Raw genomic sequence first — 144179 nt, forward strand, 5'->3', positions numbered from 1 at the left:
TGGTGAGGTGGGGATTACATTCAGAGATCAGAGTCCAGGTTTAAAAGACGACTATCTGGAGCAAAATAACTAAAGATAGAAACAATGGAGAATATAAAATGCAGACTGCCAACTGGAAAACTGTTTTCTTACAAATGAAACGATGAATATACTATCATCTAATTCAAAAGTAGGTGTTAGGAAGTAGTTTCCCAAAAGTATTTAGTCTGGAGTATAGTTTTATACGTAAGTGGAAGATGGATCATAGAAAATGCAGACAACAAGAGAAAAGACGCTACTGAAAGGTGGTGAGACACCAGCGGCACTCCGCAGTCTGGTTGGAGTAACGACTTAAGCCTCAGCACCTGAAGAACGCGGCCAGGGTCGGTAGTCAAAACATTGTGGATAAAAACGGAATCAACAGCTCGACTGAACACTTCATAACACACCGTTAAACAAACAAAAACGTTTCGTCGCCTGGCGTTAGTGGCCCGGGCGATTCTGGAAGCCTTATCTCTTGTCTGTTAGGGACGTGAGGTGATTTCAGGAAAGCAGAAAACAGGGGGACTCATAACAACGCCCTGTGAAGCCGTGGAGGTATCCTGCCAGCCGCCGTGTACATAAGCGGCGGAGAGCGCTCAGTGGGCAGGTGTCTGTTTCCCCGTGAGGATGGCGGTGCTGTGGTGGCTTCTGCAGCTGTTGGCAGCCCTGGTGGCCGGGCTGTGGTGGGCGTGGCTGCGGCGGCCGCGGTGCGACGCGCCGGGGGATCCCCCAGTCCCTCTGTTGGGGAACCTCATGCAGCTGGGGAACCCCAGGACCAGCTTCCGCACACTCTGTCGCATGCATGCCGTTCACGGGTCCACTTTCTGGTAAGCACATATGGGAACACAGTACCGAATCGAGAGTATAAATACTTTTACTCACGATTACTATCATAAGAAAAATATCACAAAAGTATCGAACAAACACTAAGGAGACCTAGAAATATCGATACTTACCTCTGACAAAAATGTTAGACTAGATGCTCTCTATTGGCTTCACGTTTTAAACTGAATAATGAGGCATTAAATCAAGCAATTTTTTGTTTTCATTTCAGGTTGCAGTTCTTAAAAAAACTGGAACTTGTGAAATTAAATTTCATAACAGATGATTAAAAAATTTGTTAATAGCCCCCTAAAGTTTCTAGCCTTTTTCTAAGTACTTCAAAAATAACATTTTGTCCAGTTGTTTCGCAGATAATGTGTTAAATGACTTTGAGAATGTCGTACCTACAAGTAAAACCTTGGAGGGCACTGATATCGCTGGAATTGTCATGTACTTAATTGTGGCTTATAGAACTGAGGAAAGAAAAACTTGGTGTCTTAAAAGATTAGCCCACATTATACATACTGTATATGTTTCCAAATAAAGGATCAATCCAGATTTTGGTCAGAAAGAGCAGATTCAAAATCAGCTAACATCCTATGATGACACTATTGAGAAAGCAGTAGTGACTTTCAATAAAAATATACTTGCACCACTGGCTCACCTACAAGCAAGGCACAGTGGCATATGCATGAGGTCATCATGCCCCGCATCCCCCCCCCCCAATTCCCTCCTCCCCCCACCTTCTTGGGAATAGACCAGTCAGAGAATTTATATGCCAAGATAGAAATATTTAGAGTTCCCAATCGTAGTCCAGTATTTTACCACGATTAAAAATGAAACAGGTAATCAGTATGTACTCCACAGTTGCCATCTTGTTCTCTGTACCCCACTTACAAGGAACAATTTTGGTCTCAAACGGTCGGAACAGCACGAAACCATGCTTAGAATAACACTCGATCATAAAAACAACTGTGTCTGTGTCTTTTCGATGCAAAACCTTGCATTCTACGGTAAGTGCCATTTTAATAGAGAGAACAAAGTAACAACATACCAGTATCACAACGCCAGTGTATAATTACATTTTCAGTCAACAGTGCCAAAAACCCCTCTGCTTTAAGTATTTATAACATTGCCAAACATAAGCATCCCACACACCTGATAGTGCTCATATTAGTTCTCATAGTGCAGATGGGGGCTTCATTGAAGTGGTTAAAAGAAAGTGGAACAAAACAATGTGCACACCTCCCTAAAGACAGGTTTTTACAGGGTGTTTCAAAAATGACCGGTATATTTGAAACGGCAATAAAAACTAAACGAGCAGCGATAGAAATACACCGTTTGTTGCAATATGCTTGGGACAACAGTACATTTTCAGGCAGACAAACTTTAGAAATTACAGTAGTTACAATTTTCAACAACAGATGGCGCTGCGGTCTGGGAAACTCTATAGTACGATATTTTCCACATATCCACCATGCGTAGCAATAATATGGCGTAGTCTCTGAATGAAAATACCCGAAACCTTTGACAACGTGTCTGGCGGAATGGCTTCACATGCAGATGAGATATACTGCTTCAGCTGTTCAATTGTTTCTGGATTCTGGCGGTACACCTGGTCTTTCAAGTGTCCCCACAGAAAGAAGTCACAGGGGTTCATGTGTGGCGAATAGGGAGGCCAATCCACGCCGCCTCCTGTATGTTTCGGATAGCCCAAAGCAATCACACGATCACCGAAATATTCATTCAGGAAATTAAAGACGTCGGCCGTGCGATGTGGCCGGGCACCATCTTGCATAAACCACGAGGTGTTCGCAGTGTCGTCTAAGGCAGTTTGTACCGCCACAAATTCACGAAGAATGTCCAGATAGCGTGATGCAGTAATCGTTTCGGATCTGAAAAATGGGCCAATGATTCCTTTGGAAGAAATGGCGGCCCAGACCAGTACTTTTTGAGGATGCAGGGACGATGGGACTGCAACATGGGGCTTTTCGGTTCCCCATATGCGCCAGTTCTGTTTATTGACGAAGCCGTCCAGGTAAAAATAAGCTTCGTCAGTAAACCAAATGCAGCCCACATGCATATCGCCGTCATCAATCCTGTGCACTATATCGTTAGCGAATGTCTCTCGTGCAGCAATGGTAGCAGCGCTGAGGGGTTGCCGCGTTTGAATTTTGTATGGATAGAGGTGTAAACTCTGGCGCATGAGACGATACGTGGACGTTGGCGTCATTTGGACCTCAGCTGCAACACGGCGAACGGAAACCCGATGCCGCTGTTGGATCACCTGCTGCACTAGCTGCGCGTTGCCCTCTGTCGTTGCCGTACGCGGTCGCCCTACCTATCCAGCACGTTCATCCGTCACTTTCCCAGTCCATTGAAATTTTTCAAACAGATCCTTTATTGTATCGCTTTTCGGTCCTTTGGTTACATTAAACCTCCGTTGAAAACTTCATCTTGTTGCAACAACACTGTGTTCTAGGTGGTGGAATTCCAACACCAGAAAAATCCTCTGTTCTAAGGAATAAACCATGTTGTCTACAGCACACTTGCACGTTGTGAACAGCACACGCTTACAGCAGAAAGACGACGTACAGAACGGCGCACCCACAGACTGCGTTGTCTTCTATATCTTTCACATCACTTGCAGCGCCATCTGTTGTTGAAAATTGTAACTACTGTAATTTCGAAAGTTTGTCTGCCTGAAAATGTACTGTTCTCCCAAGCATATTGCAACAAACGGTGTCTTTCTATCGCTGCTCGTTTAGTTTTTATTGCCATTTCAAATATACCGGTCATTTTTGAAACACCCTGTGTATTCAAAATCACTTTCGCATTCAAGCAGTCCAATATCAGAAACCACAGTAATTATATTTTCATACAATAATATGAGTGTTGTTAATGTCATAACCTGACTTACTCCAAACATATTGCAACATTGGCGAATATTTTGGTGCAGAAAATTGATTGTAAATCACAGGGTGAAGTTTGATGATAACGATCATGTATTTTCACTTGGGGTGTGGCACATTGTACTCATACAAAATCAGCACTCCTTCTGATACAGAGATTATATTTCCCTCCACAAAAAGAAATCCATAGTAGCCTGTAAACTTCTATAAAAACCATTATTCATCACGCAGCAGTTTGAAAATCGCGAGCGCCAAAGCATTCACAGACTCCTTAGGGAAAAACGTATCACCTGTGAGATTTCTGCCACATGTGAAAGTTTTTCTATCTCCTCAAAACACTTTTATATGTACTTAGCGTTACACTCTTTACATATTTCCCTATCTGTGGCACATATCGTCTGTAGAATGGTTCTGCATTAGTCTCTGCTCTGCTACTAAGGGTCGTTCCAGAAATGTTGCGACAGACTTCGAGGTGCTGTAGAGCATATATCTTGAGTAACAAATCGAGGGTAGGAACCCGGAAACGTTATCCAATGACGCTGTGGAGCGTCAAAGCAATAGGCGCTGGCACCTGCAAATAGGCCACACCTTCGCCAGCAAACGTGATTGTGTACACTGACAGACCAAAGATGGAACGTCTCGCAATGTTCACGACTGACTGCACGATCGACAGTGCAGCTTAGACAGACGTTGCCTCCTATGAAAGTGATGCTCTATTGTCTCGATGGACCCTTCTAAAATCTCAGGGGAAAAATAAACTGCAGATGGAAACCCATGTCCAAAATCGTCATCCACCGAGGCAACAGAGCATGGCATTCACAGGAGACGAGACATGTTTACACTGCACTAGCTCCATCTTCTCCACTGCGGATCGTGGCAATCAGTCACGATCACTGAATAACAAACGACACTGCAAGATGTTCCACCTACAGTCCGTCAGCGTACAGTCACGTTTGCTGCCGAAGGGGTGACCTAGAGCAGGCACCAGTGCCTATAACGTTGACGCTCCACGGAGTCGTTGGATGACGTTTCTGGACACAGCTTCCTATCCTCCATTCGTTGTTCACGACACTCTATACAACCTCTCGAAGTTTGTCTTAACATTTCTGGGACACCCTGTAGACTTACTGCGTTACGTTGCCTGCAACACAACAAGGTGTCATTCAGTCTCTCTGTGGGGAATTGTCATATACGAGGTGGTTCTGAATCTTTGCATCATTTGATCACGTCATGGGGAATAAATTCTGCTAGGGGCAACATTTCTTAACGCTTTCCAGGAATTTAAAAGGTGCTTAATAATTGAAACAGTTACTTGAGAGAAAGTGAATTTATTAGCCAAGATCCCTAGTAAACAGCCTTTATCGTCGATTACGGCTTCGGTAAGCATGGTTACCATCATCAGATCTCGATAAAAGGTTATTACATGTCTCCCATACCAGCTGTACAAGTACTCTTCCTGAAATATTGACAGGTATGTGAAGGACAAGATGAAAGATGCATCGGCAAGTCGAGGCTAAAACTACAGTACACAGTGTAATTCACCGAATGCTCGTGTGCCATAGCGCAGCCTACTATGTATTTCATTGCAGCCAGGGCACTCCTAGACTGACAGGTGGTGACCAGTTCTGGCCAGTAGATTGGCAATAGGCCCCAACAGCTGTAGCTAGTGTATTCATGTGCTCCTTACTAAAATTGTTTATGTATTTCAATTACAGCATGTTTTCCAGTTATGTGTCGATAAAAGAATCCATATGCACCTTTTGTAAAATTATTGCAAAATAGTTATTGAAACAGAAGCTAAAAATTATTCGTATTATGTTCACTTGCAGTAGTGCGCCTATGTAGAACTTGCTTTAAAATCTGTCAATTTCCATAACCTGGTGCACGATAAATTTTGTAATTTACAAAACTCTGTGGACATAATTGTAAAATTACTAAAATTTTTAAAAAAATCTGGACATAAATTTACAGGGTTTGCTTCCACTGTGTCATTTGGACAGCAGTCCAATGCTGATGAGAACCTACGTAATTACTGAGTATGATTTTTAAGTCTGACATGTAGAGAAGCAAAATCTTTCACAGTAGCACTTGTAAGTGGAATCGTGAAATAAATAATTTCTACTGTAAACGACTGACTACATGACTGTGAACACCGACCATGAGAAGTTAACCCTAAGAACGAGCGTCCCTAAGTGCAGAAAGATTTTTAGAAGGGAATCACAAACTTTTATTTTGATCGGCTCAGATTCTTTCACGTAGAGCAATGATTGGTTTGTAGGCAACAAACATAGCATATGGGTGCAGCCGAATACCTACACCTTGGCGCCTCCCAGGGGCGTAACCAATACAGATGGACACCTAACGTCGCTGGGATGTGACAGCCAAAATTTTGTCTCTAACATAAGTTGTTTCCAATGGCGTGACCAATCAGTTCTAGATGTTCCATGCAAAGACTTTGAAAAAGGATGATAAATCCACAACCACAGTGCCCTCTTAAGGAAACTACACTAGACGAACTAACCGTGGGGAGCCCCCTCCAGTGCTGGTGATGTGTGTCTGGTGTGCAGTATCTACGTGGGCCCCATCCTGTACGTGGTCGTCGCAGAACCCCGCGATGCCAAGCTGCTGCTCGGCTCCACTAAGATAGTCGACCGCACCCGCGACTCCCCCTACCTGCACAACATGGTCAGCGTCTTCATTGGCGACGGACTCTTGAGCAAGAGAGGCGACCAGTGGCGGGCTCACCGCAAGATCATTTCGCCCACTTTCCACCTGCAGGTCAGCACCTCTACACCTACAGTCTCTTCAAAATTACTTTAGCATTGGAAACTATGAAGCAAGTGGTGGAGAAAGGCTCAAAGGAAAGAATAGTACGCATTCAGAAAATCCCGCAGGACTGGCTCAACAGTCGCAGCAACCATCTGGGGTTCCCAAGTTGTTAAGCATCCCACTTGCTTTGTCCTCCAGTTTCTGGCTGCTTGCTGTCATCCAGTTGGATCATCCATTGTATGAGGGGCGTTCAGTAAATAATGCAGTACATTTTTTTTTCTGATAGCAGGTTGGTTTTATTCAGAATTCCAATACATCATATTACACTACTGGCCATTAAAATTGCTACACCACGAAGATGACGTGCTACAGACGTGAAATTTAACCGACAGGAAGAAGATGCTGTGATACGCAAATGATTAGCTTTTCAGAGCATTCACACAAGGTTGGCGCCGGTGGCGGCACCTACAACGTGCTGACATTGTCCAACCGATTTCTCATACACAAACAGCAGTTGACTGGCGTTTCCTGGTGAAACGTTGTTGTAATGCCTCGTGTAACGAGGAGAAACGCGTACCATCACGTTTCCGACTTTGATAAAGGTCGGATTGTAGCCTATCACGACAGCGGTTTATCGTATCGCGACATTGCTGCTCGCGTTGGTCGAAAACCAATGACTGTTAGCAGAATATGGAATCGGTGGGTTCAGGAGGGTAATACGGAACGCCGTGCTGGATCCCAACGGCCTCGTATCACTGGCAGTCGAGATGACAGGCATCATATCCGCAAGGCTGTAACGGATCGTGCAGCCACGTCTCGATCCCTGAGTCAACAGATGTGAACGTTTGCAAGACAACAACCACCTGCACGAACAGTTCGACGACGTTTGCAGCAGCATGGACTATCAGCTCGGACACCAGGGCTGTGGTTAACCTTGACGCTGCATCAAAGACAGGAGCGCCTGCGATGGTGTACTCAACGATGAACCTGGATGCACGAATGGCAAAACGTCATTTTTTCGGATGGATCCAAGTTCTGTTTACAGTATCATCATGGTCGCATCCGTGCTTGGCGACATCACGGTGAACGCACATTGGAAGCGTGTATTCGTCATCGCCATACTGGCGAATCACCCGGCGTGATGGTATGGCGTGCCATTGGCTACAAATCTCGGTCACCTCTTGTTCGCATAGACAGCACTTTGAACACTGGACGTTACATTTCAGATGTGTTACGACCCGTGGCTCTACCCTTCATTCGATCCCTGCGAAACCCAACATTTCAACAGGATAATGCACGACCGCATGTGGCAGGTCCTGTACGGGTCTTTCTGGATACAGAAAGTGTTCGACTGCTGTCCTGGTCAGCACATTCTCTAGATATCTCACCAACTGAAAACGTCTGGTCAATGTTGGTCGCGCAACTGGCTCGTCACAACATGCCAGTCACTACTCTTGAACTGTGGTATCGTGTTGAAGCTGCATGGGCAGCTGTACCTGTACACGCCATCCAAGCTCTGTTTGACTCAATGCCCAGGCGTATCAAGGCCGTTATTTCGGCCAGAGGTGGTTGTTCTGGGTACTGATATCTCAGGATCTATGCACCCAGATTACGTGAAAATGAATCACATGTAAGTTCTAGTATAAAATATTTGTCCAATGAATACCCGTTTATCATCTGCATATCTTCCTGGTGTAGCAATTTTAATGGCCAGTAGTGTATTCCCCACTCTTTTGGTTCCAATATGCTGTTTTCAAACATAGTCTCGGTTCAAAGCGATAGCCTTACGCCACTTTAGTGGGATGCACCGTACGCCCGAATTGTACCACTGTAGTGACCGACGCCGAAACCAACGTCTTACTGCTTCACTAACCTCCCCACCATCCACGTACTGCTTCCTGAGCACTGGGCCAAACAGACGGAAATCGGTGGAGCTTCAGGCTGTATGGTGAATGAGGAAAAAGAGTCTGAAGAAGTTTGTGAGCTTTTCTCGGGTGTGCACACATGTGTGAAACCTCGCCTTGTCATGGAAAAGTTCGTTTGCATTTTTGTGGTGACAAACACGCTGAAGTTTTTTTTTTTTTTTCGATCTCCTGAGTGTAGCACAATGCATTTCAGAGTTTATGGTTGCACCATGAGGGAGAACCCTTTCAGAGTCCCTGAAGACTGTCGCCATGGCTTTACCAGCTGTGGGTGCGGCTTTAGACTTTTTCTTCAGAGGAGAGGTAGTGTGGCGCCACTCCACAGATTGCCGTTTTGTTTCCGGCTCGAAGTGATAAACCCATTTTTCGTCGTCTCTGACGATGCTCGACAAAAGCTGTCACCATTAGCCCCACAACGCCCAAGTAGTTCCGCTCAGGTGGTCCTTCGTTTCTATTAATGGTGTTCTGTTAGGCACTGAGGAACCCAGTGACCTCACACCTTTGAGTATCCCATCTGGTGGACGAGTGTGTCAGCATTACCTACAGAGACATCCTGCTGAGCTGCGAGGTATTTGATTCTAGGCCGCCGGTCACCTCACATGAGAGTGTCCGCACGTTCGACCATTGCAGGAATCACAAATGCGTGCGGCTGGCCGGCACGCGTGAGGTCGGATAGGTCTGCGGGACCAGGCGCCTCGCCCAACGACCCACCGTGCTTTTGTTCACTGCCAGATCTCTGTAGACATTCTGCAAGCGTTCATGTCTATCTGCGACGCTGTAGTCTTCCGCCAAAAGAAACACTCTACTTGGAACGCACCTGCGTCGAGGACGCCATTTTGAAGACCACATAGAGCGCCGCCACCTATGGGAAACCCATGAAAGTATAGGAGCTGAGGCGGGACTATCCACGATGTCCCACAACAAATTCCGTACTTATTCAACTGAAATTGGCTGAGAATTGCTTCAAAATGTTCAAATGTGTGTGGAATCTTATGGGACTTAACTGGTAAGGTCATCAGTCCCTAAGCTTACACACTACTTAACCTAAATTATCCTAAGGACAAACACACACACCTATGCCCGAGATAGGACTCGAACCTCCGCCGGGACCAACCGCACAGTCCATGACTGCAGCGCCCTAGACCGCTCGGTTTGAGAATTGTTTGCTGAACGCCTCTCGTACATTGTAGTTTTCATTGTTTCTATTTCGTACTGTTGCAGGGTTAACATTATTCCTGTTATTATTATTCTCTGTTGTGTGAATGTGACCACTCTCTGCTGACCAGGGTATTACTGCACGATGTCAGCTTACAGAAACGACCTCCGGGCTACTCACCCACACTGTCAACAACACATCTTGTTAATACTTCCAACCAACATCTTGTTGACAAGACGCCTACCGTGGCAAAATGAAGCGACATGATTACTTCGCCATCCAAACATCAGAGTCACTGGGAAATTTAAAGAGGTACAGCCTCTTCATCTCAAAGCAGCAATTGCAACTGATGTTCAAAATGGTTCAAAAAAATGGCTCTGAGTACTATGGGACTTAACATCTGAGGTCATCAGTCCCCTAGAACTTAGAACTACTTAAATCTAGCTAACCTAAGGATATCACACACATCCATGCCCGAGGCAGGATTCTAACCTGCGACCGTAGCGGTCGCGCGGTTCCAGACGGAAGCGCCTAGAACCGCTCGGACACACCGGCCGGCCAAAATGGTTCAAATGGCTTTGAGCACTATGGGACTTAACATCTGAGGTCATCAGTCCCCTAGAACTTAGAACTACATAAATCTAACTAACCTAAGGATATCACACACATCCATGCCCGAGGCAGGATTCGAAACTGCGGCCGTAGCAATCGAGCGGTTCCTGACTGAAGCACCTAGAACCGCTCGGCCACAACGGCCGGCGCAACTGATGTCCTCAGTTATTTGGCAGATGTATTCCAGTCTCTGTCTTCCTCTAGAGATTTTTAGTCTCTGCTGCCTCTGGTACCATGAAAGTTATTCCCTGAGGTCTTAACACATGTCTTATCATTCTGTCCCTTCTTCTTGTCAATGTTTTCCACATATTCCTTTCCTCTCCTATTCTGGGTTGATTCTTCTCATTCCTTGCCATATCACTCCACCTAATATTCAACATTCTTCTGTGGTATCACATTTCAGATTCTTCCATTCTGTTCCTGTTTTCCCACAGTCCATGTTCCACTACCATATAATACTGCGCTCCAAACGTAAATTCTCAGAAATGTATTCCTCATATTAATGCCTGTGTTTGATACTGGCGGATTTCTCTTGGCCACGAATTGCCTTCTTGCCAGTGCTAGTCTGCATTTGATGTTCTCCTTGCTACATTCATCATGTATTATTTTCCTGCCTAAGGACCAGAATTTGTTAACTTCGTCTACCCCATGGTTCTCAATTCTGATGTTAAGTTCTACTTATTGTTACCTTCATTTTTCTTCGGTTTACTCTCGGTCCTTATGCTGTACTAATTAGAATGTTCATTCCATTCAGCAGATCATATAATTCTTCTTCCCTTAAACTCAAGATAGCAGTGTCATCAGCGAATCTTATCACTGACATCCTTTCACTTTGAATTTTAATCCACATCTTGAACCTATGTTATAATACCGTCATTGCTTCTTCCACATATAGACTGAACAGTAGGGATGAAAGGTTAAATTCCTGTCTTACAGTTTTTTTAATCCAAGCACTTCTTTCGTGGTATTCCAGTCTTGCTGTTCCCTCTTCGTTCTTGTATATATTGTATACTAGCCGCCTTTCCCTTTAGTTTACTCATATTTTTCTCAGAATTTTGTACATCTTGCACCATTTGACATTGATAAACGCTTTTTCCAGGTCGACAGATCCTAGAAACGTGTCTTGATTTTTCTTCAGTCTTGCTTCCATTGTCAACTGCAACGTCAGAACTGCCACTCTGGCGCCTTTACCTTTCCTAAACCCAAAATGATGATCATCTAACAAATCTAGAATTTTATTTTAGTTTCCGCTCTTCTGTATATTATTTTTGTCAGCAGCATGCCCTATCGACTCCTGTTTCTTCGTCCATCACGTCATCAGAGATTTTCTTCCCCTCACAGAAGCCTCTTTCCACCACTCCGCTCTTCCCTTTGCATTTAACAGCGGAATCCCAATGCACTCTTACAGTTGCTAGCCTTGCTTTTAATTTTAATGAAGGTTGTTCTGACTTTTCTGTTTGCTAAGTCAGTTCTTCGAACAATCATTTCCTTTTCGATTTCCTCACATTTTTCACTTTCTGTTTATTTCGTTCCTAAGTGACTTGTATTGATGTATTCCTGAATTTCCTTAAACATTTTCTTACTTCCTTCCTTTGTCGATCAACTGAAGTAGTTTTTCTGTTACCCATGCTTTCTTCGCAGTTACTTTCCGTGTACTGAAGTTCTTTCTTTCCATGTTCTGTGGTTGCCTCTTTTAGAAAAGTTCATTCCTCTTCAATGAATTGCCTACTGAGCTATTCATTATAGCAGTATATTTTAAATCAGAGAACATCAGGCATATTTTTCTATTTCCTAATATTTCCGTGTCCTACTTCTACATCTACATCTACATCAATACTCCGCAAACAACCTGGCGGTGTGTGGTGGAGGGTACCTTGAGTACGTCTATCGGTTCTCCCTTCTATTCCAGTCTCGTATTGTTCGTGGAAAGAAGGATTGTCGGTATACCTCTGTGTGGGCTCTAATCTCTCTGATTTTATCCTCATGGTCTTTTCGCGAGATGTACGTAGGAGGGAGCAATATACTGCTTGACTCCTCGGTGAAGGTATCTTCTCGAAACTTCAACAAGTTCCCGTAACGAGCTACTGAGCTTCTCTCCTGCAGAGTCTTCCACTGGAGTTTATCTATCATCTCCGTAACGCTTTCGCGATTACTAAATGATCCTGTAACGAAGCGCGCTGCTCTCCGTTGGATCTTCTCTATCTCTTCTATCAACCCTATCTGGTACGGATCCCACACTGCTGAGCAGTATTCAAGCAGTGGGCGAACAAGCGAACTGTAACCTACTTCCTTTGTTTTCGGATTGCATTTCCTTAGGATTCTTCCAATGAATCGCAGTCTGGCATCTGCTTTACCGACGATCAACTTCATATGATCATTCCATTTTAAATCACTCCTAATGCGAACTCACAGATAATTTATGGAATTAACTGCTTCCAGTTGCTGACCTGCTATTTAGTAGCTAAATGATAAGGGATCTATCTTTCTATGTATTCGCAGCACATTACACTTGTCTACATTGAGATTCAATTGCCATTTCCTGCACCATGCGGCAATTCGCTGCAGATCCTCCTGCATTTCAGTACAATTTTCCAATGTTACAATCTCTCGATATACCACAGCATCATCCGCAAAAAGCCTCAGTGAACTTCCGATGTCATCCACAAGATCATTTATGTATGTTGTGAATAACAACGGTCCTATGACACTCCCCTGCGGCGCACCTGAAATCACTCTTACATGATATGGTGCGTTCTGTTATCTAGGAACCCTTCAATCCAATCACACAATTGGTCTGATAGTCCATATGCTCTTACTTTATTCATTCTTCGTGCATTGACTGTTGCTGACTATTCTCTTAAACTTCAGCCTCCTCTTCGTTGTTCTAGTGGTCTACAGTTCGAATACTGATTTGATACAACTCTCCATGCTACTCTATCCTGCGCAAGCTTCTTCATCTCCGAATAACCACTGCAGCCTACGCCCTTCTGAATCTGCTTACTGTATACATCTCTTGGTCTCCCACTACGATTTTTACCCTCCACGCTGCCCTCCAGTACTAAACTGGTGATCCCTTGATGCCTCAGAACATGCCCTAACAACCGATCCCTCCTTCCAGTGAGGCTGTGCCGTAAATTTCTTTCCCCACAATACTGTTCAGTACCTCCTCGATATTTACCTATCTTCGATATTCCTCTGTAGCACCGCATTTTTAAGCTTCTAGTCTCTTCTTGTTTAAACTGTCTATCGTCCACGTATCACTTCTGTACATGTCTACAGTCCATGCAAATACTTTCGAGGAGACGCCCTAACACCTAAATCTACACACATCAAAAAAACTTTTGCATCATCCCGGTTCCCAGAACTCTTGAAGATAGACGTTGACTGTGGATATTGTATCACAGACACAGTCCCTTTCACTGTTCAGAGATGTCACTAAAGCCGCCCAAAGATATAACAACCATGCATGAGCATCGCCTATTAGACAGATGGAGTCCGACAGCCGATCAGTTCCAGTCATTCCACCAGGAAGGAGGTACACGGCTCGTGCTGTCTGTTGTTCAACCATGCCTAGACGGTCAATACCGCGGTTCGATCTCGTCCGCATTGTTACTTTGTGTCAGGAAGGGAAGTGTCCAGCCGTCTCGGAGTGAACCAAAGCGAAGTTGTTCGGACATGCAGAAAAACAGGAACTGTCGATGACATGCCTCGCTAAGGCCGCCCAAGGGCTACTACTGCAGTGGATGACCGCTACCTACGGATTATGGCTCGGAGTAACCCTGACAGCAACGCCACCATGTTGAATGATGCTTTTCGTGCAGCCAGAGGACGTCGTGTTACAACTGAAACTGTGCGCAATAGGCTGCATGGTGCGCAACTTCATCCCGGCGTATATGGCAAGGTCCATTCACGACACCATGCAGTGCGGTATAGATGGGCCCAACAACACTCCGAATGATCCGCTCATGATTGGCATCACGTCCTCTCCGCCGATGAGTGTCGCATATACCATCAACCAGACAATCGCTAGAAACGTGTTTAGAGGAAGCCCGGTCAGGCTGAACACCTTACTCATACTCTAAAGCGAGTGCAGAAAGGTCCCCTGATTATGGGGGTGGCATTTTGTGGGGCCGATGTGCGCCGCTGGTGTTCATGGAAGGCGCCGTAACGGCTGTGCGATACGTGAATGTCATCCTCTGAACGATAGTGCAACCATATCGACAGGATATTGGCGAGGCATTCGTCTTCATGGACGACAATTCGCCCCCCATTGGGCACATCTTGTGAATGACTTCCTTCAGGACAACGACATCGCTCGACTAGAGTGGCCAGCATGTTCTCGAGACATGAACCCTATCTAACATCACTGGGATAGACTGAAAGGGCTGTTTATGGACGACGTGACCCACCAACCACTCTGAGGGATCTATGCCTAATCGCCGTTGAGGAGTGGGATAATCTGGACCAACAGTGCCTTGATGAACTTGCGGATAGTGTGCCGCGACGAATACAGGCATGCATCAATGCAAGAGGACTTGCTACTGGGTATTAGAGGTACCAGTGTGTACAGCAATCTGGACCACCACCTCTGAAGGTCTCGCTGTATGGTGGTACAAAATGAAATGTGCGGTTTTCATGAGCAATGAAAAGGGCGGAAATGATGTTTATGTTGATCTCTATTCCAATTTTCTGTACAGGTTCCGGAACTCTCGGAACCGCGGTGATGCAGAACTCTTTGCAATGTGTGTATATATTCGATGTTAACAATTGTCTGTTCTTCAGAAACGCTTTTATTGCCATTGCTAGTCTACACTTTATATTCTCTCTACTTCGGCCAGCATTAGTTACTTTGATGCCCACATAACAAAACTGTTCTACAACTTTAAGTGTTTCATTTCCTAATCTAATGCCCTCTGCAGCACCTGATTTTATTCTGCTACATTCCATTATCCCTGTTTTGCTTTTGAAATGTTCATCTTTTATATGCCTTTCTATATACTTTCCATTCCGCTCAACTGCTCTTCCAAGCCTACTCTTCATCATTACTAAATTGGGATCTAAGTCTGTATCTGCTCCTGGGTACGCGTTACAATCCAATATCTGATTTCGGAGTCTCTGCCTGACCATGATGTAATGTAACTGAAATCTTCTCGTATCTTCCGGGCTTTTCCAAGTATACCTACTCCTCCTGCGATTCTTGAACTACTAGCTGAAGTTTAATGCAGAACTCAAGTAGTCTTTCTCCTCTCCCATTCCTACTACTCAGCCCATATTCTCCCGTAACCGCTTGTCCTACTCCTTCTTCTACAATCGCATTTCAGTCCTAAATGACTATTAGGTTTTCATCTCACTGTGCATACTGAAACATCCGTTCAGTATCCTCACATACTTTCTCTTGGGATTGCGACGTACGCGTGTACACCTGAACTACTGTTGTCGGTGTTGGTTTGCTGCCGATTTTGCTTAAAGGGATGCCTGTAAGATAGATGTGAGTGAACACCACACGTAATTTTAATTATTGTACAATTAATATCTCTTGCCCAATGAGGAGTTACTTCATATTATTACCACATAATATACAGGGTGGTCCATTGATCGTGACTGGGCCAAATATCTCACGAAATAAGCATCAAACGAAAAAACTACAAAGAACGAAACTCGTCTAGATTGAAGGGGGAAACCAGATGGGATGGATGGCGCTGTAATACTCACAAACATATGGTTCACAATTTTAGACGAACAGTTGGTAACAGGTTGGTTTTTTAAATTAAAATACAGAACGTAGGTACGTTTGAACATTTTATTTCGGTTGTTCCAATGTGATACATGTACCTTTGTGAACTTATCATTTCTGAGAACGTATGCTGCTACAGCGTGATTACCTGTAAATACAACATTAATGCAATAAATGCTCAAAATGATGTCCGTCAACTTCAATGCATTTGGCAATACGAGTGACGACATTCCTCTCAACAGCGAGTAGTTCGCCTTCCGTAATGTTCGCACATGCATTGACAATGCGCTGACGCATGTTGTCAGGCGTTGTCGGTGGGTCACGATAGCAAATATCCTTCAACTTGCCCCGCAGAAAGAAATCCGGGGACGCCAGATTCGGTGAACGTATGGGCCATGGTATGGTGCTTCGACGACCAATCCACCTGTCATGAAATATGCTATTCAGTACCACTTCAACCAAACGCGAGCTATGTGCCGGACATCCATGATGTTGGAAGTAAATCGCCATTCTGTCATGCAGTGAAACATCTTGTAGTAACATCGGTAGAACGTTACGTAGGAAATCATTGCACTATTTAGATTGCAATCGATAAAATGGGGGCCAATTATCCTACCTCCCATAATGTCGCACATTAACCCGTCAATATCACTGATGTTCCACTTGTCGCAGCCATCGTGGATTTTCCGTTGCCCAATAGTGTATATTATGCCGGTTTACGTTACCACTGTTGGTGAATGACGCTTCGTCGCTAAATAGAAAGAGTGCAAAAAATCTATCATCGTCCCCTAATTTCTCTTGTGCCCAGTGGCATAACTGTACACGACGTTCAATTCCTGGTGCATAGAAATATGGTACGGATGCAATCGATGTTGATGTAGCATTCTCAACACCGATATTTTAGAGATTTCCGATTATCGCGCAATTTTTCTGATACTGATGTGCGGCTTAGCCGCGACAGCAGCTAAAACACCTATTTGGGCATCATAATTTTCTGCAGGTCGTGGTTGACGCTTCACATGTGGCTGAACACTTCCTGTTTCCTTAAATAACGTAACTATCCGCCTAACGGTCCGGACACTTGGATGATGTCGTCCAGGATACCGAGCAGCATACATAGCACACGCCCGTTGGGCATTGTGATCACAATAGCCATACATCAACACGATATCGATATTTTCCGCAATTGGTAAACGGACCATTTTAACACGGGTAATGTATCAAGAAGCAAATGCCGTCCGCACTGGCGGAATGTTACGTGATACCACGTACTTATACGTTTGTGACTATTACAGCACCGTCTATCACAAAGCGAAAAAAGTGGTGCAACTAAAACATACCGCGCCACGGCTATTGCCCCGTGCTAATCCATACATCAAATGGGCATCTGCCAACTCCGCATTTGTAAACATTGCACTGACTGAAAAACCACGTTCGTGATGAACACTAAGCTTTTGATGCTACGTACTGATGTGCTTGATGCACCATAGCGCCATCTGTGGTGTCACCGCCAGACACCACACTTGCTAGGTGGAAGCCTTTAAATCGGCCGCGGTCCGTTAGTATACGTCGGACCCGCGTGTCGCCACTATCAGTGATTGCAGACCGAGCGCCGCCATACGGCAGGTCTAGTCTAGAGAGACTCCCTAGCACTCGCCCCAGTTCTGCAGCCGACTTTGCGAGCGATGGTTAACTGTTTACAGATGCTCTCATTTGCCGAGACGACAGTTTAGCATAGCCTTCAGCTACGTCATTCGCTACGACCTAGAAAGGCGCCATATTTTGTTACTTTTATGTCTTCTGAACAGATAGGATTGTGAAACTTCCTGGCAGATTAAAACTGTGTGCCGGACCGAGACTCGAACTCGGGACCTTTGCCTTTCGCGGGCAAGTGCTCTACCAACTGAGCTACCCAAGCACGACTCAGGCCTCGTCCTGACAGCTCTACTTCTGCCAGTACCTAGTCTTCTACCTTCCAAACTTCTTTACAGAAGCTCTCCTGCGAACCTTGCAGAACTAGTACTCCTGAAAGAAAGGATATTGCGGAGACATGGCTTAGCCACAGCCTGGGGGATGTTTCTAGAATGAAATTTTCACTCTGCAGCGGAGTGTGCGCTGATATGAAACTTCCTGGCAGTTTAAAAGTGTGTGCCGGACCGAGACTCGAAGTCGGGACCTTTGCCTTTCGCGGGCAAGTGCTCTACCAACTGAGCTAACCAAGCACGACTCACGCCTCGTCCTGACAGCTTTACTTCTGCCAGTACCTCGTCTCCTACCTTCCAAACTTTACAGAAGCTCTCCTGCGAACCTTGCAGAACTAGTACTCCTGAAAGAAAGGATATTGCGGAGACATGGCTTAGCCACAGCCTGGGGGATGTTTCTAGAATTCTAGATAAGATTTTGAATGATGTACCGTCAAGTGCGACGTTCCTCATTAATGGATTAAAGTTAAGTATCAAACTATATGTGTCCGATTTCTGAACTCTGATTCCTTGTCATGTTCCAGACCTCACGTCAGTATAGTTCTTCCCTCCTCACGCCAGCCTGCGTGAGCTAAAACGCGTGCATTTCGGCCTCCTCTGGTAACACGGTGTTGGCTCTTCAGCCAACCCCAACACCATCTGGTTTCCCTCTTCAAGCTAGACGAGTTTCGTTCTTTGTAGTTTTTTCGTTTGATGCTTATTTCGTGAGATATTTGGCCTGGTCACTATCAATGGACCACCCTGTATAAGTGAATAAAAAGATATGAAATCGTCGGCTTCTGTACTCCCGATGCTGACAATAATTCTTATGGCAAGAGTAGCAAAAGCGAAACGATGTAACGTATTATACGGTTTTATCATTATGCACCTGCTGCAGATTCTGGAGCAGTTCTTGGAGGCTTTTAACACCGGCGGTGAGGTTCTGACGAAACGCCTGGCCGCGACGTGTGGTCAGGAGGTGGACCTGTTCCCCGTGGTGTCGCTGACCACGCTGGAGATGATCGTGGAGACCGCCATGGGCAGCGCGAGTGCTGACGACGGGGCAGCCGGGGGCCCGACCAACCGGGACTTCGTGGCGGCCTTGTCTGAAGCCGTCCGCCTTATGCAGGTACGTTTATTTGTCTAGTCGTTAGCTTTACAGTGTGATCCGCCACCTTGGTAACTATGGTGGGTCGTTAGTTAGTGAAAACCAGTAACAACCCGCAGAAACAGAGTTTACATCTACTTCTACATCTATACAGGGTGTTACAGAAAGGTACTGCCAAACTTTCAGGAAAAATTCCCTAACACACAAATAAAGAAAAGATGTTATGTGGACATGTGTCCGGAAACGCTTAATTTCCATGTTAGAGCTCATTTTAGTTTCGTCAGTATGTACTGTACTTCCTCGATTCACCGCCAGTTGGCCCAATTGAAGGAAGGTAATGTTGACTTCGGTGCTTGTGTTGACATACGACTCATTGCTCTACAGTACTTGCATCAAGCACATCAGTACGTAGCATCAAAAGCTTAGTGTTCATCACGAACGTGGTTTTTCAGTCAGTGCAATGTTTACAAATGCGGAGTTGGCAGATGCCCATTTGATGTATGGATTAGCACGGGGCAATAGCCGTGGCGCGGTATGTTTGTATCGAGACGGATTTCCAGAACGAAGGTGTCCCGACAGGAAGACGTTCGAAGCAATTGATCGGCGTCTTAGGGAGCACGGAACATTCCAGCCTATGACTCGCGACTGGGGAAGACCTAGAACGACGAGGACACCTGCAATGGACGAGGCAATTCTTCGTGCAGTTGACGATAACCCTAATGTCAGCGTCAGAGAAGTTGCTGCTGTACAAGGTAACGTTGAGCACGTCACTGTATGGAGAGTGCTACGGGAGAACCAGTTGTTTCCGTACCATGTACAGCGTGTGCAGGCACTATCAGCAGCTGATTGGCCTCCACGGTTACAATGCTGCGAATGGTTTATCCAACAATGTGTCAATCCTCATTTCAGTGCAAATGTTCTCTTTACAGATTAGGCTTCATTCCAACGTCATCAAATTGTAAATTTTCACAATCAACATGTGTGGGCTGACGAGGATCCGCACGCAATTGTGCAATCACGTCATCAACACAGATTTTCTGTGAATGTTTGGGCAGGTATTGTTGGTGATGTCTTGATTGGGCCCAATGTTCTACCACCCACGCTCAATGGAGCACGTTATCATGATACTCTATCTGTGCTGCTAGAACATGTGCCTTTATAAGTACAACATGTGGTTCATGCACGATAGAGCTCCTGCACTTTTCAGTCGAAGTGCTCGTACGCTTCTCAACAACAGATTCTACTGCAATACAGCGAGCGCCAATACTGCCAGCTAAATAAAAGATTCTAACTACTGAAGTCACTAACTACTGATAGGCACAGTTAGCAAATGAAAGATTTTGATAGAGAATAAACAATGTATTTACCTTAATTATGTTCAAAAATCTCTCTCTACACATCCACCTCTGCTGGCGGCTCACCTCCAACTGTGCAACGCTACGCGCTGTTCACATCCAGCTGCCCACCACTACAATAGCGAATATTCCAACAATGCCACCCAGCCACAGACTGCACACGGCACAGCCAGTCATTTTCATACAGAGCGCTACGTGGCGTTACCAATATAAAAACCTAAACAGCCTACTTACAACCTCTTGCCATCTATCTCAAGAAATTCTTCCAGCTCTTGTCATCTTCTTAATTGCATGAAGTCTGTTTTGTCTCGATTCACTTTGAGCCCTGCCTTCTGTGTATAATTGTCGATTTTCTGGTACATACCTTTCAACTGATGCATTGATTCACTTAGTACTACTATGTCATCTGCATATGCAAGACAATTGAAGTTACCGTCCATCTCTACTCCGCCTGGGGTCAGTTGCCTTGCAGCAGCCACTGCCAGTCCCAAGCCCAGATAAAGGAGGAGGGTTGGTCATTGGGATAACAACTCAGTCCTGTAAAAACTCTTTGTTACGAAACACAAACTTGCCTCGGATATGGATGGCTACATCTACATACAGGGTGACAATTATTGAACTATATGGGAAAAAAAGGAAATTAGTTACAAACCACGGCGTGCACACACTTTATTCAACATGTAAACATCACTACAGATATTCGGATTTAGGCTGGGACATGCTAGATATGCCTGCCATCATTGGCGATGATGTGGCGCAGACGAATAGCGAAATTCTGCATGGTCCACTGAAATGTCGGAACATCGATGCTGTCCATGACCTCCTGAATGGTTGATAATTTTTTCTTAATGTAGGGCCACAGTCATAATATATTTCTTTAAACAATGTTTCACATATCTGTGTTATTTGCACTTATGCCTAAGTAATATTCCAACACATATAACAGGATTTACATGCCTGATAATACGTACATCATAAATATCGCTTCAAACCTCACTAGTTAATTAATGAGTGAGTGAATAAGTAATTGCACTGTATTGTATTAATTCTGAATTGAAGCAAAATTACACATCTTAGAGTTGGCCATGTGTTAATTTCACGTACAAAGCTATATATGTACCTAGTAAAATGTACTTTAAACAACGTCAATGACTACCTGGATTTCTATATTTATGGCTGCAGCGAATATTATCGAGAGGTTTGTTACTGTTTATGTTTACGAGTAGGCAATTTCATTGTAAACTAAGATAAACAGGTACTGCAGAGATATAACAACTACCAAGGAAACTAAATTGCTCCTAACCTTTCCTATCCTACCGGACACTGAGTCCAAAGACTAAAAAAGGTCACTTGCTTGTAAAAGGAATTTCTTTGACCAAGACAAAATGACACTTAGTCAGCTGTCATTCAGTCAAGATGGTGTACACAGTAATGAAAGAAAGCAGTGGGCTCTGCCAGAAACATCGACTCTTAGGTAATGTGTCTGATAGTGTATTTTAATAAGACAGTATGCCATCCCAGGCATTACACTTGTAAGTAAGCATTACAAATATGGATTGTTATTCGATTATTTCACTTGTTATGTATTTCACTGTTATTGTCTAACTTACTTTGAGAAAACACTTGATAATGGCACTTTGATGCCGAAATTATAATTGTGTAAGTGTAAATGTAACACTGTAAATAAACAACAGTCTAATGGTGTTACTGACTTTAAAGAAATTCCTGTGTTTTTAGATCAGCAGTGGCTTTAGGTTATTGCTTACACTTTGTCTTTAATATACGGTAGCCCCACAAATAGGACTCGCATGTGTTCAGATCAGGAGAATGTGTTGACCAGTCGAGGCCCATGGCTATGGACTCTGTGTACCCCAGACCCAGAATGCGGTCCCAAAAATGCTCCTGCAGGACATCAAAAACACTCGTGCTTTGATGGGGTGGACCTCCGTCTTGCATGAACCACATCAGGGTCACTTTGGGTAAGTGGCACGAAAGCACCTTCCAGAACTTTGACCTAGTCACTGGTCGTCACCGTGCCATCAAGGAATGTCGCACCAGTTATTCTGTGACTGGACACTGCACACCGTACAGTACCCGTTGAGGTTCAAGAGGTTTCTCGATCGAGAAATGCGGATTCTCACTCCCCCAAATGCGCCGATTTTGCTTATCGACGAACACATCCAAATGAATGTGGGCTTCGTCACTAAACGAAACCATCGTGCCCCGCGGCAAGTCGCGCAGTTTAAACGTCCTAATGCAAATCTTTCACAAGTTATGACGATTTTATTTCACATACACTCCTGGAAATTGAAATAAGAACACCGTGAATTCATTGTCCCATGAAGGGGAAACTTTATTGACACATTCCTGGGGTCAGATACATCACATGATCACACTGACAGAACCACAGGCACATAGACACAGGCAACAGAGCATGCACAATGTCGGCACTAGTACAGTGTATATCCACCTTTCGCAGCAATGCAGGCTGCTATTCTCCCATGGAGACGATCGTAGAGATGCTGGATGTAGTCCTGTGGAACGGCTTGCCATGCCATTTCCACCTGGCGCCTCAGTTGGACCAGCGTTCGTGCTGGACGTGCAGACCGCTGTGAGACGACGCTTCATCCAGTCCTAAACATGCTCAATGGGGGACAGACCCGGAGATCTTGCTGGCCAGGGTAGTTGACGTACACCTTCTAGAGCACGTTGGGTGGCACGGGATACATGCGGACGTGCATTGTCCTGTTGGAACAGCAAGTTCCCTTGCCGGTCTAGGAATGGTAGAACGATGGGTTCGATGACGGTTTGGATGTACCGTGCACTATTCAGTGTCCCCTCGACGATCACCAGTGGTGTACGGCCAGTGTAGGAGATCGCTCCCCACACCATGATGCCGGGTGTTGGCCCTGTGTGCCACGGTCGTATGCAGTCCTGATTGTGGCGCTCACCTGCACGGCTCCAAACACGCATACGACCATCATTGGCACCAAGGCAGAAGCGACTCTCATCGCTGAAGACGACACGTCTCCATTCGTCCCTCCATTCACGCCTGTCGCGACACCACTGGAGACGGGCTGCACGATGTTGGGACGTGAGCGGAAGACGGCCTAACGGTGTGCGGGACCGTAGCCCAGCTTCATGGAGACGGTTGCGAATGGTCCTCGCCGATACCCCAGGAGCAACAGTGTCCCTAATTTGCTGGGAAGTGGCGGTGCGGTCCCCTACGGCACTGCGTAGGATCCTACGGTCTTGGCGTGCATCCGTGCGTCGCTGCGGTCCGGTCCCAGGTCGACGGGCACGTGCACCTTCCGCCGACCACTGGCGACAACATCGATGTACTATGGAGACCTCACGCCCCACGTGTTGAGCAATTCGGCGGTACGTCCACCCGGCCTCCCGCATGCCCACTATACGCCCTCGCTCAAAGTCCGTCAACTGCACATACGGTTCACGTCCACGCTGTCGCGGCATGCTACCAGTGTTAAAGACTGCGATGGAGCTCCGTATGCCACGGCAAACTGGCTGACACTGACGGCGGCGGTGCACAAATGCTGCGCAGCTAGCGCCATTCGACGGCCAACACCGCGGTTCCTGGTGTGTCCGCTGTGCCATGCGTGTGATCATTGCTTGTACAGCCCTCTCCCTGTGACCGGAGCAAGTATGGTGGGTCTGACACACCGGTGTCAATGTGTTCTTTTTTCCATTTCCAGGAGTGTAGTTCAATAATTGTCCCCGCGTCGCGAAGGACACCCTGTACCACTAGTAGTCGTTTCCTGTCCTGTTCCACCCACAAATCGAGCAAGGGAAGAACGGCTGTCTATATGCCTCGGCATGAGCCTCTATCTTACCTTCGCGGTCCTTACCCGCAATCTATATTGGCGGCAGTAGAATTGTTTGGCAGACAGCTTCAAATGCCGGTTCTCTAAATTTTCTCAGTAGTGTTTCTTCAAAAGAACGTTGCCTTCCTTCCATGGATTCCCGTTTGAGTTTCCGGATCATCTCCGTAACACGTACGTGTTACAGGTAACAAATCTAGCAGCCCACTTCTGAATTGCTTGGATGTTTTCCTTCAGTCCGACCTGGCACGGATCCAAAACACTCGAGCAGTACTCAAGAACAGCTCACACCAGCGTCCTATGTGCGGTCACCTTTACAGGTGAACCAGTCTTTCCGAGAATTCTCCCAATAAACCAAAGTCGACCATTCACCTTCCCTACCACAGTTCTCACATGCTAGTTCCATTTCATATCGCTCTGCAACGTTACGCCCGTATACTTGATTGTGTCATATAGGACACTAACAATACTGTATCAGAACATAACAGGCTTGATATTCCTACCCATGCGCGTTTACTTACATTATTCCACACTCAGAGCTAGCTGCCGTTCATCACACTAGAAATTTTGTCTAACGAGGGGACCCTCGATACTTTAAATCACGGATTTTTATGCGCTTCAAATATGTTGTAGAGACCTGTCTATCCGGTGTTTTAGCGACGGGCCTTGGTTTTTGAGAAAATCGATTTTGAAGTTCAGTACATGCTTTGTATATTCGTTACATAACAAATAACTGCAGCAAGTCAGCGTAGCGCCGCGGTAAAAGTTCAGGCCCATTGCGCTGGAGGTACTGTGTTCGAACCCTGCTGGTGTACTTTTTTTTTTCAAAATCGACCGAATTTTTCAGTTTTATTTCAAAGAATATCAACAAACAGTGTAAGATGTGCCAAATTATAAAGATGTATTGAGTTATTAATTTTTTCAAATACTCGTTCCGTTTGTGGTTCTCAGTTGGAGTTCCAAATTTTCGTACAACGGTGGCTTCTTGTATTACCTGAAATCGATCTCTGCCCATTATCGTCCCCTCTCCCGTGAATACCGTTAGCCGTAACGGGAGCCCCAGCTCCTAGGCCAATGAAGATGCCAGTTGCATACCTTTACGTTCGCATCTAATTACAGCGTCAGTTGCTCGCAAAGCGTCTCTAGTGCCGTGTGTTATAAAAATTCTGTGAAATGGAAGAACCGAATGTAGTGCAGCCAGAAGAAGATGCACAAGTAGAGGAGTCGAACGAAGAATCAAAAGACGAAATCACAAATGCCATTAAATACGCCGAAAATCTATACACCGCCTAGTGCGATCTCTGCCAATTCCGCTGCAATTGGAGATGAGATATGTACCGCAATCTCTTGGTCGAAAGATATATCATTATTGATGGTGAATTGATAGATTTCAACGAAGAAGATGAATTGAGAGAATATGATGCGAACTCCAATGGAATGACTATTTGAAAAAAATAATAACTGAATACATCTTTATAACTTCGCACACCTTACACTGTTTGTTGATATTCTTTGAAACAGAATTGAAAAATTCGATCGATTAAAAAAAAAAAAAGTACACGTGCGGGATTCGAACACACTACCTCCATCCCAGCAGTCCAGATCCTTTGCCACTGTGCTACGCCGACTTACTCGAAATGTATGTAATGTTACGAATATAGACACCACGTAATGAACTTCAAAATCGATTTTCTCAAAAACCAAGGCCCGTCGCTAAAAAACCGGATAGCCAGGTACTCAGGGTGAATGCATCTACAACATATTTGAAGCGCATCAAAATTCGTGATTTACAGTGTGGAGGGTCCCCTTGTAAGTAAAGCGGAAATTTGTGATAAGTCGTATGGTGTATGTGTGCGTTCGGGATTACGAGCGCTAAACGTTGATGTCATTAGCGCCCTGACACACATCAAAAGAAACGAATGTAAACAAATTTACTAAAATGAAAGCATACACGCAAAGAAAACTGGGGAAGATGAGAAATGCTGTATAAGAAAATGAAACGTAAGGAAAACGAGAAAGGAGCGTCTAGGATGCCACAGGAAATTGTCACTGGCTGGCCACTTACGTAAAATATGGGGAAGCAAGTCACCCACTGAACAAATTAAGACCCTCTCCCTAAAATCTTGGTAAAAACATTGGACAAGTCACAGAACTTTGAAACTTTAACCACATTCGTTTGAGTATTTCCTAAAAGAGATGGCAGATCCGCCGACGAGTCAGCCGCTGCCCGCTGGTCAGAAAATAAAACGAAATCCAATAAAACGTGGCGCACAGTCACCTGGACGCCACAAGTAGCACACACTGGGGGGTCCTCTCGGCGGAGCAGGAGACCAAACTGCTGAGGTCATCGGTCCCTAGGCTGATACACTACTTAATCTAACTTAAACTAACTTACGCTATGGAAAACACACACACACCGAAGCCCAAAAGAGGACTCGAACCTCTGACTGGGGGAGTCGCGCGAACCGTGGCAAGGCGCCCCAAACCGCGTGGCTATAACTGACATGTGATTACATTTTCACGCAATTTGGTTGCACAGATCCTGAGAAATCAGTACCCAGTACGACCACCTCTAGCCGTAATAACGACCTTGATACGCCTGGCTATTGAGTCGAACAGAGCTTGGATGGCGTGTACAGGTACAGTTGTCCATGCAGCTTCAAGACGATACCACAGTTCTGGCGTATTGTGACGAGCCAGTTGCTCGGCCACAATTGACCAGACGTTTTCAATTAGTGAAAGGTCTGGAGAATGTGCTGGCCATGGCAGCAGTCGAACATTTTCTGTATCCAGAAAGGCCCGTACAGGACCTGCAACATGCAGTAGTGCATTATCCTGCTGAAATGTAGGGTTTCGCAGGGATCGAATGGAAGGTAAAGCCACGGGTCGTAACATATCTGAAATGTAACGTCCACTGTTCAAAGTGCAGTCAATGCGAACAACAGGTGACCGAGACGTGTAACCAATGGCCCCCCATACCATCACGCCGGGTCATAACGCCAGTATGGCGATAACGAACACACGCTTCCAACGTGCGTTCACCGCGATGTCGCCAAACACGGATGCGAACATCATGATGTTGTAAACAGAACGTGGATTCATCCGAAAAAAAAAATGACGCTTTGCCATTCGTGCACCCAGGTTCGTCATCGAGTACACCATCGCAGGCGCTCCTGTCTGTGATGCAGCGTCAAGGGTAACCACAGCCATGGTATCCCAGCTGATAGTCCCTGCTGGTGTAAACATCGTCGAACTGTTCGTGCAGATGGTTGTTATCTTGCAAACGTCCCCGTCCGTTGACTCAGGGTTCGAGACGTGGCTGCACGATCCGTTACAGTCATGCGGATAAGATGTCTGTCATATCGACTGCTAGTGATACGAGGCCATTGGGATCCAGCACGGCGTTCCGTATTACCCTTCTGAATCCACCGATTCCATATTCTGCTAAAAGTCATTGGATCTCGACCAACGCGAGCAGCATTGTCGCGATATGATAAACCGCAATCGTGATAGGCTACAATTCGACCTTTATCAAAGTCGGAAACGTGAAGGTACGAATTTCTCGTCCTTACACGAGGCATCACAACTACGTTTCACCAGGCAACGCCTGTCAACTGCTGTTTGTGTATGAGAAATCGGCTGGAAACTTTCCTCATGTCAGCACGTTGTAGGTGTCGCCACCGGCGCCAACCTTGTGTGAATGCTCTGAAAAGCTAATCATTTGCATATTTGAGCATCTTTTTCCTGTCGGTTAAATTTCGTGTCTGTGGCACGCCATCTTCGTGGTGTAGCAATTTTAATGGCCAGTAGTGTATATTACATCACTTCAGCCACCCCTGGGTTAGCTGCACCCAGCTTTTTGGAGTAGACGTTACCCACTGACAATACTTTTCTGAAATGGAGATTGTTGCCTTGTGAGCGCGCTTGGCGTGGCAATACTATAGCGAATGGACAACTAAAGTATTGAGTGGACATTATGTGATGGCGCTCACTAATATGATTTGGGGCCAATTACCCATGGCGCGTTCTGACTGTTAAGGTTTCTGTGTGACGTGATTATTGTCCTATTGAGGCATGCGGGATCTTACAACAACTGAGAGCAGTTAAACTGGTTTTGGAATAAGTTATCGCTTTGGTAATAAGTCGTATTCTGTGTGATCTGCTATTAATCTCCTTACTCTGGAGGCAAAAAAAAAAAAAAAAAAAAAAAAAAAAAAATTCGCAGGAAATCTTTATTTTCATATTTTCCAGCAAACGAACACACAAGCATGACACAGACGCAAATGAATTTTTTTTGATGATTTACTAGGTCATTAATGGCGGTCCTCAATTGCAGACCTCAGGTCCCACTTATCGTGAAAATGTATTAGTATATACTATGTACTTTCTTTCCTTTTCCTTAAAAAAATCATTTTATTCTGAGGTATATATTATATTTCAAACAGTTAAATTTATATGCTAATATGCACAGGAAATACGATTTTTAATGTCAATTTTTTTAAAATATATAATTTACAGTACAGGTTTATGTTGATGCTCTAAAACAACTTCATAGATGCAAGAAAATAATAATCATACAATAATTTTTGGCAAGTAATGATTTGCTACTCTAAGTAAATAAATTTTTACAGTATGTTTTATAATAAGCTCTAGAACTAACATTTTTCTCAATTAATAACTTCATTTCACATTTGACGCCAATATGTTTCATCTTGGAATTGCACCACATTTCCTGCATTTTGAGGCTTTCATTGCTTCAACAAATTTTTTTAGTGGGCACACGCTTTGAACCTAACTTCTGAAACTGATTGCAACTCAGCTCTTCAAGGGATTTTTATTCATATTTTGTACATCATCCACGTCTTCACTGTTGGAGGAATTCACTGTATAAGAACTTTCTCTTCTATTTGTTACTGGCATGACATCTTAACGTTCTTATTGTTTACCAGTCAGTTTCATCAAGCTGAGCAGGACAGTCTTCATCAAAAACGAGAATTCGTCATCTTCCCACCCAGATAATTACGTACTGAGGTCATTAAGAAGAGTTTCTAATTACTCATAGGTTAATATTTCATGCATTGCTGTAGAGTGTAGAAATAAGGGTTATTTCAGTATTCCATTATTGAAGACCAAATTGAAATTAGCAAATATGCTTATAACCTGAGGTCACGATCGACGACCTTCAGAAAACGGATTATTTCATAATAAAAGAACAAAACGTATATAAATCTGAACTAATTCTCGACGTCTAGAATAGTTAACGGTCGTCACGTAAAAATATTTAAGCATAATAATTGTGTATATACTTTCCAGTTTGTACAAGTAGCCATTTCCAGCGTACAGCCAGCTGTAAACTAATACACTAATCGTTCCTTGCGAAATGCTCCGGCGATATTTTGAAAATAAGAACAAGAAAGTCTACACTCGCAGACCATTGGACTATAAGCGAAGAAAAAGAAAATATTGAAAGAAGAGGTTGACTGTTACCAATCAAGCCTTTCATTGTCGACTTCCGAAAAGTTATCAGCGAAAGAAAATATGTAATTACATTATTGAGACAAAGAGGAGAGAGGTAGCATCGTCCAATTTAGCATACGAGCCGGTCGTTTTATATATATTGTACTAAATAAAATGTAATCTCGGTGTAGTCTCCACAACCCAGAGGCCCTTCTCTGGGGGAAAATGAAATAGGACTGAAGCTCACATGGAACGAGTTCATGATTGACAGATTGCAGTTGCAGGAGACACTGTTGCCAACGTGGCACCACCTTCAATTGACAAGGATCTTCATGTACCTACATGACAGGTAACACAATGTAAGAACTACGGTTACCTGGCTACCACTGGAGCCACTGAAAAGTCAGTTACAAACTTTGTACACCCATATTCTATGAATAATTACAAGAACTCGTCCAACACAATTCTCATAGACGTCGACGTTAAAACTTGCGGGACACCAATCCAACGGTTAGTGCGAATATACGGGAAAACATACATCAACAAAAATGGTCAAAAGCTTATACACTTCTCCGTTTTTAACTCCTTGACGATAACCAATACGTACATTCGAAAGAAAGATACTGATATATATCCAGGGAGGGCAAGAGGAACTGGATCCCTTACTGATTATGAAATTGTTAACAGCAGAATAACACCACAACTGATTGGCACACATGTGTCAGTGCATATAGTATTCCCTCAGATAACTTTATGATATGTTATAAGTTTCAAATCTCGGCCAGATAGAGAAAAACTGAGACAGGAAAATAGTCTTATACATTTAGAAAAATATGAGACACACATCCGGCAAAGGGGGAGGGAGTGTTATATATCTCTATCCGCTGAAACTAGCTGATAAATTAACTACTGTAAGTGCAACGGATACGACTGAAGAAGAACAGCATATCGTTAAAAATACTTCTTTGAAAACAGTGACGAGGTTCTTGACTAAAAAACAAATAAATAAGTAAGCAATGCACAGAAGAAAGAGACAGCTAAATTTTAGGGCGAACGGATAGACCAAGCAGAGAAAGAAAAACAACAAGCATATAATACTTACCTGCGATCACATGCTCAAGAACACCTAATATGTTGCAGGAAAAGAAAGAAAACAGCAGAAATCGTGGGAGCTATTCAATAACGAAAATGAAAATGACATGAATGGTCGATAGTCAACAGCGTACATTTTACTGAGACACATGAAGTCAAAAGAGAAAGATACAGCCAATATAAATGTAAAAACTTCATAACGCCACACAAATGACCCAAAAATCTATTGAGGAATTAGCGTCAACGCATGGTATAAAATCTGCAGCATTATCTCAAATAATAGATTCCATCCTGTCCCTGAGACAGTTTTATTAGAATAACAAAAAGGTTTTAGAAAAGGAAGATCTTGCAGTGATGGTACTTTTAGTACAAGAGATCTGGTAAAGAAAAGGAAAGAATTAACTAAGAGACGCAAAAAGCATTTCTAGATTATGTAAAAGCTTTTGATAAAGTGTGGCAGATTACGGAAAAAAGAGGCTTCCCAAAGCGTCTAATTAAATCTGTAGAAGCTATTTGCAAAGAGACGAAAACAACAATCGAAGATGAACATAGTTTGTCCACACAGGGCACAAAAACACAGGGAGTCAGACAAGGAAGTGACCTGCCTCCTACTTTATTCGTCTGCACACATGACCTAGTCAGGGCTTGGCAACAAAATATCCCCTGCGGCATAAATACCAAAATACAGAAGTGATTTAATAATTACAGGCAGATGATCAAATAATAATTCAAGAAAATGAGGATAATCTTCAAGGAGCCGTTTATTATGTTAATTTGTTTGCTCCTAAGTAAATATAACATGAAAATGTCCCACTACTAAAACAAAGGTTATGTTTTTCGAGTGAAATTTCGACAATGAAAGAGATAACAGGATCCTAAAATTTCATTCGGTCAATGGAACAATTAGAAGTGCGCAAAAAAGTTTTACAAATTCATGGAAGTGCAGACTGTGCTCTGTGGATCTGAAACCTGGGTTAACACTCAAAAACTACAAGATGCCAGTGCACTTGGTAATGAGGGAGTTACCTGAGATGAAGGTTTAGGTCAACGGGAAGTGTCCAATAGATTTTGATGAGTGAGTTTTCAGGTATCAGAATATGTCACATAAAGAGCAGTATCTTTTGATGTCTTGACTTAGAAGCTTAAATTTTTTTACACCGCCGTCGGACCAAGGACCTTAATATGCGACAAATTTGAACTCGATACGCCAACCTATTCCAGAGGAAAAGGATATTAGCAGACTAGAGAGACAGACGATTAAAAAATGAACAAAAATATTTTTTCTGGTTATTTAAATACAAATTAACAATTGTCCTTTACTTGTACCGTGAACCCTTGTTTCCTGCACAGATTTCATGATTTTACGTCAACAGGAAGTATCCAGAAGTTTCGATGAAGGAGTTTTCGTCTATCAAAATATGTTACCTAAATGGCAGTATCTTTTGACTGCATTCACTTAGAAGCTTAAAATTCTTAAATCGCCAAGGGACCATGAACCTTAGTATGTTACATAAATCTGAACTTAATACACCAAAATGATACAGAGGGGAAGGGTCTTAACAGAAGGGCAGGCACACAGCCAGACGGATAAAATGACAAAAAAATATTTACATGTTATATAGCTGGCGAAGAGTTCTCGGGCTTCCAGCCGGGTGGCGGTGTCTTCAAACTGCGACGTTTCGACGAGTGACATACTCATCATCTTCTGGCGAAGACTTCGCCAGAAGATGACGAGTATGTCACTCGTCGAAACGTCGCAGTTTGAAGACACCGCCACCCGGCTGGAAGCCCGAGAACTCTTCGCCAGCTGTATACGCCGGGAAAGCATACATTCACATTTACATGTTATATAGTTACAAATTAACAGTTACCGGATTTTTTCTTTACTTGTACAAGGAAATCTTCCTTCTTGCCAAATTTCATGATTCTTGTTCAACGGGAAGCATCCTACAGGTTTTGATGAGAGTTTTTGAATATCAAAATAAGTAGCATAAATGGCTATATCTTTCCACTGCATTGACTTAGAAGCTTAGAATTTATACAATCCCCATGGACCTAGATCTTAATAAGTGACATGAATTGGAACGTGATACGTTCCAGAGATGAAGGGGTCTTAACAGTCGGACAGACAGACAGACAGATAGTCAGACAGATAATCAGACAGTCACACGAACAACAAAGCGATTCTATAACGGTGTCCTTTTTACACGCTGAGGCACGGTGTCGCAAAAATATCTGAGCATAAACACACGGTGCGAACAAGTAGATGGAATGCATGAAAACAGACTTTCGAAACGAACTATTGACTAGAAACCGAGAGACAGAGAGGAAGACCAAGGAAGAGGTGGCTGAATCTTGTTGACTGGAAGAGGTGAAGGGAGAAGAATAAGAATAAAAAGTGTATGAAGTATGGATGGAAGAATACATAATTAATTTGTAGGTGATTTGGGTGTATACAGAATGTGAAATGCCTTTCACAAACCTATCACCTCTGAAAACAACAATAACTGTAAGCTGGCTGGGCACTGAGTGAAACTGAGCTTTGATCACAAGATACGGATACATGATTCCATACCGCTCCAACTCTACACTACAGTTCATCAGTCGCAGTGCCTGGTGAGTGTTGGTGAGCCAGTCTCTCGCGTTACAAAATCGGATATTTTCAATGGGTGAGAGATCTAGAGAAATGGCCACACCCTATGTATCTGGGAGAATCAGGACAGCAAGAGCTGCATATGGTCTGGTATTACACTGTTGGAAAATAAGGTCACAGAGATATCGAAGATACGGTACATCAGTAATACACTGGCTACTTTCCAAACTGGTGGCTATGTGAACCATTGTTGGTCCTGTTGTATTCCCAGTGACAGACCACGTTATCCCAGGTGCTGGGTCTGTACGATATTGATTAATGCCAGCTGGAAACGTTTGTCCTCCTCACAGTCTGCACGTGCAGATAAGACAGATATATCCATTGTGATGCTTTATGCAGGAACAGGACTCATCCTAAATGATAACACTGTGCCACTCCTGTATTCATTATTGTTGAAGGGAGCACTGGTGAAGGTATGACCTTCTCCACTGTCACGTTTAAGGAAGCAGCAACTCTACTGGCTGTACTGACAGTATGTGATGCCCCAGAGAAGACAGATATTTGTCTAACTGTGAACAAACTTATTTCCTAACTTAAGATAAAAGATATGTCAGTAGGATCCAAGCGGACAATATGTCTGTCCTGTTGGTCTCTATTCATGTGGATACATTGACATTCTGCATGCTGTTCAGTGTGGCCCTCCTGAATCCTTCTATTCTACATTGTCCGGTCATGTTAAAGGGACCACTGGTTATGTTTCACGTCGAAGTACAATAACCTCTCACAGCCGGCTGGTGACAGCACTAGCCATGGAGGGTATATAAAGTGTGTTGGGTGACATGCAAAACAGTGCAGTCGTTGTCATAATGGAGAAAAGGAGTGCTTCGTCTGAAATCCAAAAGGCATGATCATTGACTTTTGGACCAAGGATGGAGCATTTTCGAAACAGCTCAGTTTGTGAACTGTTCACGTGCCATTGTGGTTAAGGTATACTGTGCATGACAAAATGGCGCTATACAAAACTGGCGCTGAGGCAATTGCAGTGCACCACAGGCCACAGATGACAGTGGTGAATGACGGCTGCAGAGATGTATACAGGTAAGAACACATGCAACAGTTGAGTGACTGACAGCCCAGATGAACCAATGGATTATCAACTGCGTCCCCTCAATGACATCCGGCGAACATTGCTGCATATGGGGCTCCTCGGCAGTCACCTGCTTCATGCACCCATGCTAAATGCTGTTCAACAGCGATGACACTACCACAAATGTACATTCCTTTTGTGGCGACAGGCAGCTTTTTCTTATGAATCCCATTGTATGCGCCATGAGACAGCTTGCCATGGACGTGTAAAGAGTGAAATGTCTCAAAGCAAACATCCTGCAACAATCGTCATAGCATTGTAGTCTGAGGACTGTTTGTGTGGCATTCCCAGGTGATCCCGTCATTCAGGAAGACACAGCAGATCAATACAAGTATGCATCTGTCCTTGGCGGCCATGTCCACCCTCACATACAGTTTCTCTTTCCTCTGCACGATGGCATCTGCTAGCAGGATAAGGCAACATACCACACGGCTTGAAGTGTATGTACATGGTTCGTAAAGTGCAAGGATAAGTTTACTGTACTCCCCAGGCCATCGTACCTCCTGGATGTGAACCCAATCAAGACTCTGTGAAACCGCCTCTATCTATCTGTTCATGCTGTGGATCCTCAACTGAGAGACCTAGCACAGATGGCCAAGTCACTAGAGTCAGCATGGCTCCACTCACTGACAGCACCTTCTGCAACCTCATTGGCTCTAAAACTGCATGTCTCGCAGTGGCCCGTTGTGCAAAAAGTGGTTATGCTTGTGTTTGACTGGTGGTCTGCTGAAGGCCAAAGTTAAAGGCAGGCAGGTGCATGCAGTGTTTCTCAATTTCCAAAAAGCATTTGACTCAGTGGTAGGAAGTACGCAGCAAGTTGTCTCGAATGTAGAGTCATCGACAGACGTAGAAGAAAAGTCAGGTGTGCTTCATGGAAGTGTGTTGCGGCCCTTGCTATTCATGTTGTATTTTAATTAGCATGTAAGTGAAATAAATATTATCCCCGGGCTTTTCAAAGATGATGCAGTTATCGACAATGAAGTACAGTCTGAAAGAAGTTGCACAAATGATCAGTTAGATCTTGAAAAGATTTGAAAGTGGCGTAAATACTGGTAACCTTAAATAGTCAGAAACGTAAAGTTGTGCACTTCACAAAAATAAAAAAATAAGTTTCTCATGAGTAGAATGTCATTGTATCACAACTGGAAATGATCAACTCAAGAACATATCTGGGTGTAACACTTTGTAAGGATATGAAATGGATGAATCACATAGACTTATTTGTAGATAAAGCAGGTGGCAGAAATCATTTTGTTAGTAGAATACTAGGGAAACTGCGAACAGTGTGCAAAGGAGATACGTGATACCTGTTCTCTTGGACATGTCCAGTAGAGCAGACAGCACATATCAATATGTATATGAGTAAGGATGACTCTCCATACTTTCAGTGCAGATGCATCATATATTACGAACCCCTGGAGAACTTATGAATGCTATGATCAGTGGGGCTAATGGATGTGGAGCTACTTGTGCATGACAGGTTCAGAATATGGGATACACAGTAAGTGTGTCTGGATGGCTGAAGTGGTTACACCAACCATTCTAGAGAAATGTAGCATCCAGTTTTGAGTCCAAATTTAAAACTTCACCACTGATTTATTGCAATGCCTGTAAGTGGATGTCGTCCTGTTTCCTGTAATATTGTATTCTGAGAATGTCTTCTAACAAAGTTTTAAGAACAGGCTTTGAATGATGACTCTAGGAAGATACCACAACCCCCTACATAGCGCTCCTGTAGGGATCAGTTACAGTATAATCAATGGCATTTCAACAACAGACATTCTTTCCCACTCTCTGTAGGTGAAAGGAATAGGAAAAATCGTTAAAAACACAATTAGATTTTCTTTCTGTCATTCACTTCACAGTCATTCGCAGAATACAGATATAGATGCAAATGTAGAGACATTCAAATGAAATTTTTGAATGAGGTATCCACTGTGTTATCTTTTCTTGTATAGAGAATGAAGAGGGCATTACTACTATCTACTTTCTGCACTTGCACTGAAATGCTAAACATTTGCATGTTTAAGCATGTAGTACACTTAATGCCAGTTTTGATCTTGGTTGCCATTTCAATTGCTAGTAGTGATTAATGTAGTGGAGTCTAAGTACATGAGTGAGTGAATGAGTGAGGAAGTGGGAGCAGCAATGATGACATTATGATGGAATTTGTCAGGAACTGACAGTGCGGCCCTGGTTGCGGGTGAAATGGCTGACACGACTAACGCGCACAGGCAGGGAGACACGGCGTGTGGTGGCAACACTGCGGCAGTATGGCGACCGTGTGGTGGCTCTCAAGAGGCGTCAACTGCGCAATGGCGTCGCAGCCGACCAGAGCCAGCCGACCCCTGACAAGAAGCGCCGGCTAGCTTTCCTGGACATGGTCCTCTCCTCGGGTGGCGGACTTCTTACCAACGAGGATGTCTACGATGAGGTGAGCTGTCTTGCAACATGTTCTCAGCCTCAGTGGGCCTGTGTTCGGTGGAGCCTTTATCTGATTCCTATTCTTATTGGGTAATAATTATCAGTACTATTAGAAGTAAACTCAGAGGCCAAAAATCAGGAAAGGTGTAAGCCAGGGTTTCTCATCCTCACCACTGATGTTTCAATTTCTATATGAGCATTTAACACACAAGGACGAAGATATTCACCAAACACAGTTTTTTACAATCAACATAATATTTATTTCATGTATACCTATGAATGAAAATAATATATTTCAATGCAAACACCTACTTTTGTACCAAAGGATAGTTCATATATGTAGATCCAATCTACAATGAAAGTATTCCTTTAGAAAGTACATGTAAATATGGACATGTTCTCATTTGCACAAACCATTTGGACATGTTCCGCTTTGAATGTTTAACTTACATCTTATTGTATAATGCTTCTCGTCTTACAGCATATTACGTGTTTGGTACAATTTAGTATTTAATATTATCGAAAAATTGGCAACTGGAACATTGATATTCAGTGTTTTACAAACTTTTGATTTCACTGTTGTTCCACATTTGTTCGAAACATTTCATATCACCACAACAGAATACAGCGGTGTAATGATGACATTACCTATTACTGGAATGATTCTTTGAGGTAACTATTCCACTTGAAAATATAAACCAGAAGCGTCTTCTAAAAAAACACAAGCAGTTTCTTCAGTCTTTGTGTGTGAACAACATGGATATATCGTGAATAAAGGATCTATATCAACTTAATCCTCTCCCGATTTTACCAGTAATCTCCGAAAATAGTTTACAGTAAATTATCAACACCTTTCTTCTTGTCATCTGAGACTGGATGGCTGAACAGTACTTCAGATTGTGTTTAGAAAAGCGTTTCGTGATAGTCGTCGACATTTCTAGAGAGACTTCCGCTCTTGATTATCTTGCTGGGACCTCCAGAATGCAGTTGCCTCCATCTTAATTGGAGTGTTCTTGTACATAAAACTTCTCTTCATTTCACTTATATGGCTGGTCGACGACGTTATATTCGTCTTTTGTTACAATTGTTGGCCTTTCTCGTAGAATTTGATTGTTGTTTCAGAACATGAAGTCCATGAATGGCTGAAAATGGTCTCCGAGGAGCCGAACATAACCATTTCCAGTCAATGATTGGTTCAGTTGGACCAGTGGACACAGTCGATTCCATGTAAACACAGCCCACATCCTTACGCAGCCACCACCAGCTTGCACAGTGCCTTGTTGACAACTTGGGTCCATGGCTCCGTGGGTACTGTGCCACACTCGAACCCAACCATCAGCTCTTACTGACGGAAATCGGCACTCATATGACCAGGCTACAGTTTCCCAATTGTCTAGGGTGCAACCGATATGATCACAAGCCCAGGAAAGACGGTGCATGTGATGTCGTGGTCATAGCAACAGCACTCGCCTCGGTCGTTTCGTGCCATATCCCATTAATGCCAAATTCCGTGGCATTGACCTAACGGATACGTTCCTCGTAAGTCCCACACTGATTTACGTGGTTACTTCAAGCAGCATTGCTTATCTCTACGCAAACGCCACTGCTCTCGATCGGTAAGTGAAAGCCATTGACCACTGCGTTCTCCATGGTGAGAGGTAATAAATGAAATCTGGTATTCTCGGAACACTCTCGACAGTCTTGATCTCGGAATATTGAATTCCCTCACGATTTCCGAAATGAAGTGCCCCTTGTGTATAGCTACAAATACCATTTTGCCTCCAAAGTCAGTAAATTCCCACCGGGCAGCCATAATCAGGTCAGAAACCTTTTCACATGAATCAACCGAATCAAATAACATTTCTGTCGATGCATTGTCCTTTCATACTTTGTGTACTTGTGCATATCGTTTGTCACCTCACTGTATGTGCGGTTAAGCCATATTTCTTCAATCTCGCAGCATCTTCTACCTTGGAACATGGAGCCCGTGATTCTTGCAAATGCATTGAGTTGCTCTAATGCCATAACAACTTTATCCGTTTTGAAAATGGAAATTTGTCTCAGTTGCCAATAGTTTCTATTTTAAAATGTATTTAAATCGTAGATGGTTGTTGATTATCGTTCTGATTAATATGACTTCACTTACTAATTATTGGTGTGTAACAGTGTAATAATGTGACAGGTAGGCTATTAAATACAGTTCTGGCAAAATTTTTCCGATTCTGTCGAATACTTGTTCCTAGGTACATGACCATGTTACACCTTAAATGTAAATGTCGTGTGACTAGGGTCTCCTGTCAGGCAGACCATTTGCCGGGTGCACGTCTTTCGATTTGACGCCACTTCGGCGACTTGCGCGTCGATGGGGATGAAATGATGATGATTAGGACAACACAACACCCAGTCCCTGAGAGGAGAAAATCTCCGACCAAGGCCAGGAATTTAACCCGGGCCCTTAGGATTGACATTCTGTCGCAGTGATCACTCACCTACCGGGGACGGACATGTTATACCTTGAAACACGTTTCCACATTTGGGAAAACCTTAATTTTTGGGAGTAATTTTTGTGATTTCAGAGAAAGGCTGCAGCACATAAAAAGTGAATGCCGTCTTTTCAAAATGGAATAAGAAAATGTATTAAACGTCTATGTCCTGCTAGATGGGAAAGTCTGAAAAGCGTACTCTCCCCTTCGTGATGAAGAAACTAGGTGAAACATTAAATATTGCCAGACAAACAATAATTTTTCTGAGACAAAATTGTCTATAAGAAGTAAACAACATGACACTATCATAGATAGAAAAGCAATTGAGGCAAGCCAAAATTATAAATATCTTTGAGTCATAGTCTGAGACCAGACTTCTAGTAAACAAGAAATAAGGCAGAGGACAACTCAAGTCAAACCAGCCATCAATAAGCTTTGGTCGGATCAAATTAAGAAAAACACAAGAAAATGCTTTATGAATCAGTAACACACACCATTCGTTTTTAGGAGCGAAATCCTGGGAAACAACGAAAAGAGACAAAAGCAGACCTGTCGCCACGCAAATGTATTTTTAAAGAAGTTGTAGTCTCATTTCTCTGCCTCGTGATGACTGGGTGTTGTGTGATGTCCTTAGGTTAGTTAGCTTTAAGTAGTTCTAAGTTCTAGGGGACTAAGATGTTAAGTCCCATAGTGCTCAGAGCCATTTGAACCATTTTTGTAGTCTCAAGGCGACAGAAGGTCCCAAATGAAGGAATCAGGAAGCAATGCAAACTCCTACATATATTACCGAAGAAGAGGAAAAGCAGCTTTTGAAATGGTATGGACATGTGACGAAATAAGGGGGTGAACGGTAGCTAAAAAAGGTCTATGTCGCCAATTTCCATGCTAGAGAGAAGGAGGAATAAGATGTTCAGAATGGAAAAATCAAGTGGAGGAGGATATGCAACGAAGAAATTTGGAACATGATTTATACCAGGATCAAGAGGCTTGGATACAAGGTTGTGGTGAATGGCATAAACAGCAATAAACAACCTAGGTGAAAAAAATCAGTGTAATATGGTTGGCAGGTGACAAACCAGTATTCTGTGCAAATGAACAGGAGTAGTGTGCTTAACGAACACAAGCCCGTCTCCGTAGCTCAGTGGTTAACATGTGTGAGTACGGCCGGCCGCGGTGGCCGAGCGTTTCTAGGCGCTTCAATCCTGAACCGCACGACTACTATGGTCGCAGGTTCGAATCCTGCCTCAGGCATGGATGTGTGTGATGTCCTTAGGTTAGTTAGGTTTAAGTAGTTCTAAGTTCTTTACAGACGAATGGAAAAACTGGTAGAAGCCGACCTCGGGGAAGATCAGTTTGGATTCCGTAGAAATGTTGGAACACGTGAGGCAATACTAACCTTACGACTTATCTTAGAAGAAAGATTAAGAAAAGGCAAACCTACGTTTCTAGCATTTGTAGACTTAGAGAAAGCTTTCGACAATGTTAACTGGAATACTCTCTTTCAAATTCTGAAGGTGGCGGGGTAAAATACAGGGAGCGAAAGGCTATTCACAATTTGTACAGAAACCAGATGGCAGTTATAAGAGTCGAGGGGCATGAAAGGAAAGCAGTAGTTGGGAAAGGAGTGAAACAGGGTTGTAGCCTCTCCCCGATGTTATTCAATCTCTATATTGAGCAAGCAGTAAAGGAAACAAAAGAAAAATTCGGAGTAGGTATTAAAATTCATGGAGAAGAAGTAAAAACTTTGAGGTTCGCCGACGACATTGTAATTCTGTCAGAGACAGCAAAGGACTTGGAAGAGCAGTTGAACGGAATGGACAGTGTCTTGAAAGGAGTATATAAGCAAAACGAGGATAATGGAATGTAGTCAAATTAAATCGGGTGATGCTGAGGGAATTAGATTAGGAAATGATACACTCAAAGTAGTAAAGGAGTTTTGCTATTTAGGGAGTAAAATAACTGATAATGGTCGAAGTAGAGAGGATATAAAATGTAGCCTGGCAATGGCAAGGAAATCGTTTCTGAAGAAGAGAAATTTGTTAACATCGAGTATAGATTTAAGTGTCAGGAAGTCGTTTCTGAAAGTATTTGTATGGAGTGTAGCCATGTATGGAAGTGAAACATGGACGATAACTAGTTTGGACAAGAAGAGAATAGAAGCTTTTGAAATGTGGTGCTACAGAAGAATGCTGAAGATAAGGTGGGTAGATCACGTAACTAATGAGGAGGTATTGAATAGGATTGGGGAGAAGAGAAGTTTGTGGCACAACTTGACTAGAAGAAGGGATCGGTTGGTAGGACATGTTTTCAGGCATCAAGGGATCACAAATTTAGCATTGGAGGGCAGCGTGGAGGGTAAAAATCGTAGAGGGAGACCAAGAGATGAATACACTAAGCAGATTCAGAAGGATGTAGGTTGCAGTAGGTACTGGGAGATGAAGAAGCTTGCACAGGATAGAGTAGCATGGAGAGCTGCATCAAACCAGTCTCAGGACTGAAGACCACAACAACAACAAGTTCTAGGGTACTGATGACCTCAGATGTTAAGTCCCATAGTGCTCAGAGCCATTTGCACGAAGTGTGAGTGCAATGTAGAGAATCCCAATTCGATTCGCTGTACTGAAAAGGATTTTTCCTTTATGGGTAGGCTGAAATGGGATGCACTCAGCCTCGTAATACCAACTGAGGAGCGACTTGAAAGGTAAATAGTGGTTCCAAGGTCTAAAAAGCCAGCAGCAGACAGGATAACAGTGTGCTGACCCTACACCCCTTCATACCGCATCCAGTGACACCATAGGCATAGGATGACATGATGGCCGATCGGTCCCGATTAGACCATCTGGTTCAGAACCCAGAACATTGCTTTGCTTGCTTTAAAGAACTGAATTGTTTTCTAGGTAATGGTTATTATAAGAGCGTCAGTAAAAATACACTCTAAGGCAAAGAACGACATACCACAGAGGAATTATCCAAATATGATGGAAATTGGTAGACACAATGTACATGTGAAGGCAATAAAAAGATTGCAAATTTAGAAAAGCTGCAATATTTATTCAAGAGAGATTGCGCTGCACAAGGTCAGCATGTCAGTAAATCGTTGGTCCACTTCTAGTTCTCATGCAAGCTGTTATTCAGTTTGCCATTAATTAATAGCATTGTCTGATGTCATCCTGAGGAATACCATTTCAGATTCTGTCCCACTGGAGAGTTAAGTCCGCAAAATCCCGAGGCGGTTGGAGGGCCATACACATAATAATATACACTCCTGGAAATTGAAATAAGAACACCATGAATTCATTGTCCCAGGAAGGGGAAACTTTATTGACACATTCCTGGGGTCAGATACATCACGTGATCACACTGACAGAACCACAGGAACATAGACACAGGCAACAGAGCATGCACAATGTCGGCACTAGTACAGTGTATATCCACCTTTCGCAGCAATGCAGGCTGCTATTCTCCCATGGAGACGATCGTAGAGATGCTGGATGTAGTCCTGTGGAACGGCTTGCCATGCCATTTCCACCTGGCGCCTCAGTTGGACCAGCGTTCGTGCTGGACGTGCAGACCGCGTGAGACGACGCTTCATCCAGTCCCAAACATGCTCAATGGGGGACAGATCCGGAGATCTTGCTGGCCAGGGTAGTTGACTTACACCTTCTAGAGCACGTTGGGTGGCACGGGATACATGCGGACGTGCATTGTCCTGTTGGAACAGCAAGTTCCCTTGCCGGTCTAGGAATGGTAGAACGATGGGTTCGATGACGGTTTGGATGTACCGTGCACTATTCAGTGTCCCCTCGACGATCACCAGTGGTGTACGGCCAGTATAGGAGATCGCTCCCCACATCATGATGCCGGGTGTTGGCCCTGTGTGCCTCGGTCGTATGCAGTCCTGATTGTGGCGCTCACCTGCACGGCGCCAAACACGCATACGACCATCATTGGCACCAAGGCAGAAGCGACTCTCATCGCTGAAGACGACACGTCTCCATTCGTCCCTCCATTCACGCCTGTCGCGACACCACTGGAGGCGGGCTGCACGATGTTGGGGCGTGAGCGGAAGACGGCCTAACGGTGTGCGGGACCGTAGCCCAGCTTCATGGAGACGGTTGCGAATGGTCCTCGCCGATACCCCAGGAGCAACAGTGTCCCTAGTTTGCTGGGAAGTGGCGGTGCGGTCCCCTACGGCACTGCGTAGGATCCTACGGTCTTGGCGTGCATCCGTGCGTCGCTGCGGTCCGGTCCCAGGTCGACGGGCACGTGCACCTTCCACCGACCACTGGCGACAACATCGATGTACTGTGGAGACCTCACGCCCCACGTGTTGAGCAATTCGGCGGTACGTCCACCTGGCCTCCCGCATGCCCACTATACGCCCTCGCTCAGAGTCCGTCAACTGCACATACGGTTCACGTCCACACTGTCGCGGCATGCTACCAGTGTTAAAGACTGCGATGGAGCTCCGTATGCCACGGCAAACTGGCTGACACTGACGGCGGCGGTGCACAAATGCTGCGCAGCTAGCGCCATTCGACGGCCAACACCGCGGTTCCTGGTGTGTCCACTGTGCCGTGCGTGTGATCATTGCTTGTACAGCCCTCTCGCAGTGTCCGGAGCAAGTATGGTGGGTCTGACACACCGGTGTCAATGTGTTCTTTTTTCCATTTCCAGGAGAGTAATTTGTTCTCAGTTTGGGAGAGATATGGCAACCTTGCTGGCCGAGGTATGGTTTGTAAAGCATAAAGACAAGCAGAAGAAACTCTCGCTGTATGTGGGCTGGCATTATCTTGCGTTGATGTACGTCCAGGATGGTCTACCATGAAGGGCAAGAAAAGGGGGCCTAAAATATCGTCGCTGTACCGGTGTGCTGTAAGGGTACTACTGATGGCAACCAGAGGCCCTGCAAGAAAATGAAACAGCACCCCATATGGTCGCTCCTAGTTGTTGGACTGTGTGGCGGACGACAGTTATACTTGTATCCCATTTCTGTCTAAGACGTTTCCAGAGATGTCTGCACTGGTCATCATTGAAGACAATTCTACTGTGTTCAATGAGATTCCAGGCTGAATGTGCCCAGCACCTCTGTAAATGGGCTTGTTGGTTCAGATGGCTCTGAGCACTATGGGACTTAACATCTGAGGTCATCAGTGCCCTATAACTTAGAACTACTTAAACCTAACTAACCTGAGAACATCACACACATCCATGCCTGAGGCAACATTCGAACCTGCGACCTTAGCAGTTCCGCACTGAATCATCTAGAACAAGGACTTGTTGGTGTAGAGGTCAATGGAAGTAGGCGCAAGGGGCCCTGTGAGTCAAGCCTCTTTCTGTGAGCTGCCTGTTAATGCCCCTTGTGGTCAATGAAGCACCAGTTGTATGTCAGATCGACGATAATGATGAATCGGGGCTCTGAATGCCTCTCTGACCATTGCTCAGTTCTCACGTTGTATCGTCTCTCTAGGTCGACTTCTTCCGTTTTGATGCTGTGTTCAGCCATGGGTCGCGCATTCTGGCGAACATTGTCGAACAGTGACATCTCTGTCATTCAAATACCGAGCAATTCTCCAATTACTCCAACTCGCTTCTTCAACCCCAATTACGCGTCCTCTCTCAAATGGTGATATTTGTGTAGGTTGTCCGTGCTCCTGTCTGTGAGGCATAGTTACTGTCCAGCTCAGTGCACAGACTGAAATTCACAAACAATTTATGCCCTGATATCGACATGTCCGCTGTTTACTACCCTTGCCAGCTGCGTGGTGATATTACACTGCTGCATCACAAACTCATCCATTGACCATTTTGCATTTTCTGTTGAAACCTGAATGAATATAAGTTTGTGACAAATTTGCATACCTCCTTCGTGGAGAACTTTTGTTCTGTCTTAGAATGTATTTTTTCCCAGTTCCTTTCACAAATCCATTAAAAAATTAATTCATTTGTGGTGATTAGTTATGGACAGAAGGGATTGGTAGGTAGGACATGTTCTGAGGCATCAAGGGATCACCAGTATAGTATTGGAGGGCAGCGTGGAGGGTAAAAATTGTAGAGGGAGACCAAGAGATGAATACACTAAGCAGATTCAGAAAGATGTAGGTTGCAGTAGGTACTGGGAGATGAAGAAGCTTTGCACAGGATAGAGTAGTATGGAGAGCTGCATCAAACCAGTCTCAGGACAGAAGACCACAACAACAACAACAGTTTTGGACGACATTGTCCATTCTCAAACCACAGCCTTCGTTGTAGATGTCAACATACATTTCCTCCAGTGCACTTACATGCTTTAGCCCTAACAAGTATTCTTATACACGTTGGTCAGAAAGAATCTGAAATGCTTTTAAGGATGTTGCAGGAGAGGTTGTGTTGAGAAATAACTGTTAAGAAAAAAATTGATTTGTTGCGATGATTCTGAGTTATTTGGCATTGAAGTTAGCCAGTCACTCATTGCACACACAAATTCAAGCAGTCTGCCAGAGGCAGTCCCGCCAAACATATTCTTCGTTTGGTTTCCTCAAACCAAAGAAATGTAGCTTTTGCTCACCTGGCTTAAATTTATCACTTCCGAAAAAGGAATATGTTAACTGGTAATAAGCATTTCATCAATTGGTAACTGACAGACCCACAGATGTATGTCCATTACTACATTTTAGCATATTTAAGTGCTTGAATTTGCATGTTCATCGACCTCATTCACTAACTTATGCTAAATAACTCGCAAACAGCGCAATGTGTCGATCTTTCTTGTTCATTATTACTGCTCAGCTCAGCCTTCCCTCTGGTGCATGTAAAAGCTTTTCAGATTGCTTCTGACCACCCTGTATATGTATAAAATAGTAATGTTTGTGCAAGATCTAAAAACTTCACGAAGGACAGAAAGGAAAGCTCCCTCCAACTGTCTGCAGTGGGAGTGAGCTGTCTTTCTGGCCTTTTTGAATTTTTTTAATCTTGTACAAGTATTACTATTTTATACATATATAACAGTGATAGCAATGGCTATTGCATATGTGTGCATTGCTGGGAATGTATGTTGACATCCACAATCAAGGCTATAGTCTGAGAATGGACCATGTAATCTGAAACTAGGCACCAGAAATAAAAAAGTTCTGAATGTAACTGTAACAGAAACTGAAAAAAATGAAATTTAGTAATAACAGTTGCTGGTATTTTTCCTACATTATGCTGAAATTTCATAATCAAGCACTTGATTGCACTTAGACTGTCCTGCTCAGTCATCAGTCATCTGACTGGTTTAATGTGACCTAAGGCGAATTCCTCTCATGTTCCAGCCTCTTCACCTCACATCAGCATTTTCACCCAATATCCTTAATTATTTCTTGGATATATTCCAATCCCTGGCTTCCCCTACGTGTTTTACCCTCTACAGCTCCCTCGAGTACCATGTATTTTATTCCCTATTATCTTAAAAATTGTTGTATCATTCTGTTCCCCTAGTCAATGTATCCATGTATTTATATCCTCACCAACTCTGCAAAAAAAGCACCTCCTTTTTTATTTTATCTGCAATCTAATTTTCAATACACTTCTACAGCATCTCAACTCAAGCACTTCATTTTCTTTCTGAGTTTCCTCCACAGTCCCTGATTTACTTCCTTGCAATGCTTTGCTTTAGACGTACATGTTTAGAAATTCTTCGTCACATTAAAATCAATTTTTGGCACTAGAAAATCTTATTTTGGCCTGGAATGCCTTCTTTGCCTGTGCTATCGGTTTTCAAGTTCTCCTTGCTTTGCTCATTATACACTCTAAGAAAAAAAAAGAAAAAAATATTCGCCATGAAGGAATTATCTGAATGGGACAAAATCGACAGATGTGATGTACATGTAGAGAAAATCAAATCATTAAAATCTCAGAAAAATTGGATGATTTATTCAAGAGCTTCCCAAAGTGAGCAAGTTGATAAAATGTTGGTTCATGTCCGGCTTTTATGCAAGCAGTTATTCGGCTTGGAATTGATTCATGGAGTTGTTTGATGTTTGGTAACTTCAACAATAGTAGCAAAAGCGAGAACACTGCCCAATGTAAGCCAACTGTCATAAAATAAACTATCATGGAACCACCAGTCGCCAAATAAATAATAACTCCAGAAGATGTTGTTTTCATGTGTATCAACTCGCTATATGCTACTGCCGACGTCCCTTATCCTGCCAGGAGAAAAGTATATAATAAATTACAATTTTTGTGATTTGTCCTTGATGTTTGGAAAGCAGTATCTCTAACGGTGGTCCCCTTGCACAGGTGTACACACTAATCTCAGCTGGCAACGAGACGACAGCAAATACCATCAGCTTCACCCTGGCGCTCCTGGCTCTGCATCCTGAGTGGCAGCAGGCGGTGCACGCCGAACTCGACGCCGTGTTCGGCGAGGGCGAGAACTGCCACAGGCCAGCTACTCCACAGGATCTTGCGAAGCTGCAGGTGCTCGACCGGGTCATCAAGGTGAGGAAGCACCACTGCTGGCGTGTCAGAATTATTTTACACTTGCCCTATATACAGTGTGGTCCTCATGGAAAATGGCCACAGCGATTTCACATGCTGAGATCTATTCACACTGGATGTCGCAGGAATGTCACAAAACAACACCATACAATATTCCTGTGTTCACACCAGATCAGTGAGCCCAGTAATGAACTGGGGACAGCAGGTGCTTGTCGAGATTTCTTTTTTATGGTGGGGCTGGAACATAATTTGACACAGGCTCTTTCCCATCCCTCCCAAACCACAAAGAAATATTAATTGCTGTCACTGCCACTTTTAACATGCCATGGGTACCTAGGATTTTATAAATAATAACTTTATTTTATAAATAATGACTTCGATAGCAATGAAGTGTAACACCATGAAACAGCAACGCCATATGTATCAAACTCTGTAGAATCATTCATCACACAATAGGCAAATTTTCACAAGTGGAAAAATTCTCGTATCGGAGCTCAAAAAATGCGAATATGTTCCTATTTATTGAAAAGATTCTGACTCAAAAGTAGGGTACCAGCTGCCTTATTCACCTTCCTCAGCACCTTTAAAAAATTTCCAAACATTTTATCATGTGAATATATTCATACTTTTTTGAATTGCAGCTCCCCTCAGACTCCCACAAACTCTCCTAACTGTAACTCACACACACACTAGTCCATCGTTGTAAGTCGCTTATACCCATCCTCTTCCATTTGTGCGTTCTCCTTAACTCATTCAGTTCAACTTATTGTCATTATCTCTTTGTATCTCTCTGTTATTGTCTCCCCTCTTCACAGTCACTGCCCCGTTCATTTTGTGTTAGTACAACAGTCTCTTCTCAATTTTGATATCTCCCTCTTGCTCTCTCTTTCTGCTAATGTCTCATTTCTTGCTTCCTACTGCTGCTGTCTCTCCTCATAGTGACTATCTCTCTCTTCCTCGTTGCCATTGTCATATACTCTGTTTCTCATCAACACTGGCTCTCACCCACTTCCACTCTCTCTTTCTGTCTTCCTCTTTCTACCCCCCCCCCCCCCCTCATTCCGCCCCTCTGGCATTCACTTTTTTCCTAGCACTGTTTTGTCCCTGTCAACCACACTCCACTGCCACTTTGCCCCTCTCTTTCTCTCATAGTGCCATTGTCTCCTTCGCTCTTTCTGCATCTCAACTGCTGTCTACCATCGTCCAGTGATTATTACTTTTCCGTCTCTTTCCCACTACCACTGTCATCAACTCTCTCAGAAGAAAAAAGCATGAATATGTTCACCAGCCAAAGTTTTGGGAAAATTTGTAAGGATACTGGGGAAGTCCGAATGAAGCAGCTGGTACCCCACTTTTCAGTCAGAGTCTTTTAAATAAACAGGATCATATTCGCATTATTCCAGAAGGAGCATTTTTCTGGTGGTTACCTGTTTTTCCCTGCTGCAGCAGGCATTTAACTCACATGAAGAGAAAAGTATTGGTCAATAAAATTTAGATAGTTTACTTATGCGAAATTGAAATAACGCAAAACTAATTTTACACCTTAGACCGGATTTTACGAGCTAAAATTTTAGGATACTTTTCAGTACTACAACGTGGTGTTCTCGGATTATAATGGAGACACTTCCAGCATATATCTCTGTGCTACGTTACTTTATAAGCTACGTTTTCGCCTCACACGGGGTTTTACGCACGTAAAACTTTGAATCTCTTTATATCAGAAACGGATAAAAATACGAAGAAAATTTTCAAGTTTGTTTGAGATTGGTGTCTTTGGAACACATCGTAAAAATTACAAGCATTTGCTGTGCTTAGCCGTTGTGGAATGAGTGGCTGTGTTTTGGTAACCCACAAAACTAGTTTTTGAAGTGTTTCTCCATAATGGATAAAGAGTTTTGAAGAGCGGGTTATGGCGTTCCTAGATAAATGTCTAGAAATTTGAGAAATTTGCTGTGGTTATTTATCATCTAGATTTCGCCACTTACTGGATGTTACGCGTAGAAGTAGGGTAACTTTGAACATCTCTGTCTTGAAAATGGGTAAATGTATCAAGAAAATTTTCATGGTTGATAGACATCGGGATCTTAGGAATGCGTCGTAAATATTTCAGTCATTTGCTGTGAATAGTCGTCTTGGAATCATTGTATGGGTTTTGGTCTGCTAGTAATGGCGAAAATTTAGTAAAGAAAAAAATTTCTGTTGGGTTTCTGAGAACCCAGCAATGAACTAATGATGCCTCCCCAAGTCCCATCAAACCGATCGTAGACCACATCAAATGTTAACAGAACCAAATGACTTGTTCCATTTGCCAAAGCAGGAGAAAATGTGTAATATTCACACTCTTCTGTTGCGTATAAAAATGATCCCTGTCCCTTGGATTATCCAAAACAGCTGCTCCCAGTTTTTAACGCCAATAGAAGCCGAGGTATGAGAACCGAAAAATCCCGTTTTTATGCGCGGTGTTTTGAAACATAGTTACACATGTTGTCGCATGCTTACCGATTCTATTCCAAACTGATGTCCATTATCACATCGGTCTGCTGTTTGACCGCCAGGCACGGAGAAACTTTTGTATTCATTGTGATATAGAAGCAAACAGCCCCGAACTGCATCTTGAGGAATGTCTTACTCTGCATAAAACAAATTCTGTTGTCAGTACGTGAAGATTGCAGGTGAAGTCTTGTATCTAAGTGAACGTCCTCTCGGAGCATTCCAGACATGGTCTACAGGTCTCAAATTGGGGACCAGTCAGGCTAGTCAAGAATCTGTACATACCTCAAGCCTTTTGTGATGTGTGGGGTCCTGCATTATCTTGCTGGTTTATGCCATTATGTACCCAGGTCATTAAGGCTACGACAACTGGGTTTACCGTTCTTTCGCCACAGTGGCGACCATTGAGTCTATCTTCAACCGTTATCAGATGAGTCCTTTGTCATAACTGGTAGCCACACAGATCATGATTCCTACGTTAGAGAGGTGTGTGTCTCGAGAACTGCTGCTTTCCTGTGGCTGAGCATTTCTAGGCGCTTCAGTCCGGAACCGCGCTGCTGCTATGGTGGCAGGTTCGAATCCTGCCTCGAGCATGGATGTGTGTGATGTCCTTAGGTTAGTTAGGCTTAAGTAATTCTAAGTGTAGGAGACTGATCTCAGATGTTAAGTCCCATAGTGCTTAGAGCCATTTTTGAACTGCTGTTTTCTGTTACCTTCCATCAGGCCGTCAACAGACATATTGGCATCTATCTGACAGCGACAAACTGAAGCGAAACGGATCACTGAACACCCCAAAATGTCATTCAGTCTACCAGTTGACTCTGCCTCTTGTAGGGAAGCAGCATACTCACGTTTTATAAAATTCACATCAGTCTTTCCATTGTGTGCGAGCCAGTCCGCTGTAACTAGCACTGACGTCATAAATGTTGAGCAATACTTTAAAAATCAAGTAAATAACCTGAAACGTTTCTAGCATGTCAGGAGTAATACTAAATCAGTATGTGTTGAATATCAGTTCAATAACTTTAACCATTTTTGAAATTTGGATGTTTTTCTGTAAAAATCATTGGCGCAACAGAAAAGAGCTAGAAACTTAAAAATTTATATTTAGATTCCTTTTTCATAATAATTTAGCAGAAACAGTATTCTGGATCTCACAAATTAAAATTTTAGTTGAAATTCATGATTTTCTGGTTTTTGTCTTAAAAATTAAGGAAGCAAGATAGATTAAGTAGGCGAATAAATAAAGCTAGGATGTTTAAATTTAAGTAGAAGGGAGATACGCTATAATCATAAAGATGTGAGAAGTTTCAACTGAATAACTATAAAACTATAGCTATACCGTATCTCCAAAGAGTAAGTTCAGAGCTCGTCTACTGCGTGTAGTGTAATTAAATTAATTCTCTCGATCAAAATATTTGACTTAGCCATGTCAGACTTTTATTATGATTACTTACTTGTGTGCTGATTGCACAATTAAATTGAAAGCTTCACCGGCCATCAGCAAAGGAAGCAATGATTTATTCGATAACTTAAAGTGGTGCATTACTAGCCCAGCGGCTAGTCGGGAGAGTAGATTTTATCAGGCGTTCCCTTAGCCGTCCACATCGCGGCTTTATAAGTAAGAATGTTGTGCGAGAAAAAAGGCCCCAGTTCTCTCCAGACGCTGATTAGCGCACCACCTGTGCCGGGAGTCGTGTCGCGTTGGTATCATTGCTAATAACAGCCTCAGATGCCATAACAAGTTACTCGGGATACGTGTAACCATGAAATCGTTTTCGAGTGAAGTGTTAATTCTGGGATGACTTTAATGATCTATCTTCAGTTTGCGTATGTCGTATTTTCACGTGCCGCCACGGGACAGACATTCTACTATTATTTAGCATGGCGTTTGATGAACATTATCATCAAATTATGGCGAGCATTCACTTAAACGTTTAATTTGAACAGTTATAGTTGCATCAGCGCATTAGACTCTGAACTGCTCTGGTAGTTGGATTGCGTGGATTCTTTTTGGTCTGTGACTTTCAGAATATAGTGAACATTTTGTAGAGAATGGTTTTTTGATTATGAATCCCAGACAATCTCCTAATTCCTCAGAGCTATAAGCTGTAGCTATAAATGTATTTCTCAGATGAAGTGGGCACTAGGAATTCTAATTACAGGCTTCACGTTTTGCTAATCACTTTCTGGTTGCCAATATTGTAGTTAGAGAGCCAGTGATGAGAACAGCAAACAGCATAAATACAAAACAATTATTCTACAATTATTCCATCTGCCGCCCCACACTCTACACCATGTAAGTCTGTTTCTTGTCGATTACTGACATCATAGCACTTCGAGACCTGAACATAGTTTCCACTAATATGTACCCAACACTTCATGCTGAAACTCTTGCCTATAAACTCACCCCGAATTTCAAACGTTGTCATCCATCTATCGGTCAAACCAGTCGAACAATCCTACGATATTCTTCCAAGGTATCCTTCCAGGTGGCGCCCATGGCTATTCTTGTTGCCACAGTGTTGTCCTGGCTACATCCCATCACAACTCTTTCTGTGTTCGTTGCACCACAGACAATTGTCTGTCGGTATGATGCTCCCGAGTCCTTCATGCCAATGATTCGATCGTTTGTTTTCGATGTCCAAAAGGTGGCTATAAGCTGCATGTGCACTGCAGCGTTCCCTCCCTTAAGTGTGCTACTTAAGTCAAGTCGACAACTTTTATTACCAACTATGCCAACAACGATAACTTAATTATTTTGGTTAGCCAGCCTCACCATCAAAGGTGCAGCCTGTGAGTCAGGGGGAATTGTTCTATGCAGAAAGCAGTGGCCCTTCTGACAGGCACGAAGACCCAGCGTCTGTTCATAAAGATCGTCGAACTGTACGGAAACCAATGCAGAAATACAGACACTACACAGTAGTCTTGCCTATCGTCACACAAAGATTACGGAACATACGACATTTAACAATTACAGGTGGAGAGAATAACTGTTAAAACTGTTAAATGGATAAGGCAATACAAAACAAAAATGAGAACGGTTTCTATTCACATCTTTTAATATCTGCTTCCATCCTTTTACACTTTGACAAGTAAGGTCTGCTCTAGTCTCTGTATTTATATGTTCTGATAAACGCTCCTTCCTTACACTACGGCAAAGTGATTTAAGCTATCCTCTGTCACATCATTAGACACTCCCATTCCTTCCTGACAGTTCGTGAAACCCACAAAATACCAGTCCTCCAGTCTTCGACCGATCAGGAATACCTGCTCCCACCCATAAGTGAAACTACAGAAAGTTTACCGCGGCGCTTTACCTTTGACAGTGAGCGCCGCACCTTACCGTTCTCCACCGAACCTTGCTGAACCGCCATCTCCTCCTCCAGGCTGTTTCCAACAACTGAGGCCGCTGTCACTTACCAGTTCCACTACTGACCCCAATTCCGCACCAACACACACTGCCTTCGCTATCCTTTTAATTCCTATACTCTGGTACATCACTCTTAGCCTCTGCCAAGTAGAAAGCAGTGGCGCTTCTGACATTCACGAAGACCCAGCGTCTGTTCATAAAGATCGCGGAACTGTAGGGAAAGTAAAGCAGAGATCACTGGAACAGCGGAAAGTTCCACGGGACTGGAAGAAGGCACACGTCATAGCATCCTATAAAAAGGGTAGAAAATCGGATGCACATAATTACCGGCCAATTTCACTGACAATGTTTTGTCGTAGAATCATGGAACATATTTTGTGTTCAGACATAATGACCTTTCTAGACTCTGAGAATGCTCATCTGCAGAAACCAGCACGGTTTTAGGAAACAGCGGTCATGCGACACACAGCTGGTTTTTTACGATTTACAAAAACGATCTGGTTGATGGTATTGACAGCGGCATTAGACTGTTTGCCGATGGTGCTTTAGTCTACAAGAAAGTACTATCACACGAAAGTTTTGAACTAATCAATGAGGATTTGCAGAAAATAAATGCTTGGTGTAATGATTGGCAGTTATCTCTCAATATTAGTAAGTGTAAGCTACTGCGTATAACAAAGCGAAAATCCCCATTAATGTACGAGTACAAAATAAATGCCCAGTCTTTGGAAGCGGTAACATCCGTCAAGTATCTGGATGTGACTATTCGAAATGATCTCAAATGGAATGATCAGATTATACAAGTAACGGGTAAGGCGAACTCTAGATTGCGGTTTATTGGTAGAATCCTGAAGCGATACAGTCCTTCAACAAAGGTTGGCTCTGAGCACTATGGGACTTAACATCTGTGGTCATCAGTCCCCTAGAACTTAGAACTACTTAAGCCTAACTAACCTAAGGACATCACACACATCCATGCCCGAGGCAGGATTCGAACCTGCGACCGTAGCGGTCACGCGGTTTCAGACTGAAGCGCCTTTAACCGCACGGCCACACCGGCCGGCTCCCTACTATCCCACTGCCTTATTTGCTCCTGCCAGACGAATTTCTCGGTATAACGGTGGCCTGAGAACCACAGCTAAAACACTCAATGGAAACAACACTTGGCAGCTACAGGCACACCAGTTTGAAAAACTGCCTCGGGGTTTCCAGAGCCGCCATGGTTCCACAGCGACTCGAGGTAACCCAAAGCGTCTTGAAATCATTTCCGAGAACGGTCTGAATACTCTGTTTTCAGCGTTCCCAGGAGTACAAGCGGGCCATCGCCGGAAACCGCCATACAGCCAGCCACTCTGCTCGCAGCCGAAGCAGCAAGCATCCCACTTACTCGCCTTCATTAAAGCATGACCAGTGTGCATCCTAACCTTACTGCCAGACTGTAAGACTACTAACTGAGCTGTCACAGCACGTTCTCTGGGCATTTTGTGTTGTGAACTCTACCTGGACAGTTTCATTAATTAGACACATTGAGTAACCATCACGGATTAATCCCGAACGTCACCATGATCTTCTCATTAACACATAGCACAGACGTGCAATTACTGCTGCACCAGTTTTGCAGCGTCTGTTGAAGCAACAATGTCGGGGCAACACTTCTCAATTTCGTCAGGGCAGGGCAGTATTTGCCTTAAGGGGAGTTAGAACCTACGAGGTCAATGTCAAATGAACCAAGTTTGCGTACCTTTATCTCTGACAATCTAAACTTTTTACAGGTAACTTATTCATGTTATTTGCATCTACTGAAACTGACTTAAGAGATAAGAAACAAAAGACCCGGATACATATTTAAAAAAAAAAAAAAAAAAAAAGATTGTGCCATTCTTACTGCAAATATTTGTACATGTAAGTCCTTAGATTCATGTATATTTGAATCGCTATCATGGTTGTGCTTCAGTAGGTACAGTATGTTACAATAAAGCAGGCCACAAGGTTTCATGTAACTATCACAAGTAATTTTTCATATATAGCAACATAAGGTATAAAAAATTGAGAAAATCGCATTTAAAGTTTTAAGTGACAAAAACTAATTCATATTATTAAATCAAGGCTCGAAAGCACACAGCAGCGTCGTCAGGATCATCATCTTCGCCACCCTCCTCTTCTAAGAGCTTGTTCCTTCTGGCTGACCTCACTTCTTGGGTGGTGAACTCGGGATCACGCTGTGTCTCGACATGTCTCGACTTGTCTAATAATTTCAACCTCTTTACAGTGTCACAGCGTGTCGAGATGCTGAGATGCGCTAAAAGTCTTATTCCTCCCATGTTTCCATCATTAAGCTATAATACATAGTCACTAACTCCCCATATCAGTGTAGTTAACCCTACAGACACATTTTTGGGCAGATAATATTATTGAAAGACTCATTGGGTTTCTGAGTCTCTCAATACAAACACATTCGAGGGAGGTCTGAGTGAGTTAGATTCCTATAAATTCTCTTGATGACTTCCACACCAGCTTCAAGAATAGAGTTCTTGTGTTCAAAATAGACTCCTGAAACTTCAACCTTTCGGAATTTACAAATGGCTCAAATGGCTCTGAGCACTATGGAACTTAACAGCTGAGGTCATCAGTCCCCTAGAACTTAGAGCTACTTAAACATAACTAACCTAAGGACATCACAAACATCCGTGCCCGAGGCAGGATTGGAACCTGCGACCGTAGCGGTCGCGCGGTTCCAGACTGAAGCGCCTAGAACCGCTCGGCCACCCCGGCCGGAATTTACAGCATGATTCAGGTCCAGGTGATCAAAGTGAATCTGTTGGTTTTCTGTCATTTGAGAGTTTGTAGAATTATGAGGTCAAGCGTGCTTTTTTCATACTTTCTAAATCCTCTCCGATGTTCCTAATGGCATTTCCATTATACGGCAGAAACTAATGTTGTATTAGCTTGACATCTGACACTGTGATGGTGCAAAGTATTGCTTTCATTTTCTGAAGTATGTGTCCATCCTCTATTGTACATTGCAAATCCAGTTTCTTTATCTCCACAATGCCATATTGATTTGAATAAGATACATCCTTATAGGCTTTAGAATCGCAAATAAAGTGATGCGTGTCCGAAATTAGGTAGTTTTGGAGATATACAAATAATATAACAAAATTACAAATAAAATACTTCCAAACGTCACACAAAAATTGTATGCCATTTTTTGCACGGAAGAGTTAAGAATGTGGTAGGACATGTTTGATAAACTGTCAAAAGTTTAGATTTTTCGCCTGCAGCTTCCTGTTAAGGTCAGGTTCTCATTTAAATGAGCAAAAAGTAGGCAAAGATCGGAAATTTTTATGAGACAGTTAAAAGGCATGCAAAGGATCTGTTTGGGGATTATGATTGGCCATAATTGGAACTTCATTTTAGATTTTCAATACAAAAAAATACAAAATGGCGTCCATAACCATGGTTTGATTAAGGGCCTGCGAGTTTGTCCTCGTCCTGCTTACTCTTGCTTGTATTTCTCGGCTATTTACAGCCCTGTCAGCAGCCGACGACGCTCCTTGTCTAAAGCAATCGTCGTTTGTACAATGTTGAAACCTATCTTCATTCCCATATTTCGAAATACTCTGCACCTTAAAACGTTGCCATCATTGAAAATAGCAACAGCGTCATACACACCAGAGTGAAGTGTTTCTATTCCAACAAACACACTCTAGGGGATTCTTGACCATATAACACTATTTACACCTTCATTGGGGTTTGAGTTTTTCCAGGAAAACATTTTTTCAACAGTTCAGGTGCAGCTAAGTCTCTGAAACTACACTCCTGGAAATGGAAAAAAGAACACATTGACACCGGTGTGTCAGACCCACCATACTTGCTCCGGACACTGCGAGAGGGCTGTACAAGCAATGATCACACGCACGGCACAGCGGACACACCAGGAACCGCGGTGTTGGCCGTCGAATGGCGCTAGCTGCGCAGCATTTGTGCACCGCCGCCGTCAGTGTCAGCCAGTTTGCCGTGGCATACGGAGCTCCATCGCAGTCTTTAACACTGGTAGCATGCCGCGACAGCGTGGACGTGAACCGTATGTGCAGTTGACGGACTTTGAGCGAGGGCGTATAGTGGGCATGCGGGAGGCCGGGTGGACGTACCGCCGAATTGCTCAACACGTGGGGCGTGAGGTCTCCACAGTACATCGATGTTGTCGCCAGTGGTCGGCGGAAGGTGCACGTGCCCGTCGACCTGGGACCGGACCGCAGCAACGCACGGATGCACGCCAAGACCGTAGGATCCTACGCAGTGCCGTAGGGGACCGCACCGCCACTTCCCAGCAAATTAGGGACACTATTGCTCCTGGGGTATCGGCGAGGACCATTCGCAACCGTCTCCATGAAGCTGGGCTACGGTCCCGCACACCGTTAGGCCGTCTTCCGCTCACGCCCCAACATCGTGCAGCCCGCCTCCAGTGGTGTCGCGACAGGCGTGAATGGAGGGACGAATGGAGACGTGTTGTCTTCAGCGATGAGAGTCGCTTCTGCCTTGGTGCCAATGATGGTCGTATGCGTGTTTGGCGCCATGCAGGTGAGCGCCACAATCAGGACTGCATACGACCGAGGCACACAGGGCCAACACCCGGCATCATGATGTGGGGAGCGATCTCCTACACTGGCCGTACACCACTGGTGATCGTCGAGGGGACACTGAATAGTGCACGGTACATCCAAACCGTCATCGAACCCATCGTTCTACCATTCCTAGACCGGCAAGGGAACTTGCTGTTCCAACAGGACAATGCACGTCCGCATGTATCCCGTGCCACCCAACGTGCTCTAGAAGGTGTAAGTCAACTACCCTGGCCAGCAAGATCTCCGGATCTGTCCCCCATTGAGCATGTTTGGGACTGGATGAAGCGTCGTCTCATGCGGTCTGCACGTCCAGCACGAACGCTGGTCCAACTGAGGCGCCAGGTGGAAATGGCATGGCAAGCCATTCCACAGGACTACATCCAGCATCTCTACGATCGTCTCCATGGGAGAATAGCAGCCTGCATTGCTGCGAAAGGTGGATATACACTGTACTAGTGCCGACATTGTGCATGCTCTGTTGCCTGTGTCTATGTGCCTGTGGTTCTGTCAGTGTGATCATGTGATGTATCTGACCCCAGGAATGTGTCAATAAAGTTTCCCCTTCCTGGGACAATGAATTCACGGTGTTCTTATTTCAATTTCCAGGAGTGTAGATTTTATCACCTCCACTACCGCATCAGGTAGACTTCGGCAGCTAGTAATTCCTTGTTGTACTTATACCAACTGTTTTCTCATTTGGGACACAAGTAACGATGGGAACTTTCATCGGTTGAAAAAGTATGAAAAAAAGGAGCCAAAACAGCCTTCTTCATTTCATCGACACTGTGTGTGTCTTGCCTAATAGCCATTTTATAATAGTTCTGTATTTTGTCAATTACACTATCAGTTAACCTTCCCTTCCCATCCAACCCTTTACCATCACTGAGTTTTTGTTTTTTGTACTAGGATTTCAGTAGCCGAAGTCTTGATCCCATCCGTTTCTCTGTGTCCAGTACACTCAAATTTCTGTGGTACAACGTCATCGCCATAGCGATTCAGTTCTTGAATATGTAATCAACTTTTAGAATCACCGTCACGAAGCTAATTCACTTATCGCACCCTATCACATGCAACAGGACGTTGAAATATTCTAGCAACACCAGTCACTTCCATTCCTCCAATACTGCCACTGTGTTTACCTGTGCAATTATTTTCATGTGTACCTTAATTTTTTGTGGACACCTAAATTATTTAGATATTACTGCTACATCTAACACTTTTCCTTTATGCATACCGTTGGCAGACACTACACCATGGAGAGATGTGTGACCCCGTTTATGCCGTGTATCATCGAATGCTGCAGTCAAGCCTCTATTACCACTGTCTTCTATTACAGTCTCATCCACTGCTTTCTTCATAGACTCTATACAGACATCTTCTACTTTAGACCATATAAGTCTGTTATAGTTCGTAAACTTGTTTGGGAGATTTGGAAGATTCATCATGCCACAGAAAACTGCGCCTGCAATAGCACCGTTGACCAATGATGGGCAAGACAATAACAAATCTAACGCTGTGTTCATAGACTTTACTACCATTTTATTCATTTGGAGTTACTGCAACACTGTTCCAAAATATGGTCATGTATGAATACTTACCACACTTCAGTTCCATTTCACCGGCAAGTCCTACGTAATTTTGTATAGAGAGTTGTAGATCGACTTCACTACACTGAATAAATCTTACACAGTTTGCAAAAATTCCGTTGAGAACTGACATATCAAATATTTCATTCACATCTTGCTGGCCCATAATACATTCATACTTTTCGCTAACTGAACCAAGCTTCCTTTGCAAAGTACTCTCTTTCTCAGTTTCATTGCAATGTACAGGTGTACCAGCATGGTTAGGTTCACACACTTAGTTCTCGTCTTTATTGTTAACGGTAATAACACCTACCTCTGCCTTTCCAACATTTCTCTCTTTCTTAAAAGCCTTCAGAGGATTTTTAGTCGCTTTACGTTTACCCATGATTATCCTTCAATAAAACAGAGACTTCAATGAACAGAATTCACTAGGAATATTTTCAGGACTACAAACAAGTAAATAAAACACGAAACACACGACAACCGTGCGAGCGATATACATCGAACTACACTCATGCTCATAAATTAAGGATAATGCTGATACATAGTGAAACAACGCTCTGGTGGGCGGTTTGCGGGTTTAAATCACCTCAGGGTATGACCATGCGGTGCATTTGACCTGCGGTCGCCGCAGGGTGGCGCTGGCAGCAGTCCATATACGCAGAGGTGCGTTGGTGTATGTCAGAGTACGGTGCAGCGAATAAGTGTGCAGACGTTTTCAGACGTGCTAATGGTGGCTGTGTGTTGAAAATGGCTCAAAGAACACACATTGATGACGTTAGCAGGGGTAAAATATTAGGGTGACTGGAGGCTGGTCAAACACAGCAGGTTGTAGCATGGGCCCTCCGTGTGCCACAAAGTGTGAGCTCAAGATTATGGCAACAATTCCAACAGACAGGAAACGTGTCCAGGCGCCACAGTACGGGACGTCCACAGTGTACAACATCACAGGAAGACCGATATCTCACCATCAGTGCCCGCATACGGTCGCGGAGTACTGCAGGTAGCCTTGCTCGGGACCTTATCGCAGCCACTGGAACAGTTGTCTCCAGACACACTGTCCACAGATGACTGAACAGACATGGTTTATTCGCACGGAGACCTTCAAGGTGCATTCCAGTATTCCTCTGACCACTGGTCACAGCAGAACCCGTAAAGCATGGTGTCAAGAACACAGTACATGGCCATTGGGACAGTGGTCGCAGGTTATGTTCATGGACGAGTCCAGTTATAGTCTGAACAGTGATTCTCGTCGGGTTTTCATCTGTCGTGAACCAGGAACTAGATACTAACCCCTTAATATCCTTGAAAGGACCTGTCTGGAAGTCATGGTTTGATGGTGTAGGTGGCATTATGATATGATTGGTGCACGTACAGCCCTGCATGTCTTTGACAGAGGAACTGTAACAGGTCAGGTGTACCGGGACATCATTTTACACTAGTATGATCGCCTTTTCAAGGGTGGAGTGGGTCCCACCTTCCTCCTGATGGATGATAACGCACGGCCCCACCGAGCTGCCATCGTGGAGGAGTACCTTGAAACAGAAGATATCAGGCGATGGAGTGGCCTACCTGTTCTCCAGACCTGAGCCCCATCGAGTACGTCTGAGATGCTCTCGGTCGACGTATCGCTGCACGTCTTCAAACTCCTAGGACACTTCAGGAGCTCCGACAGGCACTGGTGCAAGAATTGGAGACTATACCCCAGCAGCTGCTCGACCACCTGATCCAGAGTATGCCAACCCGTTGTGCGGCCTTTGTACGTGTGCATTGTGATCATATCCCATATTAATGTCGGGTTACATGCGCAGGAAACAGTGGCGTTTCATAGCACCTGTGTTTCGGGACGGTTTTCTCAACTTATCACCAATACCGTGGACTTACAGATATGTGTCGAGTGTGTTCCCTATGTGCCTATGTTATTAGCGCCAGTTTTGTGTAGTGCCACGTTGTGCAATTATCCTGAATTTATGAGCATGAGTGTATCACAGGTTGGCCACACAGTTATTTTGTAACACTTATTTTCTCTCACATCATTAAAATGTACATGATAAACGTGTAGATTCATGAGCACAACATTTGACAGCACTTTAAGAGCGCCACAATGGGTCACACCAATGCAGAACATATTTCAAAAATATTTTAAAAATATTTGTTGTCTTCTGACCTCAACAAAAAAAAATTGAAAGAGGAAAGTCTGTAGATTTTTAAAATGCAAGAAAGTAAAAATTGAACATTTCATGATTTTGAACCGTTCCAGAGCCCCTTAAGCAAGACAATGCCCGGCTGCAGATGGCAGGAGTTTCTACTGCTTGTCTTTGTGCTTTCCAAAACCTACCTTGGGCCAGCAAGATCTCTGGATTTCTGTTCAATTAAGAACTTCTAGAGCATTGTGGGTAGGGCCTTCCAACCAGCTCGAGATTCTGACTACCCAAGGCACCAGTTGGACATAATTTGGCGCAATGGCCCTCAGGAGCACGTCCAACAAGTCAGTCAATGCCAACCCGAATAACTGCTTGCATAAGAGCCAGAGGCAGAACCAAGGCGTTGTTGCTGAATCTGTGAAGCTCTTGCTTGAATAAATCAACCAGTGTTTCTAAAATTGTAGTTTTGTTGGTCTATAGGTGTATATGCCATCTACCAACATCCATCCCACTCGGATAGTTTCTTCATGGTGCTTCTTTCTTTCTTTTTTTTCGGGTGTATCTGGATTTCACATTTGATTGAGGTTTTCTATATATCTGAAGTATCATTCAAATAGACATGTGGCAAAATAATGCTCTTCAAATAAAAGCAAGTGTAGCTAAAAGGGAGCTGCTACAAAGTTAACATGATTTTTTCTTTTTGATGCCAATAATAGACAGCAGAATTCTTGACAAAGTTTCAGGACTCCTCTTGCAAGAAACAGCTGTCAGCTCAGAGAATACATGATTCTATGACTTGAAAACTTCCTACCACATGTAGAAGATCCTTCTGCTGACGTCAAGTCTCCATGATGAGTACGCAACAAATTGAAAAGCTCAACAAACATTTTTTGGTCTTTTCTAGGTAACAATTAATAAAACAAAATTCGTTAACGTATGTACTTCATCATACATCATGGAGATGGCAAATTCATGGTGATAGAGTGTCAGATGTTGTAACACTATAGAACCGTCTCCATAGCCTCATGATATATGGTTTCAAAAATTTCTGATAGGCTGTGCACCATTGACATAATTTGTTTTTGTACGACGAGCGTGAGTCAAAAAGTAATGATCCTGTTCTTTTCTCCTTATATGAAGTTTGTCATGTGAACAATTTGAATTTTGCTCTATCCCACGAAGTTTCTTCTCCAATCCACTGCAGGAGCAACTTTCTGCGTCAACAGATGTCAGTACTGCAGTCACTTGCAAAATGACTGCTTTCGGTATATTAGATCGTGTTCTGTGATGGGGTTCTTGAATGCGAAAGGTGAACGCCCATTCACATTCATGAAGGAACAAAAAATGTGTATGGTGATATAACAGCAGATGTCAGCACTGCTACGACAAAGCTGACGGGAAAATCCCGTTGGCTGACGAAACGCAGAGCAGCAAGCCGTTGCCTGCAGTGACTCCCCACAACATTTAGCGAGTCAACGATATCATTTGTGGCGACCACCAGGTGTTTGCAGATCATTTACGTCGCACTGCCTCTCTTAGCTAAAGCAGTGTGATGACTATTATCCAACGGAGGCAAGACAAACAATTGCCTCTCAACCCTTGCAACGCTTCCGTTTGGAGACTGGGGAGTTTCTGGAAGCTGTTGTGACCATAGACATAAACATGAGTTCACTTTCTTAAACCAGAATTATGAGGCTGTCAGTAGAACGGCATCAGAGAAACTCACCGAAGAAGAAAAAGTTTAAAGCTGTCCAATCGGCAGGCAAAGTTATGGCTACAGTATTCTGGACTGCAGAGCGCGTGATTATGCTTGAGGTTTTGGAGCAGAGCTGCACAAAAAATCTCTCCAATAGGTCAGAACCCTCAAAAAACTTGAACCCAGTCTTCAGCGAGTTCGCCCAACAAAAACTATGGTGAATGTTCTTTTTTTGCATGACAATGCAGAACCGCACACCAATCGTCAGACCACTGAAGATATTGTGAAAATTGCATGGGAAGTCTTGTTTTATACCCCCACACAAACCTGACGTGGCACCATCAGACTTCCATCTGTTCAGGCTGCTAAAAGAAGCTCATCTTGGGATTCACTATGAAGATAAGGAGTCCATGAAAACGCCTGTGTGCCAATTGTTTCTGAAGCACGGCCAAACATTTTACCATATTTCAATATATGTCCTAATTAAAAGATGGACCAAAACCGTGGAAATGGGCGGAGATTATATTGAAAAGTTATAAAGTAATCAGCAGTGTTGTGGTTTTCAACCTTTTGTCAAACATAATTGAGCCGTGGTAAAATTTGCTGTTTTGAAGAGCGTGCCACAGCGCGTAGTGTAAAGCAGTCGCCTTTCGTTTCTGGCGGTGGCGCCGCTGTGGCAATCGTAGCTTTGGTGTCTCCCTCTGGTGGGAAAGGGGAAACGTTGCCTGTTCACGCGCATTTAAGGGGCGCTATGAGCTCGGCGGTTGGTCTGACGGAGTCAGGCTAGGTCAGTCTCGCGTCACCAGTTGCTGGTCTGTCTCTCATTTTTATTTCTGCGGCAGTTAGTGTCTGTTTGTCGTCGAAGTGCTAGTATGTCTGTCGTTTGGATCAAGCTTTAAAGCCAGAAAGTGAGAGTCTTGCCACTCCGCCAGTAACAGAACTGTGGTGTCACCGCCAGACACCACACTTGCTAGGTGGTAGCTTTAAATCGGCCGCGGTCCACTAGTACATGTCGGACCCGCGTGTCGCCACTGTCAGGGATCGCAGACCGAGCGCCACCACAAGGCAGGTCTCGAGATACGGACTAGCACTCGCCCCAGTTGTACGGACGACTTTGCTAGCGACTACACTGACGAAGCCTCGCTCCTTTGCCGAGCAGATAGTTAGAATAGCCTTCAGCTAAGTCAATGGCTACGACCTAGCAAGGCGCCATTAGTAACATTGCATGTATCTAAAGAGTCTCACTTGTATCGCCACAATCTCCAGATGTACCAAAAGGATGGATTAAAGTTAAGTATTCCAGAAGCTACGTACTTTTCTTTATAGCATTCATTACGTATCCTGTTTCAGACCTCACGCACCCTGCTTTGGCTTAGCGCGTGCCTTTCGGCTTCCTCTCATTGTGTCTAGGCTGTCTTGTCTAGACACAACAAGAACTCAGCTATTAGTCGCCCGGTCGGGGCTGAGTTCCTGCATCTGAGTCTGCGTGTTACGCCGCCAGTCTGTTCGAGTTGCACGGGCAACGGCCATTGGCGGTTGGATTGTCGGTTGGTCGGTCTCGCTCTGAGACACTGGATGACTTGTCCGCCTTGAGCGTCGGCGCATGTGAGGTCCCCACGTGAGTCCAGTGGGCAGCACCGTATAGAAAAGGGTAGTGGCTTCGCGGTTCACAAGAGAGCAACACGAGCGAAACCACGACATCGGGCTGGCCGGGGCGAGCTGCGGCGCCGTGAGACGTGAGATCGGCGCGCCTTCCTGCGTCCGTTGAAGCGGCTGGCAGCGGACGGTTCGGGAGAATGTTGGGGGTGCTGCACCAGGTCTTCGCCAGAAATCGCAATTTATTAGAAGTGAATGGTGATATGTTGTTTCATTTACTCGTTAAAGTCTACTTGTTTTCTTGGTGAGGTCACCAGCCGCTTTGTTTTGGGGTCGTCCCACCATTCTTCTCCGTTTGCCCACCCGCGGAAAGGTGGTTATTTGTGAATTGGGTGGTCTGTTTTTCCCTTGTGGAATTGGGAAGGTTTAGAGCAATCTGCGGTCCGGGTTGTTTAGCAACCACCCCCCCCCCTGACAATCTGCCTCTGTCATGTTTGTCGAATTCGGTGTTAACGAATTTATTGCTTAAAGGCCGAATTGTTGAAATATGTTTTTATCTTGCCTACCATCTTGCGAGATGGTATATGTGTAATGTAGAACATGTTGTACATTTTATGTAAGTCTGCATTTTATGGGTTTTATTTAAACAGTCATTTTAGGTTATAAGGTTGCCATCCATCCACCGCAAGATTCCTTCAAAAAAAAAAAATTGCACTTTCGGTGGCAAATAATTTGAGTGTTGTACCATTTCCATCCCTCTTACGGGGTGCATGGTTTACGTGTTTGTGAGAGTTGTTAAAAAATTTTTTGTTTAAAGTAATCTGGTGTGTTGCAGATTTGCACCAGTGTAGTCTTTCAGAGATTGTTGTGAGCGGTTATGACTACGGCCGTGTTGAAAGGGAGCAGGCAAGCTTCTCAGCCCGAAGGCTCATACTGTTATATTGTTCTTTCTGCCTCTAAATAAAATTGTAACTTGATATTTCCAGGGTGCTTTTATGCTTATAATTTTAAATCTATTTTTGAAAAAGCTTTCAGGAATAAAATTCACATTTGTTAAAAGTAATTTCATTTTCCATCAGTTACTTCCTGAAAACTACTTCCACGCTCACCTAGTGTGATTAAATGTGTTAATGTTCTTGATGAATCGGTAGTAAATCAAGTAAATTCTTTATGAAAAGATTTTGAGAGTAAATTTACGGTTCAATAATAAAAATAGGAGGCCTTACTTTTTGACTGACCCTTGTATGTAACTTAAATAACAAAAAGCTAATATAATTATTGAAAATCCTTCTTTTAATTGGTTTAGAAGGCCAAAGTTCATTTACCACTGATTGTTATAGCATTAAACATCATTGAAAGTGAAAATCATGTTCATAATTTACTTCAAAAGGAAATCTTTCTACAAGGTTATTATAAATATTGAAGTGATTCCATAGATTTTCTGCAGCTATATTATTTTACATACTGTCACAAGGTTTTGCGCACATACATTAAAACTCAGGAAGTTTTTTTTTGACATATTGCAATCCATGTGTGCCTCACTACTGATTCTGCAGATACCACGTCGACAATCAGGTTCTTACTGCATTCAGTGCACCATGGCGCTATCAGTCTATTCAAAGGCATTGCTGATACAAGCTCGTTTGCAGTTCTGGTAGTTTATCGGTAGAGGAGGTGTAAACACAGCATTTCTCACATAATTTCACACAAAAGTCGCATGGGATTACATTGGAAGAGCATGGAGCCCATGACATGAATGATCATCATCCCTATCACGACCATCTATCAGTATCGCAATTTTCTGTTTAAGAGTTCACGAACATTGTGATGGAAGTGGGGTGGAGCATTATCCTATTGGTAGATGCAGTCCACACTATTGGTCTCAATTGTGGCATGAGCCAATTTCCCAGAATATCCAGATACATGTGTCCTGTAACGGTGTTTTGCAGAAAAAAGAAGGACTGTGAACTTTACACAGTGAGACTACACGGAACACATTAACTTTTAGTGAATCTCGAATGTGCTACATGATAGCATCACGATTCTATGTCCCCCAAACTCGTTCATTGGGCCTGTTTACTGTGCCATTCACAAAAATGTTGCTTCATCACTGAAGATGAGTTCCTTAAGAAACCCATTCCCTCCCATGATCTGTTGCATCTGTGCCGGAAATTCAAAGCATCATCGATAGTTAGGTTTGTAGAAATTGCAGGAGATAAGGTTTCAGCTTCAGTCGTTTCTTTAAGACCTTTCAAATGACCGGTTGTGGTATGTTCAGCTCTCTGCTTGCTCTGTTCGTCGACTTCTGTGGACTACATGCGAAACTCGCCCTTACACAGTCAACCGTTTCTTCACTCATTGCAGGCCCGCCCGTTGATGTCTCCTTGCAGAGACATCTTCAAGATTTAAACTAAGCATACGATCACCGAATGGAGTTGGCAGTTCCAAGATCTTTGCTGCACTTCGTTCTGAAGCGAATGTATTTCAAGCACAACATACACTTTCTCGGCGCTTGTCGCCATCTTGGCTAATTGCCCACTGTTGCGCTCTTGTGGCAGAAATATAAAGTGTGACTGCAGCAATAAAAAAGTTTTTGAGTGTTTCTTTATGAACGTGACAATATGTCAGTTGATATAGCACAGTGAATTTAAGAAATCGCTTCAGGCATTTGTAGTAACCTTGAACTTTTATTTGACTTATGTGGACGAGGTTCATTCATCATTAAATATCACTATCTTATTATTATTGTGTTAAACCTCTTCTAACACCGTCGTCGTTTTACAATATTGCAATGCACTGAATATTAACTATTACGCAGATTCTCCTACCTTCAGTTCTAAATTCTTTTTCTCTGCTATGAAGAATCACATGAAGCATCTGTTCTTTAACAGTAAGATCATAAATAGTGTCATAAAGCCATTTGACTTTTCCTTGCCGTATCACATTGAATACAAACTGTACTTTCACTTCATACAAGAATGTTCTTTCGATTCGGTACTAAACAAAAACTCTTAATGGTAGATCATCTGCAAGTCGTCACTATTGTATTTCACGCTAACTGACACCCTTAGTATCACTACATTTATTATAGTAAGGCAAGTTATTCAATTTAATTACACTGATGACCCAAACCATAAATTATTCAGAAATTTTTCTCGGCCACAACTTGTAACATTTATTTAAATCACGACACTGGCAAAAATTAATTTGCTTTACCACTGTCTTTCTGCTTATTATCGGCTAATGACACATAATCTAACTGAATCTCAATTAATTGATTAATTATGGACTGCTAATGATTAGCTTGTAATCTCTCAGATGTAGTTTACCATAGCACTACAATACTGCATATCAACCATAAGCTACATAAACATTGACATCACTCTGGAAAGTCTGTCTAATAGGTTGGACCAACTCTATACCCACTCATATATTCCATGTATCTACAGTACTGTGAATCTCATGGAGGAATAGAGTGAGCTGCATGTCGCAAATTCTCTTTCTGTGGAATCCATGTTAATATTTGTAGAGGATATTCTGGTTCTCTAAAAATTCACAGTATGTTAGCGTACAACATGTTCAGTAACTCTACAACAGATTGACGTAAGTGATACGGCCTAGTGGTCGGAAAACCGCAGCTTGCGATACACATTTGGCTCTTTGCTCCCTTGGGTGTGGCTCTTGCACAAAATACCACTCACAAGGGAACCTCCCCATCGCACACCCCTCAGATTTAGTTATAACTTGGCACAGTGGATAGGCCTTGATAAACTGAACACAGATCAATTGAGAAAACAGGAAGAAGTTCTGTGGAACTGTGAAAAAATAAGCAAAATATACAAACTGGTCATCAGTCTTGGCTACATAAGCAACATAAAGAACAATTTGAGCTCAGGAGCGCCGTGGTCCCGTGGTAGAGTGAGCAGCTGCAGAAGGAGAGGTCCTTGGTTCAAGTCTTCCCACGAGTGAAAATTTTACTTTCTTTATTTTTGCATAGTTATTATCTGTCCGTTCGTTCATTGACGTCTCTGTTCACTGTAATAAGTTTAGTGTCTGTGTTTTGCGACCGCACCGCAAAACCGTGCGATTAGTAGACGAAAGGACGTGCCTCTCCAATGGGAACCGAAAACATTTGATCGCAAGGTCATAGGTCAACCGATTCCTCCACAGGAAAACACATCTGATATATTCTATACGACACTGGTGACGGCATGTGCGTCATATGACAGGAATATGTTGTCGACCCACCTAACTTGTACGCTTGGCGAATGGGTAAAAAGATTCTTCTACCTTGCCCGATTTAGGTTTTCTTGTGGATGTGATAATCACTCCCAAAAAAGTGATGAAAACATAAGAGTTTGTCACATAAACTGAAAATAAAAAATTAAAAGGTTTCACTCGATGGAAGATTTGAACCAAGGACCTCTCATTCCGCAGCTGCTCACGTTACCACGAGACCACGGCGCTACTGCGGTCCCAGCGTCCTTAATGTTGCCTATCTTGCCATGAACTGCTCAGTTTGTATATTTTGCTTATTTTTTCACAGTTCCACCCAACTTCTTCCTGTTTTCTCGATTGATCTGTGTTCAGTTTTTCAAGGCCTATCCACTGTGCCAACTTATAACTAAATCTGAGGGGGGTGCGACGGGGAGGTTCCCTTGTCAGGGACGCACATGTACAGTATGACTGAAACTTCATGGCCCATGTGCAGAAGTCGGTTGATGGGCTGGGAGAATCCATTTTGAGGACATGGCAGTTCAAAGGGGTATATGTGAAATCACCAGAGGGCGTGTGCTCACTGTCCCCTAAGCTGTCGTTTGCTAATTATGACTATATCTTCGAAAGTGGATGGTTGTATAAAGCAGGCACTTGATATTATTTTTATCACGTTGAAATTCATGCAAAATGAAGCAGCGGAAGTCATATCTATTCCATTGCCGAACTGCTTCTCATGAAGTGTGGAAAAAGTGCACAATTTGACGGAAGAAGAATAATATAATGCCAGTAATGAAATGATAAGAGATAATTTGTAAAGTGATATAACAATAACTGTGTCGGAAATAAGTGATACTAGCAATGATTGAGACAAAGAAATATAAGCTAGTGAAATAACATAAAAATACTTGTAAATATGATCTGTATTCTTATTTTATTTTTACGTACTTAATTGGTATTTCTGCGTCTCATTTAGGGAAAACATTTCCAGAAAGATAAAATCTCTACATGTATCATCAAGTCGTACTTTTGTACGCTGTTCTACAACTTATTCCTTCGACTGTGAGCCTCCACAGGAAGTACTAGAGTTGTAGTCAAAATCCACATCCCTGGAGTTGGGCCGGCCGAAGTGGCCGTGCGGTTAAAGGCGCTGCAGTCTGGAACCGCAAGACCGCTACGGTCGCTGGTTCGAATCCTGCCTCGGATGTTTGTGATGTCCTTAGGTTAGTTAGGTTTAACTAGTTCTAAGTTCTAGGGGACTAATGACCTCAGCAGTTGAGTCGCATAGTGCTGGAGTTGGCAATTACACCTTATCAAGAGTCAGTTGAGAGACCGTCGTACTGATGCGAAGACAGAATCGTGTCTAAAATTAAAAACAGCAAAGAAACTTGACTTACCTGATCTTCGAAGAAGATGTAGGGCAATAGCTCGCATTACTGGTTGTCAGTCATTGTCATGATTTAATTTCATCAGTAGCTTATGATTTAATTTTATAAATAACTAACATCGTTACTATGCATGATATCGAGTTTTTTCCCAATGTACTTATAGTGTAACTAAGACTTAAAATTCTTATTAGAGTTTATTAAGCTTATTTTTACGGGTATTGTGGAGTGAAAGATGTAGTGTCGAGTACTGAGAAAGATATATTGATAGTCTGGATATACAGAGTGGATGAACGAAAAGAGACAGACAAAACAAGTATACAAGATGACAGTGTATGGGAGATTTAGAAGGCATGAACCTCCATGAACAACCATGAACCCCAATCAGACTGAGTCCGCTTCTAGTGACGAGCAGCTTAGGAGTACCCTAATTAAGTGAATAATATGAACCTAGCTACACACATCAAAAAAAGTATTGCATCACCTTGGTTCCAAGCGTTCCGGAACACTGTGCAGAAAATTGGAATAGAGATCAACATAAACGTTATTTCTGCCCTTTTTATTGCTCATGAAAACCAGACATTGCATGTTACATCACCATACAGCAAGACCTTCAGAGGTGGTGGTCCAGATTGCTGTACACACCGGTACCTCTAATACCCAGTAGCACGCCCTCTTCCATTGATGCATACCTGCATTCATCGTGGCATACTATCCACTAGTTCATCAAGGAAATGTTGGTCCACATTATCCCGCTCCTCAACGGCAATTCGGAGTAGATCCCTCAGAGTGGTTGGTGGATCACGCCGTCCATAAACAGCCCTTTTCAGTCTTATCAGAGGCATGTTCATGTCTCGAGAACATGCTGGCCACTCTAGTCGAGCACTGAACACCCAAAACAGCGGGGAATCTCCACCTTCCTGCACTCACTGGACAGTGTGTCTAACGCGTTCAGCCTGACCGAGTTGCCTCCAAACACGTCTCCGACGATTGTCTGGTTGAGGGCATATGCGACACTCATCGGTGAAGAGAACGTGATGCCAATCCTGAGCGGTCCATTCGGCATGTTGTTGGGCCCATCTGTACCGCGCTGCATGGTACCATGGTTGTAAAGATGGCCCTCGCTATGGACGTCGGGAATGCAGTTGCGCATCATGCAGCCTATTGCACACAGTTTGAGTCGTAACACGACGTCCTGTGGCTGCACGAAAAGCATTATTCAACATGGTGGCGTCGCTGTCAGGGTTCCTCCGAGCCATAATCCGTAGGTGGTAGCCCTTGGACGGCCTGAGCGAGGCATATCACCGACAGTTCCTGTCTCTCTGTATCTCCTCCATGTCCGAACAACATCGCTTTTTCACTCCGAGACACCTGGACACATCTCTTGTTGAGAGCACTTCCTGGGACAAAGTAATTACAGTACTGGCCATTAAAATTGCTACACCACGAAGATGACGTGCTACAGACGCGAAATTTAATCGACAGGAAGAAGATTCTGTGATATGCAAATGATTAACTTTTCAGGGCATTCACACAAGGTTGGCGCCGGTGGCGACACCTACAACGTGCTGACACGAGGAAAGTTTCCAACCGATTTCTCATACACAAACAGCAGTTGACCGGCGTTGCCTGGTGAAACGTTGTTGTGATGCCTCGTGTAAGGGGGAGAAATGCGTACCATCACATTTCCGACTTTGATAAAGGTCGAATTGTAGCCTATCACGATTGCAGTTTATCGTATCGCGACATTGCTGCCAGTGTTGGTTGAGATCCAATGACTGTTAGCGGAATATGGAATCAGTGCATTCATGAGGGTAATACGGAACGCCGTGCTGGATCCCAACGGCGTCGTATCACTATCTGTCGAGATGACAGGCATATTATCCGCACGATTGTAACGCAGTCAACAGTTGGGAACGTTTGCAAGACAACTGCAAAACCATCTGCACAAACAGTTCAACGACGTTTGCAGCAGCATGGACTATCAGCTCGGAGACCATGGCTGCGGTTACCCTTGACGCTGCATCACAGACAGGAGCGCCTGCGATGGTCTACTCAACGACGAGCCTGGGTGTACGAATGGCAAAACGTCATTTTTTCGGATGAATCCAGGTTCTGTTTACAGAATCATGATGGCCGCATCCGTGTTTGGCGACATCGCGGTGAACGCACATTGGAAGCGTGTATTCGTCGTCGCCATACTGGCGTATCACCCGGCGTGTTGGTATGGGGTGTCATTCGTTACACGTCTCGGTCACCTCTTGTTCGCATTGACGGCACTTTGAACAGTGGTCGTTACATTTCAGACGTGTTACGATCCATGGCTCTACTCTTCATTAGATCTTAGATCCCTGCGAAACCCTACATTTTAGCAGGATAATGCACGACCGCATGTTGCAGGTCCTGTACGGGCCTTTCTGGATACAGAAAATGTTCGACTGCTGCCCTGTCCAGCACATTCTCCAGATCCCTTACCAATTGAAAACGTCTGCTCAATGGTGGCCGAGCAACTGGCTCGTCACAATACACCAGTCACTACTCCTGATGAACTGTGGTATGGTGTTGAAGTTGCATAGGCAGCTGTACACGCCATCCAAGCTGTGTTTGACTCAATGCTCAGGTGTATCAAGGCTGTTATTACAGCCAGAGGTGGTTGTTCTGGGTACTGGTTTCTCAGGATCTATGCACCCAAATTGCGTGAAAATGTAATCACATGTCAGTTCTAGTATAATATAATTGTCCAATGAATACCCGTTTATCATCTGCATTTCTTCTTGGTGTAGCAATTTTAATGGCCAGTAGTTTATGTGGACGCGATCGAACCGCGGTATTGATCGTGTAGGCATGGTTCATGCATGGTTGTTTACATCTTTGGGTGGGTTTAGAGACATCTCTGAACAGTCAACGTCTGTGATGCAATATCCACAGTCAACGTCTGTCTTCAGGTGTTCTCGGAACTGGGGCTACGTAAAAGTTTTTTTGATGTGTGTGTATATGCAAAATTAAAAATTGTGGTACTGCTGATATTTGGCTCTGTTGAGTAATGAGTTGGCGAGCACTGTATAGCCCGATAATTATGTGCATCTGTTCAATGACCCTTTTAGAAAAAGGGAACTCGTTTCTTTACAGTGACAAGGTACCCTTCGTTTCTATAGCAACCTATGATAAACTGTTGCTAGAAGGGAAGCAGTTTCAGTCATACAGTATGTGTAGAATCTTACAGATATCTCATCTGCTCCACATGCCATGCTTTACTATTATGTTGTTGTTGTTGTGGTCCTCAGTCCTTAGACTGGTTTGATGCAGCTCTCCATGCTACTCTATCCTGTGCAAGCTTCTTCATCTCCCAGTACCTACTGCAGCCTACATCCTTCTGAATCTGCTTAGTGTATTCATCTCTTGGTCTCCCTCTACGATTTTTACCCTTCACGCTGCCCTCCAATACTAAATTGGTGATTCCTTGATGCCTCAGAACATGTCCTACCAACCGATCCCTTCTTCTAGTCAAGTTGTGCCACAAACTCCTCTTCTCCCCAATCCTATTCAGTACCTCCTCATTAGTTATGTGATCTACCCATCAAATCTTCAGCATTCTTCTGTAGCACCACATTTCGAAAGCTTCTATTCTCTTCTTGTCTAAACCATTTGTCGTTCAAGTTTCGCTTCCATACATGGCTACACTCCATACAAATACTTTCAGAAACGACTTCCTGACACTTAAATCAATACTCGATGTTAACAAATTTCTCTTCTTCAGAAACGCTTTCCTTCCCATTGCCAGTCTACATTTTATATCCTCTCTACTTCTACTATCATCAGTTATTTTGCTCCCCAAATAGCAAAACTCCTTTACTACTTTAAGTGTCTCATTTTCTAATCTAATTCCCTCGCCATCACCCGTCTTAATTCGACTACATTCCATTATCCTCATTTTGCTTTTGTTGATGTTCATCTTATACCCTCCTTTCAAGACACTGTCCATCCCATTCAACTGCTCTTCCAAGTACTTTGCTGTCTCTGACAGAATTACAATGTCATCGGCGAACCTCAAAGTTTTTATTTCTTCTCCATGGATTTTAATACCTACTCCGATCTTTTCCTTTGGTTCCTTTACTGCTTGCTCAATATACAGATTGAATAGCATTGGGGAGAGGCTACAACCCTGTCTCACTCCCTTCGCAACCACTGCCTTCCTTTCTTGTCCCTCGACTCTTATAACTGCCTCCTGGTTTCTGTACAAATTGAAAATAGCCTTTCGCTCCCTGTATTTTACCCCTGCCACCTTCAGAATTTGAAATAGAGTATTCCAGTCAACATCGTCAAAAGTCTATTATACCATCACCTATATCTGCCATTAGACAGAATAACGTTCATGTCGACAGGAGAGCCGCGCGGGATTAGCCGAGCGGTCTCAGGCGCTGCAGTCATGGACTGTACGGCTGGTCCCGGCGGAGGTTCGAGTCCTCCCTTGGGCATAGGTGTGTGTGTTTGTCCTTACAAGGTAACCTCCCCGTCGCACCCCCCTCAGATTTAGTTATATGTTGGCACAGTGGATAGGCCTTGAAAAACTGAACACAGATCAATCGAGAAAACAGAAAGACGTTGTGTGGAACTATGAAAAAATTAATAAAATATACAAACTGAGTAGTCGATGCGAACATAGGAAATCAAGGAGTATGTGAGCTCAGGAGCGTCGTGGTCCCGTGGTTAGCGTGAGTAGCTGCGGAACGAGAGGTCCTTGGTTCAAGTCCTTCCTCGACTGAAAATTTTACTTTCTTTATTTTCGCAAAGTTATGATCTCTCCGTTCGTTCATTGACGTCTGTGTTCACTGTAATAAGTTTAGTGCGATTAGTAGACGAAAGGACGTGGCTCTCCAATGGGAACCGAAAACATTTGATCGTAAGGTCATAGGTCAACCGATTCCTCCACAGGAAAACACGTCTGATATATTCTATACGACACTGGTGACGGCATGTGCGTCACACGACAGGAATATGTTGTCGACCCACCTAACGTGTACACTTAGCGAATGGGTAAAAAGATTCTTCTACCTTGCCCGATTTAGGTTTTCTTGTGGATGTGATAATAAACTGAAAATAAAAAATTAAACTTTTCACTCGAGGGAAGACTTGAACCTAGGACCTCTCGTTCCGTAGCTGCTCTCGCTAACCACGTGACCGCGTCGCTCCTTGACTCCCACTGTCCTTGATGTTGCCTATCTTCGAATGGACTACTCAGTTTGCATATTTTACTAATTTTTTTCATAGCTCCACACAACTTCTTCCTGTTTTCTCGATTGATCTGTGTTCAGTTTTTCAAGGCCTATCCACTGTGACAACTTACAACTAAATCTGAGGGGGGTGCGATGGAAAGGTTCCCTTGTTAGGATAATTTAGGTCAGGGCTTCACAACATACGTGCTCGCAGAGCAAGCTGTGAGCAGCGCGAGCACGCTACCCCCACTACCGGACCAGAGCGGAGAGTGGGGAAAGTCACGTGGGGCGCACAACAGCTGCCGCCAGTCAATGTAAATCCGCGGCCACCTGCAGGGATATCACTCACGAATTATTACTGCGACAAATGAAACAAATAAAGGAGAATGTACACATGCCACATAATTTTATTAGCTTAGTGTATGCCTCTACATTCGCATTAATTTGTGAACTGTTACACAATAATAGGTGTCACTGAAGTGTGGGATTCTCGGTTATCTCGTACTTTTTGCCCTTTACAATTGCGTCTATGTTCGGAGTAATTGTTCTTGTGCATTTTAGGCGCAGCGTGCAGTTTAAATTTCGATCAGACAATGCGTTTCTCCGGCGCGTCTTATTACATTTCATTGCAGAGAACAGTTGTTCACAAACATACGTGGAACCGAACATTGATATTATTGTAGCCGCCAGTTTGTGCAAACGAGGAAATCTATCCTGAGGGAAGTGTCTGTAGAATTCCAAAATGTTTTTCTTGTTCTGAAATTTGTCTCTTTATTCTCTGTCACACTGCAGGTCAATAATTTCTTGCTGCAGCACAGGATGAATCTCTTAAATATTCGCTGAATATGGGGAGAACAGATCAAAATCACTGTCTAGTGCTGTCAGGTCTTGAAAGCGCTGATCAACTAAACTATGTGAATAACGTTCACAGTCTTTGTGAACATCTTGCGTGGATGATAATTTAGGAAAATGAGCTAGATTTCCTGTTTCCAGCTGACTCACCCAAAGTGTCAATTTCATTTTAAAAGCTCGTATTCGATCTATGAAATGAGTAATTAGCAGATCTTTACCTTGTAGTGGAATGTTCAAAGCATTCAGATGGCTAGTTAAATCTGCTAAGAACGCGAGATCACATTCAAACGTGCGCGCGCATTTCCCCTCCCTACCCCTCCAGCTTGCACCTGCTCGCGAGCACGTGCCTGAGCAGACGCGAGTACTCGCGCTCAAAACCGGCCAGTTGTTAAGCCCTGATTTAGGTTAAGTAGTGTGTAATTTTAGGGACTGATGACCTTAGCAGTTAAGTCCCATAAGATTTGACACACATTTTTCGGCAGGAGACACTGCGGATGTTCCCGGTGGTCCCGCTGCTGCCACGCCATGTGCCACATGACCTGGTGCTGCCGTCCACTGGGTACAGGCTCCCCGAGGATAGCATGGCCGTCGTGTTCAGCTACTTCATGCACAGGAACGCCAACTACTTCCCGGAGCCGGACCGGTTCGATCCGGACCGCTTCCTGCCGGAGAACTGTGTGGGTCGCCATCCCTACTGTTATGTGCCATTTGGTGCTGGGCTGCGCAACTGTGTGGGCAAGCGTTATGCAGTGATGCAGGTGAAGACCTTGCTGGCAGCTGTGCTGAGGAAGTTCTTTGTGCTGCCAGTGTCCACGATGGAGGATCTGCACGACCTCGCCCTCTCCATCGTCATCCACCCTATCAGTGGCATGCGAGTTGTCTTACAGGAAAGGCATCACCACGATCAAAACCCATCACCACCGCTTGAGGGAGCTACTGGGATCATCTGATGGTCACACCCTCAGTATCTCACAAGTTGTGGTGTGAATCGTGTGGTTATGCTATACCATCTTCCTAATACACATTCAGCACTGTGCTCTGATGAAAATTGCTTTAGGGTTAACTGCCACATAAGTGGTGGAGTGAAGCTCATAGGAAGGCACAGCATGCATTCAGGACAAGGTAGTTTTACTGGGAAGTGACACCGAAAGGACATCTTCTTGTCCAGCACACCTTGTAACATTATGTGATTGCCTTATCATTTTGATTCATTCACTAATCGAGCAGTCGCTCGGCAACAGCTACAGTTAGCAAATAATGTTGTGAGAATGTAAAAGATGAACGACATGTGATGTAATGTGGTTAATGTCGAAGCGCCGTCAGAGATGCACTGAGTTACTGACTTTGAAAACCGCGGCGCGAAAAATGGACAGAAGAAGAACGCTTTTACACATTCTTTTGATGTACGAGATATTCTGGATGAACAGTTACTCGTTTTCTCTTGTCTCTTGTAATTTGTGTCGGACGCGCATATCTTGCCGCCGTATTATATTGTTAAAAATAATATTATTTTAGTGAAAAGTAAAAGTGCAATACTAAAAGTGCAATACTGCATAGCAGTAGATTTATTGTGCGACGTGTCTGTGTAAACGTCAAAGGAATTATTTTCATTACGAGAAGAGAAGTGCCAGTCAAAACGGCATCCATGTTAAATGTCCATTGCAGTGTAAGTTCATCGATTAATTGCCATAAATTCAGAGTTAAATGGAACTGGTGTATGGACTATTTATTTGTTATAGAATCTATGTCTCACGTTTTCACGAATTTATTTAACTTTCTTTATGTTTCTGCCAAATAGAGAGTTCACAGTCACGAATTCTTTCGTCGAGATCGGACGGAAGTTGCATGCGGCGAAATATTTTCTACGCGCCATATTCTACTGGTAAATGCATGATAAACTAGGGTCCCTTAGAAAATTCATGTTGAGCTATCCAAAAATAATTATATTTTGAATAGGCATTTACTCTCCTCTGCAATGCAACTTCCGACTGATCAGACGATCCAACAAGAGACAGCCGCACACGGTCGGCGTTCGCAAATATATTTCCACCGCTGATTACAGCTATATGTTACAGCACAAAAGTAAACATATTGTTATAATTAGCGACTACGAAAGGGGACTTTTATAACTGTATGTTTATGTATACACATTACGTAAACATATCGTTATAACCAGTTGACTGTTATTTGTTTCATGTTTTGCATCAAGTTTTATGGAAGTATGTAAGGTATGTGAAGTATGAAGTAAGATTGATTGAGGGGCAGTGGGGCATGACTCAAAGCTGACTCAGTTGTGATGAGGTATTCCTTCTAATGATCAGGTTATTGTGATCATATTGGTTCAGTGCTAGCACTTAGGAAACGCTTTTGTATGAGAAAAGCCAGTGTCATTCAAAACCTACAACGAAGTATCAGTTGATGACATAATTTGTGGTAAAAGCCTTCAGTTGGTCATACGATAAAAGACAACTGTCGGAATTTGCGTGAGTTCATGTGTTTCATTTCGGTGTCAGTTCCAAAGAAAAGACTTTTAGTTAATACAAGAATAAATCATAAAGTAGATGGATGAATTGTAAAGTGTTCTGTTGTCATATACGAATTTATTATACTGTGTCTGTTGATGCGTTAATGGTACAAACCCCATTCTATTCCAGGTATATTTACCCTCAATACCTGAGTACGTTCAAGTACCCCAGAAACAGTTCATGTAGATTAAAAAATGTATGTAATTAAAATAAATGATAATTAATTGAAACACTCAGTTGCCGACAGGTGTTGTTGATATACTTCTATTGGGACAGCTGGAAATGTGTGCCCCGACCGGGAGTCGAACCCGGGATCTTCTGCTTACATGGCAGACGCTCTATCCATTTATTTATTTATTTATTGCATTTTGTTCGTTGTGTTTGGTCGTTGCGGACGTCACATGACATCCGTTAAAGTTCGTTGTTGAGCCTTTCACTCAGTTTTTTTGTTACAGAGGCCAACCAGCTCTCTGACGAACACGCTGAGCTACCGTGCCGGCGTCCATCTGAGCCACCGAGGACACAGATGAATAACGCGACTGCATGGACTTATATCCCTTGCATGCTTCCCATGAGACCCACATTCCCAACTGTCCACAATCTACATACGTAGATAATAGAGCCGGACTGGCATTGGTGCTACCAACCTTCTTCGTCAGCATGCGACAGTTATGATGAAACAAGATGACGAGACAGTATCAACACACGACAGAGGCTAGAAAGCGCAAATCTGCCGTTGCTTGGATTCCGGATCAAATGGCGTGTGGTCACTAAACAATACTTCCACTTACTACACACGATCAAGACCAGCATCTATAGGGACTTGTGTTGTTCACGGATTTTATATTGGCATTAGTATTCATGTTTGCTGTCCTCACAAACTGCTTATTTTGCTCCTACAGGAGTCCATGGTTTAGTGTTCTCTTATAGGCTGACTTCAACAGAAACAAGCGTAACTTCAGGTGTGCCCCATGGCAGCGTAATAGGTTCGCTGCTTTTTAAGGTTTGCATAAACGATCTGGTTGATGGTATTGACAGCGGAATTAGACTGCCGATGATGCTGTAGTCTACAGGAAAGTAGTATCACAAGAAAGTTGTGAACAAATCAGTGAGGATTTGCAGAAAGTAAATGCGTGGTGTAATGACTGGCAGTTATCTCTCAATATTAGTAAGTGTAACCTACTGCGTGTAACAAGGCGAAAATCCCCATTAATGTACGAGTACAAAATAAATGCTCAGTCTTTGGAAGCGGTAACATCCGTCAAGTATCTGAGTGTGACTGTTCGAAATGATCTCAAATGGAATGATCAGATTACACAAGTAACGGGCAAGGCGAACTCTAGAGTGCGGTTTATCGGTAGAATCCTGAAGCGACGCAGCCCTACAACAAAGGAAATTGTTTACAATACGTTAGTTCGTCCTGTCTTAGGGTATTGTTCATCTGTTTGGGACCCTTACCAGTTGGGTCTGATTCAAGACATTGAGAAGGTCCAAAGAAGAGCGGCAAGATTCGTGACAGGTACATTTAGCCATCGCGAGAGCGTTACAAATCTCATAAAAAGTTTGAGATAGATAGACGACACGTTAAACGGAAGGGGCTGCTCACTAAATTTCGAAATCCGATCTTCGCCGAGGATGTAGAGCATACACACCAACTTTCAAATCGCGCAGTGATCACCATTCAAAGATAAGAGAAATTAGAGCTCGTACTGAGGCGTTCAGATAGTCGTTTTTCTCTCGCGCGATCCGCGAGTGAACAAAGGGTGGGGGGGGGGGGGGAGGGGGAGAATATGACTTTTGGCGCGAATTGTGCCCTCCGCCACACACCGCTTGGTGGCTAGCTGAGTATGTATGTAGATGTAGATATCTACTCTAAATACTTCGCTACCCGCAGTTTAATAGTGTCCTTTCTTGGCAGATGGGCATAACTCATAACAATGGGAACTTTAAACTTGTCCACACTCTGAACACAACGCAGTAACAGTCAAGTCCGTAGCAGATTCCAGTATTGTCGGCTGCCATTTTTCACAACCAACTTTTCGTGGAAGTACTACACAGAGTCGTAGCACGTTTATTTTTCAAAAGTGCCTGCGTTACTACTCTCCTCCAGATTCACAGGATTTTGTTTCCGACGAAGTCACACTCGTCTCCACCCTGCTTGCTGAAGTACCTCTTCAATGTGCTCATTCATATTTTTCACCGGAATCTTTTCATCACATCGGTGAGACACTGCATTTGAGCACTCGTCATATTCCTCACCAAAACAAGCATTCATTTCTTCTGGTCCCTGCATCGTAATAACTGCGTACAAAGCACTTTCACGTTATAACTACTTTTCTTTTACGAAGTATAATGATAGGGTTCGCGTGAGTTCTTAAGTATGGATACTGTTACTTATTGACAGTTTTTCCAACTGTGGAATACACCGGTCAGAAACTTAACATCTTGGCCCAGTACTCCAAACAACAGAAATAATTACACGGAAAGGGTTAGGACATCAGATATTCTAGACCTGCACATGATTTGATTTAAGGTTTGTAACCTTTCGGAATGAGACGCAAAATAGAAAATCACAAAGAACGCGAGTATCACAAACGATCAAAGCCTAAAAGAAATTCCCTAATTACTTCGCATGCTCAAACTTTTACAAAAACAATCATTGGCTCAGTTTGCTTTTTGATACCATGTCAACTCCAAGAAGATGACAAGTCGTTACTTAAAACTGGAGCGGATTAGTAAAACGATAATATAATCATCTAAAATCTAATTAATCATTTCCTGTGGTTTGCTACTTAAATTAAACAGTTTACGTAATTTTTCAGAGGTCGTTTCAGCGTATAAACAATACTCTGCTATTGGCAGAGTTTCAGTTCTAGGTAATCCTTATTACTATATCTTTGCATAATCAATAGATTGTAATACATGACATCATAATGGTTTTAAATTTTCGTCCTATGTTCAGGCTTTTGATGATCAAATATTTTAACTGTTGGGGGAAAAAAAAAAAACCTAAAATGTAAACTGATATTTACAACATAGAGAAATTTACAAAAACATCATTAGATGGCCTGCTAACTATGATTGGTTCCCATTATGCAACTAAATTACGTCATGACTTGGACTCTACTATAGTAGTTATGATCACCTAGTCTTATAGAGTAGCCTGGAAATCCTCATATTAACATATATTATTTTTAACACTTGGGTTTAAATTATGGTTTCATCTTAGAGTTGATCCACGTGACACATTAGTGTGCATATTAGAGTTTCATGGAGTTCATGGATCTTCACATCAGGAAGTATCCCTTCATGTATCATTTAAAAAAATAACACATCATATCGTAAGACAATATACACATATATACAGTCGTACAGTAAAACCTGCAAAATGTCATCCTAGGTATCTACTGCTTCACGCTTCCTTTTTTTGTGTTTCAGTGCTTCTCTTTACACCCATGGAATGGGATGGGTTTGGTGTGAAAAGCTAGGCTATCATGGGTAACGACATTCATATGATGTTTGCTGGAGAAAACTTTAACAAGTGACGGTAATAACTCCTCCAGCTCAGCCTTTAGATGTTCGGTGAGGCACCCACATTCTTGTGCCTTGATTTAGATCGTATTGGTATGAGGCAAATCGATTTCTAAATTCATTGACACAGGCTCGGTACTTGCGTAGTCAACGTCACCTTCTGCCCACAGCACCTTACTGGCTACTGTTTTTAACTTAACGTTCTGGCAGAATCTGCCTCGAAGTGCCCGTGTACGAATTAAATTTAATACTATTTCTGCATGGAAGTGTAAAATACAGACTAACATGTCACGTGAATGAATTATTAGAAGAAACAGGAGTCAATTTTGAAGAGATACGGGATCCAGTTTTAGAATCAGAAGACATCTTTGCAGGACTTCAGACCAAATAAGGCAGAAGGGATACATAACATTCCATCTGAATTTCTCACATCATTGGGTAAGTGGCAACAAAGCGACTATTCACGTTGGTGTGTAGAATCTATGAGTCTGGCGACATACCCTCTGACTTTCGGAAAAATATCATCCACACAATTCCAAAGACTGAAAGAGCTGACAAGTGCGGGAATTACCGCACAATCAGCTTAACAGCTCATGCAAAGTTGCTGACAAGGATAATATACAGAAGAAAGGAAAAGAAAATTGACGATGTGTTAGGTGACGATCAGTTAGGCTTTAGGAAAGGTTAAGCCACAAGTGAGGGAATTCTGACGTCGCAATACTAAAGAAAGATCAAGACACGTTCATAGCATTTGTTGGCCTGTAACAAGCGTTCGACAATGTAAAATGGTGCAAGATGTTCGAAATTCTGTGAAAAATAGGGTTAAGTTACAGGGAGAAACGGGTAATGTGCATATACAAAGCCAAGAGGGAATAATAAGAGTGGACGACCAAGAAAGATGTGCTCGGATTAAAAAGGGTGTAAGACAGAGATGTAGTCTTTCTCCCCTACTGTTCAATCTTTACATCGAAGAAGCTGTTATGGAAATAAAAGAAAGGTTCAGCAGTGGAACTGGAATTCAAGATGAAAGGATATCAGTGATACGATTGCTGTCCTGAGTGAAAGTGAAGAAGAATTACACGATCTGCTGAATGAAATGGTCTATTGAGTACAGAATACGGATTGAGAGTAAATCGAAGAAGGACGAAAGTAATGAGAAGAAAGAGAAATGAGAACAGCGAGAAACTTAACATCAGGACTGACGGTCACGAAGTAGATGAAGTTAAGGAATTCTGCTGCCTAGGCAGCAAAATAAACAACGACGGACGGAGCAAGGAGGACATCAAAAGCAGACTGGCACTGCAAAAAGGGAATTCCTGGCCAAGAGAAGTCTGCTAGTATCAAACATAGGTATTAATTTGAGGGAGAAATCTCTGCGAATGTACCGTTGGAGCACAGCATTGTACGGTAGTGAAACATGGAGTGTGCGAAAATTGGAACAGAAGAGAATCTAAGCATTTGAGATGTGGTGTTAAAGAAGAACGTTGAAAATTAGGTGGACTGATAAGGTAAGGAATGAGGAGGTTCTGCGCAGAATTGGAGAGGAAAGGAGTATATGGACGCTGACAAGAAGAAGGGATGATAGGACATCTGTTAAGATATCAGGGAATGACTTCCATGGCACTAGAGGGAGCTGTAGATGGCAAAATCGGTAGAGGAAAACAGAGATTGGAATACATCCAGCAAATAAAAGAGGACGTAGGTTGCAAGTGCTACTCTGAGATGAAGAGGTTGGCACAGGACAGGTTCAAATGGTACAAATGGCTCTGAGCACTATGCGACTTAACTTCGGAAGTCATCAGTCGCCTATAACTTAGAACTAATTAAACCTAACTAACCTAAAGACACACACATCCATGCCCGAGGCAGGATTCGAACCTGCGACCGTAGCGGTCGCGCGGTTCCAGACAGTAGCGCCTAGAACCGCATGGCCACTACGGCCGGCTGGCACAGGACAGGAATTCGAGGCGAGTAGCATCAAACCCGTAATTTCCTGTCAGAAAGGTCACAGTTCGTAGTAACAGACGGAAAGTCATCGAGTAAAACAGAAGTAATATGCGGCGTTCCCCAATGAAGTGTTATAGGCACTCTATTGTTCCTGATCTATATTAACGACATATGAGACAGTCTGAGTAGCCGTCTTAGATTGCTTGCAGATGATGCTGTCATTTACCGTCTTGTAAAGTCATCAGATGATCAAAACGACTTGCAAAATGATTTATATACGATATCTGTATGCTGCGAAATGTGGCAATTGACCCTGAATAAAGGAAAGTGTGAAGGTATTCACATGAGCACTAAAAGAAATCAGCTAAATTTCGATTACGCGATAAGTCACACAAACTTGAAGGCTGTAGATTCAGCTAAATACTTAGGGATTGCAGTTACAAATAACCTATATTGGAACGATCACGTAGATAATATTGTGGGTAGAGCAAACCAAAGACTGCGATTCATTGGCAGGACACTTAGAAGGTGCAGCAGGTCTACTAAAGAGACTGCTTACACCACGCTTGTCAGCCCTATTCTGGAATCTTGCTGTGCGGTGTGGGATCCGCATCAGGTGGGACTGAAGGATGGCATCGAAAAAGTACAAAAAAAGGCAGCTCGTTTTGTATTATCGCGAAATAGGGGAGATAGTGTCACAGACATGATACGTGCATTGGAGTGGCAATCATTAAAACAAAGGTGTTTTTCGTTGCGGCGGGATCTTCTCATGAAATTTCAATCACCAGTTTTCTCCTCCGATTGCGAAAACATTCTGTTGGCACCCACCTACATAGGGAGAAATGATCATTATGATAAGAGAAATCAGGGCTCGCACAGAAAAATTTAAGCGCTCGTTTTTCCCACGTGCCGTTCGAGAGTCGAACGGTAGAGAGACAGGTTGAAGGTGGTTCATTGAACCCTCTACCAGGCACTTTATTGTGAATAGCAGAGTAATCACGTAGATGTAGATGTAGAAACCAGCCAGAAAACTGGTGAAAAAAAAAAGAACGATTTCTATCCTCTCAATATTCAATAGACAGTTTCTACTGAGGAAGTTGACTTTTGTACCAATGCCCGTAGTAATTCCATGTCCAGTAAGCAAGGCGCATACCCCTTCAAAATAAAAAATGTGCACTCAACAGTTCAGTTCTCAAATTTTAACTGCACCTATCCCTGCTTTTCTATTCTCTGCGTACGGGCGCGAATAGCTCCCGACATCACGTAATACAGTTTTGCACGACAGTGTTGGAATCTTGCAGTACCAGAGATCTTTTTGAAAAAAAAAAAAAATGTCTCTCCAAGGCATTAATTTTTACTCCTGTGTCTGAAACTACCACGGTTGGTTCAAATTCAAATGGCTCTAAGCACTATGAGACTTAACATCTGAGGTCATCAGTCCCCTAGACTTAGAACTACTTAAACGTAACTAACCTAAGGACATCACACACATCCGTGCCCGAGCCAGGATTCGAACCTGCGATCATAGCGGTCGCGTGTTTCCAGACTGAAGCGCCTAGAACCGCTCGGCCACTTCGGCCGGCTTTCCAGGATGGTACCGATGTTGATTAGTTAACTGTAGTTCTCGGAATTCTACAGTATGTCGCTGCGCCTGCGTTGCGTTAATGCTTGGTGTCCTGCTGAATCAGATCGAGCGAATCTACTACAGACCACAGTTTTCCACGGTGTCTTCCAGGGCATGAATCAATTTTTCACGAATGCTGATCGGCAGTTTGCACTTCAGTATTCCTATGATGTCTTTGAACCATTATAAATAGTTTTCAAAGCCTGCGACCGTGGAAACAATAGGTTTGTTTATAAATAAATCTTCTGATATCCGTCACGATTTTCTTTATTTACTTTTTACACAACGCGTTTCAGGAAATGATTCCCATTTTCAACTGCGTTTTCTGTGTGGTGCTGTCGATGTGTGAGAGACTGCATCATTTCGTTGACTTTACTGCAGTATATAAGAAACACGTGATTTTTTAGTTGGTTGTCGATCTCTTTGTGAAGTAAAAATTGGAAATGAGAGTTTGGCGTCATTGGCCGGGAGGCCCCTTGCGGGGCAGGTCCGGCCGCCTTGGTGCAGGTCTTATTACATTCGACGCCACATTGGGCGACCTGCGCGCCGGATGGAGATGAAATGATGATGAAGACAACACAACACACAGTCCCTGAGCGGAGAAAATCCCCGACCCAAGTGGGAATCGAACCCGGGCCCCTTAGGACAGCAGTCCATCACGCTGACCATTTAGTCCAGTCAAATAGCAGATATACCTTGCAAAAGGTGGGGTAGAAGAGTTTATTTTTTTAACTCGTCCATATTGTTGGAAAGATTAGAAAACCGAGCTTTGCCAACAAAATTTCGCTTGGGAAAACTTTCTGCAGTCAAAAAACATGGAAAATTTCGGACTTTTTTCAGTTTTTTCAAAATATCTCCGTTTAATTTGCTCCTATCGCTTTGAAGTCTAGTTTCTTTTTTAAAGAGCACAAAATTCTCTACAAATTTGATTCTTACCATTTTTTTCTACTCCCAGTATCTAAGGCGCTACAGTGCGTCAAAAAATACCAATTTTTGAATAGTGTTATTTCAGTTTCTATTTGTGTAGTATAAACATATTACTCATCATGTTATTCATTGGAATTTACCATCTCACTCTGCTGCAGGGCCAGGACAAACAGCATCATATCCAGTAACTACGAACACATTCACGTCGGATTGCGTGAAGTTCATTTGTGTTACAATATGTAATACGATTGCATGTAGGTGCCGTACATTTTCTGCAGTTGATTGACGTTAATGATCAGTTATAAGAAAAAGTATGTAGAAATTGTTCTTTAGCGGATAAAAGCGTATTTACTCTTTGGCGGGCGGAAGGCGATTATCTCTGGTGACTATTCACAGCGCGCTGACAGCTATTAGCACACAACAATAAGGGCCCACAGTTTGGAGTCGCTTCCATTCAGTATATGTTGTGGTGCTGAAAATGAGTATGTCTGACATGAATTTGTGTTTCATTTGCGAAGAAACTGTGGTGAGTGGTGGACGCAATGTGAAAAGGAAAGGACTGAGCACACTTATCGATTGTAGTGCTAAACGTAGGGAGTCTGCTCAAACCCGTTTTTTGAAAACGCTCAGTGAAGTGATGGTGCATGAAGCATGCTACAAGAAGTACATTAATAAGAGAATGTAGCAGCTAGCCTTCGACATCCTCAGGAACCAACAGGAGTGCTACGTCGGTCGCAGGAAAAAGGTCAGTTCAATTTCAAAGAGAAATGCTTCTTATGTGCAAAAGGGAATTCTGATGACTTTTTAACCAAGCAGTTAAGATTGCCATATGCCAAACGAAATTTTGTTTGCAAAGTAATGAAATTGGAAGTGCAGTCGGCAGTATTAGAACAGGCTAAACGACGTGGTGACGAATTTGGTCAACAAGTGATACAGCGGATTCAAAATGTAAATGATTTGGTTGCTGCAGATGAGTGGTACCACAGATTTTGCTACAGAAAGTTCTTTCACCGTGTTTCAGCTACTGGACAGAAACGAGGTTATCGACCTGCAACACAAGTAGATGAAAGCATGGAGGCTGTATTTGCCTACCTGGAAACCAATGCGGAAGAATGTCAGTTTTCTATGGACGATCTGTTAGAGCAAATACCCACATCACCTCGTCCTGATATTCGAACTGTCAAGGCTCGCCTTTTCCAGAAATATGGTGACGATGTGGTGATAGCTGAAACAGCTTCAAAGCCAGCAGTCGTATGTTTCAAGAATGTTGGGCACCAACTATTCAGTGAAAATTGGTACACCAAAAGAAATTCAGATCCTCAGCAAGGAAGACTGCGATTCGTCAAAGCAGCTGCAAATATTATATTAGACGATATAAGATCAGTAGTGTGCGATGTGAAACAGTACCCTCCCTCTGATAATTGTGAATGTGTTCGTAGTTACTGAATATGATGCTGTTTGTCCTGGCCCTGCAGCGGAGTGAGATGGTAAATTCCAATGAATAACATGATGAGTAATATGTTTATACTACACAAATAGAAACTGAAATAACAGTATTCAAAAATTAGGTAATTTGCCACTTGGCTCGAGATTTGAAAAATTGGTATTTTTTGACGCCTTAGATATTGGGAGTAGAAAAAAATGGTAAGAATCAAATTTGTAGAGAATTTTGTGCTCTTTAAAAAAGAAAATAGACGTCAAAGCGATAGGAGCAAATGAAACTGAGATATTTTGAAAAAACGGAAAAAAGTCCGACATTTTCGAAGTTTTTTGACTGCAGAAAGTTCACCCAAGAGAAATTTTGTTCGCGAAACTTGGTTTTCTAACCTTGCCAACAATATGAACGAGTTAAAAAAATAAAATCTTGTACCCCACCTTTTGCAAGGTACAGGCTTTTTTCCTAATTCAGCTGGGGGGGTGGACTGTAGTGGCGAAAACTGTAAGTACAAATTATTCTAAATTTCGCCACTAACTTCACAAAGAGGTCAATAACCAACTAATAAATCGCGTGTTTTTTTTTATATAATGCAGTAAAGTCGACGAAATGAAGCTGACTCTCACACATCGACAACACCACACGAAAACGGCATGATACACACACAAAACGCACATGAAAATGGAAATCATCTCCCGAAACGCGCCGTGTGAAAAGTAAATAAAGAAAATCGTGACTGGTAGCAGAAGATTTATTTATAAACAACCCTATTATGAAATCTTTGTGTGCTGTTGGGTTGTCTCAGTTGCGTGTTTTTCCTTAATACTTCTGAAAATATTTTCTGAGACAGCACTGTTTCAGGTTGAAAGTCTCTGGATTGTACACTTCTCGTTGTAGGCGAGCTTGGATGTGCTCTGACCTATACTTCGCAAGAAAAGCCTGTTCAATTTGTCCACAACATGGATTTCCCTTGTGTTTATGATACAGCAAACTGTATTTTTTATCTCTCTCTTCACGTGTTAGGTATTGTATGTTAACAGGAAACCTAAAAACGACGGAGAGGCTCCGTCCCCGCCGCAGTCGCAGTGGTCCACAACCCCACGACGACTACCGCAGTCCGCTTCACCCCACCGCCGCCCCACACCGAACCCAGGGTTATTGGGTTATTGTGCGGTTCGGCCCCCGGTGGAACACCCCCCACCCCAGGGAACGTCGAACGTCTCACACCAGACGAGTGTAACCCTTTATGTCTGCGTGGTAGAGTAATGGTAGTGTACGCGTAAGTGGACAACTTGTTTGACGTGTTAGGTAAGGTCCCCTTAAACTACGATTGGAAATGTGAGGATACTTTTTCTCATGCGTATAAAGCAGGAATTGTCGGTGATTGAGCAAACTTTCCTGTAAAAGCACGGCTATTAATGTTGTGTGCTGGGGCCATAGAATCACACGAACATTCCGGTCACGGCCTACTAGGCCCTTGACGATGTGGAATAGACACACTATACTGATTTGTGTTACCATACATTTCATTCACACATGCCGGTGTCGGCTTTGCCTCACGTGGTGAGGCAACAGAAATTCCTGTTTCAGGTCAGAGACGAGCATATTAACAGTGTCGCTCCAGTCAGGTAAATCAGCCGGCCGGAGAGACCGAGCGGTTCTAGGCGCTACAGTCTGAAACAGCGCGACCGCTACGGTCGCAGGTTCGAATCCTGCCTCGGGCATGGATGTGTGTGACGTCCTCAGGTTAGCTAGGTTTAAGTAGTTCTAAGTTCTAGGGGGCTGATGACATCAGCAGTTGTCCCATAGTGCTCAGAGCCATTTTTGATCAGGTAAATCATGGATCTAACCGAGCTTCTATCGTATCGTCTCGCCAGAGGTCCCTGGTTCATATACACTGAAGCACCAAAGAAACTAGTATAGACATGCGTATTCAAATACAGAGATATGTAAACAGGCAGAATGCGGCGCTGCGATCGGCACAACAAGGGCTTGGCGCAGTTGTTAGATCGGTTGCTGCTGCTATAATGGCAGATGAGAGTGAGTCATAAAATGGTATTATTGTCAGTGATGAAGTGGGGATATTCCGTTGCGATCATTTCACGAGTGTACCGTGTATTTGCGCGCGCATTGTTGATATGAGGTGCAAAACTTGTGGAGACAATGGATCGTGAACTTCAAAGGGACTACTGTCGCAGCGCGAAATGACAGTTGAAGTGCACTGTAGACAACTTAGCAGACCAACCAAGAAGAGAGTTTACCAACATACTTCGTCGCGAAAAAAGGGCAATTCGAGTTTCTGTAATAACTGCATTGCAAAATCACAAGCCGCTCCTGTCAACTCAACACGCCATCTCGCCTCCAACAACGAACATGTAAGCTGCATTGCTGTGTGATCTTTACCACTTCATATTGCTAATTATTTGTTTCATTATAAAACTATTTTCTTCCTTTTTGTTTTGTTGACTATAGCCACATGGATAAAATTGGTTGAAATGAACTGTTAAAACTTTGCATGTAGCTTTGTTGACCCACCATCAGCTATAAGTATTTTCCGTTTACTTAAAATACCTATTTCTTTTCAATTAGTGCTGCTACAGTTGCGCGTTTTTGTGTGGCGTTTGAGGGGATGTATTACAAATGTGTATGTAATGTTATTTTCAAAGCAAGTTTGCATACCTCAATGTTCAATACCGTCGCGCATGCAAATGGCGACGTCCGCCATTACTCTGTGGGCACCAACCAATACAACTAAAGCTGCTTGTTCGCTATTGGTTTAAGCTTCGTGGTGTGGGCAAATTGAATGTGACAGCTGTCAATCATTGAGGTTATGTTTACATCGTACTTACAGTCATGTTACCATACTTTAACGATAAAAAACTTTGTTGTCGATGATTACAGGAGTAAGTTAACGGATGTATAGTCAAATTCTACAGTGTTTACGGTATTAGTAACAGAATTGTGTGTGATTTACATTTATAGTGCCTAGGTGGAATCACATTCTCCACGTCCACACAATTCATTAGTAAAACGTGTTCTGAAGCGAAACAATCAGATATGAGCTCAGTTAGGTTGTTTCTAACAAAACTTCATATAAATACAGGATCTGTGATCTCGCGAAGTTTACCCCTGGGAACCCTTTTCTCCAGAAATTGGATCGCGATCACGCACTCTGCTCTCCGAAGTAGACCGCTAAGGCTCAATACTATTGAGATCTGATGAATGTGGTGGCCATGGAAGATGCGAAAATTCATTCTCGTGCTCACAAAACCAGTTCTGGACTGTGCGAGCTTTGTGAACTGTTTTCCTATCATCTTTCAACACAGCGTCACCATTGGGGAGCAAATATACCTGATCAATCAGCACGGTCACATAATCATTCTACATCTACATTTGTACTCCGCAAGCCACCCAACGGTGTGTGGCGGAGGGCACTTTACGTGCCACTGTCATTACCTCCCTTTCCTGTTCCAGTCGCGTATGCTTCACGGGAAGAACGATTGCCGGAAAGCCTCCGTGCGCGCTCGAATCTCTCTACTTTTACACTCATGATCTCCTCGGGAGGTATAAGTAGGGGGAAGCAATTTATTCGATACCTCAACCAGAAACGCACCCTCTCGAAACCTGGACAGCAAGCTACACCGCGTTGCAGAGCGCCTCTCTTGCAGAGTCTGCCACTTGAGTTTGCTAAACATCGTAACGCTATCATGCTTACCAAATACCCCTGTGACGAAACGCGCCGCTCTTCTTTGGATCTTCTCTATCTCGTCTGTCAACCCGACCTGGTACGGATCCCACACTGAAGAGCAATACTCAAGTATAGGTCGAACGAGTGTTTTGTAAGCCACCTCATTTGTTGATGGACTACATTTTCTAAGGACTCTCCTAAATAATCTCAACCTGGCACCCGCCTTACAAACAATTAATTTTATATGATCATTCCGCTTCAAATCGTTCCGTACGCATACTCCCAGATATTTTGCAGAAGTAACTGCTACCAGTGTTTGTTCCGCTATCATATAATCATACAATAAAGGATCCTTCTTTCTATGTATTCGGAATACGTTACATTTGTCTATGTTAAGTGTCAGTTGCCACTCCCTGCACCAAGTGCCTATCCGCTGCAAATCTTCCTGCATTTCCTAAAATCAATCACGGCGGTAATGCGATTTCGCAGAGAAATCTTGAGGTCCTTGTAATACCACGACATGGCTCCCCAAGTCATCACCGAACCTCCACCATGTTTCACTCTTGGTAGCAAGCAGTCTGCACCATAGGCCAGGGAAAGTGTAAACTCGGCCATAAGTTGGAAACAGTGAGAAACAAGACTCAACCGACGAAATGACTTCCTTCCATCACGTGTTCCTGTTTTGCATTCCTGAGGTGTTGTTTTGTATTTCCAGCTCGTCATGCAGTCCCCAGATTGTGGAGCTTCTTTCGTGTTGTTTTGGTGCAGATGGGTTCGCGAGTGCGACAGTCAGTCAGGCCCGGATATAGGGTGGAGAGAGCAGACCGGGGTGTCTTCCCCACCAAGTTAAAATTCTTGAAGAAAAGACATTGTTCCACAAAGCGCTTTAGCTTCCATCGCACGTTGGTCTATTAATTATTCATATGATTCTGACACGCGTCCAAGATGGTTTTTGAGCATTTTTCAACACATTCTAAGTCGATTTGTGAACGGATCATAAGTTGATTTTTAAAAGTGTACAAAGTGTCATAGTCTTTACCAGGGCAATCCCCATTGCATCTAGAAATTAAAAACTTTCCCGCAGACAAAAGGTGGCTGGGACTATACAAGCAGAACTGAATAAACCCGAACTGGTGTGATGCCAAGCACTGTTTCTTTACGTGGTTGATTAGGTGTGCGAATGATCAATGTTGTTTTATTAACGAAATACATAGATTCAGACTACCAGAGTGGAAGTAAACGACTAATAGGAACAAGAGGTAAGATAGGTTAGTGTTAACTTATCGGTGTATACAAGGAAATGAAATTTTGATCGAAAATAATTTTTGCCAGATCGCTACACTGCCAGTTGTACAGTCCCCGATTAGTAGACACTTTAAGTTCTATGCTCGGAAATGCGCGGAAAATGCGTTTACGAACACGACCATCTAACCGGAGAATAAACGCGGGATAACTGAACCTATAACTCGGGTAGGGTTAGTGAAGTTAACCGGAGAATAAGTGTTCACAATGGCAGGAATAGTTATAGAATTAGAGATGACAATATTGTTTGTTAGAACGAGTAAGGAGAAGAAATGGGGTCTGTACAAATTATATGGGAGAATAAGACGATTCCAAATTTATATAAAAATTTCGTACGACTACTTTTCGATCTCATGCTTGAACGAAATGTGAAACTATTCCCTAACAAAAAACTTTTTGCTAGTAATTGGCCTAATACGCATTTGATGTTGGTCCTTCATGAATTATGTTCTGTCGTGATTTTTATGTAAATGAAAGACATAAAAATGACCATTTGTGCTACAACAGTCTCGCCTATTTGGCCTGTGTTGCAATTGCTCAAATATTAAAATGGCAGTGACAAAATAGACGAAATCAAATCGAGAAACGACACCAGTCTTGGGTACTATTCGCATTCACAGCTTTTGCAGTATTAGACAGACATTTTGATTTTTCATGAAGCCAAACGTATGACGAACTTTGATGAGGTAATAGATTCTTGCCGGCCAAAGTGGCCGAGCGGTTCTAGGCGCTACGGTCTGGAACACCGCGACCGCTGCGGTCGCAGGTTCGAATCCTGCCTCGGGCATGGATGTGTGTGATGTCCTTAGGTTAGTTAGGTTTAAGTAGTTCTAAGTTCTAGGGGACTGATGACCTCAGAAGTTAAGTCCCATAGTGCTCAGAGCCATTTGAAGCAATAGATTCTCCCGCAGAAAGGAAACCACGCCGTGTAAAGCTGTAGCGATATTAGAGAGAGAAAAATGGTGTGACTTATAGAGATTGAAGAAATGTGTACTGTCTTGCTTGTCTCTTGTCTTTACTGGTTTTATGTTTCCTATATTTAGTTTTATGTCACACAAAAGAGAAAGTTATCAGCTAATAGGTAATGAAGCATGCAAATTTTCTGGCGTGGTCGTAGTCTACCGGTTACAAATAATCCCACCCAGTATTAATTGGGACCGTTTTTAATGGGTTGGGGGGAGGGGGGGGGGGTAGGATGTCAAACCGGCCGACTGGGAGCAGGAGAGGCACCATTGGATATTCCAAATGTCCTGAATATAGGTTTGACTGCTTGCATTACAAAGTATACACATTTGAATTCCACAGAGCGAAATACAGTGACGTGCGATGGAAGAATATGGTGTGAAGGGGCGTGGCTCTGCACTTTGGTACACTCAAGATCGAATAACATGTCTTCCATTTCCTCGGACATATATGTTTTGCATATAAAACTTTTCAGACAGATGTGCTCTACTAAATAACATGCTGTTGGAAAAGCGATTTTCTTAAAATTTTAGACGTGCTATTTCAAACGCTCGATGGAGCGGGGGGGGGGGGGGGGAGACGCCACTATCAAGTTTTTTTTCCTCGTATTCGGAAATAACGTGGGGCTGCATTCACTTCTGCAGTGGATCTTGCGTCCTATTTTTCCATCAGTCCTCTTCAGCGACCGTCTGTCTCGGTTCAAATCCATTCAGCTCCGACATAATGTACTTAACAACTACACAGAACTTTATTCTGACCGCGACTGACACTTGCAACGTATTGAGAGCATTGCACAGGTGCAGTACGTGGTCAAATAAAACACCATCTGCGGACTTGATTAGCATCTACATATTTCTCACCGTGCTTGAAATGTTCAAACTACGGAGGTCATCGATCCCTAGACATACACACTACTTAAGTTAACTAACTTATGCTAAGAACACACACACACACACACACACACACACACACACACACACACACATGCCCGAGGCAGGCTTCGAACCTCCGGCGGGAGGGGCCGCGCAATCCGTGACATGGCACCTTAAACCATGCGGCCACTCAACGCGGCACTGTGTTTCCATGGCTTTGTCCAACCTCTGTACGTAAATACAGTAGAACCCCTCTAATCCCCCACCTTCGGGACCGGTACCATAGTTGGAACGAAAAAAGGTCGGATTATCCGAAAAATCTAATATTTATTGCAAAAAACAGTAATGTAAAAAATGTTTTTTGCACATTGTTAATATATTAACTAAGAAACGTCTACACGCACTATAGTATGTATTGGTTTGAAAAGGAAAAACGACAAACAAATTACAGTACTGTACTGTACTTAATAACGTATAAACGATATATACCGTAAACTAAAAATGTTTATAGCCCTGTATATAAAAAGAAATTTTTTGCAATGAAATAAACTACTGTATGTATAAACTAAGAAATGATTATACTGTATGCATTGTTTTTACAGTAAAAACGAAAACAAATCACTTGGAGAAAAAGTAGAGATACATTTTTGTTTAGCAGATGTTATTCTAGATTTAGCTGCAGTGTCCCTCCATTTTTTTATCCACAAAACGTCCATTGGAGTTGAAGTTGGATTCTGCTCGACGTATTGAAGGGCGATGTCAAAAGCGTTTTTGTGCATCATTGTGTGAAATCCGGGTGGGAAGTTCGTCTTCGCCGTTCGAGTCATTCACAGTTTCCTGGCTAACAGCGGCAACAATCTGGTCGTCATTGAGCTCTTCAAAAGTGTCGCAGTCATTGTCACATTTGTTGATCCACTCTTTAACTTCATTGGCAGGGACGTTCGGCTCCCGAGTTTGTAAATCTTTAACGATTTCCAGTACGTCGTTGTTTTGCTCATCTTCGGTATGCTCATTTTCAGTCATAACTTGTGGCCAAAGCTTACGCCACGATTTCCGCAGTGTGTCAGGTTTCAGGTTATCCCATGCTGCAGCGATTATGTAGATAGCATCTTTGATGTTCAGGGATTTCATTGCCTTAAATAAGTTATGACCTCCTTCAGATTTTTTCAAGAGTGAGCTGATATATTTTCTGCGATATCGCCTTTTTGTTAAAAAAAAAAAAAAACCCTGATCCATTGGTTGGATGAGTGAGGTCACATTAGGAGGCAGAAAGAGAGCTTTTATGTCCCCTTTCACCGTATTTTCCTCAGATGGATGTGAAGGTGCGTTATCCAACAGCTGTAGAGCACGAACAGGCAGATTTTTTTGCTTAAAGTCTTTTTCGACCGTTGGCACAAACTCGTCGAAAAATCGGATTTAAAAAGGTTGCAGTCCATCCAAGCAGATTTTTGATTGCGGTAATAAACCGGAAAGGAAGATAAGTTTATATTTTTGAATGCCCTTGGCTTCTTAAATTTGCCAATGACGAACAAGGGTAACTTGTGTGTACCAGCTACGTTGCTCCAAGGAATGACTGTTATTCTATCTTTTATAAGTTTCGTTCCTACCACGGATTCATTTGAAGCTGCGAGCGTTGGCAACATTTTAAAGTTCAGCCCTGTCTCGTCGATGTTATACACTTGCCAGGGTAACAGTTCATTTTCTTCTACAATTTCTTGAAACTTAACAAAACTCCTTAGGAGCTGCGGCATCGGCAGATACTTTTTCACCGGAAATGGAAACAAATCGGACACCATGAAGAGTTTTCCAACGATCAATCCAGTCTTCACTGGCAGCAAATTTACTTTCGTCTTCCAGTTTTTTGTGGAAAGCTATCGCTTTTTCTTTGAGAATTGGCCCGGATATTGGAGTTCCTTTCCTTCTTTCTTGACAAAACCACATCTACAATGCGTTATCAAGCAGTTCAAGTTTAGGCTTTTTTAATGTTTTGCGAGTGTTTTCACCATCAATCGTAACTGTATATGATTCAATGTCTTTCCGATTCTTCCTCCAATCCTTAATTGTCGTAACACCTACATTCAGTTCCTTTGCAATTTTTTGGAGCGATTCTCCTTCGTCCAGTCTTTGTAGCACTGCTAATTTTTCATTTAGTGAAAGAGTTACGTGTTTACGTTTGAATCCAGACATGTTGAAAAACAGAGAACTGTTCACACAATGAATCTACAGTAATAAGTACTGTAGAGAACACGGAATAAAGCAAACAACGACGTTTTTAATCCCAACAAAGGGTAAAACAGCACAATAACAGAATGCACAGCGATAGACACCGCAACAATGGCCGGACAGGCGTCCAGTCAATGACAAGTCGGCACAGGCTCGCGAGCCTCAGCGTGGTCGGACTAACCGGAGTGACGGACCTTCCAAGGTCGGATTAGAGGGGTTCTCCTGTAGTGATACATTTGCTGCAACAGAGAAATCGAACTGAGTGGCAAGAACAATACATTCTTCGGCCGGCCGAAGTGGCCGTGCGGTTCTAGGCGCTGCAGTCTGGAATCGCTACGGTCGCAGTTTCGAATCCTGCCTCGGGCATGGATGTGTGTGATGTCCTTAGGTTAGTTAGGTTTAACTAGTTCTAAGTTCTAGGGGACTAATGACCTCAGAAGTTGAGTCCCATAGTGCTCGAGCCAATAGATTCTTCATAGTTGACTAATTTGTAATCTTCTGTTCCCTCTCTCTCTCTCTATTAGTGGCAAAGGTTCTGGTAAGCAATCGATGTCTAATGACAAAAATGACTAATTCTTTGTTAAGGAACGAAAATATGCCTTAACTCATTCGGAAGCTTTCTATTCATTCCATGTCTCCACCATGTTGGAGTAGAATAATCTTGCACTTCGCACTTTTTTTTCACAACACGCGAAATTTTAGTAGGTTAGTGAAACAGTTCAGAGCGCGTCAATTGGCGTGGATAAGATTGTGGGAAAACCGGAAAAATGACGCTTGAACTTTTGAGGTGTGATGCTGTAGAAGGCTGTCGAAAATTTAATGGACTGATGAAATAAGAAATGAATGGGGGTCTTTCCAGTAACAACAAGGGGAGGGAGGAACATGTGGAAAACATTGAAAAGAAAAATCGACAGAATGACAGGATGTTTGTTAAGACATGGAATGACTTCAGCTGCAGAGGGTGAAAACTGTAGTTAAGACAGAATCTAGAATATATCCAACAAATAATTGCGTATCCAGGATGCAAGTGTTATTCTGAGACGGAAGAGGTTGACAGAGGGGAGGAATTTTAGTGGCAGACCGCATCAAAGCAATCAAGAGATTGATTCATAATTCTACTGTTCATTGTGTGACGAATTAGCCACGTAGCAAAAGTAAGCAATGCTACGGACGGACTCCGCGCATTAGGAGGCCTGGCTGTAAAAGAAAAAAAAAAAAAGTGTCAAAGTTAGATACGAATTGTATTCTATGTACCTTCTAACGGAAAGGCGGTGGTGTCCAAATCCACAACGAGCAGTAGCATGTTTACCCCATATCCAAAAGTGAGCGCCCGCCGGACCACACATTATGTGTGTAAGTTGACAACACCGCATGGCTTACAGGGATATTCCCTATGTCTGAGCTAGTCGTAACCACCTAATCAATTAAAATAGGGTTTTATTGATAACCATAAGAAAGTAATTCATGGATATCGTATTTATTTTTGTAATTCTAGTATTAGAATCGTTCATACGTTCTACAGTGTATTTACTTTTCTTACAGTACTTTTAATACGAGCCGGCTAGAGTGAATGCTGCTTTCTCCTTGGTAGACTTGCTGAATTACGTATAGTTTCACGGTTCCTGTGTGTCATCTGCGTCGTTTAACTGTCACTTTGGAATAATAGGACACGACACTATTATTTACCAACAACATAAGGTATTAAGAGGAAGAGGAGTGTATTGTTTAATGTCCCGTCGACAACGATGTCGTTAGAGACGGAGCACACGCTCAGATTAGGGAAGGATGGGAAAGGAAATCGGCCGTGCCCTTTCAAAGGAACCATCCTGGAATTTGCCTGAAAAGATTTAGGAAAATCACAGAAAATCTAAATCAGGATCTCCGGAGACGGGTTTGAACCGTCATCCTCCCGAATGCGAGTCCAGTGTGCTAACCACTGCGCCACCTCCCTCGGTGAGACGGTGTTAAGAGAGTGAAATATAATTTTATCTAGTGACTTTGAAATTTGCCGACAGGAAAATGTGAAGCACTGAAGAATAAGGGAAGAGTTTTTTTGTTTTGTTTATAGACTATACTAAGTTAAAACCAAGTAGGTGTCATGAGGAACGTCCACAAGAATTTAAGAATCGGTTCTCTGTGTTCAATCCGATAATAAAATGTTATCGTTGTAATTTAATTAGGAATACAATAAAGATTTATTTGCCGCTGAAACACCAGGCGTAAGACTGACTTTCAGAAGCCACTCATACAGTGGTGTAGGATTGGGTGCCACGTTTCACATTGTGCAGTCATCCACCATTGCGGAGCTTTGTTTGTGAAAAAGTGACAGAAATAGTTTCGCTTGAGACACTAAATCATAAAAAATACTATTAAAATGAGTTCACCCAATAGCTTCGTAGCATAAGGCTCTAAGCGCACAAGCTAAAGGTCGCGTGTTCATCAGTCACAGAACAGTATTTTTTTTAAAATCCTTATCAGAATGGTAGTGAGTTTCATTTTTATTCGATTTTAAATATAATTTCTGATCTTGGAATGCTTCATCTCAGTCACTGTTTTAACTTCATTATTTTGCACATATTTAATGAGCTGAAGATTTACATTGATTTCTGATTCTTGAATGCGTCATTTCAATCACTTTATTAACTTCATTACTTTGCACATATTTAATGAACTGAATATGTATAAAATGTGATAGCAGTAAGGTAGCATAATTTCTCATGGTGTGAAAAGAATTTACGTTTTAAATGTTTACGTGTAAAATACCCATCCAAGAAAGTCTACGTGACGTATTGGGCCCAAGATGGTACGAATGGCCTCTTCTTGGCTACGGATCTTATTGCTCTTAATATGCCTATGAAATGCGGTAGGTAACAATCTGATACCTTATAACAGAAATTAGAAAACGATGTTGAGCTAGCTTACTAATACAATACCCAAATCCATCAAATGCATTGAAGAAACACCCACTAGTACTAAATGAATTAAAAGAAGATTTGCCATGTTTAAGTTTAGTGTATGACTCCCGGAGGAGTTCGCAAAAATTGCCGTAGCGGACGGTATTTCACGTCCACTAGGCGGGGTATTGGTAAAAGTTTTCAACTAGCAATAATCGCACCTCGGATAAACCTCATTGGTTACGATATTGCCACTGCGCAAAGGTAACATGAAAGTCGAGAGAGATATATTTATAAGTAAGTAGAAATCCAACTGCTTATGAGTACCTTCATAATTTTGCAATGAATGGAAACTGAAACACTGTCTGTAATCGGAAGACGACCAAAGATATTTCTTCCGTGCAGCGATTTTACAGTTGATGGCGCATAAGTAAATAATGAATTACGCAGACAACAATATATTGTTCATTGTAGTCAGAAATCAGAGCTTCTAAACGTAGTTTTGTAGCCTACCAACAGAGGGCAGTAGTGTGCATAGTATCCACAAGGTCGGTCAAGATCCAAGTTTCTTTGCGCCGCGACAGAGGGCAGCAGCAGTAGTTGGAACAGTTAAACAGTAGCTGAAATGCGTTGCTCAGCTTAGACTGAAGTCCGTACCACTCCCTGCTCACTTGTCTGTAACCGAAATGACCCTACCACTCCCTGCTCACTTGTCTGTAACCGAAATGAGATCACAACGCATGCTGAATTTAAGTTAACTAATAACTATTGTGTGTTGCAGAGTTAGTGAATTTTCCATAACATGAGTGTATACGTCTTTTGTATAACCCACGCACATTCGAAAGCATTGCCCCCCCCCCCCCCCCCCCCCAAATCGTATGTGTATCGTGAGCGGATACAGAATTATATGCAGCCTTTAGATTTAATTGTGTGCTTTACTCCCCTTAATAAGCCTTGTGCGGGACATACACTTCACACGAGACGAAGGAAAAGCGAGCACGTGTGACGCTATTCACTTTTACTCGTGGATGCTGGAAATGTATTGCGAACTAATTACATTTATCGACGTATTGGCCCTGTGGATCTAGGATTGTACAGTGTGCAAAATATATTGACCTATACTTAACCCTAGATAAGTAAACCTTCGTAAAATGTAGGATTGCAGTGGTTCAGAGATTGAGTCTACACAGTTTCTTACAACAAAGTCTCATATTATCTATTCCTGATGAGTGTTTCGATGTTAGAAAATTGATTTCTTGCTGTACTTCTTAGATATTAGCTGGTATGAGAAACATTTGTGCTATCTGCTTTTTCAGTTTTGGATCTCGTGTGTGTGGGGTGTTAATGAGTTGCGTTTTATTCCGAATTTTTTCTGTTACGTTTACAAAATAACTTTTTTTTAACACATTGACCACAGCCTTCGGTTTACTGACAGTTCGCATAAATTCAGTCATTCATTCATTTTAGTTTTGTTAAATTCATGCTTCTGTCTTTGCAATATTTCAAACAGCTTTCATTTTATTGCTTGTCTTTCTTATGTATCTGTCATTTTGAACATTTTGGCATTTTTTTTGTTACCTTCCTGAGGGGTGTTTGAGTTTTTAAAATAACATTCAAAGTCAGGTGCTGTGTGACATATGTAGTAACTCTGTACAGGAATTGGTTATTTGCAGATGATTTTATAATGCCTTGTGCTAGTTTTTTTCTGTGTTAGTGATTTTTGACCTAGTTTTACATGAAAATGGTACATCAAAATAGTATTTAATTGTGCCAACAAAGATAGTAATTTTGCCAGATGTATTACCAGTACCATAAATCTGTTACTACGATTCTATTTTAAATTATTTCAATTTTTTTCTGATCATTGTAAGTTCTGCCCTAAAGTGTGATTGTGAGTTTGTAAGCATTAACTCTTTCAAAAGGGAAATTTATGGTTTGTTCATTGTGGTGTCCAAGCCCAGGCTTTACTGTTTCTGTCTGTAATATTGTTGCTTAGAGTTAATTATTATTTGAATTATGTGGTTTTTGCTTAGCAAGATTGTTGTGACTTTCAAGTTGAGAGAGAGACTATGGAGTTTGCTAAAGCCTGTGTACTGAAATAACCACAGATGAGAATCATTTTCTTATTTCTAAGAGATTTATGTGTTCTCCATGTTGAAGAAAGTTTGTCTCCATAAGGTTATCTGTAGGGCCTCCTACAATTGTTTTGATTGATGGTAATTAGTACTGGTAATTCTGTATCTGATATTTCAGAATCCCTTTTAATTATTTACTGTCTTTTGTTATCCTGTGTGTTTGTAAGCTATTCCATTTCTGATGAATATACAGTTTGCGCCACACTAGAGTTGCTTTCTACAAGTGTAGGCTGCCAATTTGTTTAAAGTGCACTTACGATGTCGGTGGCTTTTCTGCTTCGTGCTGCTGTTGGCAATATGTTTCTCTTGGTCATAGCCACTCAGCTGATAGAATAGGGTACTTAACCAATGAGAATCACCGAATTTGACGACTTACGTTAGTAAAAAAGTATGACTTCTGTCATCATCGACATGTATAGTATCGACATGTATTGTATCATATGTTTCTAGGAATGTGACAGGATTTCTTGGGATGTTGTCTCACATTCCAGTGTTACAGGCTGCTTGTGAGTTGTCGAAGCCAATATATCTGACTGGAGGAAAACTGTGGTGATGAACTGAACTGTAGCACAGCCGAGTGATTGTTTCAAAAACTGTGGAGTATTTTTGAAATGTTCCAATTTCATTTTATGGGAGCTTCTGTTTTATGATATTTTGCACGAATGTATTCCACTATCCTGCCATGTAATTTCATACACCCAGTGTCATGGTGATATTTATCGAACGCTATTTTGTCACCGGTTTTGCCATCTTATCTATTCATCATGTTACAGAATAATCTTGCCCATATCCCATCTTTCACCATGCAGACAGTTGCCGACTGCTGTACACATCACAATAGCCACCAGCATTGTTAAGTGCAGTTTTACTGCCAATTCATAGTTTGTTATTTTTACTGTTTTGAATACCTCCTCTGTTAACCAGTGCTCATTCAGACAGTACAGAAGCATCAGTCAACTAATCCGAAAACATTATTTTCAATTCTGTTAATGTATTGCCTAATCAGTTTACCTTGTTTTTTATAAATGCTTACACATCTGCCAGTACTTTACTGCAAGTTTTAGAGCCTAACCTATTAAGATGCAGCCCATTCTGTGCTAGGCATTTACTGGTAAAAAATTTTAGATGATAATAGCACTTTTCACTAACCTGGATGTGGGGTAATCATTTTTGCCTGTTATGATAATGTTTCTTGTTTTGTTTACAAGCTAACTTTTACTGCAGCTGTGGAGAGAATTAATCCACAAGCACACCTGTATATATTTTATTGCAGGCTGTAGGCCTAACATTCTTCACACTTTGTTTGGTCCTCCAAATGTTTTTGCAATCTACATTCATTTGAAATATCATAATCGCAAGTCAAACATTGATTTTTACAGAAAGTTCCTGGCAGATTAAAACTGTGTGCTGGACCGAGACTCGAACTCTTGCCGGAGTCCCCCTCAGAGACTCGTACTTGGGACCTTTGCCTTTCTTGGACAAGTACCTCCATCTCCTTCCTTCCACTTGATTGCGAATGGCAAGGGTCCCAAGTTTGAGTCTCAGTCTGGCACACAGTTTTAATCTGCCAGAAAGTTTCATATCGGCACATGCTCCACTGCAGAGTGAAAATTTCTTTATTGATTTTACAGTTAGGGACATCGATGTTATTTGTAAGTTTCTGTAGATTTCATTACAAAGTATAAGTTCCAGATATGTGGAACAAATCGAGGCAGTTAGTTTATATTCATGATAAACTTTACGATGTGTTAACATGTCAAATGAACAAAAATAGAATGTGTAGCCTAAAAAATTGTATTAAGGCCACGTACTGGCCATTTACAGGTATTTTTCTATATAAATAACTAATTACTTATATTAAAGAATTACTCTGTCGTGTAGGAGGAGTTGTTCAGGAGAAATAAATTAAATCTACATTTGATAACACTTCCAGTACCTGTCAGTTACTTGTTGTATACGTTAACAGAAGACAAGCACATCATAGAAACTTAATCAGTATGATGAATTACCTATAAACTTTAACGGTGTTGCTCAGTACTATTCATGATTACAGCACCTAAATTTAATTACGTAAATTAAAAGAAGGCTGGAAATTTGAATAAATGGCTGTCCTCTTGGCTACACTAAATTCATGCTGTTTATTTCCTATTGTTGTCTTAATGTTTATTTGATTATAGTGATACTTTTAAAAGACTATGAAGTGTGGCATATTTTGTCATGGGATCGTTTAACTGATGCGAGGGAATCACTGAGATGCTCAGCGAACTCCATTGGCGAATTTTATGAGAGGCTTTGTGCATCATGGAGAGGTTTACTATTCAAATTTTAAGTGAGCACTTTCCGGGAAGATTTGTACAACATATTGCTCCCTCCGACATACATCTTGTGTAATGAGCATGACGAGAAAATTTGAGAAATTGGAGCCAATACTGAGGCTTACCAGCAGTCACTCCTCCCAAGTGCCATTAGCTGGTGGGGGGTCAGTAACGGTACCAGCAGTACCCCCTGCCACATACCAGTAGGTGGTTAGTGCAGTATGATGTAGATGTAGACAAAAAACTGAAGAAGGTAATTCCGTAATATAGCAAGGAGTGTAACTATGTAAGATAAGCCGACACTCTTGTCTTTGTCAACACAATGATCAGTGCTTCTAAGGGCAAAACCTATTGAACTTAGCTTCTTTATTAGTTTTAGGTTTATTTGTTCAGGGATCATTTTAGAGTGATACATGATATACCAGTTAAATACATGAAAAAACATATTTGTAGATGCAAGAATGTACACACACATGCTTAATGAGGAGAGGGCAGATGGCTAGCCATGGCCTTTTTGGAGCAATCGTCTCTCCCTTTGACTGAAGTGATTCAATAAAACTGAAAAACATAAATCAGGATAGCTGGACAGAGCACAAATTTCTGTCATCTTGAATCAGGCCAGTGTATTAAAAAATGCACTACTTCATTCCAGTGTACTTAATGTAAGAAGATTGTAACATTAATAATGTTGTTGTTGTTGTGGTCTTCAGTAGCCGGCCGAGTGGCCGTGCGGTTAAAGGCGCTGCAGTCTGGAACCGCAAGACCGCTACGGTCGCAGGTTCGAATCCTGCCTCGGGCATGGATGTTTGTGATGTCCTTAGGTTAGTTAGGTTTAACTAGTTCTAAGTTCTAGGGGACTAATGACCTCAGCAGTTGAGTCCCATAGTGCTCAGAGCCATTTGAACCATTTGGTCTTCAGTCCTGAGACTGGTTTGATGCAGCTCTCCATGCTACTCTATCCTGTGCAAGCTTTTTCATCTCCCAGTACCTACTGCAACCTACATCCTTCTGAATCTGCTTAGTGTATTCATCTCTTGGTCTCCCTCTACGATTTTTACCCTCCACGCTCCCCTCCAATACTAAATTGGTGATCCCTTGATGCCTCAGAACATGTCCTACCAACCGATCCCTTCTTCCGGTCAAGTTGTGCCACAAACTTCTCTTCTCCCCAATCCTATTCAATACTTCCTCATTAGTTATGTGATCTACCCAACTAATCTTCAGCATTCTTCTGTAGCACCACATTTCGAAAGCTTCTATTCTCTTCTTGTCCAAACTATTTATCGTCCATGTTTCACTTCCATACATGGCTACACTCCATACGAATACTTTCAGAAATGACTTCCTGACACTTAAATCAATACTGGATGTTAACAAATTTCTCTTCTTCAGAAACGCTTTCCTTGCCATTGCCAGCCTACATTTTATATCCTCTCTACTTCGACCATCATCAGTTATTTTGCTCCCCAAATAGCAAAACTCCTTTACTACTTTAAGTGCCTCATTTCCTAATCTAATTCCCTCAGCATCACCTGACTTAATTAGACTACATTCCATTATCCTTGTTTTGCTTTTGTTGATGTTCATCTTATATCCTCCTTTCAAGACACTGTCCATTCCATTCAACTGCTCTTCCAAGTCCTTTGCTGTCTCTGACAGAATTACAATGTCATCGGCGAACCTCAAAGTTTTTATTTCTACTCCATGAATTTTAATACCTACTCCGAATTTTTCTTTTGTTTCCTTTACTGCTTGTTCAATATACAGATTGAACAACATCGGGGAGAGGCTACAACCCTGTCTTACTCCCTTCCCAACCACTGCTTCCCTTTCATGTCCCTCGACTCTTATAACTGCCATCTGGTTTCTGTACAAATTGTAAATAGCCTTTCGCTCCCTGTATTTTACCCCGGCCACCTTTAGAATTTGAAAGAGAGTATTCCAGTCAACATTGTGAAAAGCTTTCTCTAAGTCTACAAATGCTAGAAACGTAGGTTTGCCTTTCCTTAATCTTTCTTCTAAGATAAGTCGTAAGGTCAGTATTGCCTCACGTGTTCCCGTGTTTCTACGGAATCCAAACTGATCTTCCCCGAGGTTGGCTTCTACTAGTTTTTCCATTCGTCTGTAAAGAATTCTTGTTAGTATTTTGCAGCTGTGACTTATTAAGCTGATAGTTCGGTAATTTTCACATCTGTCAACACCTGCTTTCTTTGGGATTGGAATTATTATATTCTTCTTGAAGTCTGAGGGTATTTCGCCTGTTTCATACATCTTGCTCACCAGATGGTAGAGTTTTGTCAGGACTGGCTCTCCCACGGCCGTCAGTAGTTCCAATGGAATATTGTCTACTCCGGGGGCCTTGTTTCGACTCAGGTCTTTCAGTGCTCTGTCAAACTCTTCACGCAGTATCATATCTCCCATTTCATCTTCATCTACATCCTCTTCCATTTCCATAATATTGTCCTCAAGTACATCGCCCTTGTATAGACCCTCTATACACTCCTTCCACCTTTCTGCTTTCCCTTCTTTGCTTAGAACTGGATTTCCATCTGAGCTCTTGATATTCATACAAGTCGTTCTCTTATCTTCAAAGGTCTCTTTAATTTTCCTGTAGGCGGTATCTATCTTACCCCTAGTGAGATAGGCCTCTACATCCTTACATTTGTCCTCTAGCCATCCCTGCTTAGCCATTTTGCACTTCCTGTCGATCTCATTTTTGAGACATTTGTATTCCTTTTTGCCTGTTTCATTTACTGCATTTTTATATTTTCTCCTTTCATCAATTAAATTCAATATTTCTTCTGTTACCCAAGGATTTCTACTAGCCCTCGTCTTTTTACCTACTTGATCCACTGCTGCCTTCACTACTTCATCCCTCAAAGTTACCCATTCTTCTTCTACTGTATTTATTTCCCCCATTCCTGTCAATTGCTCCCTTATGCTCTCCCTGAATCTCTGTACAACCTCTGGTTCTTTTAGTTTATCCAGGTCCCATCTCCTTAAATTCCCACCTTTTTGCAGTTTCTTCAGTTTTAATCTACAGGTCATAACCAATAGATTGTGGTCAGAGTCCACATCTGCCCCTGGAAATGTCTTACAATTTAAAACCTGGTTCCTAAATCTCTGTCTTACCATTATATAATCTATCTGATACCTTTTAGTATCTCCAGGGTTCTTCCATGTATACAACCTTCTTTCATGATTCTTAAACCAAGTGTTAGTTATGATTATGTTGTGCTCTGTGCAAAATTCTACCAGGCGGCTACCTCTTTCATTTCTGTCCCCCAATCCATATTCACCTACTATGTTTCCTTCTCTCCCTTTTCCTACACTCGAATTCCAGTCACCCATGACTATTAAATTTTCGTCTCCCTTCACAATCTGAATAATTTCTTTTATTTCATCACACATTTCTTCAATTTCTTCGTCATCTGCAGAGCTAGTTGGCATATAAACTTGTACTACTGTAGTAGGTGTGGGCTTCGTATCTATCTTGGCCACAATAATGCGTTCACTATGCTGTTTGTAGTAGCTTACCCGAATTCCTATTTTCCTATTCATTATTAAACCTACTCCTGCATTACCCCTATTTGACTTTGTGTTTATAACCCTGTAGTCACCTGACCAGAAGTCTTGTTCCTCCTGCCACCGAACTTCACTAATTCCCACTATATCTAACTTCAACCTATCCATTTCCCTTTTTAAATTTTCTAACCTACCTGCCCGATTAAGGGATCTGACATTCCACGCTCCGATCCGTAGAACGCCAGTTTTCTTTCTCCTGATAACGACATCCTCTTGAGTAGTCCCCGCCCGGAGATCCGAATGGGGGACTATTTTACCTCCGGAATATTTTACCCAAGAGGACGCCATCATCATGTAATCATACAGTAAAGCTGCATGCCCTCGGGAAAAATTACGGCTGTAGTTTCCCCTTGCTTTCAGCCGTTCGCAGTACCAGCACAGCAAGGCCATTTTGGTTAATGTTACAAGGCCAGATCAGTCAATCATCCAGACTGTTGCCCTTGCAACTACTGAAAAGGCTGCTGCCCCTCTTCAGGAACCACACGTTTGTCTGGCCTCTCAACAGATACCCCTCCATTGTGGTTGTACCTACGGTACGGCTATCTGTATCGCTGAGGCACGCAAGCCTCCCCACCAACGGCAAGGTCCATGGTTCATGGGGGGGGGGACATTAATAATGGCGACCATTTATTTCCAACTTGTACAAAGGAGATACAAGTTTTGAAGTTTTACTGCCCTTCATAGTAGTCACCAGCATTGTGTATAACCCACTGCCAGTGATGCAGAAGTTGTACAATGTCCTTAACAGTACCAATTGTATTGATAGTTTGAATGGAGTGGTCTGTTGTCTGATGAATCTCTGTAACAGTTCTGAAGCAAATGCCATGAAGTGCTTCTTTCAGTTTAAGAATCAAGTTGAAGTTGGCTTAAGTGTGAAGAGTGGAAAGCATGGTACAACACTTCCCAGCCCCATCTACAAATCGGGTCACCATGGGTGCCTGAGCATTGTCCTGCAGAAAGTGTCGCTACTTCATTGTTTAAGCTGTTCATTTTTAGAGCACAGTCTGATACCTGCTTAGAGAAAGAAGCAGAACAGTGCTTGGGCACATATGGCACAAGTTGTGATTGATTTGTTCAACCAGTGTGGTTGGAAAGTGCTGTACCTTCCATCACTTAAGTCCTTGTGACTTCAACTTGATTCATAAATTGAAAGAAGCACTTTATGATATTCTCTGTAGAACTGTTACACAGACTTGTTGGGCAATAGATAACTCCATCTGAACTATCAACACATCCGGCACCAGTAATTATATCCTACAGCTTCCACATTGCTGGCAATGGATTATACACAATGCGAATGGCTTCTTTGAGGGACATTAAATCTTTGAAACATGTCTATTTTGTACTAGCTGTTATTAAAGCTCTAACCTATGTACAGTTGTCTTATATTTTTATGTACTAGGGTGGCTTGAAAAGTTCTTGGAATGGAATAGCAAAAAAGTATTGAAACTTTTTTATTTTTCAATGCAGTCTCCTTGTAGATCAATGCACTTGTTCCAGCAATGTTCCAGTGCCTCGACCCCGTCTCAGAAATGAGTTTGCTCCTTTCCTGCAAAATACACTATGTGATCAAAAGTATCCAGACACCTGGCTGAAAATGACTTAAAAGTTCGTTAGGCTCTCCATTGCTATTTCTGGAATCCAATATGGTGTTGGCCCACCCTTAGCCTTGATGACCACTTCCACCCTCACAGGCATACATTCATTCAGGTGCTGAAAGGTTTCTTGGGGATGCTGCTTCGTGGAGTGCTGCACCAAGGAGAGGTATCAATGTTGGTTGGTGAGGCCTGGAATGAAGTCGGTATTCCAAAATATACCAACGGTGTTCTATAGGACTCAGGTCAGGAATTGCTCTTAAACAGTGGGAAGCAAGAAGCTGCTTAAAACATCAATGTAGGCCTGTGCTGTGATAGTGCCACACAAAACAAGGGCTGCAAGCCCCCTCCATGGAAAACACGACCACACCCTAACACGACTGCCTCCGAATTTTACTGTTGGCACTACACACAGTGGCAGATGATGTTCACCGGGCATTCGCTGTTGTGGCGTAGCAAGACAGCCACGCCACGGAAGTAGCCGAAAGACACGCGTTTAGCAGGCAAGAGATAGGTCTGTAACAGGATACGTAATGAATGCTATAAAGAAAAGTACGTAGCTTCTGGAATACTTAACTTTAATCCATCCTTGGTACATCGCTATTGACTATATAAGTGAGACTCCATAGATACATGCAATGTTACTAATGGCGCCTTGCTAGGTCGTAGCCATGGACTTAGCTGAAGGCTATTCTAACTATCTGCTCGGCAAAGGAGCGAGGCTTCGTCAGTGTAGTCGCTAGCTACGTCGTCCGTACAACTGGGGCGAGTGCTAGTCAGTCTCTCGAGACCTGCCTTGTGGTGGCGCTCGGTCTGCGATCCCTGACAGTGGCGACACGCGGGTCCGACATGTACTAATGGACCGCGGCCGATTTAAAGCTACCACCTAGCAAGTGTGGTGTCTGGCGGTGACACCACATTCGCCATACCCACACCTGTAATTAGATCACCACATTGTGTACCGTGATTCGTCACTCCACACAACGTTTTTCCACTGTTCAGTCGCGCAATGTTTATGTGTGGCTTATGAGCAGCCACGCGACTATGAAATCCCAGTTTTCTCACCTCCCACCCAACTGTCATAGTACTTGCAGTGGATTCTGATGCAGTATGGATTTCCTGTGTGATGGTCTGGATAGATGTCTGCTTATTACACATTATGACCCTCATCAGTGTCGTTATCTGTCAGTCAACAGATGAGGTTGGACTGTACGCTTTTGTGCTTTATGTGTCCGTTCACATTTCCACTTCAATATCACATTGGAAACAGTGTACCTAGGGATGTTTCGGAGTGTGGAAATCTCACGTACAGATTGTCACATGTGACACCCAATCACCTGACCTCCTTCTGCTCTCTCATGATGTCTAATGACTACTGTGGTCACTGATATGGAGTACCTGGCAGTGGGTGGCAGCACAATGCACCTAATATGAAAAAAATGTGTTTTTTGGGGTTGTCGGGATACTTTTGATCACATAGTGTAGTTGTCAACTCAGGCTATCAATTCTTTGTTTGAAGTGAATCTTTGTTCACCAAGAAGAATTTTCAGTTTTGGGAAGAGATGGAAGTGGATGGAGCCATATTAGGTGAATAAGGCGGGTGTGGAAACAATTCATACCTCATTTCGTGTAATTTTGCCATGGCGATAGCATGTGTGTGGGTGCGCATTGTCTTGGTGGAAGATGACTTTCTTCCTTACTAAACTTGACCTTTTTTCGCATATCTTTTGTTGTAATTTGTCCAGGAGGTTAGCATAGTATTCTCCACTAGTAGTTTGCCCAGTGGAGAGATAATCTACAAACAGAATCCCCTTCGCATTCCGGAACACTGATGCCACGACCCTTCCTGCCAAAGGAATTGTCTTTAGTTTTTTTGGTGGTAGAGGATCAGCATGTTTCCACTGCTTTGACTGTTGTTTTGTCTCTGGGATATAGTAGTGCGCTTAAGTTTCATCTGTGATAGCAGACCGGCACAAAAAATCTTGCTTGTTTCTCCTAAAACGGGCCAAACATTATTCGGATATGTCCAGTCTCATGTGTTCTTGATCCAGCATAAAGAGTCAGAGCACCCATCATGCAGAAATTTTTTCATTTCTAATTCTTCAGTTAAAATGTGATATACCATTTCAGATGACATCTGGCAAGTGTGAGCAGTTTCATGCACTTTCAATCGGCGATCTTCCATGACCATTTTGTGCACTTTTGCAATGATTTCTGGAGTAATGACACATCTTCGCTGACCACTGTGCAGATCATCATCTAAGCTCTTCCGATCAAATTTAAATTCATTTGTCCACTTGCCAACAGTTGAATATGAAGGAGCAGAGTCCCCCAGTGTACTCTGGAAATCAGCATGAATGGCCTTTGCTTTTATAAAGTACTTAATCACTGCTCTAATCTCGGGTCCCCCCCCCCCCCCCCCCTCCCCCCCAATCTTCACAAGTCACTTCGCAGGAACAACAGCTCTCTTCCAAGAGCACTGACGTGGCACGTGTTTACAGGCAACAGTTCAATGAATATGACTTGAAGAACTTGTGCTAACACTGACCTCTTGTGGTGATTCCAGAACTTTTCAAATCATCCTCATACATCAGTCAAGCTAGTTTAATAATGTGAGAAATAATTATGCTCTGTTCATTTAATCTCTCAACACTGAGAACAGATCAGTTGAACATACCTCAACCATATACTGACTTTGAACCATGATGTGACACTGTGCCATGTTGTGTCACTAGTGCACAAACAGAAGGACAACAGAACCTGACAGTTTATTAGCTTCACAGTGGATGACAAAGTAGTTTTCATCTTTCATAACAAATGTTTCATGTTACACTTATTACTGTAAGTATCCATATTAAATGTTAGACCTTTCTTCAAACTAGTACTGACCTGATACACCAGTCTGTTTGGTGGGACTGGATTTGACTTTGTTTTTTGAAGATAATTTTTTTTTAAGTACAAGGTGGGGTGTGTGTGGGGGGGGGGGGGGGGGGGCAGAGGAGAAGGGAATTCATTTAACCAACACGTGTGTGCTCCCATGGTCAGTGCCACTGCTGCTTGCTGCGTAGTAATCAGTCTTCACATAAACGTTATCTTCATTTAAATTTGGAGTAATTGGTACTTATTTACAATGAACATAGCTAACTTTTTTGGAATTAACAGGATTTTCAGTCCTTGAATCTTGGTATTCACATGATTGACAGGCAATGTGACTAACAAGAAAGTTTTTTTTAAGTTTCTTTTGAATTAGTGGGGACTCATAATTCCTTTCTTGTATTTTGTGGCTTGTATTTTAGTAACCAGGGCCATAAAGTCAATACCGCAAAATAACAGTTATTGCAGTTCAAGTAGACAACTCCTGCCACAGACGTGTAGGAAATGAGAAATTTTGTGCACAGACATTTAAGACTATAAACTGGATGGTCTCCACTGGTATGGAAATCTTACACTGGAAAATCATGTCATCTTCATATCTAGGGAAATAACCATTGCATTATACTTGCTTAGCCAGCTGTTGAAAATAGTATATAATGTTGTAAATAAATAAATTTATCAAATCCTTTAGTACTTATATATATTAACCATGTACATAGCATGACATTTAAAAAAATTGTCATTTGATGGTTGTATGCAAAAATGATGTGAATAGAGAAATAAATAAACTTTTGGACATGAAAACAGAACTCTCTGAACCCTAGAAAATCAGGACATTGAAAAATTAAGGAGAAAAAACCTATTTGAAGTTATGTTTGTCCTGTATTATAGCTATGAATATTCCATTTTCACTGAAGATTTTTGTTGGCAACAACAAATGGCAAAAACTAATAAATTTGTAGGAAAGATTAGTGTAAGAATTTCTAACTTCTCTGCAGAGGCATCTGTAAGATATGTAGCTGTATGCTTTACATAACATTGTAACTGATAATTTTTGCTAAAAGAATAGTTCATTTATTTCCGCTTTACTGCCCTAGAAGATAGTTCTGTTTGATAACCTTGTAACATTATGGAGATGATATTGGTAGATTCAGTAAAATTTTCTAATTCATCTTGACAGTCTGTTCAAACTGTCCACCCCATATTTTGACAGGTAACAAGTAGACCTCCTGTAAGTTCTATAGACAAGAAATATAGGAGGGATTTTACAGCTTATCGAAAAACATCTTCATTGTAGGCTTACAACCAAATTTGCAACCAAGAAAATGTAAGTTTTTGCAACAGCAAATTACATGCAAACAAACCTCTGAGCACTGACACCATAGAAATTGCCGTGTTAATTTCAATAATGAACCAAAAGACAAAAATTAAAAACTGTGCAATATTGTTAGATTATTAATTAAATCATCTTTTGGAACTTTGTCTCATCTGAAAACCTAAGAGGCAGAGACACTGAAATGCTTCCCGAGGTTTGTCAGTACTATCCCAAATAAAAAAATAGCCAATTTGAAATACGAAAATTGTGTCGTAAATTTTGAATTAAAAAACCTAGTTGATTCTCAAAACTATTCATGCCAAAATTACTTTTATTATTTGTAAATCCTGGTAAACATAAAACAGATGTAATCTGTTAATAGAAAACACAAAACTGCAAAACACTTGTTTGACAATCAGAGTGGAAAACATGCCAAAGTCAAATTAAGTGTACCGTTGTAAACACAATACAAACATCATATTCCCATAAATTGTTACCAATAGTTACTGTAAGCATTATTATCAACCTGTAAGTTTCACATTTTCCTAGTCTTTGTAAGGATGTTAACCTGTCTCAAAAGCTTGTAAACAGTAATCAGAATAAGAGCCCCAGCCAGAACCTGGAGTTTTACAAAGTCATTGATGTCTAGCTGCAGACTTGGTTGTCGGGGATGGTAGGGAGTGGATTTGTTTTTAGGGTCAATCTAAAAACTGTTGCTGTCACTAATACATGTAAATATTGTAACCAGTAGTGAAAGTATAATTAGAGTTTGGAAGTAAACCATCTGGTGTGAAATGACATCATGGCAAAGACTTATTACAAAAAAAACAAATTTCAAATCTCTTACCAGAACATATTTTTATAAACTTGCGCAAGAAGCAGCAGCAGCCGCCTGGGAGACATCGCACAGAACTTCAATAACACCAAAAAGCTAAGTACAAGTTAATTCAGCTACACACTATTCACTTTGTCAATGTTTAGGGTAGAAGACAAGTTTTGGAATCAGGTCATACCCAAAATTGTATTAAGATAGGTGGGTGATGTAACGTTAGAACCTGCAGTACATCTACATCTACATCCATACTTCGCAAGCCACCTGACAGTGTGTGGCGGAGTGAGTAAAAGTATTCAGAAAAAGCTGTCACTTTTTTCTTTAAACCAACAAAATGAGGGATACTTCTGAGTGTGGAACATGCTGAACTTGTGACATTCACCTGCTTTATTTCTTTGTTGATGGCCCTCGGTGTCGACGTACTGGCTGAAAAAATAGGGGTGGAAGTGCAGTACTTACTACTGTAAATGATGTAGCTGACAGGTGCACAGTTGTGTTTAACAGTTCTTTACTTTCACTGTTCATAACCTCCCAGTGTACTGTTTAACTTTCGATAAGCCTCATTAATAGGTTGCAAGCAAACTGTTGAATATCTATGAGCAGTAAAACCCTAACCACACAGTTCACAGCCTTTCAAATAATTTGAACAGACACTGTCATTTTTTTTAACACACTGCCTATTTATGTTACACTTATTTCATGGATAAATTGATGCATTGTTGTTTATCTGACTAATACACGTTTCTCGTTTGAAAATCGGCCATGGACTGACTGTCTCAGGGCCAAAAATCGGGCCCTTATATATCATCACAATAATAGGCACTGAAACTAAACATTGTTCAAGGTAACATTAGAAATTACAATTAAAACATAACTCATTAAATTAATGAAATACATCGAAAATTCGTTCCTTTTAAGAGATTCTTCTACAGCTAGGCCAAATTATTTGTTTAAGTGATGAAATTAACAGATATAGTTATGCAATCAATACTTTTGACAAAACTGTTCATTACTTTGGAATTAATTAAGGGCTGGCTTTGCTAACATGTTTCGAATAGAGCCAAATAAATCGTTTAAGAATACTATTAGTCGTCCCTCCAAATGTTTATAATTAGTATAGAATTTATATTTTTTATAAGTCAACAATAGAATTGAAGTTACAAAACAATTACTGATTTCACCATGTAACAAAGGATATTAACAGTAATAGTCAAAATAAATTAGAAAATCAATTACATACATAAAACGAAACACAAAATTAGATCTGGTGTTATATTCTTTAAAACTGAGGACCAACCTTTCTCTTTTACGAAAATGCAAATTAAACTCATGTATGTTAATTGTAATTAGTCAGACAGGAAAAAATGAATTTTAAGGAGGCAGATGGCAAAACAAGATGGGAAGTAAAAATATACCTGCTTGCTTCGTCACAAACTGAAGTTCTTGATTAACTAATCAACATATAGTCCTTTATTACATAATGGTGGTGTTGTACCTAAACTACATGAAATGTGGAATCATCATGTATAATGAATTCTGCATTAATTTTGCAGTTATCTGCTGTCATTCCATTCTTAAGTGAAGCTAAGAGAAATACAATTCTGAGATAGTCAATGGGTGTCACGTAATGTTGCACGCCAATGGGTGTCACGTAATGTTGCACTAACTTGATCACAGATGGGGTCTTCAGGAAGCTTATAACATTTTCAGCTATATGTGTTATTGATTACATTGCCATCAACAGTATGATATTTTGTCTGTAAAGTTATGAATGAGAGGAAAACTAGGAAAATATAGTGAATACAATTATTATTAACAAAAATTATAGTCTCATCATGTGTAGCATGACTGTTATTTTTAGTTTAAGGTATTTTATTATTATTATTAGCTTATTTGTATGGTGTAATATTTCATTTTATGGCTTTGCAATCAACTCTGGATGTTCCTAATTTTCTTACTTCACTGCCTTCTGTAATCTGGGACACATGTATCACAATCTCGCATCCGTGGCACCCATCATGATAAGGATATCCATATCTTCAGTTTTCATAAGACTCGTATGTAAGAAAAAAATTGCTACTTTGAAAAGGCTCCTCCTCCTCCTCCTCCTCCTATACTACTTATGTACTGTTATCTAATACTCCAAACAAAGATGAACACCGATATCAGCTCTCTGTATACTCACAAAATCAGGATCTGTCTGATACAAATATTAAAAATTATGAAAAAGACAGATTGCTACTCACTGTAAAGATGATACTTTGAGTTGCAGACAGGCACAATGGAGATGCTGTTACACACTAAGCTTTTGGCTAAAGCCTTCTTCAGAAAAGAAAGGAAAATTTATAATCGCATCTCCATTCATACTCTGCAAGCCACCTGATGGTGTGTGGCGGAGGGTACCTTGAGCACCTCTATCGGTTCTCCCTTCTGTTCCAGTCTTGTATTGTTCATGGAAAGAAAGATTGTCGGTATGCCTCTGTGTGGGCTCTAATCTCTCTGATTTTATCCTCATGGTCTTTTCGCGAGATGTACGTAGGTGGGAGCAATATACTGCTTGACTCATTGGTGAAGGTATGTTCTCGAAACTTCAACAAAAACCCATAATGAGCTACTGAGCATCTCTCTTGCAGAGTCTTCCACTGGAGTTTATCTATCATCTCCATAACGCTTTTTCAATTACTAAATGATCCTGTAACGAAGCACGCTGCTCTCCGTTGGATCTTCTCTATATCTTCTATCAACCCTATCTGGTATGGATCCCACACTGGTAAACAGTATTCAAGCAGTGGGCGAACAAGTGTACTGTAACCTACTTCCTTTTTTTTCAGACTGCATTTCCTTAGGATTCTTCCAATGAATCTCAGTCTAGCATCTGCTTTACCGATGATTTATTTTATATGGTCATTCCATTTTAAATCACTCCTAATGCCTACTCTCAGATAATTTATGGAATTAACTACTTCCAGTTGCTGACCTGCTATAGTGTTGCTAAATGATAAAGGATCTTTCTTTCTGTGTAGTCACAGTACATTACACTTGTCTACATTGAGATTCAATTGTGATTCACTGCACCTTGTGTCAATTCATTGCAGATCCTCCTGCAGTACAATTTTCCATTGTTACAACCTCTCAATATACTACAGCATCATCCGCAAAAAGCCTCGGTGAACTTCCAATGTTATCCACAATGTCATTTATATATATATTGTGAATATCAATGGTCCTGCAACACTTCCCTGCGGCACACCTGAAATCACTCTTACTTCGAAAGACTTCTCTCCTTTGAGAATGACATACTGTGTTCTGTTATCTAGGAACTCTTCAATCCAATCACACAATTGGTCTGATAGTCCATATGCTCCTACTTTGTTCATTAATCGACTGTGGAGAACTGTATCAAACGCCTCGCGGAAATCAAGAAACACGGCATCTACCTGGGAACATGTGTCCGTCGCCCTCTGAGTCTCGTGGACGAATAGCGCGAGCTGGGTTTCACACGAACGTCTTTTTCGAAACCCATGCTGATTCGTACAGAGTAGCTTTCTAGTCTCCAGAAAAGTCACTACACTCGAACGTAATATGTGTTCCAAAATTATACAACTGATCGATGTTAGAGATATAGGTCTATTCCCGCAAGTATGTGCACTCTATGTACACTTGACTGCTGCCTCCTGTCACTTTATGTATCTGGAGATACTGGTGATGTGCGCATGAAATGTACCTGCTGCTTTTTTTTTTTTTTGTGTGTGTGTGTGTGTGTGTGTGTGTGTGTGTGTGTGTGTGTGTGTGTGTGTGTGTGTGGAAGGCTTTGGCTGAAAGCTAGTGTGTAACAGTCTCTTCGTTGTGCCTGTCTGCAACTCACCTTCATAGTGAGTAGCAATCTATCCTTGGTGAGTGGCAGCTAGCTCTAAATGTAGAAAAATGTGAGTTAATGCACCTGAGTAGGAAAAACAAATCTATAATGTTCAGATACAACATCATTCTGCTTGACACAATCACGTCATGTAAATATCTAGGCATAACATTGCAAACCAATATGAAATGGGATGAGCATGAGTACTGATAGTGTGTACGATGTGTACTAGGTCGGATTAAAGGAAGACGTCGAAGCATTTCAGAAGTGGGCTGCTGGATTTGTTAGCTGGAGGTTTGAACAACACATAAGTGTTGCGGAGATGCTGTGGAAACTGAAGTGGGAATCCCTGGAGGGACAGTGGTGTTCTTTTAGAGGAACAGTGCTGGTAAAATTTATAGAACAGGCATTTGAAGCTGACTGCAGAACAATCCTACTGCTGCCAGCATACTTTGTGCGTAAGGACCACGAAGATAAGATACTAGAAATTAGGGCTCATAGGGAGGGATACATTCAGTTGTCATTACCTCACTCTGTTTGCGAGTGGAACAGGGAAGGAAGTGACTCGTAATGATAAAGGGTATCCCCCACCATGTGTCATACAGTGCCTTGTGGAGGATGTATGTGGATGTAGATGTTGCTCATAATTGTTGATATTCTAATCTTAACTTTCCATTATTTGGTACAAATGTCAAACTTTTATAGAATTTACATTGTGCAGTTAAGTATCCTGACAAATAGTAGAATGAATGGCTAATGAGGTATTCTTTTTACTTTTTTTGTGAGGAGGGGATTTTCAGTTTACTGGCTTATTTCCACAGACAGCCTGTTGCACTGAACCCTTTTACAAATACATTGTCTATATGGAAATTATTTGTTCTTCGTTTAGTATTGTGGCTTTTAATTGCTGAGTTCATTCTAAATTCACTCTTTCTCTTAACCAAAAATACCATTATGGAGTATTTTTACTGGCATATAAATGTAATAATCTGTATGATCCTGAAGATGCTTCTGCAAGATGTTCAGTTAACAACTGCACGCAATATTCATATTCGACACTTCTGTAGAATAAACACTTTTTGCAGCTGCAGTGCCCCAGAAGAGTATGCCTGAGAACAGAAGAGAGAGAGTGTGTGTGTGTGTGTGTGTGTGTGTGTGTGTGTGTGTGTGTGTGTGTGTGTGTGTGTGTGTGTGTGAGAGAGAGAGAGAGAGAGAGAGAGAGAGAGAGAGAGAGAGAGAGAGAGAGAGAGATACAGCTCTGAGTGCAAAACAGGCAGAACTGAGCTTTTTGACTGTTATCCTCCTGAATGCCCAGGAACTTAAATCACAGACCGTCATCTATTGTAATCCCATTGATATGTTTCTGATGCCTGTAAGTCAGTTTTGGTTTTTATAAACGGTGTAATATGAGTAGCTGTTGGCTGTGAGACAGTTGTAAGGCTGTTCCATTACCCTGCTGGAAGTCTGATATGGATGCATTTGGACCCTTTATCAATGTACTTGTCATCAGCAAACAGGGGACCTTTTAAAAATTACTGAAATATGACCAGTGGATGAAAAGGATGCACTACTAACATAATTAACTACAGGCCAATTTTATTGGCTTCAAGGCTTGGCATGTCTGAAAGAGCAATTCTAGACCAAATAGAATATCTTGTATAAATACAACCTGCTAAACATCATCCAGCACAAGTTTCTGGAAAGGACTATCCACAATAACAGGTGTAGCAACATTTTTTCCATGAATTACCAAACAGGCCAGATAAAGGATAAAAACCATGGGAACTTTCATAGATTTGTCTAAGACCTTTGAATCTGTGAATTATGCAGTTCTTTTATCCAAATTAGAAACTTACAGTAGAAGGGGGGTTGCACAAAATAGTTTTTATCTCTGAGATAGAAGATAATGTGTTAAAATATGTTATAAAAATGAAGGGGCAATCTATATGAAGTGGTCCAGTGATGGTTGCTTTACCATTTTTAAATATTTTAATTTTTTTATATGTGATTGCCCTATTTTGAGAAGTTCAAAACAGTTTTTTAAAATAATTTATATTCCATCTTTACTGGATGGTGGCCATTTTTATTTGTAGGCACGGGACAGTTTTTCAGTCTGGAGACATTAGCGAAAGTTTGAATATCTTTGTACTGGGTTAAGTTACAACATTGCAGTTGACATGATTGTTTTTAGAAAAGTGTCCTCTACAACATTGTCTATTACACAAAATACCCTAAATTAAAAAATAACCTGTCAAAATGACCTCCAAAGTTCGGTATCCAAATTTTCAAAAATCCTCTTTTTAGGCCCAAAAATAACAAACAAGGAGTGATTTATGAGAGTCTATTTTTTGCTATAGCTAGATATCATACACTACTAGCCTCATATAGAGCAAAAACAGTTAAAATATTTCCTTAATTTTTATGAATTTTTGAAATTTGAAAATTTTAATTTTTTGTTAAGTTTGGGGTTAGTTATCTCAGGTGGGGCTGAGTATTAAAATATTGTAGTCAGTCTGTTCTGAAACCTCTGTTACAGTAGATGTACATACTTCATCAAAAGCGTAGAATGTGTTATGTTCTTAGTTTTGTGTGTAATTTGTAATTAATTTTGAGAGATTAACTGGAATGCAATAACTTGGATGAACAGTGCTCTGTTGGACAGACAGCAAGTGAAGTGTGTCACAAAACGGTTTATGGTTCAGTTTCAAAAAACTTGAAAAATATCAATGACTTTGCTGAAGTTAGACAGACTTTGTTTAAATTTCTGTTAAGTTCTTCTATAACATCAGTGTGTGAGTATCATGTGAAAAAATATATTCTGACAACCACATTTTTGGAAGAAAGTGCTGTGATCCACTTAAAAGTTCATAAAAACCCTATTACTAAAGGTTTGAGGGAAATCAAACTTGAACATTTGTCCTTGTTATGTGAGAGTGAAACAGCTTCCCAAGTGAAACTTAATGTGATTCTTGGAAATTCCTTGTGCCCAAATAGTTACTCAAAAATATTTGTTGTGAATCCAGAACTAGAATCATGTAAACTTGTTAATGACATGTATATTCTTAATGAGGAAGCTGTTAGCATATTGGATTTTGCTTGTTCGAAGTTAGATGTATTTCCTGCTTCAAAAATAATAAAATTAAGTAACAGAACAAGAAAAACAACTATTGAAAATAAGGTACAACAGATTTCAGACAAAATTAGAAAAAATGATGACTAACCGAAACCCTCAACTGCCGACAGGTATTGTTGATATACCTCGATGTGGACAGCTGAAAGTGTGTGCCCCGACCGGGACTCGAACCCGGGATCTCCTGCTTACATGGCAGACACAATCCATCTGAGCCACCGAGGACACAGATGAATAGCGCGACTGCAGGGACTTATCCCTTGCACGCTTCTCGTGAGACTCACATTCCCAACTGTCCACAGTTCTACATATGTATTGTACCTTATAGACATTTGCCCACCCACTCATTACTCGCGCACGCTTTGGCAATTCCCGTAAGAGTTACGGCAACCTGTGTGCATTCGCACAGACGAAGGTCAATGGCTGGGTAGCCTTTAACTATATACACGACGACAGTAGCTGTTCTCAAAAGAACAGTTACTGTTCATGACCGTGCAGCTTTTCCCAGGAATAAATGATGACTAACTGAAACCCTCAGCTGCTGACATGTGGTGTTGATATACCTCGATGTGGACAGCTGAAAATGTGTGCCCCGACCGTGACTCATACCCGGGATCTCCTGCTTACATGGCATCGAGGTTGAGTCCCGGTCAGGGCACACACTTTCAGATGGCCACATCGAGGTATATCAACAACACCTGTCGGCAACTGAGGGTTTCAGTTAGTCATCATTTATTTCAGGGAAAAGCTGCACAGTCATCAACAGTAACTGTGCTTTCGAGAACAGTTCCTGTCTTCGTATATAAAATTAGAAAAGACTTGGAATCATGCTTTAATAATTCAGATACCAATAATATTCCTAAAGAAGAGGAAAACCTACCACCAGCATCATCTGACACTGAATATTTGAGCTTAATAGAGAAATTCAAAATTAAATGTTCAGTGACATCTAAAGAGGAAAAAGTTAAAATTTTAAGTTTGCTCCCTGACTCATGGTCAAGAGAAAAAATAGTTCATGAATTAACATTTCTCTTCATTTGGTTAAACTAACCTGAAAATTAGTGAAAGAGCAAGGCATTCTTCCAGTTTTAGGAAAGAAGAAGGAGTAGGTCTAAGTGAAGAAACAATTAAAAAGATCCAGCAATTTTTGAAGATGATGAAAACAGTAGAATGTGCCCAGGTTGGAAAGATAGCAAAAGAGTTGTTATAAATGGAGTTAAAGTAACAAAGCAGAAACAACTAGTGTTGTCAAATTTAAATGAACTTTATGTATCTTTCAAAAATTCTCATCCTGAATGCAAAATTGGAAGGTCAAAATTTTGTGACCTCCGCCCAAAGTGGTCTATTTTGGCTGGATCCTCAGGGACACACTCTGTATGTGTTTGTTTATATCATCAAAATGTTAAACTGATGAATGTGGATGCAAAACTCAGTGATCTTAACTACAAAGAGTTACTAGATTTAATGGTCTGTGACACTAACAGTTATGATTGCATGATGAGTTTGTGTAATAAATACCCTGGTAAGGAAACCCATATTGAATTGTTTCACAAATATGATGAGGATATACCAGACAGTATTACCTCCAAACAGTGGGTCACAACTGACAGGGCAGAAATGATAACCGTGGTTAAATTTCAGGAAGAGTATTTGGAATTTTTCATTGATAACTTAACAAAAATTCAAAAGTGACCACTATGTTTCTAAAATCCAAAGTAAGTTTTTGAAGGACAAAAAAGCACAACTTCATGAAACTGAATGCATATTGCTAGCTGATTTTGCAGAAAATTTTACATTTGTGATTCAGGATGCAATACGAGGGTACCACTGGGTCAGTGACCAGGCAACAGTGCATCCATTTATTCTCTACTTTAAAAATGAGAAAGATGAAGTTTGCAGTTCTTCAATTTGCATTCTAAGAGACTACTTGGAGGACAACACTTTGGCTGTATATGTGTTTCAAAGGTATGTCATAAATTACAGGAAAGAATTTTCCCAAGGTTGAGAAGCTGATATACTTTTCAGATGGAAGTGGTAGTCAGTATAAGAACAAAAACAATTTTTCAAATCTGTGCAACCACAAAGTAGACTTTGGGTTGGAGGCTGAATGGCACTTTTTTGCATCTTGACCTGTTAAAAATGCATGTGATGGAGTAGGAGGTACAACAAAATGTGAAGTAAGTAAAGCCAGCCTACAAAGACCAACCACAGACCAAATTCTCACAGTGCAGGACATGTATGTCTTTTGCAAGGATAATATTAAAGGCATTACCTATTCTCCAATCAAGAAAGAAGTGCTTTTGCATATGAAAACAACACTTAGAACCAGATTTGAAAACTGTATAGCAGTAAAAGGAACAAGGCTCTTCCACAAATTCCTTGGCATTGCAGTAAACTTAGTTCGAAGCTATGTAAGATCAGAAACCAAAATTTATGAGGATCATTGTGTCATTAAAATTACGTCTGTCTTTAATGTTGAATGACATAGTGGCATGTGTTTATGATGGGCAGTGGTGGCTTTCAGAGGTTGAGAGAATAAGTTTGGAAAACAATGATGTTTTTCTGCATTTTTACCACCCAGGTGGCCCAAGAACATCATTCAAGAAATCTACTAGTGACACTGTTTGGATACCAGTGAAAAATGTTTTAAGGAAACTTTCAGTGCTTGAACTTACCACAGCAACTGGGAGGTATTATTCTATATCACAGAAGCTGTCTGAAAAAGTAAGTGTTCTTAACATTCACCACCAGGTTCAGGAACAGTCGCATCTCGAAGGATGTTAATTGAAAATATTTATTTTATGTCAAAGTAATATAAATGTTAATTTCAGTGATGTTTCCTCTTTTTGTGTATAATTCAGTACCTTACTTCAATAGTAACTGATTATATCCCACCAATATCACACATGAATAGGCAACAGCCATAAGATCAGTTGTAGAGTAATGTGATTTATCTCCTCATTTTCAAAATTCATATCTTTTTTTTTGAGTCAGATATCAATGTTGAAATTTTTACAGTATGTTGCTATCATATAGGTGTACAAACTGTGCAAAAATCATACTTTTATATTCAGTCCCACCTGAGATAACTAACCCTAAACTTCACAAGAAATGAAAATTTTCAAATTTCAAATTTTCATAAAAATAAAATTCATAAAAAGTTAATGAAACATTTGTAAGTGTTCTTGTTCTATATGAGGCTAGTAATGTATGATAGCTAACTATAAGAAAAAAATACTCTCATAAATCACTCGTTGTTTGTTATTTTTGGGCCTAAAAAGTGAATTTTTGAAAATGTGGGTACCAAACTTTGGAGGTCATTTTGACTGATTATTTTTCAATTTAGGTGTTGTGTTATAGACAGTGTTGTAGAGGACACTTTTCTAAAAACATTCATGTCAATTGAAATGTTGTAACTTTAACCAGTGCAGAGATATTCATATTTTTGCTCACTTCTCTAAACTGAAACATCATCGTGTGCTTACAAACAAAAATGACCACCTTTCAGTAAAGGTGACCGGTAATTTTTTAAAAAAAACTGTTTTGAACTTCTCAATCATAGAGTAATCACATATAAAAAATTAAAATGTGTAAAAATGTTCAAGCAACCAACCTAATTTTTATTGGACCACTTCATTTGGTGGTAACATAATAATGGAAGAGTCAGCATACGAGACACCCATTTGTTGAGTCCTTCAGGGAAGTATTCTTGGCCCATTTTTCTTCCGTGTATATATTAAAAATGTAACACAATGAGAAAATTCAAAGCATAGTGAACTATGCTGATACATCAATTATTAGCTGGGCCATACTGAATAACTAATGTTCCAAAACAACAAAGAGAACTGTGAACTGCTCACAGAATATCTAATCATGAAAAAACTTACGCTGAATAAGAAAGATTGTTGTGATGAAGCCCATGTTAAATTATACGCGATCTCAAGTACACACAAATACTGAACCACTGTCCACAGCTGGTTTTTAGGCATTGGGATTGATGAACATCTTACATGGGAAGAGTGTATGTTACACCTATAAGAAGCTTAGCTGCAGTATTTGCTTACTTAAATGTTAAGCTCTAGGAAAGATAAGAGGATGCAAAGAGCCAGCCTCAACGGGCTGTAATGAGATGAAAGTAGGAGAAGTAACAGAAAAGAGAATAGTGAGAAGCTTAACATTAAGATTGATGATCGTGGAGTTAAGGAATTCTGCTACCTTGGAAGCAAAATAATCAGTGTTGGATAAAGCAAGGTGGATGTAAAAACCAGACTAGCACATACAAAGTAGACATTCCTGGCCAAGTGAAGTCTACCAGTGTCAAAAACAGGCCTTGAAAACTAGGTTGGCTGATAAAGTGAGGAATGTGGTGTTTCCCTGCAGAATCAATGAAGAAGGAACACACTGAAAACACTGACAAGAGTAAGGCACAGAATGGTAGGACATGCGTTATGACATCCCGGGAATATCAGCTATCTAAGATAAAATTATTTTAGGTTAACACATTTAAATTAATGCAAAGTAAATATTAAGTTGTCCTCGATGGTACTACAGAGAGCTGTAGAAGTAAAAAATTAGGGGAAGACAGTGTGTGGAATATATCCAACAAATAATTGAGGATGCAGTTTGGTATTCTTGAGATGAAGAGGTAGGAATAGGAGAGGGATTTATGGTGGGCCACATCAAACCGGTCACAAGACTGATGACTCAAAAAAGTCTCACAAATATAACAACTCCTCCTGTCCCTATGCAATTCTAGTATGGTTTAAACAATGGAAAATCCAAGCTGGAATGATGACAATATTAAGTAAAGGATAGATTGCTAGTCACCATATAGAAGAGACGTTGAGTCACAGATGGGCACAACAAAAAGACTGCTAAATTTGATTGGCCAAAAGTCCTTAAGGGGGGGGAAAAAAGAGACTGAGAGTGCATTGGTGGAATAGAAGGCTGTGCAGCCCTGGAGTGGGAGCAGTGAATGGGATAGGTGAATGAAGGACAAGGACTAACAAATGTTGAGGCCAGGGGGGTTACGGGAACATGGGATATATTGCAGTGAGAGTTCCCACCTGTGCAGTTCAGAAATCTGCTGTTACTGGGAAGGATCCAGATGATGCAGGCTGTAAAGCTGTCACTTAGGTGAAGAGTGTTGTGGTGGGTGGCATGCTCAGCAAAGGGGTGGTCCATCTGTTTCTTGGCAACAGTTTGTTGGTGACCATTTATGCAGACAGACAGCTTGTTTCCAGAATGAGATTTTCACTCTGCAGCGAAGTGTATGCTGATACGAAACTTCCTGGCAGATTAAAATTGTGTGCCGGACCGAGACTTGAAATCGGGGTCTTTGCCTTTCGCAGCCAAGTGCTCTACCAACTGAGCTACCCGAGCACGACTCACGCCCTATCCTCACTGCTTTACTTCTGCCAGTACCTCGCCTCCTACCTTCCAAACTCTACAGGAGCTCTTCTGCGTAGAGCACTTGCCCACGAAAGGCAAAGGTCCCGAGTTTGAGTCTCAGTCCGGCACACAGTTTTAATTTGCCAGGAAGTTTCAGACAGCTTGTTGGTTGTCATGCCCATGTAGAATACAGCACAGAGATTATAGCTTAGTTTGTAGATCACATAACTGGTTTCACAGGAAGCCCTGCCTTTGGTGGGATAGGTGATGCTTGTGACTAGACTGGAGTAGATGGTGGCAGAAGGATGTATGGGACAAGTCTTGCATCTAGGTCTTTTACAGGGAAATGACCCATGAGGCAAGGGGTTGGTGTAGGGGGTGGAGTAGGGATGGACGAGGATATTGCGTAGATTTGGTGAGTGGTGGAATACCACTGTGGGGAGGGTGAGATGGATAGTAGACATGATATTCCTCAGTTTAGGGCATGATGAGAGGTAGTCAAAACCCTGACAAAGAATGCAGTTCAGTTGCTCCAGTCCTGGGGGTACTGAGTCACGAGGGTAATACTCCTTTGTGGCCAGACAGAGGGACTATGGAAGGTGGTGGGTGACTGGAGAGATAAGGCACAGGAGACCTGTTTCTGTACAAGGTTGGGAGGATAATTTCGGTCTGTGAAGGCCTCCGTGAGGTGCTTGGTGTATTTGGAGGGGGACTGCTCATCACTACGGATGGGATGGCCATGAGCGGCCAGGTGATGTGGAGAAGGTGGCAGCTGTCAAATTGGAGGTGTTGCTCTTGCTTTTGTAGGTTTGATATGAATGGAGATGCTGATGTAGCCATTTTTGATGTGGATGTCAACATTGAGGAAGGTGACTTGTTGGGTTGAGGAGGACCTTCTTCCCAGTTCAGCTGGTCCTGCTTAACCCAAAAAGCCACCTATCTTGAAGGTGACCTCCATCTCAAGGATGGCTACATCAGTACCTTCATTCACATCAAACCTACCTACATTCAGCAATATCCCACTTTTGCCAGATGCCACGCATTCCGTACCATGAAGTCCCATCCATAATGCCTAGCCACCCGTGGCTGTTGCGTCTATGGTGATGAGCACTCCTCCGTCCTTCAAATATACCAATTGGTCATACCAAGGGTCTCACTGCTAGACCTTCACAGACTGTAATTACTCTCCCAACCTTATATAGAAACAGATATCCTGTGTCTTATCTCCAGTTACCCATCACCTTCCAGGGTCCCATCGTTCAGCCACAAAGGAGCATTCCCCTCGTGACTCAGTACCAACCAGGGCTGGAGCAACAACTGAATCACATTCTCTGCCAAGGTTTCAGCTACCTCTTGTCATGCCCTGAAATGAGGAATATCCTGTCCTTCCCACCCTTACCATAGTGGTATTCCACTGCCCATCGAACCTATGCAGTATCTGTGCCCATCCCTACTCCACCCCTGCTCCCAACCCCTTGCCTCATGGCTGCCACCATCACCATGACCACCACCTCCTACCCCAATCTGCTCATAAGCATCACCTATCCTATCAAAAGCAGGGCTACCTGTGAAACCAGCCACGTGATACACAAGCTAAAGTGCAATCACTGTGCTGCATTTTATGTGGACATGACAACCAATAAACTGTGTCCAGAAAGAGATTTTCACTATGCAACAGAGTGTGCACTGATATGAAACCTCCTGGCAGATTAAAACTGTGTACCAGACTGAGACTCAAACTCGGGACCTTTGCCTTTCGAGGGCAGGTGCTCTACCGTCTGAGCTACCCAAGCACAACTCTTGCTCCATCCTCACAGCTTTACTTCTGCCAGTACCTCATCTCCTACCTTCCACACTTCACAGAAGCTCTCCTTGAATCTTGCAAAACTAGCACTCCTGTAAGGGAGGATACATGCTCTTTTATCATTTTTGAGGACAGTAGGCCTGTCCTCATTCAAAACAATCTTTCTCTGATTTGATAAATCGTGTGTCCACATGAATGCTCACTGCCAAACTGGGACCAACAGATAGCTGGACCAACCAGTTGCTGAGCACACTGCTCAACACAACGTTCTCCACTTGAGTGGTTGCTTCACAGCCTGCACCACCTGGATCCTTGGTAACAGCACCAGTTTTTCTGAACACAGGTGGGAACTCTCTCTGCAGTATATCCTACATTCCCCTGGCCTCAACCTTTGTTAGTCCCTATTCTTCACTCACCTATCCCCTTCCCTGCTCCCTCTCTTGTGCTACACAATCTCCTTTTTCCTTTTCTCAACTTTTCTCCTCCTACCCTCTCCCCACCATGTCCCTGTATGATCCCACAAGTGGCACTTTAGCATCCCCCATCCCTATCCTGCTACCCTGCCCCCTCCCCACGTTATTCCTACCACACACCCACGACAGACTGCTTCTCCCTGCATGCACATTTACTCATAGTAGGGCCTCAGTGGTCGGAGACAATGTGTGTGTGTGTGTGTGTGTGTGTGTGTGTGTGTGAGAGAGAGAGAGAGAGAGAGAGAGAGAGAGAGAGAGAGAGAGAGAGTTGTGGTTGCGTGAATGTGTGTACATTGTGTAGTTTAGAAGAAGGCTTCTACATGGAAAGCTCACATAGCAGTCTTCTTGTTGCGACTGTCCACAACTTAAGATCTCTATATGATGAGTAGCAATCTATCCTTTTCATAATATTGTAGTTTAATCCACTCACAGTTACAATATAGGATCTAAATTTGGGATTGCGCTCCCACAGTCAACATGGATAGGATATTCAGGCTTCAGAAGAGAGCAGTTAGGATAAATCAAGATAGGAGGCAGGGCAGCGTCTGTTGTAAATTTTTAATCTGGACTTCAGCTACTGTGTAGCTATCTTCCGTGTAATTACATCCAGGTGATGATGAGCCATCCCAAATAAACTTGTACATGATGCCACTTTGGTATTATAGATAATGAACAGTTAAACTGCTTGCATAGCTCTTGTTGGTGAATCACTGATGTCACAATGATGATGTATTAGGCGATCTGCGTCATTGAAAGTGGGTGTGTGGATTCAGTGCCTGATGCTGGACAAGATGAGCCAGCAACAGAACAGCAGTGGCATCTGTGTACAATAAAGCCCTCTCTTCCTGACTGGCTGACAGATACATCATAGTCATTGTGTTTTTCAGCCAATCAGCAAACAAGGACTTTACTGTCCCACATAGGAAGCCAAGCAGAAACCAAGAAGAAGTCTTAGAATATATTTGTTTTTGTGCACCCCATGTATGGGAATCATGAAATTGTCTTTGTGCCTTGTACTGTATGACTGAAATTATTCTCTTTAAGTTATTTATCTCCAAAGATTATTATTAAGTTTGTGCATATGTATAGTGACTGAATGGATAAGACTTTTCTTCCCCAACTATTGGTAATTTTGTACTACACAGTATCCATTCCCTTCTAAAGCTTCAGTATCTGAAATACTCTTTGAATTTGCCCATGTAGATTTGTTGTAAAGAACAATAAAATGTGTGTGTCATTTTATAACCAGTGTACTCTTCAGTGTTAGTCAAGACTGAAACAAACTTAGTAACTTTCTGTAGGGGGAGAAATAGTGCCTCTTCTGTAAAATGGATAGACTAGCACAGATAGCCTACTTCCAATACCTTTTTTTCTTGCTGTGAGAAGATATCTGAACGATTATACAGATAGAGTGAAACACTTATAATTTTTGTTTTACTTTTTAAAGTTACTGTATTGTGACACTCTGATCTGTACAATAACAACCAACCAACCAACCAATCCCATCCAAACAAGCCATGAAGGCCCAACGGTACTGACCGGCGACCATGTCATCTTCAGCCTACAGACGTTATGGGATGCAGATATGGAGGGGCATGTGGTCAGCACACCACTATCAATAGCCTGATGTAATAAATGCATTAATCTACAGTTCAGTATCGTGTCTTGCTGTTGCAATTGCTTTTGGGCTTGTACGTAGGTTTTACCAGTGTTTCTACTCAAGAATGTTTACACACATCAAGTAAATATGTTGGTCCATGCTAATTCTTAGTCCTTACAATATTTGCTGAGTATATCCAGGTAGCAAGCCTCCTGTCTATACACAAGAGTATTTCTGCTATTTTTTGTCTTGATTGTTTCAGATGTATTTCATACCCAGTTCTGTCGTGAGGTGAGACTGAAAATGATGTTTTGTTGATGATGTTGAGTGCAAATTGTGTGCGTGGCTGCTGAGTGTTCAGTGTAGTTGTGAATGTAATTTATTGTAGTTGGGAATTTAATTCATTCTGCATGTGATATTATGCATGTCATACATGTTCTGGGCTTTGGACTTAAATTTAGGAGGATTTCAAATCGAACTTAGATTTTTTCTAAATTACTTGAGATGAATGTTGGGATGATAGAATTGGAACCTTAGCCAGTTTGTCCAGTATGAAAGGATGTAATTCTGTAACTAAATTTTTATGCAGACTTTTCTATACTGTTTTGACATAAACATACTATTGACCCAAGTCAAAAGACAATAAAGGAAAGTTAATTTCATTTTTCTCTGGTCTGATTTATTTATTCTATACAGGTGATTAAAATGGCTCCTTTCATTAAAAGGAGGAGTTCAAATTGCTGTTCACATTTTCTATCCATTTATATACTGCAAGGGATATTTTTTAACCTTAAAAACTTAAGTTTTGTTCATTTTTTGTACAAGTTAAACTGGACAACTTACGTGCTTGTCAAATCAGTTACAGAAAAAGTTCCTAATTCTTATGTAACTTTGAAGTACATCCCATACAAGGAACACTAATTGCTCTGTGAAAGGTCTTTTGTAGTGTAAAAACAGCTCATTAGCTCTCAAGCAAGACTTTTCTTAATCAGGTTATTATGACACGATGCCAATACTCTTGAGGATTTTATGAAAGTATTCAACTGCTTGCCTATAAATTCCAAACGTTTTTAGTGTTTGTTGGGCACTACTTTGATGATCTTACACTAATAGAAGCACACACTCTAGGACAAAATACTATATCTTCAATCATTTCAATGAAATTAGTATGTAACAGTTTAAATTTGGTAATTCTTTGAACCTTTACCTGCAACTAAGCCTGTTTTTTTGTTTTTTTTTTTACTCCAGGCTTGGTGAACTCTTACCTTGAAGTATCATATAATACATCAGTTCTAAACCAACACAATAATTAACAGTGAGCTTTTTTCCTTGAAGTACAACATTTTCACTGGTATAATATTCGGTTCAACACTTACCTTTCCAGAAGTTTTCTGCAACTGATGACATAAGTGAAATTTTCATTGATCAGCATTGCCTTGAGTCAGTATGATAGTTGCACAGTTGTCCGTGGAAATTACAGATGATACAATCTGTATTCTGTACATCCAACGCGTTGGATGTTGCATAATTTTTGTGTGTTAAATGTATTGCATACATCACATTTGTTCATAGTCGTGTCAACTGAACATACAAACATGTACTGCACTTCACACATATTACAGTGCACAAACTCAGTGAAGGGTGCATGTTCTCAATTAAAATTGTGATTTATGTGCTATAGTTTGATGATTCTTGTACACTATAATCGTACAGTTCATACAAAAATTTTAGAATTACAATGGCGTGTTTAACTTTCACAGCACAGTGCTTGGTGCAGTCATACAATGTGTATCCTCATATTCAGTTCACAGTAGTGACAAATCCAAATTAATGAAAGTAGAAATGCAAACTATGTTGTATCCCTCTTTAGGTATTGAAACTCAACCTTTGCTTATTTCCTCACTTTACAGATGTTCAGTCATAATCTGAGAAAGAACCAGTAATTGTTTTCATGTTTGCAGAAAACGTTCAAAGGAGAATTCGCAATCGCTATTACATGTAAGATTTTATTTAATTTTGGTTCCTGTATTTAGACATACAGTTGCAATACATTCAATTATTTCACATATTTATTCATGAGCCAATGATATGTACATGTTAAAACCTGTAAAAACTTCACTTATGAATGTGTACAATAGTATGTTTTTATGTTAAAAATTACACACTGTAATTAGATTTTACATTAAAGTTACTTATTATGTTTAGGACACTACACTAGTACAGAAGTCGAGTAGCCCATAAACACAATGGTTGATTAATAAGTTCCGTCGGAGGACGGCAATGCAAACAACCTCCACAAGGACCTTGCCTAGTACAGCAGTGCGGGTCTCCCGCATCATCCCCTACGCTCATCGGACCTCATCATCATCAAGTTCAGTTGATGACTCTCAAAGTAATTGTATGGTATTTCTCTTTATATCAGATCATCTTTGGACCATTAATGACTGCCAGAGGTGATAATGCATGGCAGTCCTCATGTTTGTGGCATACACCACCAGCCACAAACTCCTCTTGATTGGCATGTGCCAGCGCTTCTGGCAGACATTCATGGTCCGAAGATGATCTGATATAAAGATTGAAACTGGTCACCATTAAAAAAGTTAACCAATCAAGACTGCTTCTAGTTTATTTATAAACAAATAGATATAATTAAAACAGTTTGCCGTGCTCATAGTGTAGGTTTGGCAGATGATACATACATGTTAGGTTCAATGAATAGGCCTGCTTTATTGACTATAACGAAAAATGTAAGCCCTACTGGTTATGCAAATACAAGAAGAAAGTGGAAAAATTAAAATCAATATCTAATAATATAACATTTGTGTATGATCAGTGTATTGAAAAAGGACAGGAAGCAGATGAATTGAATGAAACACATCAAGCACCTCAAATACCTATTTTTAGTGTAGGCATTAATCCTGTGCCAAATAATACTACAGAGGTAAATTCATTTGTGAATGCTAAAATGGTAATTCAGGTATCATAGCCAAATACCACATAAAATGATCATATCTTCTAAATTCCTTTAATTTCCAGTCAAAAAATCATTGAAAACTATTATCATTAACATATACAGGGTGTTACAAAAAGGCAGGGCCAAACTTTCAGGAAACATTCCTCACACACAAAGAAAGAAAATATGTTATGTGGACATGTGTCCGGAAACGCTTACTTTCCATGTTAGAGCTCATTTTATTACTTCTCTTCAAATCACATTAATCATGGAATGGAAACACATGGCAACAGAACGTACCAGCATGACTTCAAACACTTTGTTACAGGAAATGTTCAAAGGTTGCATAGACAAGAGCTTTCAAATGCCCCCATAAATGAAAGTCAAGAGGGCTGAGGTCAGGAGAGCGTGGAGGCCATGGAATTGGTCCGCCTCTACCAATCCATCGGTCACCGAATCTGTTGTTGAGAAGCGTACGAACACTTCGACTGAAATGTGCAGGAGCTCCATCGTGCATGAACCACATGTTGCGTCGAACTTGTAAAGGCACATGTTGTAGCAGTGCAGGTAGAGTATCCCGTATGAAATCATGATAACATGCTCCATTGAGTGTAGGTGGAAGAACAAACTAAAATGAGCTGTAACATGGAAATTAAGCGTTTCCGGACACATGTCCACATAACATCTTTCCTTTATTTGTGTGTGAGGAATGTTTCCTGAAAGTTTGGCCATACCTTTTTGTAACACCCTGTATATCATAAGTTATTTGTCCAATAACTTGACGAATGTGTGAATTATAAATACATTTAGTCCATGTTAATTCAAAACAAAATATATCGGGTCGAGATGTAGTTCTGTAATTCAGTTGATTTAGACTTCTTATGTCTTTTGTGCATTGAAAGGAAATACATTTCAAACGTTGTTTTATTTGTGTATCAGAAATATTTCTATTTGATTCTTCATCTGAATATGTAGTAATATCATAAGATTCATCTGAATTCCATTCTAACATTGCATGTGCATCTGATATGGAGGGAAGTGATTCACTAGAATTGATGTCCAAAGTTTCTACAGCTTCAGAAGACAGGTTGTCTGATATTTTCTAAAAGTAAAATATAAAAATAAGTTAATGAAATGGAAATGAGCGTATGGCATTGTTGGCCGGGAGGCTACATGCGGGGGAGTTCGGCCGCCGTATTTCAAGTCCTTTTCAGTTGACGCCACTTCGGTGACTCGCAGCTTGATGATGATGGAAATGATGATGGACACACAACACCCAGTCCCCTGCCGGGAATCGAACCCGGGCCCCCTGTGTGATAGTCGGAGATGCTACCGCTATGCTACAGATGGGGACAATAAGTTAATCATATTAATAAATATATGCTAGTGCTTTTAAATAACATATAGATTACTTGTCAGAAAAGATGGAGAGCAACTTACTCCGTGTTAGTAGCACTACATCTGCCTTGTATTGCCATCCTTTTATGCTAATTTTTGTTTGGATAGCCTGGACTGATCACTTGCCAACAGCACCCCCCCCCCCCCCCCCCCCCACCTGCGGTCTCTGATGTCAGCAGTGTTCAAAGAATGAGCAAAGCACACTGCTGACGTCAGAGACCTCAGGGCAAGGGTCGTGGGTTGCTGTTGGCAACTTGCAAAAATACATACTATCAAACCACATAAACCACATTCTCGACAACATCTCGACATAATATTTTCCCATGATGAAAGGACCTCAAAAAAGTGTTCACTAGGAGATGGTGTTACTCAACAGATTCTTAAGGTAAATTAATCCTCCAAGAGTATAAAACAGAGCAAGTGTTGTTCTGCAGAGCATTCACCGTTAGGTGTCACAGGAACAGAAAGGGGTGTGTCAACAGCTGATTGTGAGTACCCTGTGAGAGAGCAGCAGTGACTTTCTATGCCAACATCTGTATCCGTACTCTGTGAACCACTGTGAAGTGCATGGCAGAGGATACATCCCACTATAACACTTACCAGGGCTTTTTCTCGTTCCATTCACATAAGGAGCACAGGAAAAATGATTGTTTAAATGCCTCGTATCTTTATGATCTATACGGAAGTGATATGTAGTGAGTCCTAGTATATTCCTAGACTCATCATTTAAAACCTGAAACTTTGTCAGTACACTTTTTCAGCACGGTTTCCATCTATCTTCGAGTGTCTGCCAGTTCAGTTCTTTCAACATCTCAGTGACACTCTTCTGTGGGTCAAACAAATTTTATTTGTGCTGCCGTTCTCTGTGTACATTTAATATCCCCTGCTAGTCCTATTTGGTACAGGTTCCATACACTCGAGCAATATTCTAGGATATGAAGATAGTTGACACAAGTAATTTGTAGACAATCTCCTTTGTAGACTGACTGCACTTCCCTGGTATTTTACCAAAAAACTGAAGTCTGCTATGTGTTGTACACATGACTGAGCCTATGTGATTGTTCCACTTCATATCCCTACTAAATGTTACTCATTCAGGTGTACAATGTTACAGATTCCAGCTGTGACTCATTAATATCATGTTCTTAGGATGCTATGTTTTTCATTTTTGAAGTGCACAATTTACATTTTTGATTGCATAAAGCAAGTTGGCAATCATTGCATCACACTTTGTAATTATCTGGGTCTGACTGAATATTTGTACAGCTTTGTTCAGACTATTAATTTGCTGTAGATAACTTCATCATCTGCAAAATGTCTGAGGTTACTGTTAATATTGTCTGCAAGATCATTAACAAATAACATTAACAGCAAGGAATCCAACACACTTACCTGGAGTACACCTGAAGTTACTTCAACATGTGTCAGTGACTCTCCATCTAAGATAACATGTTAAATCCTACATGCCAAGAAAACCTCAGTCCAGTCACGTCCTTTGTCTGATACCGCATATGATCGTACTTTCAATAATAAGCATAGATGTGTTACTGAGTCAAATGCTTTTCGGAAATCAAGAAATACTGGAGCTGCCTGGCTGCTTTGATCTGTGGCTTTCAGAATGTCATGTGGAAAACTGCAAGTAAGGTTTCACATGATCTTTGTTTATGAAATCTGTGCTGGTTGGCATGTAGGGTGTTATTCTATTCGAGACACCTCATGATGTTTGAGCTTAGAATATGTTCTAAGAGTCTACAACTAATAGGTGTCAAGGATATTGGGCAGTAGTTTTGTGGATCACTTCTGCTGCTCTTGTTGTAGACAGGTGTGACCCATGCTTTCTTCCAGCTGCTGGGCACAGACGTTTGCTTGAGGAATCTGCGACAGATTATATTTAACACAGGGGCTATCTGAGCTGAGAACTGGGTGTAGAATCTGATAGGGAGTCCATAAGGTTCTTGGTACTTTGTTCAGTTCTGACAATTTCAGCTGTTTTTCAATGCCACTGACACTAATATGTATTTCACTCACCTTTTTAGCGGTAAAAGAATTAAACTGGGGCAGTACCCATGGATTTTCTGTTGTAAGAAGACGTTTGAAAACAGAGTTAAGCATTTCTGCTTTTCTGTTGCTGCTCTTAATTTCAGTTCCTGTCTCATCCGTGAGTGGCTGGGCACTAACTTTGGTGCCACTACCAGCCTTTACATATGAGCAGAATTTCTTTGAGTTTCATGAAAGATCATTTGACAATATTCTACTATGGTAGTCACTGAAGGCTTCACGTATTGCTCTCTTGCCTGCCCTACATGTTCCATTCAGTATCTCTATATCTGTAGCCCTATGTTTTGTTTTATACTTATTATGTAGTATTGTTTCTTTAGAAGTTTCTATGCAGTGGCTGTATACAATAGAGGATCTCTCCCATTATGAACTGTTCTACTGAATACATACAGGATGACAATTATTGAACTATATGAAATAAAATCATCATAACTTGTGAACGGTTTGTGATAGGATGTTCAAACTGCACAGTTGGCCATGTAGCATGATGGCTACTAGTATGGTTTGATTTAGTGACGAAGTCCACTTTCATTTGGATGGGTTTGTCAACAAACAACACTGATACATTTGGGGGGACTGTGAATCCGCATTTCATGATCAAGAAGTCTCTTCATACTCAACGAGTGACTGTGTGGTGTGCAATGTCCAGTCACGGAATAATCAGTTAGGTATTCCGTGATGGTACAGTGACTACTGAACAGTAGGTGAAAGTTTTGGAAGATGATTTCATCCTGATTATCCAAAGTGACCCTGGTTTCAACAAGATGTGGTTCATGTGCGATGGAGCTCGATCCCAGGCATTGGCCTCATTTCCGCCATATTCTCCGGATCTGAACACATGAGACTCCTTTTTGTGGGGATATATTAAAGAAAAGGTGTACAGCAGTAACCCCCAAACCATTTCTGAGCTGAAAACAGTCATTTAGGTGGTCATCTACAGCATTGATGTACCAACACTTCACTGGTCATGCAGAATTCTGTTATTTGTCTGCACCACATCGTTTTGAATGATGGCAGGCAATCGAACATGCCATAACCTAAATACCAATACCTGTTCTAATGTTAACATGTTGAATAAAGTGTGTCCATGCTGTAGTTTGTAACTAATTTACATTTTTTTCATATAGTTCAATAATTGTTACCCTGTATCTATCCAGTGCATGGTCTACTACTCTTTTGAACTTGAGTGATAGTTCCTCTACATGCTTCTGTCCTGAGCAAAAAGTTTCAAGTTTCTGATTGAGATATGATGCTACCATTATTCCGTCAAGTTTGTGAAACATATAAATATTTCTTCTGTTTTAGCTGCCCTTTGTGTTTCGTGATTCATTGTAGCTGTAACAACCTCAGGGTCACAGATACCAGTATTGATGTGGGCTTCCTCATAGGAGTCAGGTCTGTTTGTTGCCATTAGATCTAATATATTTTCATCATGAGTGGGGCTCTGAACTATTCGTTCCAGGCAGTTTTAGGATAAGGCAGTTACTATTGTTCCACAGGATGTCTTCTCTTGCCCCCCACTAACAAAACTGTAATTTTACCATTTGATTGTTGGATGATTAAAGTCTCCTCCAGTGATTACATAGGGATCTTATGTACAAGCAATCTGAGGTTTTCTCTGGAGTTTTTGGGTACATCAGAAAGAGAAACTGGTGGTTGATGGAAGAACCCTACAATAATTTTAACTATTTCAAATCCTGCTACACATAATCACAGGTTGCACAATGTACACAGAAAAACTGCATCTTCTTCTTCTTCTTCTTCTTCTTCTTCTTCTTTCGTTTCACCCTCTTTGGGGTACGCTGGATCAATCATTTCTTTGTGCATTGTTCTTTTCTTAGGGCCCAGTATTTCTTCATTCTTTCTGATCTTCTTCTCCTCTCTTCTTCCGAGATGAAGGATTTGGACTTTTGTGTGGATTTGTCTTGGAACCTTATGTTTTCATCTTTAGTAATTAATTTAGCAGTTCGATCAATAAGTGAATTTTCTGAAATATTTAATTCCACTATGTCTTTCTCAGTTTCTTTAAACCAGTTGGGCTTCGTTTTTCGGTTACGGAAGAAGTCAAAGATTTGTTTAGTTAATCTGTTGGAATTCATTCTGAGAAGATGACCATAAAAATTTATTCTCCTTTTTCACATAGAATCTGAAAGTTTTTCAATTTTCTTGTAGAGAGTTTCATTTTTAATGTATATAATCTTATTGTTTTGAAATTTTGGCCCAATGATTTTTCTTAAAATTTTTCTTTCCTTTATCTCAAGTTTCTCCATTTGGCCTTTGAAATTCATGTTAAGTGTTTCTGCTGCATACAGTGCTTCTGGCTTAATCACTGTCTTGTAATGTGTAATTTTGGACCCCCATGAAAGGGATTTTTTGTTGTATGTATTTTTTGTTAGTTGAAAGGCCAATTCAAGTTTATTTTTTCTGGATTCCATTGCTTTGCTTTCCCCAGCATTCCAAGTAATACATTCTCCGAGATATTTGAATTCTTTTACTATTTCAATCTTCTGTTCTTGAACTTTGAGGTATTTACATGAGTGCTTGATGTTTGTCAATATCTTAGTTTTTTCAGAGGAGATGTGAAGACCAATTTTAGCTGCTTGTTCCTTTAGTTCAAGGATTTGCTCCCGTGTTTCTTCCATTGTTTCAGCAAACAGGGCCATATCATCTGCAAAAGCAATGCAATTTACTTTAAGGTTCTTCTTTTTGCAACCCAGTCTTATACCACTCTTAATATTTGTGTTCCATTCTCTGACTACTTTCTCAAAAACTGCATCTATAATACCAAAAGTTGACAAAATATTCACCATAGGAATTTTTCGTGTGACAAATACACAAAATCTCTATTGATACTTTACTAAACATAGCTGAGTTTTTTTCTTAGGACATCAGTTCTTTGGCTTCACTATTGGTGGTTGCTGCTCACTTCAGACACAGTGGCCATGTGTGTGCAAGTTGTGCTTGTATGAATGTTTGTGCATTTTCTGTTTCCAAAGAAGGACCTTATTGCCCAAAAGTTCATGTTAGCAGTCTTTTCATTATGCCTGTCAGCATCTCAGTGCTTTCTCTCTGTGGTGAGCAACGAACTGCAGGGTGGCACACAAAAAACCGACCCTGAGTACAAGACTGCTCATTGTACCTGACAATTGTCATCTATTGTTTCAGAGCTATTATAACTATGTTTTGTACTGTCAGTACCAAAGTTGTTGTAACTTGGTTAAGACATATGAAGTAAATATCTCAGCGAGATGTATCTTCTGAAAGAATAACAAGTATAGGCATACCAGTTCATTGAAGAAAGTGCAGGAAATTTTTGCAAAGAAGTTTCCTGGGGTTTCTGTGCCAGCAAAGGCCAGCATACAGGATTTGGTGAGTAACTGGAATACTACCGTGTTAGTTGCAAATGGAGGAAAGAATTGAGCCCCAGCCGTTTGTACATCGGCTGTGATTGCAGATATTCGAGCATAAATGTTGCATGGTCCAAAGAAGTTGAGATGTAAATTGTCATAACAGGTGAACATTACATGTAGGTCTTGTCAGTGTGTTTTACACCATATAGGGATGAAGCCCTACAAAATGACACCTGTCCAAGAACTGAAGGAAAAATATAAGGCAAAATGTATGAGTTACTACGAAGCCAGGTTCCATCTGACATGACATGTAAACTGTCAGAACACCAGATACTGGTGGACAAAGAATCCCTATATGATTGATGAGGAACATCTTCACCGTGAAGAATTGATGTTCCATGTCAACAAGTCATTTTCAGCATGTAATATAATGCACTATAAAAGACAAGATCAGCTCAATACATATAGACCTTTGCATTAGCTTATTTTTTATCTCTTTATTATCTAATTATAAATTACATTTTTATCAATTTGTTGTTGTATCTCCTCCTGGCAGCCAACAATTCATGCATAATTGGCAAGCAGGCTGTACTTGGTGCCAGTTTTTTCTGTTCCAACCTGTATTACAGATACTGTAGTAGAGAGCACGTCCAGTTGACTGAGGCACTAACATTACGCTTAATCAGTATTTTACCAACAAGTGGTACACTAAAATCTAAACTAAATTAGGTTACTGGTGAGCATGATAAGACATCCTATGAAACTTTACTAAATGTCTTCTCTGAAAACAACCTAGAACAGAAAGTTAGGAACCGAACAGAAAGTTAGGAACCCCACCCATGATGGAAATATATTGTATCTAATGATAACAAATAGACGTGACTTCTTTGAGGAAGTCCCCATCGAAATTGGTATCAGTGACCATGATGTGGTTGTTGCAACAATGATTATCAAAGTACAAAGGACAACTAAAACAAGCAGAAAGATATATATGTTCAGTAAACTAGATAAAAAGTCAGCAGTGTCATATCTCAGTGAGGAACTTGAAACTTTCAGCACAAGTCAGGAACATGTAGAGCAACTATGGCTCAAGATTAATAGTTGACCATGCACTAGATAGATATGTACCCAATAGAACAGTTCATAATGGGAGTGAACCTCCAAGGTATTCAGTCAGTGTCAAGGAACTTATAAAGAAACACAGATTATGACTTAATAGGTGTAAAACAAAGTGTAGGGCTGCTGATCAAGAGATGCTGTATGAAACACTTTTGGGTGCCAAGAGAGGAATGTTTGATGCCTTCAATGACTACTGTAGCAGAGTATTGTCAAATGACATTTCACAAGATCCAGAGAAATTCTGGTTGTATGTAAAGACTGTTAGCGGCACCAAAATTAGTGTCCAGTCCCCGAATGAGATAGGAACTAAAATTGAGGGTAGCAAAGCAGAAGCTGAAATGCTTAATTATGTTTTCAGATGTTGCTTTACAAAGGAAAACCCAGGAGAATTGACCAAATTTAATCCTCCTACCACTGAAAAAATGAATGAAATAAGTATTAGCATCAGTGGTGTTGAGAAATGTCTGAAATTGTTAAAAATTGAACAGAGCTCCAGGCCCCAATGGAATCCCTGTAAGATTCTATACTGAATATTTTGCTAAGTTACCCTCTCTCTAACTATAGTCTATTGTAGGTTCCTCGAACAAAAACTGCCCAGTTACTGGAAAAAGGCACAGATCATGCTCGTCTACAAGAAGGGTAATAGAAGTTATACACAAAACTACTGTCCAGTATCCTTGAATTGATTTGCTGTAGAAGCTTAGAATATATTGTGAGCTCAAACATAATGAGGTATCTTGAACAGATTTACCTCCTCAATGTCAACTCGCACTTTTCTCACATGACATACTGAAAGCTTTGCATCAAGGCAACCTGGTAGATGCAGTGTTTCTTGATTTCCAAAAAGCATTTGACCCAGTACTGCACCTACGCTTATCATCAAAAGTACGATCATATGGGGTAACAAGTGAAATCTGTGACTGGATTGAGGACCTTTTGGTAGGAAGGACACAGCATGTTATCTTGGCTGGAGAGTCATCATCAGATATTAGAAGTAACTTTGGGTGTGCACCAGGGAAGCATGTTGGGTCCCTTGCTGTTCATATTGTATATTAATGACCTTGCAGACAATATTAATAGTAAAATCAGGTTTTTTTTTTGCAGAAGATACAGTTATCTGCAATGAAGTACTATCTGAGAGAAGCTGCATAAATATTCAGTCAGATCTTGATAAGATCTCGACATTGTGCAGAGGTTGGCAGCTTTCTGTTAATGTTCAGAAATGTAAAATTCTGTACTTCACAAAATGAAAAAAAATGTAGTATACTACGGCTATAATATCAATGAATGGATCACTGTTGGAATTGCCCAACCTGGGTGTAACACTTTGTAGGGATATGAAATGGAATGATGACACAGGTTCAGTCATAGGTGAAGCAGGTGGTAGACTTCAGTTTTTTGGTAGAATACTGGGAAGCGC

The 144179-nt window shown here is 41.8% G+C and overlaps 1 protein-coding gene and 1 non-coding gene across 2 annotated transcripts; one reads left to right on the forward strand and one right to left on the reverse strand.

Moving 5' to 3' along the window:
- Positions 1-648: 648 nt before the first annotated feature.
- Positions 649-77995, forward strand: LOC126424695 (cytochrome P450 4C1-like). Its single transcript, XM_050087421.1, has 6 exons — positions 649-848; positions 6323-6533; positions 18808-19038; positions 36677-36934; positions 47670-47870; positions 77528-77995. The coding sequence occupies exons 1-6, from the start codon at positions 649-651 to the stop codon at positions 77993-77995; spliced, it is 1569 nt and encodes a 522-aa protein (XP_049943378.1).
- Positions 77996-101101: 23106 nt separating this feature from the next.
- Positions 101102-101242, reverse strand: LOC126425474 (U4 spliceosomal RNA). The gene has a single exon (XR_007576331.1). It is a non-coding gene; the product is annotated as a U4 spliceosomal RNA (small nuclear RNA).
- Positions 101243-144179: the final 42937 nt, after the last annotated feature.

Source organism: Schistocerca serialis, chromosome 10 (genome assembly GCF_023864345.2).
Source record: "Schistocerca serialis cubense isolate TAMUIC-IGC-003099 chromosome 10, iqSchSeri2.2, whole genome shotgun sequence".
Classification (NCBI taxonomy): Eukaryota; Metazoa; Arthropoda; class Insecta; order Orthoptera; family Acrididae; genus Schistocerca; species Schistocerca serialis.

Coding starts and splice junctions, on each gene's coding strand:
- LOC126424695 (XM_050087421.1), top strand. CDS start 649: ATGGCGGTGCTGTGGTGGCTTCTGCAGCTGTTGGCAGCCCTGGTGGCC. Junction 6,534..18,807: donor CGCCCACTTTCCACCTGCAG/GTCAGCACCTCT, acceptor CACCTGCTGCAG/ATTCTGGAGCAGTTCTTGGA. Junction 19,039..36,676: donor AAGCCGTCCGCCTTATGCAG/GTACGTTTATTT, acceptor GGAATTTGTCAG/GAACTGACAGTGCGGCCCTG.